Here is a 141161-nt window from a genome sequence, read left to right on the forward strand (position 1 = left end):
GGGTACGACTCATAAAATTAACACATCATGCCATAATATAGACACATCGAAAAATTAATTTATCATAAAAATCCAACAAGTTTCCTCAAATTGCATTTTCTCTAGCTAGCGCACCTTAGACAAGAATACGTTTCACAGGAGCTAGATGGACACCATCATGATGCACTTTCGCCTCTTGATCTAATATAATCTAATCAATAGTGTAGTCAAAACCATTTCTTCTCACATGATCTAGTATAGCTTAAATATATCAAAGACTTTGTACTAACATAACAGTCTAGATCTTGATTCTTTCAATTACTTTCTTAAGAGGTCCCTAGCTGGTCGAATCTCAAAATCAATATCTAAAATTATAGTCAAAGGTAGAGTTGTATTTTTTGCGCCAAAAAAGGATATACCTTTCTTTATGCGAATCCGCCATTAAATCCTGCAATGATTGTTTCAAAATCTATGCAGATTGATGAAAAAAAAATTCTACATGCTTTGAGAGCCATGCGGCATGCGATCTAATGGGCGATGCCACAAAAAAAGATCAACTTTTTTTCATTAGAAAGATACAATCCAAATCCAACCCTAAGGGGTCAATCTTTGTCTTACCATGTCAGCAAAGTTACCAAAATATCTCACTTCTATTTACCTTTATCCAAGCTGATATCCAAGCCAAGATTTCCCATCCTTGTAAAGAAAAAAACAAAAAACCCTGTTGGCCAAGATGGTCCAAGCTGAGGTCATGCACTTTCTTGCGCCTGGGATTTGCCACATGACCACAAAGCCATGGTGAGCTGGAGGACGGAGTAAGAGGCTAAGAGCCATGGCGAAGCACGTAGGAAGCTGAAACCCACATGTGCGTGCTGAACTGCGACTGCCCTTTAGATTTCGGTAGCAGCCTCAGTAATGGCAGCGGCGGTGTTTTTTTTTTAATCCCACTTTTAGCCCACCTTCCACCCCCCTCACTCGGCTTGGATCTTTCGCAGTCTCTCCTCCTTATCCCTCCATAACTTCATCTCTCCACCTCTCCTCCTCCTCCTCCTTTTCTCAATTCCCTTTTGCTTTTATCCCGAATAAGTCTGTGGCCGTTTCGGGATTAAGAAGTCCACGGGGTGCTCTGGGTTTATCCTTTTCCTTCCCCACCGGCTCCACCTCAACACCCCCCGCTGTCTATCTCCTGGCATTATGAGAGAGGGTTAATTTTGACGCCATTAGCTGTGTCGGCGGAGGCATTGAGATAAAAGCTTTCGTAGAGGGGGCAGGTGAGAGATGTGAAAGAGATAGAGAAGATAGGGAAAGGAAGGAGAGAGAAGAAAGAGAGAGAGAGAGAGAGGAGAAAGAGTGTGTGGGAGAATATTCTTATAATTTGTTCCATTATTTTTATTAGTTTAGGTTGCTCCTAATCCCAGCTACCGGCTATAGTATAATTTCTTGGTTCTAGAATTTGTTCTTCTCGTTTAGCCTTCCACTGCCGTGTTTTTTTTTTTTTTTGAATTAAGCTGTATTTTCTCTGGTTGTGAGGGGTTTCTCCTGTTTTTTCACTGAAGTTGGGTTTTTTATTTTTCCCCCCCTTGAAGTTGGTCTCTCTCTGTCTTTTTTCCCCGTTGGTGGGTGGTAAGAGGCAAGGAATAATAAGAGAGAGAAGAGGGCAGGGGCCTCCTGCCATCTCTCCCACAAGGCTTCCCCATCTTAGGGGTACTCTGATGGGGGAACTTTGATATCGGCCCTGGGTGCCAAAAGGGAGCTCTTTTCTTCGAATCGAGGGATAAAAATCACTTCTTGCTTCGGTTCTCGCTCCCATTCCTGGAAAAAGTTAGGATCTGGGGGCTGGTTTGCTGAGAAAATCGTTAGATCGAGAGGGAATTTGGGTTATTTTGGAGTGGAAGGGAAGCATCTCTCCGGCGTTTTCTGTTTTCGTGGAGATGGAAGCGAGCGCTGGTCTCGTCGCCGGCTCTCACAACAGGAACGAGCTCGTCGTCATCCGCCGCGAGGGGGAATCTGGGGTAAGTGCGGGTCTTCGCCTGGGTTTTAGGGCTTTGTAGGCCGCTGCATTCTTAGGCTTCGGGTTGGATCAAGCGGAGGGCATTTTAAGGGTTTCTTCTTTTCTTTTTGCTCATCCTTTCTTTCTGGTCTTGCAGCCGAAGCCCTTGCACCAGCTCAGTGGGCAAATCTGCCAGATTTGTGGCGACGATGTCGGCCTCACTGCTGACGGCGAGCTCTTCGTCGCCTGCAACGAGTGTGCCTTCCCCGTCTGCCGAACTTGCTATGAGTACGAGCGCCAGGAGGGTAACCAGGTCTGCCCCCAGTGCAAGACCAGGTTCAAGCGTCTCAAGGGTAAAAATGTCTGCCTTGGAGATCCTAGTCCTTAATGAAGCTTTTTAATCTCAAACAAGTTTGCAGCCATTTTTTTTTTGGTCGCCAAGTCCTTAGGAATTGTTTGTGTTCACAGGGTGTGCTCGAGTTGCCGGCGATGAGGAAGAGGATGGCATCGATGATCTTGAGAACGAGTTTAATTTTGCTGGAAGGACTAGGGAGGACATGCAGTACATGGCCGAAGCCATGTTGCAGGGCCACATGAGCTATGGCCGAGGGGGTGATGTCGATATGCCTCAAGTTGTTCACGTAACGCCTCAAGTCCCTCTGCTCACCAATGGCGAGATGGTACCCAGCTTGTTTCAGTCTTTCTACTGCCAATTGGTTGGATCTTTTTCTCCTGCTGGGTTACTCATGAAGGGGTTTTCTTCCTTTCAGGTGGATGATATTCCTCCGGAACAGCACGCTCTCGTCCCTTCCTTCATGGGTGGGGGAGGAAAGAGGATTCACCCACTTCCCTTTGCGGATCCCAGTCTTCCAGGTATATGGATTTTACAGTCAAAATTGGATCTTTAGTTCCTAGATTTGCTTAGAAAAAATTATGACAGATGTGCCATCTTTTGAAGCTTAAGTCCTGATCCACTTGGCATTCTATTTTATAGTCTTTCACTGAAAAAAAAAAAAATTTCTTTTCTTGCAGTGCAACCCCGATCCATGGATCCTTCTAAGGATCTTGCGGCGTATGGCTATGGAAGTGTGGCATGGAAGGAGAGGATGGAGAATTGGAAGCAGAAGCAAGAGAAAATGCATATGAGGAATGATAATGACGGTAAAGATTGGGATAACGAGGGCAATGGGCCAGATTTACCACTGTAAGCTCCTGAAGCCTCTTTGGTATTAGATAACTTGAAGAATCACTTTGAGATTAGTTTATAGAGATGGTGTTTTGTTGTCACCAACTTTCATAGCCATTTTGAGATTATATTAGATGATAATGTATATTAGACCACAGTAGATCTTGAAAGAGCTTATAGAGTTGAATAGCACCTGGAAAAATATCTTTCAAGTGGGCCATTCTGTTACAAATGATAATTGAGCTTCATTGCATCAATTTTTTTTTGGAATGAAATTCCTATGGAGTGCCAGGAACATGGTCGCGCAATGAAATATGCCTTTCCACTTGATATTTCTTCTGAAGTTATAGACAGTCTGATGCACTTTATACGTGCGACCTCTGCGTACATAATTTCTGATGACTTAATGATTCTCATAGTAACCATGTGAATTCCTATTGTTTTCACTGTTTGTGTAATTATAGTCATTTTCATGGATCTTTAATGGTTCTGGCTTTTCCGTGGTCGTGGACTCTTGAAACCTTCATCAATTTTTCAAAATAAATCTTTTCTGGCTTTTCAAAGTGGTGGATATGTATCTTTTATATTTCTTATAGTAGAAATTTTTTAAGGGAATGATGGAATGAGGTGGAAACATTTTTCAGAAGGCAATGCAGATTTTAGTGCTTTGGCTAGAAATTAGTGGCAGAATGAACTTGTTCAGTGGGCCAAATTTCTTTGACCAAGACCTGCTGGTTATATGTAATGAAGCAGTGAGGATGGACCATAGATGTTTTATCATCATTAATGCTATGAATTATTATATGATATTTAGGGAAACAGTGATTTCTCATTTTGTCATTTTCTAGTTTCAAAATTTTAGTTTAACTAATATATGCTTCAATATTGATAAGTTACAATATTCATTTTTTTTTTCTTTCTGTTTTCTAATTTAAGCTATTGTTCCTAATATGGAAATATCTGTCTTGGTATTTCTCTTGTCTAGAATGGATGAAGCTAGACAACCATTATCGAGAAAGCTGCCCGTTCCTTCCAGCCAAATCAACCCATACAGAATGATTATCATAATCCGGCTCGTAGTTCTTGGTTTCTTCTTTCATTACCGAATCATGAATCCTACTCCTGATGCATACCCGTTGTGGCTCATATCTGTAATCTGTGAAATCTGGTTTGCTATTTCATGGATTCTCGACCAGTTCCCAAAGTGGACCCCAATTGAAAGGGAAACTTATCTTGACAGACTGTCATTAAGGTTAGTTGTAGTTACCAGCTTCATTATTCTTTTTAGCTTTAGGTGGTTGATTGAACTATGTGCCTGATTCATTGCATTTTCTCTTCAGGTATGAGAAGGAAGGCCGACCTTCCCAACTAGCTGAACTTGACATATATGTGAGTACAGTGGATCCTATGAAGGAACCCCCTCTTGTCACAGCAAACACTGTTCTCTCCATTCTTGCAGTAGATTACCCAGTTGAGAAAGTATCCTGCTATGTTTCGGATGATGGTGCTGCGATGCTGACATTTGAAGCATTATCAGAAACATCTGAATTTGCAAAGAAATGGGTCCCCTTCTGTAAGAAATTCAATATCGAGCCACGCGCGCCAGAGTGGTATTTCCAGCAGAAGATAGATTATCTAATTGATAAGGTCTTACCATCATTTGTTAAGGAACGGAGAGCAATGAAGGTATGCAAAAAGGCTGAGCGATCCTTCAAATTTTTCTGTTGCAGTTCTGCAATAATTCTTATAATTGATATACTGCATGTTATTCTGATTGCAGAGGGAATATGAGGAATTCAAGGTACGAATCAATGCTTTGGTTGCAAAAGCTCAAAAGGTTCCGGAAGAAGGGTGGACAATGCAGGATGGAACTCCATGGCCTGGAAATAATGTCCGTGATCATCCGGGGATGATTCAGGTCTGCAGTTTATATATTCTTGCATTCTGCCTCTCAAGCAACAATCACAATCACTCCTTTCTTCGCAGTTTCAATTGAACATTTCATTGCTATCTGAACTATCAGGTCTTTTTGGGCCAAAGTGGTGGGCATGATATGGAAGGAAACGAATTGCCACGCTTGGTTTATGTCTCTAGAGAAAAAAGGCCAGGGTTCAATCACCACAAGAAGGCTGGTGCTATGAATGCTCTGGTAAAAACCTGTCCATCAGACTTGTTTTTCTTTATTCGATTGATTTAATGATGACAACTTTCTTTGTTGCTGTTATTGGTCTTGACAGGTTAGAGTGTCTGCTGTACTCACCAATGCACCTTATCTGTTGAACTTGGATTGTGACCATTACATCAACAACAGCAAGGCCCTAAGAGAGGCAATGTGTTTCATGATGGATCCACTAGTGGGGAAGAACGTATGCTATGTGCAATTCCCGCAGAGGTTCGATGGTATTGATCGACATGATCGATATGCTAACCGAAACATAGTGTTCTTTGATGTAAGCATGAATATTCCAGCTCTTTGAACATCATGTTATTTTCTCTTTTGAATTGTTAGTTTCTGATTTCAATATTTATACACTGGCTATATATGGAAGAATTACACCAAGCTTTATGATACAGATCAACATGAAAGGTCTGGATGGTATTCAAGGGCCAATTTATGTTGGAACTGGATGTGTTTTCAGAAGACAGGCACTTTATGGTTATGATGCTCCAAAGTCTAAGAAGCCCCCAACAAGGACTTGCAACTGCTGGCCTAAGTGGTGCTGCTGTGGGTGCTGCTGCTCTGGGAGGAGGAAGAAGAAGAGCACGAAAGCTAAACAGGAAAAGAAAAAGAAGGGTTTCAGGAGAGGAGACAATCAACCACCTGCATTTACTCTGGAGCGCATTGAAGAGGGCATTGAAGGTATAGCTGCCTTTCTTTTTTTGACGAAAAAATTCCTGTACGTTTTGTTATTCTGATGAATGGTTTGTTGCAATGACACTGTCTTAGAATCATTGTTTAGATATATATTAGTGACCTGCTGGTTTTTCTAGTTATCTGATGTGCCTTTTTAGATTTCTTGTTAACATGGTTTCTGAATTACTTAAACAATCTGCATTTAATGGGCTCTACTTGCTCTAGTATTTTTAGACAATATTATATAGGACAATTTCGAATTTGCATTCTGTTAAAAGAATTTTTATGAACTTACAGAAAATGAACTTGAAGTAGATAAGCCCTCGCGTGTTCCAAATCGCAAATCAAAGGCTACTTTATGCATCTACTCTTGCTTTTAAGTTGCACAGAGGAGACTGCCATGCTCTTAAAGATTATTTGTTAGACCATATTCACTATACTTTGAAGTTCTGAAACTGTTTAGAGGCAAGAATAAGCTGTCCCGTTGAGAACAAGATTATTTTTTTATTCCTTTTTTGCATTAGGGATCCCTACAAATAGCATAGCTGAAGTTCCCAATGTTTGTCAAACCTATAAAAGTTTGTCCTTTGGTCTTTCATTCATAAATTTCAACTTCTTAACTTTCATGTAACATTCACAGGAATTGAGAATGAGAAATCAATTCTGTCTGAACAAAAGTTGGAGAAGAAGTTTGGACAGTCTCCTGTTTTTGTAGCTTCTACTCTACTCGAGAATGGTGGGACGCCGAAAGGTGCTACTCCAGCGTCGCTGTTGAAGGAAGCTATCCATGTCATTAGCTGTGGCTATGAAGATAAAACAGACTGGGGAAAAGAGGTACTTATTCTGAACATTTTAATTCTTCGATAATGATCTCCAAATGTCTGAAGATCTGTGCTCTCAATTAACTATTCTGCTCTCTATATAGGTTGGTTGGATCTATGGTTCGGTCACAGAAGATATATTGACTGGCTTTAAAATGCACTGTCATGGATGGCGGTCGATCTACTGCATACCAGACAGGCCTGCATTTAAAGGTTCTGCCCCCCTCAATCTTTCTGACCGTCTTCACCAAGTTCTTAGGTGGGCCCTTGGGTCTGTCGAGATTTTCTTGAGCAGACATTGCCCTCTCTGGTACGGATATAGGGGTGGGCTGAAATGGCTGGAGCGTTTCTCATACATAAATGCTACTGTTTATCCTTGGACGTCGATTCCACTTCTGGCTTACTGTACCTTACCTGCTGTTTGCTTGCTCACAGGGAAATTTATCACTCCAGAGGTATGACTTTTTGACGAGTTTAAACAGAACCCCCTAATTTGGCATCTGCTCTGCATTCTCACACTTGCTATTCCCTGCAGCTTAGCAATGTCGCTAGCCTGTGGTTTCTGTCGCTTTTCATATGCATCTTTGCAACGAGTATCCTGGAAATGAGGTGGAGTGGCATCGGCATCGATGACTGGTGGAGAAATGAGCAGTTTTGGGTTATTGGAGGCGTTTCTTCGCATCTCTTTGCGGTGTTTCAGGGTCTTTTGAAGGTCCTTGCTGGTATAGATACCAACTTCACCGTGACAACGAAGGCTGGTGATGATGAAAAGTTTTCGGAGCTCTACACATTCAAATGGACCACATTGCTCATCCCTCCTACCACACTTCTTATCGTGAACATCATTGGTGTGGTGGCCGGTGTCTCAAATGCGATAAACAATGGATATGAATCTTGGGGACCTCTGTTTGGCAAGCTCTTCTTCTCATTCTGGGTGATCGTCCACCTTTATCCTTTCCTCAAAGGTCTGGTTGGTCGGCAGAACAGAACCCCTACAATCATCATTGTCTGGTCCATTCTCCTTGCCTCCATCTTCTCTCTACTGTGGGTGCGGATCGATCCATTCCTGGCAAAGTCCGATGGCCCTCTTCTGGAGGAGTGTGGATTAGACTGTAACTAAGCACAGAATGGTTGGATTCAGATGGCCATGACCTGCAACTTCTCTGTTGCCATAGCGCAGATGGAAAGGTAGACGTCCTCCGGAGTTTTCCCCAAGTACGAGAAGGAATTCTGTGCTCAGCTGTAGATAGAAATGCCGATTGCCCTGCATTTTTTTTGTTTCTCCTTTATAGTCCGAGTCCAGCCCTTGGCTCCAGTCAGGAATCAGGAAGTTGGATGACCCTGTGTAGTTTGTTCGTAGAAGATAGGCGGCCGCAGCTTTAATTCTTTATTAGTTGGATGACATGGGAGAGGAAGGATCAACATTGTCCATGTTCCATTGCAGTTGATCTCTATATATTGTCCAGTTCTTCACAATAAAGCAGGCCTTGCCTGCAACCTAGACATGAAGAAGCTTCAGAAAAAAAAGAAAAAAAAAAAAAGGTGTTCAGTTGATTCTATTTATTCCATTTTGGGCTGCATGTTCATCCCTGCTATCTCTAGCAATACATCTGCAGATAATGGAAAGCAAGGAGTTAAAAAAAACTGTCATTACATCAGATGGGAAGATCCCTGCGATTTCTCAGGCATGATTGCAAAGCCTCCATGGGGTCTCCCTTGAGCTGCTTCTGGGTGTGTGTAATAATAGTGTCGTCGTCCTTGTTCACAAGATACTTCTGTAATGATATATTAATCTAATGTCAATCCATTTTGTTGCAACTTTGAGATCATGCTCCCATCCATCTTTGCCGTCATTAACAGCACTGAATCGAACTGTTTCTACCTCGCTTGCCATGGCCTGCTGTTTCTTTTTCTTTTTTTTTTTTTGAAGTCCTTTTGACTCGATCATTGGAGATCAGACAAGTTTTGAGACACCCCTTGTTTGTTTATTTGGCGGCAAGCAAACAACTTTACAGGCGAGGCCTGGGTGTCTGGGAACCGACGGTCCTTTTCTTTGGTGAGCTGCAGAGTGCGACCGGCGGGCGGTGGTCAGCCCGTGTCCTCTTAGTATTATCTCATGTCCCGGTGGACCACTGCTTTATACTCCTCTTATCCATTTGGAAGTTCTGCTTTCTATAATGTTATAGCAGCAACCCGTGACCAGAATGGCAGTTTGCTAATTGAGAGTTCGGAAACGGGGGAGTTTGCTTTTCTCCTCGCCCATTCATCATGCATGGGAGCTCATTGGAGCCCAACTCAACAGCCGCGTTGTCTTCTCGAGACCTCTTTTACATCATCTGAATCCTGTTACAAGGTATGCCTTCTGAGTATTACATCATTTTCTGGCTTCTCGTGCATCTGCGGTCCCCAGCAAATATATATATATATATATATTTACATTAAGTTTGTGTAAATATTTTTTTTAAAATTTATATTTATTTCTATACTCTCATAAAATATTACTTTTTACAAATGCTTCTAATATAACCGTTCTTCTAACATTATTAATAAAAATTATATTTATTTAAATTAAAAATAAAATAAATTTTGAAATTACTTTTTTATCCTCTATCGTGATCGTTATAACTATTTTTTTTTATATATCTACTCACGTATTTTTAGTCATTTTAATTTGAAACCGCTAGTTTTTTAACGACGTTAGATGGCGTGGGTGCATATACAAAAATAAGAATAAAAAAGTAGAATAGCAAAACAAGTGTTTTACGAGGATATATATGCAAATATCAATTGTGGAAGGATATTTATGTAAAATTCAATGTTTAGAAAAATATTTATATAATATTTTTTTATTATATTATAATTTACTGTGTTATCATGTTTGCACATGTTAGGGTTAGGGTTAGACGATTCGAGTCCACGTAAGATGAGGTGGTGTTTTCCACTTCGCCAAGGGGGTGGGAAGGGCTGAGTTACCGCCCTTTCCTCGCACCGGCACGGAAAAGTCGGTGACGGGCAGGAGTCCCATGTGACGGTGGGGAATGAATTAATTCATCATTAAATAAAAGAAAATAATAGAGAGACAAGGCTCCAACAAAAGTTACATGCACCGATAGATGATCCAAGGTGATTCGCTTCCCCTAGGATTCCATTTTCCAATCTCCAAGAGAAGCAGCAAAAATGAGAGAGAGGTCGAGCTTCTGGAGATTCCAAAGAATTCAATCCTCCCGCTCCCCGTCACCCTTTTTTACGGTAAAATAAAGACACGAACTACGAACTACGAACTAATTAGAGAGAGACCATAAACTAACGCAAAAAATACAACCGGCAAAGCGCATAAACTGCAGCTCGGCAGTACACACCACTGCATTTCCATCAAAAAAAAGAAGAAAAAAAAAGAAAGAAAAAGGACTGTATGCACTATTTACATGTGCACATTCCATGTCCTGCCAAGTCCATTGTCAAGTTCAAAGCTTATTTTACGTGTACTAAAGCAAATGCCACTACATGGTCTATAGGTGTTGCTGCCAATAAAATCCGAAGCAAGCTGAGCTCGGCTGAGTCCCAAACCGAGATCGAGATCGAGATCGAGATCGGCTGTGATCCGAGGTAAAAAGCTTTGGATTAGGTGATAATGGCGACGTGGCTGATTATACTCTCAGCATATAGATTTGACTTGAAAAAAAGTTTTTTTGGAGGAGGTTTTCGGTGAGGACCTTCCGACCATCAAGTTAGTCGAATTTTAGAAAAATCGTTGTCTATTACCGACATCAATGGAGCATGCAACAGTTGCATGGTAATAGCTCGTTATGTAATATCAGCACAATAACGACTTTTCACATTATGCACGTGGCAATAATTAGGTCAATCATGCAACTATGGCTGAGCCGAAGTAATTGTTGCCCGAGATCTTAGTTGCATGATTGATATGTATTAATCACTTTCCAACGGTCTTCAAGAAAACACGTGGTGCTTCTTCTCTGCTTGATCAGAACAAGATTACATTTTGGCCAGTACCGAGGCACGACACCTCGGTCAATACCAAGGTCGGAAATTTTGGTTCATTCCAAGGTCAGGTTGACAAATATTCTCCACGTAATAACAATTTTGATCAGTATAGATAAGGCGCAAAGTATAATAACATTGGAACCTCGTATGTTGGTAGGTGGTTGTATTAGAAATCTATGATAACTTCTTAGAGTCTATGGATGTCGACTTTAATTATTAACGCGTTTCACCTTCATAACAATCCAACGGAAAAAGTTGCATGCATTTGGGCGCCCATTATGATTAGATTTCGAAGGCATATCTACCTAATTCTTGGTGTTTTAACTGGGGTCATCAAGGCAACTCAAGCTACTTGGTGCGCGCTATCATGCTCCCAAAGGGGCCACAGAGTAGGAGACACAGCCAAGTCATGAATATTTCTTAGTGATTCAATGGTTCACGCGTTTGCCCGGAGACAGCTACCTCAAATGGCGTCCATCCACATTGTTAATTTGAGAAGTTTTTTTTGATGTGCCTATGGTCCAAAGAGGAGCTATGAACACATTCATCATCGCTCGATGGAGCATTGATGAGATTTGGTGATACCATGGCCGAAGACTTATTGCTCCAGCTTCACTGGGAGTACTGCAATCACATGCAATGCCTGAAACGTAGGCCACATGAACGGGGGCATAATTACGAGCGCTGCCAAAATTTATATGGCTCTCGGCTCCCGCCGCTTCAGCAAGCAAGGTTAGGTGTCAAAACCCATGAGAATGCATCGTAACATGCGGAGATCATAGAAATTTTCATGTGCTGATGCTACTCTCTAGAGGTTGCAGCTAGCTCAACAATGCTCGACGACTATCTCGCTCTAATAAAAGACTTGGACCCACCTACCCTCACAATAATAATAATAGTAGTATTATCATCACCAACTTAATTTGGCGTCCACTAGTATGAACTCATAGCCATGTGTTTGATTTGCAAGACTTGGATCGGAATTTTAGTGATTGGGAAGAGCAGAACATGGTTAGGACCGGCCAAAAGACCACACCTTGCGGTTCGGGTTGTATATTTGATCCAAAAAAAAAATGATTGATCTTCTTTCGCGACGTCGACCATTGGATCGCGCTCTTAGATGGATCTCCAAGCACTCTGAACTCTTTTCATCCACTTGCACAGATCTCGGAGCAACCATCACTGTTGCACCATGCACAGTACTAAATTTTGCTTTCAACTTGATATGGAAAAATAAGAGGTGCTTTGAATGGAAAGCTGACAGATATTGCTAGTCAAAGCAGGAGCATTTCTAAGCATCCAACCTTGTTTGAAGGGAAGTTTGATCTAGTATCATATTAAAAGGTACACATGAAAAATGGGAGGATCTTGTATACATAAGAGAGGCCATGGACAACTTTCTGGTATAAGTGTGCAACTGCCAAATTGGAACCACTTCTCTGTCAGCACATTGAGCAGGAATGGACATCGGCAAGTCATTACTAAATACTAACATGCTGAAGCTGTTGTGCCATGATCAGTTTGTTAAGGAGCAATCAGCAGCAAAGTTTTGTGGTCAGGCTCCAGTTACAGTTTGCAGCAAATCAACCGAGAGCTGTATTACCTGTCAAAACTCTAGCGAAGTTATGGCGCTACAGTTTGCTTTTACCTGATCAGGCTTCACATCTCTACTGATTAGTTAGCTGCTGAGAAATTCTTTAGCTGCTGCAGCACTGGATAACATCAAGAAAAAAGAAAACCACAGATATCAGTTGTAGGAGGAAACAATATCTTTGTGTACTATGGTTGCTAAATTTATAAGATTTAGCACACCTCTCTCTCTCTCTCTCTCTCCCTCCCTCCCTCCCTCCATGAATGTCCGATACTCCATGGAAACTACTGGGGTTAATCAGGAAAATTACCTGCAAGCAATGCTGATACATTGCCTATCTAGCAGACCAACCAAATCTCCCCTCCCTTGTCTGTTGATGTGCTCTGAAACTACAGGGAGATGATTCACCCCATGTGCATCCATGATCCTTTCAGCAGTAAGTAGTGTCATGTCAGGTGTTGCAGTCCATGCTTTACAATTATTTCCCTTCAGGTGGCAGATGTGAGATACCTGAATCCTGTCTACCTGCTAGAAAACAACAATACTAATTGACTGCATAGGGGCCAGAGAGAGATCCCTCCATACATCTGAACTAATGGTAGTATCTAACATAAAACAAGAATTTCATAGTTTATGACCTTACGGGCATGGAACACACCTATTTTAAATGGCACCGATGCAATCAATTGAAGAAATGTGGAGTTATTGTTTGTCTTTATCCTTTCCATTTTTTTTGTTTCGTTATGTGAGAAACTGTAAACATGAATGCTAAGCATGATTCTCCATTTCAACCAGTGCAAATGGAAAAGAAAGACTGCAAGGATGATGCAGATTCGAGCTTCATTTTGCTTAACTGATGGTCTCACAAGCTGGCAAGTTTGTGATACAGAGATTTAAAATATTATTAAATGCCAAAAACAATATCATACTGAGATAGAAAAAAGTTGGATATTTCATCATTCAGTACTTAAGAATTTATGATTGCTTTTCATGCCAATAGACCGGCAAGGAAGCACAGGGAATCATGTATGATGAGTTTTTACATCTGATGTAATGATATACTCCGAATCTGCCCAAATTTGTCCAATCGCCCAAATACAACATAACCCTGATCAAAGGACTTAAGGAGAATCAACTAAATCATAACAGGTAATAATGCTTCTATTGTTCAAAGTTCACATGGTCCATCAATAGAACCCTTTTGATGGACACAACCTCAGAAAATAAGGGTCCTAATGAGGACCGATTTGAACTACGTTCTCTCAGATTACCAATCAATAACAACACCTGTAATGGAACCGCAGGATCTAATCCAAATTGCATTTCTACCATTTTCCACATCCTAAGAGAGTCATGTCATCAAGGTAGACATCAAGATAACAAAGACAAGAAAATCCAGTTCTCACCACCTTATGTTTTAGTTTTCATCCAAGATCCCATCTAACATGTCTCTTTCTCTGGAGGAAGAACGTGATGCCAGCAGACCTCAAGCGAACCACAAACTTAGCATGCAAAAGTACTTATGAACTAAAACACAACATCCTATCCAGATATCATTGCCAAAATCAAGTTCACATGCAAGCCAGTTTTGGCATGAATCCTCTCAGGAAAGGAGATCAAACAAGGCTACAATCTTAACACATCTCAATAGCTTTAAATTTCCATATTCATTAATACCACAATTTTGTTCTTAATGCAATGATATCATTTCAGATTTCACCATAAAAAAATTACAGTCAAATTTTATTCTAAGCAGTACATACTTGAATCATGTAAATCAAACGGTCAAATATAACAGGGATCTCTTTAATTGACCATCAAGATAAATTTGTCAAAGAAGCAGCTGACAAAGCAACTTATAACAAGGAGGAAGGGCCTATTAATAATTTTACTGATGTAAAAACTCGTGATAGAGTACCAAGAGAGCATGCTTGGTTGGAGATGCGAATAAAGGACATCAAGTGAGCATAGTGATGCTACTGAAGACATGCTAGGGAACAACGTCAAGCATATGGCCCTACCTGTGCATAGAACAGGGAGTTCTTAGTGGTCATATGCCTTAACCAGAAAACTCATAATCCTTGTCTTTTAAACTTGATACAAACACAATAACATTGATACTGAAAGGCATTTCTTTGGTGCATGTTACATGTATAAGAAAGTGCCTTTTCATGTGATAAGGAAAAAGTAAGATAAAATAAAATCTAAAAGGGTAAAGGTCAACAAACCTTTGGACCAAATCTATCAGGAGTGCAGCTAAAGTGGGGGGGGGGGGGGGGGGGGGGGGGGGGCACAGAGAGAGAGAGAGAGAGAGTTTGGTCCAGCCTAATTGACAGCCATAGCAGGCAAACTGAATTTAAATTAACAAGTATAAAACATATTTGTTCTATTACCTCATTTTGCATGATTCTTGTTCTAGCGACTCTGCTGAAGCTTTGGATGTCTTCAAGTTCTAGCAGTCCTACTAAGGAACCACTGTCATCAATAATCACTGCATAAGATTGCTTCTCAACAAGCATAAGAGTGACTGCTTCCACTATTGAAGTTCTCATCAAGACAGTAACATATTTCGTTTTCATAGCTTGTGCAACTGTCATCCTTTCTGCCAAATTTCTGACTTCAGCACTGGCATCATATAGACAAAGAGAACTCTCGATCTTGCATAAATCAGCAGTATCAGACGCCTCAGCAGAAACTGCCAGATAATTAATTTCCGGGCTTTGATATAATGGGTCTTTAGGTTGTTGACTGTTTCCTTTTACTTTAAAGTCGTCCAACTTATCTGCCGCATCTCTTTTTTTATTTTGGCTTGATGAGATCCATGATGATAACCCTACAGCTCCAAGCAATGGTAGAACTATGTGATAGTCCCGTGTTAGCTCAAATAGGAGCAGAACTGATGTCAGGGGTACTTGACACACACCTGCAAGAGTAGCAGCCATGCCCACCTGCCAAAAGAAAATAAAGTTAGTGAAGGACAACAGAGAGAAAAAACAACCAGTATAAATTGTGTTAGTGTACCCTAATCAGTTGAAGGCTCTATATAACAGTGGCTGACCCAAGATTTGTTAAATGGGTGTGCGAGGGGGGGGAGGGGTGCTGATTGTTATTCATCGCTAGATATAAGTTGATTTTTAGTTTATAAAATCTAAGATATCAAAATTTTGAGAAGTATATAGTAGAAATAAAAAATATACACAACTGACACATAAAAGTTGCAACAAAGTTGCGCACATAATGAAATGCAAGACAGTGCCTATTCAATTTGATTCTACTAGGGCACATCTCCATAATAGCTATAAAGTCCTTTCATGGTTTCACCACCAAGTCACAACCTAAACAAAGAACTGGTTCTCTTTTTCTATAATATCCAAGCCATCCTTGTTTATGTAATTATCTAGAATGACAAATAAAACCTACTTGAAGCATATTGGTAAAATTCAGTGCATAAGAAATTAATTACCATGTATAGTTCCTTTTTGATGAGTGCTGCTTATAGTATCCACTTCTATCATTGCTTGTGGCTCATGGTAAATGTAACAAACTCGATGACCCCATAGTAACCCAAACCGTAATTTGGCCATTCAATGAATCAAAGGAAATCCCAAGATGACATACTGGACAGCCCCATGTTTTTTTTGGCTTATCTTATTACCTTAAGGTGGCAGAAAATTGGAATAAGATCGGTAAAAGATTCTAACGGTTCAAAGGATCTGATCTCATTTGGCATTTTGTGGGGTCAAACTAGCAATGTTAGGAGGGGCAAGCCTGCATTATTCAGTGATTACAGAAGAGTACCAAGGGAAAACGTGCTGTTTGAGGAGAGAAGTGGGGGGGGGGGGGGGGGGGGACACTTGTCCCCCCTTGTCCCCATCTGGCTCTGCCCATGTCTATATGTACAAGGAAACTGATTAGTTTGTATCAACATGCAGCAAGGACACCAAAAGCATGACATTTATTTGGTTACATAATTTTGTCGAACAATGTAAGAATCATAAATATAATATTGTTAAACATGGTATAAGCTCTTTTTTATAAAATGAAATATATGCCTTACTTTTACTCATGATATCAAACATAGCCTTGCTGAATAATAAAAAGAATAAAAATGATGAAAGTTTCCTTATAATTGTGCCACTGTGCTCATGTATAACCATCTTTTAGAAAGAGGAGGCGCCTGAAAGATTAAAATGTGAAAACATTTGTAATACTGAATATCTATATGCAGTATTAAATGTATACCCAGAAGTAATCCATGTGCAATCAACTACTATTGTATTGACAAAAAATTTCCAATGCTAACATAGAAATCAAAAGGAAAGGGAAGGAGAATCTAGAGATGAGTTTATGCATATGAAACAAGAAAACAACTGAGGCGTATTCTTTCAGTATGTTGTCAAAACGTAAAATGAAAGTAGACAGATATTCCGCATAAAAATGTTACCAGACCATATGCTTGAGGTGATGCCACGTCTAAGATAGAGAGGTGAAACAACGGATTGGGGCCACACAATGTTGACCTCGCAAATTTTCCATACGCCATCCCTGTTGCTGCACCAATAAAAAGAGATGGTGCATAGTAGCCTCCCACCAATCCAGAAGCTCGACTCAAGGATGTAGCAAGTATTTTTACCCCAACTAACTGAAACAAGATAGCAGTGGGGAGGCCATCAACAAAAGGTCGCGATTCCAGCAAAATGTCCACATTTTCGAAGCCCCAATATAGAACCTCAGGGTAAGCTAAAGCCATCAAACCAACAGTCAGACCACCCAATGCTGGAAATATGGCCTTTGTAATTCCTGTGGTCCTTTGAAAATTATCAACTACTTCCAGAGCAAATGATGTGCACACAGAGAGGGTTACTGACACCAACCCGCAAAGGATACCCAGCAGAAGATACAATGGAAGTTCTGAAAATGTATTGAATGATTTGAATCACATAAACACCTTCAAATTTTGTCAAGCTCTGTAGCATGAGAAAAATGGCTTAAAAGATAGCATCATTAACTTAATTTCTTCTACCCACCAATAAAGAACTATAACTTATTTCAAACCACTTTTTAGAGAATAAATTTTAAAAATGGAAGAAAAACAGTTGAAAGATAACGTGATTGTTTAAAAGTCTAAACTTTATCTAGAAACTAATGCATTAGAAAAATTAATAGAATAGTAGAGAATTTGAACAATATTCTACAAAACAAATTTGCTACATTTAAAAATATGAGGGTGACTCCAGAAGCTGACAGTACCATGGAATATTTAGCATCCCCTTTGTGTAACAAAGAAAATGAATGTACCACTTGGAGAACGAAAATCATATTCTGGGACTGTGAAAGCTGGATCAGAACCGAGACCGATTTCTGAAATAACAGATGCTATGACTGAGCTGAGTATCACCATGGGTGTTGAATTTGAAAGAGATGAGAATGAATCAGCAGGAGAAGGCCATAAGACAGATTCCACAGCAAAAAAGCATCCAGCTACAGCAGCATTAAAACCTACAATGCATGGCATTTACCCAGGGTATAAGCAAAATCATATTGGAGTGAAAATCATAAACTGATGAAACAATTTGGCAAAGTCCTTCAATTACTTAAAGTAAACATAGCAATAACCAAACAAGCCTAATTCTTTAATTAGTATGTGATCGGATTTAATCTTTTGGTGATAAGAGATTGTCTCTATTTTTTCAATCACAAGAGATCATCCCTGTACATCTTTCTTTGGCTCCATTTTTAAATTGCTTGAACTGAAAGAAGAAGTAGGAGGCCCTTTGCATATGTCCAGACAACTAAATGTAGCCAATATATCTTTGACTTCCTGACTGAACATCTTACAGAACCTAGTAACACTTGCCAATTAACTTACAGACAAGGTCACTTGAGGCAGGAGGTTGGTTTAGCATTGACTGTCATCCAAACAAGAGAACCCTCAAATATCTTATACGCCTTTGTTGTAGATCTATATTCCCTCAATGATAGTTCAGCAAAACTTATCAAGAATGATATGAAAACAAAGGAGATTCTATGGCAACTCATTTCAGATTGTGAAAGGGCAAATATTGTTGTGTCCTAGAGCAACAAACTCGAATCCTAATTTCATGAAATCCGGGAGTAAATAATGGTATGTTGCACTATGCCACAGAAACAAAAGAGAAATATATGTTTACAAAAGACTTGTACCTACAAGCAAGATGACTCAACATGCTTGCATATATGAAATCCATGCACAAACTATCATGAAAATCTACGTAAAAACTTAATTGAAAAAAAAGGAAAAAAGTATATGGAACATATGGACAATAACATTTGCGGCTATGCTGTGAACAAATATATAGAACATAACTATGAGAAAGATTACACACCATGCTTGCACATATGAAATCCATGCAGAAACTATTATGCAATCTATGCAAGATTTGGGTGAATGGAGAAAAACTGATAGATGAATATAGCAATATTAACACGTGTACTATAGTATTAAGAACAAAGTTTTAGTTTTGGTTTAAGCCAAAATTTGGTTTCAGCCAGATTCAAGCTGAAGCTGACCTAAAGTTTTGGGTTCCTGCAGTCATCCAATTTTGAAGGTTTCGACCAATTTTAGCTGAACTCACATGAACTAATATGAACAGTATTTGTAATTCTTTTGCCTCTAGTATCAGTTTACGACCATTTATTCATTTTTCAAGTAGTGCTATTCTGGGTCGTTTTTTTGGAGATAAATGAGGAATTCTAGCTTATAGTAGAATGTCTTGTCTGAATTACTCATTCTAGTAATCATCAACAATCCAAGTTTTATCAATTTTATGCATTAATATGTCTAAATAAATAAATAGCTATATACCCCCCTACGCCTCAGAAATATATAGGTAAATGAAGAAAAAGACTATTTAAATACATTGTATATGCTGATTGATAACATATATAATAAAATAAAAAGATGAGAAAAAGATTATTTGAACATATTTTTTGCACTTAAAATTTTGAAGGTGGAATTGACATGAATAATATTTTATTCAGCATTCGGACAATGGTTGCCTAGAAGTGCTACTATTGACTCATGAGTTGTAAATCTAACTTTGAGAACAATTTTATTAGATTAAAGTATTAAACATACATTTGCTGCAATTTTTGAGAATACTGGAAGCAATTAGCAGTCTAGTTTGAAGAAATTCAAGAGAAAGTTACTTTTCTTAGATCTATGATTTTTTTTCTTCAAATTTTTGAGAGATTTTGCAAGGAAAAAGAAGATAAAAGAGCATATGGAGTCAATCAAGCCCCCCTTCCCCCTCTCCTAAAATGGATATTTACAATACTTGAACTTGGAATTACATCTGAGCTATGTCTAATTGCAATCTTATAATTAAACTTTATATTTATATGTTGGGTATTTGGTACTTGATAGAGTGGTAAATTTGTTAATCATATAATAAGTTTTTGTATAAGGTTCACAATCTTGGTACTCGACACCGCACCGGTACCATTTTGGTGTAGCGTCGGTATGCTTGTTATGAGGGTCGGTTTGGCATACTAATAATTAGTACGCCCTCCAATACTGCAAACCAATACGGTATCGGTATGGTACACTATGTCTAGTATGAACTGGTACGAACCCATATGATGTACCATGTTCTTGTACATTTGCTGTTTTATACATGTATTTTTGCTCTTATACATATTTATTTAGGGATGTAGTAGATAACAGGATTTATCAAACAACTCAATTATATGTCATACTTCAAATGCAACATAATTTTCAAGCATTTTATTTATAATTTTTTTATTTTCTTATGGTCTCAATCTTTTACTCTAGAACACTGAACAATACATCCAATAACTCCAAAAAATATGTACTTTAAATTTTTATAATATATGTTTTATGGTCTTGCTGTTGTTTTCAGTCATTTTTTTGTGTTCAGAAATCCAAAACTTGGATAAAACTACAGAAAACAAAGCACAACAAGCTCAACTGAAACCAATCTGAAATCGAGTTTCAAGACCTTGATTAAGTACAAGTTGGCTATTAAACTCTTTTTAAAAAGTCTCTTCAGTCTTCTCCATGGACTTTAGAAACTTAACCATCCCACAGTGCCAAGTGATACTGTAGCTTATAATCGACCTTCCCCAAAGAGATGATCTGAAAGTCATTAACTGATCAGCAGATTGTGCAACAGCCATTATTAATTATATTCATTATGTTTTTAATAGTGTAACAGCTATACTTTGGTGATAACACTTCTATATTTACTAAAAATTTAACAAGAAAAGGGGACATCAGTCCTTCTCCCAATTCTGCTTGAGAGTTTAAAAACTTTTGAAAGCATTTGCTTAAAATGGAGAATCAAAGTCAAAATAGATGGCATTGAAAGCAACCACTCTTTTTGTTGGAAACCAAGAGACCAAGTGATTCAAGAGAGAGTAAACGATCTAATCATGAGCTTTTTCAAAATCAAAATTACAAAAACATTTTTGTGAACAATATAAAGGGTAAATCTCAATACACAAATATAAGACAAAGTCTTAAAAATCCTTGTTCTCTTTATATGATATTTTTTGGAGCAAATAATTTATATGATATTTAATTTGAGAAAAACTTAGTAGCATAAACATCTCCCCATTCAATCAAGATCATGCAAAAACAGAAGTTGTTCCAGCTTGTGAGTGATCCATATCTCATGAGAGGAATTTCATTCTCAAATTCCTTGTTATACATCTGAATGCCAGAACAATCATTTTATGTTTTGTATAAGGTATAGATGCACTTTACTAAGGTAATGATGACATGTTAGAGTATTTACAGAAGAAAAATGAATACCGATAGAATCAGCAAAGATGTAGGTAAAACAAAGGTTTATAATATGCCTGTTCCATGTTTGATTGGCTATTAAATATGTCTCATGTGTTCAAGATAGACCATCTCCTGCAATAAGTTTACGTTAAAGGATGCACAATTCCAATGACAGCTTTTACATAAACAGAAAACAATCAAGAGCACCAAAGATAGAAAAAAGACCTGATGAAATTCCAGCTGCAGATCCAGAAGCTATTAGAGACAACCTTTTATCACCACGCCACTCAAAAATATGACCAACTCCTTTGGCTATGGCAGAACCTATTTCAACACTAGGACCCTCAGGCCCTAGTGAGTTCCCAGTTCCAAGAGTAACAGAAGCAGCTATGGCCTTCAAGAATGGTCTCAATGCACCCCTTAAGTTAGATAGCATTCCCTCTGAGGGGGCTTGCAGAGAACTTTGTAGGCTGTACAACATGCCAACTATCACACCCCCGCAAGCAGGTACCAATACCACTCTCTGCCAAACTTCCTCAAGGGGCTTCTCCCTCAACCATGAGGCACCTTGAGAAGGTAAACCATCCCAACAGAAGTCATTTATTTCATGCACCTAAGGAAAAAAAAAGCGACAGATTTTTAATACTGAAACAAATTTGCACTACCAATTTTAAAAGGATTTCGAAATAACCTAAAACCAGGAAGCTAATTTATGATTTTAATTAGCATTCATGGTGTCATGATTCTTCATTAAGCTGATGACATGATGTTGCATTGAGTTCCAAATTTTTCTGGGATATGATTGACCACAATGTGCAACTCTTAATCCAACTATTTGGCCATTCGCTAATGTCATATCTGATGGCCTTCTAAGGGTGAGCCTTGGCGCAACAGTATGGTTTCTCCATTGTGACTTGGGTGTCATAAGTTTGAGATATGGAAACAACCTCTCACTGGAGTAAAGCTGCATACATTTGACCCTCCCTAGACCCTGCAGTGGTGGGAGGCCTGTGCACTAGTCTCCCCTTTAAATCTGATGACCTTCTTCACATAAGCATCTTCAGCAACTTCTGTCAAAACTTCACTTAAAGTTCTTCTAGATGCCACACTGTGTTCCCTACTTAGTAATGTACGTTCTGTTAATCTTACTCTGCTCTTCCTAGTTTTGCAGCACATCCATCAGAAAATCCACTTCCTAGCAGTACACTTATGCACACCAAGCCTCCCATTTGCCCAACACTCGAAAAAGATACTGTGGCAATGCAAGCATGCATTGTATTAATTTAACTGCGTTCTCGTTTCCCCTGTCATCTGCATGAACACCATCTTTTCATATGGATCAATTTTCAACTTTTAGGTCCGACAAAAAAACCTTTTCCTCAAGAAAAGTGGGTTCGTGTTCTCAGTGCCGGCCCGAGCGTTAGGCGACCGAGGCGGTCGCCTAAGGCCTCAGGCCAATGGAGGGCCTCCGGGAGGCGTGACCAAAAGGAAGCAAAGGCCCCATGTGAAAACAGGAACAGGAGCTTCCCCCTTGATGGAAGGCTACGAGTCTTCCCCCTTGATGGAAGGGAGGTGGAGAGTTTCCTGGCCTGCAGAGAGGCAATTTGGGAAGTTGGGGACAGTAGTTTTGTTTTGGGTGGAGAGAGAGAGAGGAGGAGGAGGGATTTGGTTGGCTTGATACACGCCTGAAGCCACTCTTATCTTTCATCCCTTCTCTTTTTTGGTTTTAGTCTTGGTTTTCCTTCCCTCACATTACTCCTGATCTAGCTGGGCCATCGGGAAGAAAGATAGAGGGATTGGAGATGGACTTCTTGAGTTCTTGGAGGGTGGAGATTCTTTTAATTTTCTCCTCTGGGTTTCTTCTCCCCTCTTGGGTGGTAGAGAGAGAAAAGGAGGGAGGGGGTTGAATGGCTGCTGTGCTGTGATGTTGCAGCTGCTGCTTGGGTACTCACTTGAAGGGGAGATGGTGGGACGGGACTTTTATTAATTAGATGGAGTGAATTTCCCATAATGCTCCTACTTTCTCTCATAGAGAGGCTTCTTTCTGGACAAACCATGAAGTGCCACGGGATGACCTTTTCTTATCCTGCTCTTGCTTGACATGGTAAACAGTATTGCCCAGCATTATCTCAATTATTTAATCAGTTTTATGGCCCGGCAATTACATTTCTATGTTTCCATTCAAAAATTATATTAAACTGAAAAAACTTTTTGTCTACTTTTGTTAGATTCATGTATCTTTGTTGAAATAGTATACTTGATAGCTATCTATTTTCATATTATTTTTTTAAATATTTTATATTTATTAAAAAAATTTATTATTAAAAAAAAAGTCTCATTCATTGGATTCGCCTTGGCCCCCAAATGTATCGGGCCGCCCCTGCGTGTTCTTATTATGTTTCTTGTTCGCAATTATTGCAATGACGCAGAGAATAGATAAGAAGAAAACAAGCTCCAACAAGCAATAATGGCTCCTTCCACTCATATATTCTTTATGGGCAACAATAACAACGGAGAAATACAAACTCTCCTTTTATTTTCAGAACGCAGGCGAATCAGCTATAGATAGAGAAATCAGCAAGCGAAGGAGATGGCAATTAATTTTAGAGAGTTCAGAGAGAGAAATTCGCCTACGGCATTGTTGAAGAGCACGACTCCGACGCCGGTGAGAAGGCCGACGACACAGGCGGCGATTGTGACGAAATCCCTGGAGGGCATCGATTCCTCTATGGCGGTAGCCATCCCACTCCCGAACTTCCCTTCCTCGGCGACATCACCCCTCAATCTCTGTTCCTGTTCTCTCGCCGTGCTAGAATTTCCCTCTCTCGGTCCGGGAAGGCTGGCCAGAGACCCAACGCTCGAGCTGCGCCTTGGAAGGAACCAAGAAGAAGAAGAAGAAGAAGAGGAGGAGGAAGAGGAGCGAAGAGGGATGGGAGTTCCGGGGAAAGGGCGGAGGTGAGCGGAAGCTCCGATGCAGAGTGCCAAAGCCATCTTCGCTCAGAATAGATTGATCAATAGTTTACTACGTAGAGAATTCGTTTATTTCTTCTTTCTTTCTCTTCTTTCCTTTTCCAAAAGAAAGAGCGTGATGAGAGATGGGGATAAGGCGATGGCGATGATGCAGGGGGGGGGAAGAGAAAGGAAAGGAACAGTGCACGGTCACCAGGGAAGACACCTGCGGCAGTTGGATCCATCAAGCGCCAATTGCACACTCACCGATGGATCGAGATCCAATGGTTATCAAGGCCTTCATTTTACGCGCGGCGACAGCTATGCCCTCTCTCTCTGTTCAATTGCTGGGATTTTTTTTTCTCATTTTCGATAATAATTAAGGTTTTAAAATTTTTTAATATTATAAACAAAGTTTTGGATGGCTAATTCACTCTCCCCCCTTGTTTTTATAAAAAACATCTCACCATCATCTACCACAAATAATGCAAAAAATTCACAAAGGTGCCCGTTATATACGCTAAGTGTTGATTATTATTTGGAGACAGAATTTATAATAAGTTCTTGTATTTTTAAATATATATTTGATTTATAAATTTATAAAATATTAAAAAAAGAGTAATATATTTTGAGAGGTGTATTTTCTGGTTTTTTCTTCAAAGAGACTATTTTTGTTCTAGACTTCTAGGCTCATTAGCCTATTGAGTTTTTGTTTATTAATGTATTCTGGATTCTTAAAATGGTTTTCAGAAAAAGTATATAAAAAAAGAAAAATCTAGATGACAAATCAAGTACAAAATAAAATTTGCTTGCTTACGGAGCTATAAGAAAATTTTTAACAACAATAAAGCATCAAAATAGAGAATCCAAAAATAATAGCTCCACATGAATGTGAGTGGAGAAGAAAGAAAGCACAGCACAAACGCTTAGCTGCTTTCATACTTGGATTTATTGAAAGATGAAAATACGGATGTATGCAAATATGTTCTTCACCAATGGCTCAAAGGAAAAAAAAATCGATCTCAAATACACCGAACTAGCTTGACGACGATAATAAACATTTTCACATTAGTCCTTCCACATAAAAATAAATCTTATACTTTGATTCGCTGCAAGGGTTTTCCTTTGATGAATCAGAAAATCACCATGCAAGAGTTTGGCAAAGCAAGTCTGACATTTCGAGCTTGTTTGTTGCTTGTACTTTTTTAAGAGTGATTACAAATAATCACATCGATTTAGGATCTTATAAATAAATAAAAAAATGGTATATTTGATTTTTTGGTGTAAAACTTTTAACCCCAATGCAAGCAAATGGAGATGCTTTGAGGCATGTCATGTGTCTGTCACTTGTGCACGGAGGAGTTCCAGAAGAATAGAGATGGAGAGACCCGGCCGGTCCACGATCCTACGATCCTACTTCCTCTCCTCATAGTCCGGATTCCAGTGGCAGGGGTGTACACGTAGAGATATAAAAGTTTCACAGCCTTATCAACCTGCACCATTCTGCTGCTGCTTTTAAAGGCTGCGACCCCACAAAAGGCATCAGGAGTTGGTACACAGAGGCAGAGAGAGATGGGTGATTTACTACTACGAGGGACTGAGAGGCTCAAGCAGGGGCTGACACTCTTCTTCTTCTTCTTCTTCTTCTTCTTCATCTTCTTCTTCTTCTTCTTCTTCTTCTTTCTTTTTTTTTTTTTCTACAATGACGGCTCACACACGACGGATGTGAATGCAGCCAACAAAGACAGAAAAAAAAGAGATCACACAAGGAATCAAGCATAGACATGTAGTTCGCCCAAATAAAGCCTCTAGAATGGTGAGCCGCAAAAGAGGCAATTCAATCCGCACTCTTCCTTCATCCGAGACGCTGCATGGGAGGCTGGATGAGCTCGACCACTGTGCGCATGCTTGAATGCAAGCAGATGCTCTCTGGCCTGTCTCTCTCTATCTCAAGCTCTTCAATTGATTAACATTTACATGCGAAATTAACATCTTGGCCTTGGTATCCAAATCCATCTGAATCGGGGTATTTGTGCATCTGATGCTGAATGCATGCAGCTAAGGGTGCTGGAGGAGAAGCAGCGGCAACCTGAGAGCTAAGGGTCCTCCAGAGCCTGGCCATCACCAGTGCAAAGTCCTTTGCCTTCGGCCCTGGCTGACCTTCGTCTCAAGGTTTCTCTCATGGATCGCCTCCACTTACTGAAGACCAGGATTCGGCAGGTAATTGTCTCAAGTCCCTGACCTACAAATCCTGTCCTCTTGGAAAAGCAGGAGCAACACCAAACAGACTGAAACCTTTTATCCCCAATGGTGCTGTGGAGAAGAGAGTGCCAGGTGCCGGAATGAGAAGCAGAGGCTGGAGCGCACCCGGCTTCACAGGAGATGGTTTCCAGTTGGATTCTGAAGGATGCTTCCATCCTCCTCTTCAGTTTTCTCAAATTCCCTGATGTATGTCTACCTGCAAAGATTGCTATTCAAAGTTGCATGGTTCAATATTGCTAGTGTTATGGGTACAATTCTGTTCCAATGCAAATGGTACATTAAGCTTTCTCTAGAGGAATTCGGTAGCAATGGTCTTGACATGTTTTCTTGATCCAGTCGGGACAAATCAACTTACTTCCTCATGCTTCCATTTCTTGATCTAAGCAACAATATTCTGCATCACCTAAGGTTATTACACATGCAAAATCACAGCAGTGGGAGACAACAAAACCAATGTGGCTTCAACAATCAATATCTGAATGAACTGAGAACACCGAACAGACTAATATTACATACCACATTGCCTAGCAATTAAATCCATATATAAAATCAATCAACAGCTAGAACCAATCAAGATAAGATATGGCTAAATTATAGAATTGGAGCAAAATTACAGAAAGCAAAAGATCACGATGCTGATATGTGCAGATCATCCAGTGCATTGCAATTTGGGTTTAGTAAAATTAAAGTAACAAATAGACTCGACTTAAGATTAAATGGGTGAAAAAGGAAAAAGAAAACCAGGCTCAAATATAAGCAAAATAAGAGAAGAAAAAATCTCAAGCTGCCTCGGATCTTGATTCATGAAACTAAAGGAATTGCTCGTGCTTACAAAAAAAGTGCCTAAAAAATGCTCAGAACTGGCATGATAGGACTCTAAGAAAACTTCCATTCGACTAGCACGTTTCGTGAGCACATCATGCTTCAGATTGGGTGGCCATATTACCAGCTACAGTTGTTACCCACTGGCTACGGGTAGTTTTAAAGATGAAGCCATTTCAGCTAAATGTTGTCCTGCAAGATTAATGATAGAAGCTATGGAAACAAAATGATCCAACGTCTTCTCATTGTCGTCTGGTTCAAGGCCATATGCTTCTTGAAGCTCCCTTGTTTTGCATTCTGCACTCTCAGCCTCCTTAAGTAATATGTCACCTTCTTCATCATCACCCATTTCAAGAGCTTCTGCCCTTTCTGCCCTAGCAGCAGCAGCTATTAATTGGAGCCTCTTAAAACTTGTCGTTGCTGCCTCTTTTTCCTTTTGTGAAATCTGCATTTCACACTCTTGTATTTTGTCAAGGATACCTTTGATCTCCTTCTCTAATTTCTCCAGCTCTAAAACAGCCTTCTCCCTTTTATTTTGTAAGTCTTCCTTTTCAATATTCAGTGCCTTTGCCTCAGCAGCTATTCGCCCTGCTTCCTTGAAATTTCTTGCAGCAGCAGCAACTTTCTTTTCAGCCTCCAGCTCAGGGCCTCTTTTGTCAATAAAGCCTATTCTCTGCTTAAATGAAACAATTTCTTCCTCGATGCTTGCCCTTGACGATGATAGTTCCTACAGAATTAAAACCAGAAGTTTAGTTATAGGAAGGTGTCAAGGCCCATCTACAGAAAACAAAGGTTGTTCAGGTACATGCATGTGTCCGTGTGGAAGGTCAACAGTGCATTTGTGTGATTGATATGATTGACAACATAGCGAGCATATACATTTTGTGGGCACGAAATGATTTATCTTCCCCAGATAGTATTGAAATGCAGGGACCCCATGTTGAAATTAGTAGACAACCTGAAGAGTGGTTCTTGAACCAGAGATTTGTTGTTTGAGCATTTGGATGTCCTCCAGAATTTTTACTTCTGTCTTTGCCAACCTCACTTTATCTTCCCTGGACTTCAAGAAGGAGGATGCCAAACTCTTTCTCAATCCAACCAAGTCCAAACAAGTTTTTGCTTCATCTGCAGAAACACTAGCAAGTTCTATCAGTTTCAACCTCTTTTGTTCTGCTAGATAAATAAATTCATCAATTTCCTTCTTTTTCACTAATAATGCCTCGCTTTCTGACTCAACCTTCAAAAGGGCTGCCTGCAGGTTATCATGCTTCGAATCAATACTAGATTGTGTCTCATGAAACTCAGATACCACATTAGAAATTCTACTCTCAACTTCTTGGATTTGAGAATTATTCTCAGCAATCTCTGCTTCCTTCAATCTCACCAATGTTAACAGTTCATCCAATTCCTTTGCCAGAATACCCCCTTTTCTCTTCAGCATTTCTTTTTCCTTCTTGTCATCTTCAACTAAACTATCTATCCCATGCGCCAATCCCAAACGTGCCTCAGATATTAGACATGATTGAATTTCCATCTCTAACTTCTTAATCTCCAATGATTCCATTAATGATTTCCATTCTTCTAATTTTTTGGAAGATGTGTCTTCTGCACTTTTAAGAACAAGAGCCGCAGAATCAACAGCATCCTGAAAAAAGAAAAACAGAGTTACAAATTGCAGTAATTCAACACCAAAAAACAAAGAAGTTTAAAGATAAATTAAACAGATCAAAGATGAAAAATAAATAAAAACAGTTCATGTCATCAGTCATTCTGCCATGATTGGAACAATCCAAGTTTACTGGTTTTAAAGTGTTATTTGCCAGAAAACATGCCAAGTATTTAGGCTTCTACCTATGGGAAAAGTTTCTAACTGCAAAACATTCCCATATTTGAGGAAAAATAAACATACGTAAGGTTTTTTATATGATTTCAACTTGATAACAAAGTAGCTTCAATTGTTATTTCTTTCATAGCATATCACACATAAATCTAAAATTTTACAGATATTGAAAACAGACTAATTTACAAAGCACGAGTATTTGGAGATGTTAAGATTCATATCATTCTTTTGTCACATTGGTCTTATTCAATCCCAATAAAAGGAAACAATTTTTTTCTTTTTATATCTAATGGCATGTATTAAATTCAGACATTAACATCATCCAGATATCTCTTTTTCCTCCATTATAATTATATCTATTTATCAGTTAAATCATTAAGAAAAACCTCCATATGGATCAAATCTCCACCAACCCTCTCTTTTTTACATGTTATATAATTGCATGTGATCAACAGAAACCATTTTTCTCACAAAAAACAGATTTGTCCTCACCTAGACATCATGTGTGAACTGCACACGTCATCCCTCTTATGTGAGCACCACATATACTTCAAATTGGGCCCACGGACAAGTGGGAGGAGGGTGTGGTTCCACAACATGTAGAAAATGAAAGCCTACATGCACGTGTACAAGCAGACAGGTATTAAGAAATAATAAAAGTTATATTCACATTTGAACAGATGAATTAATTATTAAAGCATGCAAAACATCTAATTTTTAAGGAAGAAGTAAGAACATGGTCTGATAAATATAAATATAGTGTTGACATAGATGCGGGGTTTGGGGGTGGGGATCTCAACTAATTTGATGAAAGTTTGTAATAAACAAAGTTATAGCTACAAATTAACATGCACATCACACCTTTTCCCTTTAACCAGACAATGACCCAACTTGGTCTAATCTATAGATTGAACATGATTTCATCCAAATAAAATCATGTTTAGCATTTAAATTTACCTGATTATGACCTCTTATTTTTCTAGCACTCCTCTTTTGTTTGTTATTTATTTTTTTTATATGCACAGCAATCAATTGGACCAAACATAATAGAATTGAATGGTTTCATATATCCATCATATCAAAGCAAGGTAATTGAGCTACATGCAGGTGACTACAGGGTAGTGTTGAGGTGGGGTATGTAATCAACATGCTTATTTGCATCTACATTTCTGGCTAATCAACATTTGAAACTAAAAAGTAATTAACCTAACTTTCAAGACATAAAAGCATACAATAAATCTATATTCATTTTCTAGATGCAGCGAACCTATTGGCCAACTAAGATTCAAACCATGCCAAACTGCACAAGTACTGTGTCAGACTGCAATAGATTGTGGTCACTGAGCTGAAGCACATCGAACAATGCATGAGCCATGCTAGTTTGTGCCTAATTGCCGCAAACCATGAGGACTTGTTAAATCACAATGCCTTGAACTTAACCATGTTAATTGTTGCATCAATGAGCGTGGTGCTGCTAACACAAGACAACATTGTGTTGGATCCATAATTGTCTAGGCAGGAGTCAAGCACAGTCCTCTTTACAAAACGAGGTGGGGCATCACCATGGAGTTACAACCTACTTGTATCTCCAATGGAAACCATGCAATCTCCCTACCTCATTCAATATAACTGTAATTTGGCTAAACAAAACTAACAGATAAAAATAAATGGAATGAAACGACAACAGATAAAATATGCATAATCTAATAAAACCTACAGGAAACCTACAAGTGAAAGAATCTTAGCTTTGCCACATCCACACCCATAGGGTGTGAACCGCTGTTGTACCAAAAAAAAAAAAAAATCTTAGCTTTTAAAAGTACTGAATGGAAGATAGAATATTTTAAGAAGATTTAATGCAAACTCAAGGGAATAAGTTCCAATTAGAATGGTTGGTCGGCAATCTTGGAAGCAAGGTCCAACAAGATCATGAAACCACATGCTAAAGTGATGATAATCTAGAGATCCACTAGAACAGTGGCATTGCCAGTGGAGGCATGGAGAAGAGAAAGCCACCAGCTGAATTTATTGGATCAAAACATTGCCGAGGAGCTTTGGTATTTACTAGTTCTCCTTTTAGTCAAACCATGCTCAAAGAATCCTATGTCATCTAAGGTAAGTTCAGAGTTTGTTTTGTTTTGAATATAAACATTGTGTTACTGATGTTTTGGTGTTGAAGAAATCTGAACTAATGATATACAATTATACGTGATCTGTGTTATGGCTGGATATCCTTCTAGATGTGTGCATTACATGATTTTGAGAACTTCCAAGCTAATTAGATGCATGTCAAGGACATCACTGTCCCCTTCTGATCATGGAAAGACTCTTATGCAATTAATAGACTTGCATAAAGCTCAAGAATTAAGTATGGCAATGAATTTATCAACCTCATTAGGCCAATGTATACAATTACAAGTGCCACACCCAAGTAAGTATGTCAGCAAAAGGATTCACGTGGATTATATAATAAACGCTAAACTAATATAAATATAAAAGAACATAATAGAGAAGAAGACATTTTAGTTGTAACGTAAATTTATTCTAATGTAGTAGGGCTACTATGCTAATCATCTCTTCCAAGCTGAACAGATCTCTTTTTGTATATGCATAGCTTGATTGTGTAATTATTTACCCAATTCAATGTCGCCGATTAACTCATGATTTCAAAATACATGGTTATCACAAGCCAACACGATCGGAGCTTTCAAAAATACAAACAATACAATCATTTACTAGTTAAGCTAAGCTAAGTTGGGTCAACAGTGCAAACAATAGATTAATTGCAATACGTATAGAAAATTGACATGACAAGAGGAAGAAAGAAAAACCTTCTCCAAACACCATACCTTAGCAAACTGCTCCAGCAGACCCGCACCTTCCTCCTCCGCCCCTATCTGCGACTCCAGCATCTCTTGCATCTTCGACTCCACAGAATCACACTCCATCTCCACTTCCCTCAATCTGATCAGCAGCTCATCCTTCTCCTTCTCAACTGCCGCAAGGCTCTCGCTGACCCTCTCCGCCCACTCAAAATCCTCCGCCTCACAGGCCTCCTCGAGCTCCTTCTCCAGCTCCCTATACCTCTCCGACGCAAAATTCACACTCTCAGCTGCTTTCCTCCGCCTCCTTACCAGTTCCTTCCTCTCCGCTGCGACCGAAGCCACCTTTTTCCCAAGCAAATCCAGCTTTTTGGATATCCGCGCTCTCACCAGCTCCAATTTCTCCTCAATTGACCCAAAGGCATCATCTTTTGTCGATGCCCAGTCTTCCGAAGGAACTATTTCTTCTTCGACCGACCGAAGATCCTTGCCCTGATCCTCCTCTTCTTCAAGAATCGAATCTGAGCTCTTGTCATCTGATTCTCCTCTGGATTGATCCGGCAACTCCGGGATTGCGTGATGCGGATACGAATCGATTTCAAGGGGAGTCGGTGGGGGCAATTCGGCTGGCGATGGGGTGGCGGCGATCACGGCAGGCTCCCCGGAGGAGGAGGGCAGGGGCCTGGGGAGGGGAGAGGGGGGGTCGTCGGGAGAAGCGGCGGTGGCGTCGTCGCGGGCGTAGCCTATCCGGACGGCGCGTTTTTTCTTGCGGGAGATCTGGCGGGAGGGGGGAGGAGGAAGGGGATGGGGATCGGCAGGGGCGGGGGCGAGGGGAGGGGGATCGGGGGAGAGGGTTTCGGCGGTTTGGAGGGTGAGATCGGAGAAGAGGTCTTCGTCGAGTGGTTGGGTGTGAGAGGGAGGAGGAGGAGGAGGAGGCGGCACCGCCGGCGGCGGGGGCGAGGGGGAAGGCTCCGGCGGCTGGGAGAGATCGGAGGGGGTGAAGAGGACCATGCCCTCGAAAAGGGAGCCATTGGTGTCGTCGCCTCCGCCCAACTCCGACGCCATCTGTGCGAACGACGACGACGAAACTGATCAGAGAATTCTACACACGGAGAGACGGCGACTGAGAGGGACGACGACGGTGAGATCGAAGACTCGCGTGGGTTAGCATTAGGAGCGTGAGTTTTTGGGTTAAATTTCTGGACGGGGGCGGGGACAGAATAACGGAGGGTAGTTCTATATACACCCCCCCTATTGCTCAGGACACCCCCCAAAAACCAAAAAAAAAATACCCAAACTAACCTTTAGTGTAATTACCATATTGCCCTTGAAATTTTCTCATACACCCCCCCTTCCTCCTCCTCCGTTTCGTTTTGAAAAGAAAAAAAAAAAAACACCCCTCAAACCCCCCTTAAACCCCTACTCCCCCGTTCCCCCTTCTCCCTCCTGTCGCTGGCATTCTCCCGATCTCCGACCACCTCGCCGGCTTCTCCCGGAACCACCTCGCCGGCTTCTCCCGAATTTTTTTTTTTCACGGTTCGTGCTCCGTTCGGCACTGGATCGCCGAACAAAAGGCTTCTGTTCGGCTGAACAGTGCCGAACAGAAGCCTTCTGTTCGGCAACCCTCAACCGAACAGATCTGTTCGGCTGCACAGTGCCGAACAGAAGGCTTCTGTCCGGCACTGTTCAGCCGAACAGAAGCCTTTTGTTCGGCGATCCAGTGCCGAACGGAGCACGAACCGTGAAAAAAAAAAATTTCGGGAGAAGTCGGCGAGGTGGTTCCGGGAGAAGCCGGCGAGGTGGTCGGAGATCGGGAGAATGCCGGCGACGAGAGGGAGAAGGGGGAACGGGGGGGTTTTGGGCGTTGGCGAGGTGTTTTGGAGGGGAAGAGCGGGGTGGGGGGGGGGTTTGGGGGGTGTAGAGAGCAATTTAGGTGAGGGGGTGGGGAGGGTATGGGGGTAATTTAGGAATTTTTAATTTTTTAGGGGTGTCCTTAGCAAATGGGGGGGTGTAGAGAGTATTTAATTTTTTTTTAATTTTTGGGGGGTGTCCTGAGCAATAGGGGGGGTGTATATAGAACCACCCAATAACGGAGCTTGAATAATTGGCCAAAATGACTTTAAAGTCCTCCAAGCGTATACTAATTTCCAGCTTGAATAATTGGCCACAAAAAATGCCATCTAATCCAATACCGTTTGTTTTTGGATAAATATAATTAACTTTAAAGGCCTCCAAGTGTATACTAATTTTCTAGATAACTATTAACAGAGGTGAGCACTCCTATAGTTTTTGATCCAACTAATCATAATATTAGAATCTCCTTCAAGAACTACTATTTTAGTCCTCAAAGTAGAAGTGGTATGGACAAGCCTTTTCCATGCTCCTCAAAGCTCGACCAAAAGTACAAAGATATTGAACCGATACGAATCACTCGTGGCAATCAAAGCAGAGCTTGATCCTTTGATGGCATAACCTACACCTCTACTGGCTCTACTGCTCGCAATGTGCCGCCGTTGAAGTTAATCTCAAGAAAACAAGGAGGTGGAAGCTCTCAAGTGAATTGAATCACTTTAGATGGCGCTGAAGCAAGAAGATAGGAGCGCCAGCTTTCACCTGCTATCAAAGATCCATCATGCATCTAGGTGCTAGAGAATCGAACAGTAGCCAACCAAGCGCTCAATGGAGCATATGATGATCTAACAGCTCCTATAAATCAAATCTCGTGGTTAGGCAAATCTTAGTCCCTATCACGGCGTTTGTATTTAGTTTGCAGGTTTGTTGAAGGCTGCAAAATTAAATCATGGATGGAAGATACAGAAATTTTCAGGTTTCTACAATATCAAGAATTTCCAGTTACAAAATTCTAAATTCAGATGAATTGTTCATTAAATTTCTCTTGTCGTTTACATGGCAGCTTCCCTGTCTGTTTAATTTGAGGTTTCTTGAGAACTTATGACTGCTCAACATGTTCCAGAGTACGGTGGATCAGATGCAATACCATTAGTGCATGGCATCTACAATAAGCATCTGCCAATTTACAAGAACCGGCAAACTCGATCCCATACCTTCAAGCATTCAATGTACCCAACGATACAGAGATTTTTTTTTTTTTAACCTCCCCTACTCCACTTAATCCTGATAAAGTTATTCTGATTATGTGATAAAATAGATCCCCCTGCACCACTTAATCCGGATAAAACTATGCGAAATATGAGATAAAGTAGATCCATCCATTTCTGCCACAAGCAACATCTGTTTAGTTAACCCAGATAAAAATATTCACAAATCAAAAACAAGACCTTACACTTTTTTTTTTCTTTCATGAATAAGACCGGAAGCATGCATCAAATAAGTCTTCCAGGCCTTTTCCTGCCAAATAGGAATTTTTTCGAAAAAAAAAAAGATAAGGAGGATTAAGAAAACAAATAACTATTTTGCACCAACCCTATTTGTTCATGAATTGCAGGAGGCTAGAGGAGAATTATTTCTTGTTAATGAATAAAAATACCCTTGACCCTGGAACCATCCCAACCAAGAGATTAAAAAGCTCTAGCCAAAGAAAACAGAAATCGCTACATTTTTTCATCCATAACAATTCATACTCCGAAGATGAATTGAATTGCATTTTTAACTGTTCACAAACCAAATGCAACCTTTTTGATTATATCATTAACCACCCATCATTGAATTACAGTGCACTGACTATATTCTCATGATCAGACCACCTGATTATGATGACACATCTTATCTTACTATAAGCATATGACACTCAGAAAAGCCTTTCTATAAGTTCTATAAACTTGATGCTGGGAAATGGGAAAGTGCCTGCCAATTGATAATAGCACCTGGAAGCACTTCGATAGTCATAAAGCAATATTTCAGACAGGTGCTTGATTCATGGGGGCCACGGGCCACACATATCTGAGTTAAAAAATTCAAAACATGGTAGTACACTTGATACCAGTTAAAGCTACTTTGGAGGCAGCCACGCACCACCAGGGAACAATTTCACCATTTTGAAGCCAAAAACAGATTGTAACAAAACATCATTTATTTCAACATCAAATCAAACAAATTTAATTTAATCAAAAGGCTTTGCTAAATGTCAATGCATGCAGACAACGTAGGAAACTCTATCCTCCCTTGGAAACCATGCATGAGCAAAACAAATGAAATGGTGTATTACGCAGCCTAGGATACTATAGTAATGAAAAGATAGCCTTTACATCTTCTACCTCCTGATGTTGGTAACTACCCCATTATAGAGAATTTGAACAATAGAAGAAGAAATGGGCTGACTTTTCATGGGTTGAGTCACCTGCATCTGTTGCAGCTATCATTTTAACATGGCAGATTCAAGGCTCAACCAGACAGCCCAATATTGTATGCTTCATTAAACCACAAGCTGCAGTTAGGCCTTTGTTTCCCCAAGCTCTACATCTTTTACAGGTGCATTTTCCACTTCATCTTTCAGAAGGCGGATTTCATCTTCGGTTAGGCTTGTTTTGGTAAGAGCAATTTTAGTGCTCGCTTGCTTCTCCAACTCCACAGCCCAGCTGTAGACAACCATCCCTACAATGGCTATCACCATTCCCATTATGTTTTTCAGCGTCAGCTGTGAATCGAACAGTAGCCAACCAAGCATAAGGACGCAGACGGTTTTCATATGGCCCAGAACCTGGAATGAGGTTGCTGAGAAACGACCGATGCAAAGATACTGGCTCATGTTGCAGAATACAGCAAGGACACATGAAAGAAGTATGAAGAACTGCATGATTTAGTTCAAGTGTTATCTTGTATTCCCTTATGAATTAAAAATAATAATAATAACACCGGCAATAATAAAAATAGTTAATATATTGAAACTTACAATTGCACCAGAAGAAAAGTTGTACTTTATTAAAGATTTGCCGTTCAGGTAGTAATCTATGAAAGGTCCAAGAAACAGAAGAGAAAGGGCTTGTATTGGGGCAGTCTTGCTCAGCAGTTCAAAAGAACCGATCGAATACTTCTTCTGCAAGGAACCAATTGACTGCATAGAAAGAACAGACAGACTGAAACATGAGCTGACAGGAATCAGAAAAGCCGAAGTCCTAGCTGACAGACAAGAATAATTCTTCTTAATATTTATTATGTCATTTTAGAAAATTACACTTGTCTACTATCAACCAAAAGTGTGTACAGAGGTGCACTTCATGCCAAAAGGATTTAGGCAAATATACAAGGATAACTCAAAGGACCATAGGTCATTATGGAACAAGTATAATTGCCTACCTTTACAGGAGCAAAAATTAATTGATAAAAGAAACTGTAAGTTCCTTGAATAATAACATATTATTAACCTGTAACAAAAAGATGAATATGCAATGGGAACTCCATCTAAATTTGGAGAGTAAAGATTCACAAATACAAAACAAACGAGGTATATTTGTTTCAAGAAATGCCAGTCATTTCTTGGCATATAGTAGATTCAACATCAGCTTTACTCTTGTTGCTCTCGAAATAAAAGCAATTTTAGTCTGATCATTACGATCATAACAATAACTATCAAAACCTACACCATTTGTAGTGTCCAAAATTGTGGATCCCCACTTGTTCCTGTCAAAGGGGAATGTGCCATATCCTCCATCGATACTGGAGCATCATCTTGGCCACCTTTTCTTACGAGATCCTTTCATTCATCTGGCTAGTAATTACCTTCTGCAGCCATCTTACATACTATCAGACAACCACTAAGCAAATGAAGAATATCCAACATATGATCATTCTGCCTCCTTAAAAGAAAAACTCGACAAATAAAATCAAAATCCACCTGTTTAGACTAAGCTGCAGCCATAAATTGTAGATTCTTACCTTGAGAAGATGCATGATTTGAAGACATGAAACACAATATGGAATTGTGTGAAGGATATCACTCCATCCCTTGTCAAACATGGTTCTGATCTTCATCAGAAGAAGAATGATGGTGGCACCAAACTACCACAAATGGCAACATCAAGCAATTAAAACAACACAGACCCCACCTTATATCATGAAAGGCGAATGTCCCTAATCTCTGCTGCATCAAAAATCAACCTTTGTGTTGGAGGGAATGACTCATATATCCCTATTAGATTCATTTCTTTCCTTGTTTTTAGTGATATATTATGATGCCTTCTGAATGACCTCAATGGAATTATTCAGTTCATCCTCCGGAAAACAGGTTTGATATACTCATATTTTTTCAAAAAGAAGAGCTAAAAACATCAGGAACATGTCCTAGGCATCCTTCAATTTACTTGCAACCTGCCTCTCTCTGGTACAATGAGCACCTGAACATTCTCGTGACTATTGTCTTTAGATTAGCTGTGGACGAGCTTTTTTTTAGCCAATGTTCAAAACCATACAAAGATATAGGAAAAAGGGGTAAAGTGCATAAAGAAGAGATTATAAAAAGAATAATCAAGTCTTTTCGATCAAAATCTTCCAGAAAGTTCAGCAAAAGTGATGGCTATTAAAATCATCCAAAAAGTTTTGCTGATGTTATGATTACAGAATGCCCTCAAAGTGCATTTTCGCAATATCCACCCTCACTAAAGTATTGAAAACACCTCTCATCTCTTTACTCCTCTAACATTGCTGCGGCAATAATGAAGTTACATGTTTCGGTATCGCCTGAACATCAGTTTACACTAAAACCTTGTCTACATCTGTATTCCCAGAAACTTCTAAATCATATATGACAGCTAAACTAAGTGGGTATCCCTTGTAGTGTGGATGATATTGAAATAGAACGGAGCAATCTAGAAAAAGGAATAGACTATAGGAAAAGCCTGAAAGAGGGTAGCTAGGTTTATGTATGGTTACTAATGCACAAGAACATAAATTCGTGAAAATATTCATTAACCATAGAGTTTGCTAGACTAACAAATTTTGCATTTAAAATGATGAAGATGGTCTCTAGTAGAATTGATTTTTTTTTTTTTGCATTAAATGAATATTACCTTTTGACTGAACATGCATTCTTATAATTAAGAAATACAAATAAGTTAAAAAAGGCCACTATAAAGACCAACTATGAGCACGCTTATGCAAGACTCATACTTCACTTGTCACTCACCTTGACCAAGCCAAGTGTTGACCGCTTTATTGCCATTCTTGGACCAACTTATAGTAACCACTTCAATCTTATGCATTCCAATTCTCAGTTATCTTAAAAATAAGACAATATGATGGTACCCCCCCCCCCCCCCCCCTCCCTCCATCCCTGTCTTTTTTTTAAAGCAGAGATATCAACAAACCCAAGAGATCAATCTATTCTCAAACTTCACCATTGATATCAAATTAACATGCTTGCTCTGCAAGTGCCATGATGGCATGCCCAATTGTATGAAAGGGCATGACTTCTCTATAAGGCACTTCTCACTAGTATCATTACTTTAAACAAAATCCTTATTTCTTAAAGAAATTGAAGAAACTTGGCCGAGTAGATACTTAGTTAACCAAACTACATCAAAATTACAAGAACCCAAGTCCTTCAAAATTTACACCAATAAAAGCATAGTCCATATTATCATGAGAATCTCAAAGTTGAGTTTGCATACTAGTCCCTTGTTACGCAACCAACATAGCAAAATGAAGCCATTCATGAGAGACTAGGTATTTGTCAAAGATGGTTTCCCCTTCTGCCAAAACATATGGATTACGCATGTGTCAAAATTGTTTCACACTTCTATATAAGGGCATATTGAAAAGAATAGTCCTGTTTGCTGAACTTCTATTAAAAAAGCCTTCCAGCACCTCCAGGCTTTCCCCCTTACAGACCCTGCTAATCCACCAAAAAGGAAAATCGACACTCAAGATCTTTGAAATGCACAGCCTTCCAGCACCCACTTATAAACCCTACTAATCCACCAAAGGGAAAATCTGCACACAATCTTTGAAATGCATATTAGAGCAGCTTTGTGACCTCCCACAAGTGTCCCAACATCCTTTTTAAATGAATGATTTCAATCACTGACAAAATATCGTAAGGACATGTAGGACATGTAAGTTAGATCCTAATACAATAAGAAGCAACCTCCATTAAAGCAACCAAAATCATCTAGATACCAACATCCTAGACATGTAAGTTAGATCCTGCACAGATATGACGTATTCAATTCACATGGGATGGAAAGAAAACATGCATGTCCATTTAGAAGACCTTATTATAAACAAGTAATAACTTATAATAATACCACAATTACAAGTTCAAAAAACGAAACAAAAAGAGCAACCATGAGGCGAACAAATTGAGTGATAACGCAATTAAAAGCAACTGTTTTGCAAGAATCAAACATCTTGGTTCCTTTTAATCCCTCTGATTTCTAAACATCTAAGCGAGTATTTTCAGATACAGATAAACAGTTAGCAGGTATCAAACAAGAGAACAGGGAGTGCCCAAAATTGTAGATCACGCATATTGCTAGAAGCAACAAGAAATTACTCACAATTTGTTGCAAGGATGTTGACAACACTGCTATGCAAGCACACAAAAACCCCTTGGCATTAACTTTTACGTCTGTCACTGTGCAGACACCAACACCAACAACCACCACCACCACCGCCATCTTCACTTCTTTAGAATAGTGTTTGCTATGAAGGATCCACTCCATCACGCAGACAACCGGAATCATGCTCAACTTTGAGATCTACAGCACAACAAGCAAAATGTCGCTCATTCCCAATGCCTTGATAAATGCAATTTTATCAGAATGCAGAAAGATGACACTCCATAGGCACCTGATAAAAGCCGACAGAGTTGAGCATGAGACTTAAGTTCATCCCAGTGATGGATGTGTTGGCAACAATGGAAAACCAGAGAAGCTCCCACAGAGGAACATGCTTTGAAGAAGAAAATCCAGTCGCATTCGACACGAAGCCCACGAATGCAGTTACCCCAAAGTGGAACCCAGTCAGTGTGGTGGCTGCAAATCACAAACCCAATAGCAGACATTAACAAAAGGCGACGAAAGAAGTCAAGAAGATAAATTAGGCAATAGAAGATATACGGCAAGGGCATCCATTCAATTAAAAAAATTTGCAGAGATGGATTTGTTTTAGAATAAACAATGGTTCGAAACAAAACATTAGGTGGCCAGAGAACAATATTAAACGCAGAGCAGTACCAATGAGGAATGGGAGCAAAACACAGTAGAAAAAAAATATGAATCTGGCCCTGCAAAGCTCAGAACGAGCACAAATACGAACGGATCGGCGAGCACCTAGCGGAGGAAAGTGAATCCCCCACAAGACGATGCTCCCACGACATTGATCGCGATAGATCGACAGATGTATGGATCGATCTCGTGAAAAAAAGATATATATATATATATATTACGGAACGTGAAGGAAAGCGTGCAAGGACAGATCTGACGCGATTACGGTGCCATTGAGTGCGAATGTGAGCAGCGGTGGTGGGATGATGGGTTACCGACCGAAGGAGAAGGCGTAGCCGGCGGGGGACATGAGCTGCTTGTTGGCCATGATGATGCCCACGGAGCTGACGACGTTCATGGCCCACGCCCCCGCGTCTGACACCGCCGACTTCTTCCCCTCCTCCATCTCTCTCCTCTCTCTTCTCCTCTTTCGTCCCTCTTTTACCAAGACGCCACGAGGAGAGAAGCTGTGGTGCCGCCGGAGGAAGAGAAGCGAGAGCCCCTGAGGGAGGAGGAGTCGGTCGGTGACGACTAACAAGCAACAGACGTCTGCAAAAGGAAAGGAGGGGCTGAAAAAATTAAGCCGCTTAACAAATATATAATTACTCCTCCTCCTTTGTCACTTTCTTTCTATAACTTTTGCTCCCTTTTATCCTCTCATTCCTCGCTCTCCCCTTGGATATTCTCCTCTTCCCTCCTCTTTAAGAAAGGGATTTAAATCCCGGGAATAAGAGAGGGGATAAATAAGAGAGGGGATAGGGTGGGGAATAGGTAGGTGGAGGGATGGCAAAGGAGGAGTAAAGGAGATGAAGTGGCACCGGCTTTTAGCGCTTTCCTCTCGAGAGCAAGAAGACAAGGGAACAAGAGACGGGGGGTGAGATTAAATAGCCGGCGGAAACGCCTGAGTGTTTGAAGAGGCGCTTTCCGTTTTTTTCTTGAAAAAAAAATTCTTGTTAAGAGTCAAGGCCGATGGCTTGAATTTTTTATTTATTTTATAAATTTTGACGGACGGCGAGTCGCACTGTGGCGAGAAGGACACGAATTCGATGTGGTTGTAAAAACAGGAAACATGCAGGTTGGTTCATCATGACCGTTCATAAGATCGACCAAAGGTGAGTGATGGACTGAGAAAGCAGCATATAAAATACGACATGCTAAGTGATAAAAGATGGCGGAGTCCCCGAGATTTTAATTTCTGTTTTCCTTATTATTTTCGATATGGTTTAGGTTTTAATGGCTTCAACTAATCCAAAGAAGAGAGGATCAATTTATGATCAAGAGTCATAATGCTAGACTAATTAGTGCCGGAGGGCAAAGCACCAATAGATTGTTAGCCAAAGGGGCGAAGCTCAGAACAGCATTGGAAGGCATCATCTATACTAAGCGTGTTTTAGGGGCAGAGCGCATTATCGTCGAGGGAGATTCGGCCTTAGTGATCGAGAGGCTGCGAGGTGGGGGTCGAAAGAGGGATGAGCATTCTTTGCTATATGACTTATTTCGGATGGTGGAAAGTGTAGAGTTTCCAGGCTATATATGTGTACCGAGGGATGAACAGAGCAACTGACTGGATTGCCTCCTTTGCTGCTCAGCATTCAGAAGATGTCATGTGGTCTTGTTAGGAGGACATTTCTGCATCGCTTCTCATTTTCTTTCACTTGATTTTGCTGGCTGCACTATGCCAAAATGATATGAGCAGCCGTTGTTCCCAAAAAAAAGAAAAAAAAAGAAAAAAAAAAAAAGAGAACAAATTTTAGCAGGCGAGGTTTGGTAGACTTGAAATCTGCCAAAAATACCGAACTTTGGAAACACGGTTACATTATGCAGTCTTTGGTATCTACGACTTAGTTTATTTCATGTGCAATGCAAGGAGTAAACGATAATGCTGTCACGGGGGAAGGCTTGGAGAAAGTGTGACGAGCTCCAAACTTGGCTCTAATGTCACCATCCAAGGCCACCATGTCCGGTCATAGCGCCATCATGTATGGGAAATTAGGTATTACTTTTCTGCAAAGGCGGCATACAACGGCAAATGAGATGGCTTGCATGGAAATTCAATGCATGCACCAAGAAAATAGGCTTCTTTAAGGTGTTCGTATTTGACTAGTCTGAGTTTATAGGGTTTGGCTAGCCTAATTGTGGAGAATCCTTCCTTGATGGGTCCAATCCAAATCAATATTAACCGGTGAAATAACCTAGGATTGTCTGCTCATTGTATATAGGCAAACCAGCAAAACTTTGTTGGTACTATTGCAAGGATTATGGTCATTATGGTATGTGAAAAATTGAGGGGCTCCTTAGCTAATTTAGTCGTGAAGGATATTTACTTGACTGAGTATAGTGTTGGCCTTATGGGGGGTCAGCACCACCCTTTGACTCGGAAGATCGTAAATGGCTATGGACTAACTGCTTGACCCGTGGCACCCATGTGGTGCAGCCCCTCCTGCCCATCTGTCGCTTAGTATAGAGCTTTGCGCTGCCCTTGTATAAGGAAATATAGTTGCGCCTTCACTAACAGCAATTGCTTTTGATGTGATGGTAGCGCTTGATCCTGACATTTAGTATATCAAGTTTCTCGTAATATTATAGATTTGCGCAATATTTAAATTTCTACAAGACAAGAGGTATATTAGCTTTTTCGTCCTATTTCTATGAGAAAACATGATCCGATTGAACTAGGATGGGACTCAAAATCCTTCTATGCGAAAAGAGGAAAAATAAATAAAAAAAGAAAGAAGGAAAAAGGGAGAGAATAATGAAAGGAAAAGAAAATAAGAAGAAAAGAATAAAAAAAGAAGAAGGAAGAAAGAAATTAAGAAAAGAAAGAAGGAGAGAAGATGAAGGGTACTTATTAGGATAGCTTTGGGGACAAGAGTGTCCTAATCCATGTCTTATAGGATTTAAAATCTTGCTTTATAGAGCAAACTGTAATGCATGCATAAATGGTACCAATAACTATATATGAGCACAAACAATAAATCTTGATGTGAAGCTTACTATTCTTAATGACCAAGGCTATGGAAGAAGCCAACCAAGAGATATTAATGTTCATATATATCAGTATGGTACCTTACACCAACTAAAGCTTGAAATGTCAAAGTATGTAGACACATTACAAACTAGTAGTTAAAGGATTGATTGTTGCTTTTCTTTTGGTGCGCAAAATGGGTTTAGGCATGGATCTTGCCATCATATTTCAATATTAACAAGGAGATTATGCCAAAATTCAGAACAACATCATGCTCTAAAGGCACCAATCTTTATAATCCAAAAATATAATCCTATCTCCTTCTAGTTTGAATATGTCTCATTTTTTATTTTGTCCTCTTCTATAATTCAAGGAGCTTGGGTTGGCCCTCCGTCAAAAAATTGCTTGCCTTGAGTGTCCTTGGTGATAAAAACTGCTACTGTAGCTCCTTCCCTTTAGGTACACTTTCTCTTGAGAAATTCCTCTCCCACTTTTCTGTTAAGTTGTTGAGATACATTGCATGCGAAAAGTCTTAAGGCTTGTTTTGCTGCTCTTAGCACTCCTTTTCCTCCATGGGATGGATCCTAATCTTAATTTTAGGAAGATTTAATATGATGATGTTGCTTAGGGCAGATGCTGCTTAAAAAATGATTAAAGACCATCCAAGTCATTTGTAGATCTCTCTCCTGATAATGCCATTGACATCTTATTAATTAACTTTAAGAGGTCGACGGAGAGTTCATCGCAATCATAACACAATGCAAAAGAATTTTTCTTTATTAATTCTAATCAATCATTATAAAAATCTTTATAAATTTAGACACTGAAAAGATTCAACCCATAGTTCTATTTTATTTAAAGTGCTTTTATGAAATAACGTTCATGACAGTTCATGGTGAATCAATATCCAGGCTTAGAAAATCAAGTTTTTTTTTTAAAAAAAAGGAATTCCAAAGAACAGTGGGAACCAAAAATCTCCATCTCTTATGCTTCAACTTTACCAATGAATGCATTCATTCTTCACATTTTCATCATTCAAAGCAATGAATCAAATATGGTCTGACTTATAGCATGCCTCAATTTTTTTTTAAAAAAGAGTTGTACTCTAAGAACCTGACAATTCTTTTAAGCCCGCAATCTTTTCAGTCTCTTAAGTAAAGTGCCACTTGCGTTGCTTGCGGAATGGCTCTTTGGCCTCATAGTCAGCCAACACCTGAATGCACAAAAGTTTATTAATAAAGGACTATATGGTGCATATGAAACTGTTGTTGACCTTGGAAATCACGCAGAAAAAAGCTATTTATCTGACGATCACATGAAATATTTCATTTCCAGTGGGGACTTGAAGAAAGCTTATGAGTGGGATGAGAGAGCGAGAGAGAGAGAGAGAGAGAGAGAGAGAGAGAGAGAGAGGGATGTCCTCGTCACTCTTGCTTCATACGAGGAGGCCAACTTCATCAAGGATTTAGGCGAGCCATCTCATTTTATTAATGGTGGAAACCATATATAGAGGGGTGGCGTGGGGATAGAGGAGGAACATGCACTCGGGCCTTGTCTGGCCTCTCCCGGTGCCGCAAGCTACGGTGGATGAGTGCGAAGGAATGAAATGGAGGTGGTACCACTCAAAGCATCGCCCTCCGGCAAACGCTTTTGAGGACCGCAAACCCAAGCAAAGAAGCTATGTGGCAGGATGCGGAGCCTGCATGCAGGCTACAGAGTTTCATATTCAAAAGATTTTAAATGACCGCGTCTGGACAAGAAGAATCCTACATGCCATTCAAAAGATTTTTTGAATGATTCAAATTTGAACGTGCAATCATGCGTGCAATATTATTATTTTTTTTTTGTAAAACTCCAAATTTCAAGTAACATATATATACTAGTATGAGTGCGGTTTACGTCCAGTACTATATTCACCCGTGAGTCTTTGGGATTCCGAAATGCTAATCCTTGCAACTTTCTATGTGAGGCATCAAGCATGCATGATGCTTCCGACTCTCAAAATCCACCGTGAAAAGTAATTAAGTTTACCGAACTGCATCCAGATTGCTAACCCTCCTCTTACTCTAGCATGTCTAGATTAAGAACATGGGTTTCTTGGAGTTTGATTGAGATACAAATAGTTACTCCCTTGATTCCCATAGAAAATGTGTCAACGAATCCAACTAGGTTATCTAGCCACAACTCGATATAATCATGAAGATCTAATTTAAATTTGGGCTGGATTCGCACTGTCTCAAAATTTTACCCAAAATGGCTAGTCGAAAAGTATTATACGCTCGTACGGGTCTTCACATACTTTCTCCATTTAAATTCCTAACATTCTCATCAGGCTAAAGGTTCAATTCCATATAAAACTAATCACAAGCATCACGGCCTATGGTCAACTCTAACGAATTTATGCTGCAGTCTCCTAGTCCACATATGTTATAGTCGGATCTACTTTGGTACCATTTATAATAATTTTAGATCTTATCCAAAATAACTAGCCGGAAAGTATTATTTGGATTTTTCGATTCTGCATAAGTACCGAAGATTTATATAGCGAATAATTAATGTATGACTAAATACGTGTCTGTATAGGTTTAGGTTTTTACAGCAATATTGTTGAAATTGTGGGCTTAAAGATAACAAAGAAAAGAAAACATAAGGAACTGTGGAGGAATTGGTTCTGGTATTGACGTAAGCAAGCATGCACCAAGGAAAACAGAAGGAACGGTGGAGGAACTGGTTTGGAATAAGCGCTATCACGCGCCAATGAGCACCGTCAAAGTAATGGGTTGATGTTGAATGTGGTCAAGATGAGCTAATATAGTACTTTTATTTGCATCAAATTTTTTTTACTTTTTTGGTATAACGGCAGCTCACATGCAACGAGTGTGGATACGAGCGCTTCCTCCATCCCCGGCGGCATTGTTGGACTTCCTTACCCATGCCCAAGTAGAGAAAGGGATCAAAGCTCTTATGGCCGATACTACTTGGCTCGGATGGAAAACTAGGAACGGAAGATTGTTCCAAAAGATGGTCTCTTCCTCGGATGATGTGATAAGGCGATCGCATTACTTGTATGCTAACCTCCTTCAGGTCATTCAACTACTCCTTTTAATACTTTTGCATGGCACTACAGTAACTGTGAATAGTAACACCCTCCCACCTTGAATGGTACTATATATATCATACCTAGTTAACCTATTCTCTGAAGTGAGTCCAGGGCTGACCCAACTCTTAGGTGACTAAAGCAGTCACCTAAGACCCCAACTCAAAGAAGGCCAGAAAGATCCCTCTTAGTGAGTTTGTTTTAGGCTCCCAAATGCGTTGGGCCGCTCATGGATGCGTCGAAGTTTTATTTTGATGGATCGGACAGGGATAATGCCGTAGGTGCTGGTTTTATTCTTAGAGATTGTTATGGTCGTCTAGTCCATGATGGTGGAAAGAGATCAGCTTGTGTTTAGTTTCTTTTGCTGAATTGGCTGCAGCTTGGGAGGAGCTATGTTTGGCTGTTTTCAAATTTAAGGCTGCTCAAGTTTCATTGGAAGGTGACTCGGTTACCATCATCTCCTGGATTAATGGCTTGCATGCTCGTAGGCCTAAAATTAACCCTCTGTTAAGAGATATTTTGCAGATGAAGAAAGTTATTTGAGCCTTAATGGCCACCCACATTTACAAGGAGGGAAAACTAGATAGTTGATTCGTTGGCTTCATCATCCTTGGAAGCTGATATATCCTTGGAAAGGAGTGATCGGATCCCAACCAAGTTAGCTCACTTGATTAGAGCTGATGCATATAGTTCATTTTAACTCCGATCTTAATTCCAAGTGTGCTTTCTCCTTCGTAACAAAAAAAAAGGCAAGATAAGTTATAATTAGTGCATGAAATCATCCAATAATCAAATGATACTGCAATGCAATTGCAACATTGTGTTTTTCCCTTTTTAGGGTTAAAAGACAACTATGCCCTTATCTTTTTTGTTTAGATTTTATTCATTAAAAGAGACTATGGTCATTGTGCCAAATCAAATAGGATAAATCGAACGGGATATCCAAATTCCAGGGGATATAAAGAACCATTGAATTGTATCGGATATCTGGTTGAATTATTGGAGATCAATTATCATACCAATTGGTGTAATTTTCATTACTTATCCCTTGGAACGCTCCTCTACCCTAGATACTTTACTGTTTTCAAACACAACTATGCTCGATACAATTCATAACCTACGAATCCCCTGCCATCCTTGGTATTGTCCCATTTTCAAACCCAACCTAGCTTTAGTTTTTATAAGTAGAAAACCCAAGATGTAAGAATGTGACTGCATTTATCTTAAAGATGATTCGATGATAGTAATCGGATGGATTTAGAACCTGTTTGGAGCTAGTGGGGAGCTACCGCTGCTGCAAAACATCCGCAGATTGGCGATAGATTGTATTATTTTTCAGGTCAATCATGTGTACCGAAAGATAAAAAAGATGCTTGATTGGGTCGCTATACACTTTATTGATTGTTTGTGGGACATTTATAAGACTATTCCTCTTCTTTTCCATTAAATTTTATTTTCTATTTTTTTTATATATTCATACTAGAGTGGTACGATTTATCCATCCTATCAACAACAACAACCAAAAAAAACAGAAAAAAAAAAGAAAAAAAAGGGGGAAAAAAAGGGAGAGAAGGGGCATGCGACCTTTAGGTATGCATATTGGACAACTTGGGGTAGGCGAATACCGACGAGCAAAAGCTAAGTCCAACCCAAGTTACCCAGTTAGGCCCAACATACATGGGCCTACTTCAGCTTAATGAGATATAGGTTAGCTCAAGCCTTGTGTTAGCAAAATAGAGAAGCTACGGGTGGCAATTTGCAACCCGGCCAACCAAATTGACCTGCGATAGGCTCGAGATAAGTAGGTTCATTTTGTAATATGTTGGCTCGACATAACTTGTTTATTAAATAAATTAGGTTTAGGTTTAGAATCCTGACCTATTTAACTTGTTTTAACATGTTTAATAATTATATTGAGTTAACAATTATAACCGACCTGCTCAAACCGTTTAAAGCCTCATTAACCTTTTTAGGACCTACTTAACTTTCTTTCACAAACTTGAATCAGTATGACATATCTGCTATGTGATTTATGAGGCTATCACTGCAACCCTGACCCAACTTTGACCTGGACTCGTCCCAAACTTGGCGATGAATGGTTGGGCATGGGTCCAAACAAACAAACATATATCCTTCAATTTTAAACTCTTAGAATATGTGTTAATAGTTATATGGATTGTTTTAACACGACATGATTTTTTAGCTTGATTAACTCTTGAATATATAATGCTTGATACCTGATGGATGTCAAGACCTGTTCTCCATCCAACCGGAACCTGATGCACATTTTTATGACCAAAACTAGGACCTGATCTAATCTCTCAATGGACCAACTATGGAACAAAAGTTAAATATAGTAAAATCCAAACCTAACCTTTGGATATGGGTTGGGTTGGGTTACCTAGTTAAATAAATAAGTTGAGCTTGGTTTTGGATTTTTGACCTTGTTTGATAAATGTGTCACATGAAATATCATAATTTTCTTTAGCAATTTACGGTGGCCAAGTGATTTGAGGAATAACATTTCACCAAAAAAAAAAGTGATTTGAGGAATAATCCCCAAAATGACATCTAAAATGCCTCATTTGCTTAAACAATGGGTGGGTCGGGGTGGGCTAATCCATTGAAGAACCGCCGTCAGAGCTTGGGCAGGCGTTATTTGGGCCAGAAATGTCACACCCAAGAGGGCCAAGCCTAAACAAGCCCGTATAGACCTGTTCGCGTCCTTGTCTCCTCTAATCCTTTCCCGTCCGACTCCGCCTCCGCCTCCTCTTCTTTATCTTGCAAGATTCCATCACCATGTTGCGAGAGGTCGTCGTCTCCTTCTTCCTCTTCTCCAGATCCATGGACACTATGGCTCGCTCAGCTCGAGCTCGAACAGAGCTCTTCTCGTGCACAAACTTTCCAGGCTAGAGGGGCATGCATAAGATGTCTGCAATGTGGATATGGAGGATTTCTCAAGTATAATTTCATTTACATTGAGCACTCAAATGAAACATTTGTATTAGCAAACGAATGCTCCAGTTGCGGAAAATTTCAGGTCCTCTTAAGGATAATGAGAAAGACATGCGCCATTACTTTAAGATCTGAAAAATTATATCCCACATCACGTGCATCAACACTCGGCAAAATCCAAAACAAGATGAGGGGGCAGCAGCGCAAAATGAGCGCACGACAAATAAAGTCTGCATCGCCATGTGGCAACTTAGAAAAGTAAATTTTAAAATTTTTGTTCAAACTGTAAGTAAAAATTTTACTGCACGAAAGAGTTAAAACCACATTCACCCATCAACCAAAGCAACTTCCGGGACCGCGGGACGAAGACTGAAGTCACAAAGACCACGTGATTAAACATAATAAAATACCAACTAATCCGTGGGAATGTGGGATAGAAAAGGACATGACACCAATGTATAAATATTAGATATTGATCAGGATGATCATGATATCCCGGAGAGAGACCAAGTCATGGAAATAGCTTGATTTCCACGCAGGCCGATGGAGCTTATCATCATCGGCACAGCAGCGGAGGAAATTAAGGGCTCGTTTGGTTCGCAGAAAAACGAGGGGGGAAAGTGTGGTCAACGGGAAAGTAATGAAATGCCTCTTGTTTGGTTGGAGTTTTCAAAGGAGAGAGATGGGAAAGTTGTATTTCCATGGGAATATGATTCCCACATTTCATGGGAAAGTCTTTCCCATGAGAAACATGGGAAAGTTACTTTCCCATGAGGTGGGAATCACTCCTTTTTTATTTTTTCCCAAAAAGACCCTTCAGCATTAAAGAAGCATTAAAGAGGCATTAAAGACCTAATTTTTATTAAGGGCATAATAGGAATTATACATAACTTTCCTAGGAAAGTGGATGGTCAACCAAACATAAGCACTTTGGAAATTAGTCACTTTCCCATGGTTAACCAAACATGTCAAAAGTACTTTCCTAGGTATCCTCTTCCTAGGAATCTGATTCCCAGGAATCATATTCCTAGGAGGGAAAATACTTCCCGCGAACCAAACGAGCCCTAAGGGGGATCAGGGATGATCTCAGAGCTTCCGTACTAATCGTCGGTGGTCACACCTAATCGGACACGTGGATATGCCGGATTGGAGGATGGCTTGGGACACCAGAGTCACCGTAATTGACCGGGTCGAGGTCGATGAAAAGAGCATCGGCGGGCCCCCCGCTGCTTCACTAGGGGCAGGGGCAGCAGTCCGTTGGGGAAAGATTTTGTCCTGGATTCTATGTCTGAAAACTTCCACTTTCCCTACAAGAGAAATTTTCCTCTTTTTTTTAATAAATATTAGAGGTCTATTTGGCAAATCAAGTAGGATTAGACTAAATTTCGTATTGGATTCTTGGAGTTTGTAGTAGATCCATATCACTCCAATATTTCTCCGGTTCAAATTCTATAAAAGAGAAAAAAAAAAACTCATGAAGATCTTATTGTTCTTCCTGTAGGCCAACAGATTCATATATGGAATTTAGTTTAAAATTAGGATGGATCTTTAAAAGAATATAGATTAGGTGGACCAACTCGATTCATGTAGAAAATTCAGCAAAAATCTTTCTGAATTTTTCAAATAGACCCTCAGTTGGTAGAAATACTAAGGATATTTCAAACTTGGGGTTGAAGTGGTAAGGACTAAATTTGTAATTGATAAGGTCGGAGGGTATACCCCCGAACCCCAGAGCTCAGATCCATCGGTCTCAGACTGTGGAAGCGACTTCTTCTCCTCAGAGATATTGTCTACTTTGAAGGAAGTTTCATAGTCTCTTTCCAACGCACGGTTTTGCCCCACAAAAAGCGTCTCTGAAGAGAAAGGGATAGCCCCTCTCCATTTAAGAAATAGATTTTTTCTGTTATCTAGTTGATGTGGGACTAAGTTTGGACCCTTTATTCCTACAACAGTAATAACTACTATGTATGAGTCAAACAATGGCCTGTGATTGCATTATTCCTACCCTCATTGGCCAAAGTTAAACCGCCCCTAGACACAAGGTTTTCTACTGGGTAACGGATCTAAATAAAGTTGAAGGTGTTAGGTGTCAAGTGCTAAACTCTTGCTGTTGGTACAAGAGAAATGGATTCAACCCTACTATCAACATCATGATTTTTGGTCAAGCTTTCACCTATGTTGTGATCATATAATTCAATTCGAAAAGAGATTACAATTTTTATTCAAACAAAATGTACAACATTCGCCAAAGTTGAACCAGAAAATTGTCTATGATGCACACAAAGTTGCACAAAGAATAGTAGTGCATTGGAAACCGACTATATCACATCAGGTGCGAACAGAGTCAATGAGGAAAAAGATAAAAAATGTCAGGTGTGAAAATAGATGAATTAGGGGGAATCACAATCGTGGGCTCATTTGACTCATAAACTTTAAGAAATCATCCCCTGATTTTATCTCATAGACTTAGGCAGCTCATTATATCTTAGTCCACACCAAATCAAACCTTCACCTATTTTTGTTTCTTTATTGGCAATTTAGCATGTTACCTTATACCATTGCGTCCCACTGACGCTGACTTGACTTTGTGGCTCCAGAACAAATTTAATACTGTTACTTTCTGTCGAAACAAATATATGTCAACGCGGCAAATTGGAGCATTCAAAGGGAAGGGCAGCTGCTGCGAAGGTTCTCTCCCATGAAGTCTCCATTCGAATAGAGAAGAGGAAAATGGGAAAAGAATTTTGTGGGCTCTCAGGGCCCAGATGTAGCCCGGCCCGTTCTGTCCTGGATTACGTCACCGGGGCCCACGCAGAGAGCTAGCTTTTATCGTTCCGGGTTCGGGTTGTATCGTTCTTTCGCGGCATCAACCGTTGGATCGCGCAATGTACGATTTGAGATCTGTGGGGTGCACGATCCAACGGTTGAAGTCGCGAAATAGAGAGAGAGAGAGGCTCCATCGCCCGAGGAGGCCCCAGGCCACCGCTTTCTTCCTTTCTTTCCCCTCGTTAAATCCTTCGACCACGGAGCCGAAGGAAGGTTGCGAGGGAGGTGGGGGGGGGGAGAGAGACAGGGAAAGCTGCTCTCCCGCTTTCTCTTTCTTATTATCAACCGTTGACCGGCGATGGGAGCGGCGCCGGAGTGCCGAGGGCCGATGAGCCGGAGGAGGGGCGACGACGGCGACGAGGACGAGGGCGTGGCCGGGTTAGCTCTTGGGGAAGCGAAGTGGTGGCCGCCGGGGTTCCGGTTCCACCCGACGGACGAGGAGCTGGTGCTCTACTATCTGAAGCGCAAGGTCTGCCGCCGCCGCATCCGCCTCCCCATGATCGGCGACGTCGACGTCTACAAGTGGGAGCCCTGGGAACTCCCAGGTACCCAAATCCCTCTTTCTCACTCTCTTATTCTTCTTCTATTCTTTATCTTTTATAGATATTCCATCTCGAATTCTTGTGGACAGAACCATACTGGATAATTGGATATCCCTAGGGATTCTCTTCTTGCTTTCTGAAGAAAAGGGAAAGTGGATCTGCGAGGATAGAATTGTAATTCTTGGTTACGCCCTTTGATTTGCTCAGCTAGTGCCTTTTCTCAATAATTTGTTTCCTTATAATTGTCAGATCTTTGGAATAACTCTAATTCTCGCCCAAAGTGATATTAATTTTGCCTTTCAACTTGCTGCTAGATTTTGATAAATTCGGTCTCCTGCCACTTGCTTCAGCGACAATTTTTGCTTTCTTTGTATCTATTTCATATTTATTGTCTACTTTCACTTTCATTCATAGATGAGCATATGAATTAGAATTCATCGTGAATCCTGTTACACTTACTCAATATTTATTAGTTCTTTGTTGGATGTCAGCACCTAATCCAGTTGATTCAGCATTCTGAAATGGTTGTGGTTGGACACCTTCCTTATTTTGGTATTTTTCCCCTTATCTTATTATTCATTGGCTCATGTTGCTGAGAATTTGGACTACAATTCCTTGCCAGGAGTCTGGTCTTTTTTGAAATCAGGACAGCTTGCCGGTTCGGCTTCTCTTAGCGACAATTTGTTACAGATATGTTCAATATCAGAACCTAATTTAGTTTCTCCATGTTTTATTTCTCAGATCTTAGAGATGGTTTTCACACGAATAGCAGCATCTCTGTGCAATCTTACTTTTCCCTCTAAATTCTATTGTTTAATTTGGATAAATCCAGTTACTTACTGCACTTGTTTTGGTTATTTTACAATTGCTAGTCACACACTCTCTTTATATTTTCTCTCATTTCTCAGTTTCTTATTCTATCCTCATGTTGCCGATCACCTAAATTACCATTCATTAACATGAATTATTAATGCTTTTCCTGATCACTGAAGTTTTCTGGGTCATCTTTCTCTTAATCAGAGTCATACTTTGGCAGAACGAGAGTTATTTTTCTTGCGTAACTTAAATCTTTTTTCTTTTTGTGTGTGTGCGTGTCTAACTTAATTCTGAACTATGATTTGCTGATACGTGCAGAAAGATCACTGTTGAAGAGTGGTGACAAGCAATGGTACTTCTTTAGCCCTAGAGACAGGAAGTACCCTAATGGATCGAGATCCAATCGAGCTACCAAATGTGGCTACTGGAAGACTACAGGTAAGGACCGGACCATCTCTCAGAACTCCAAGGCTGTGGGTAACAAGAAGACCCTTGTTTACTACCGTGGTCGTGCTCCTAAGGGAGAACGCACCGATTGGGTCATGTATGAGTATACCTTGGATGATCAGATGCTTATGAGCTGCAGCAACGTGCAGGCAAGTCACTGCTAAAGCAACATCTATCTTAATACTTAACAACTGTTTTGCTTATTCTTCCATAAAAAGTTTTGTAAGTCTCTCATTGATGGATCTCCTTCTTTGCAGGATTCTTATGCCCTCTATAAGGTCTTTAGGAAGAGTGGACCCGGTCCAAAGAATGGGGAACAGTATGGTGCACCTTTCGTAGAAAAGGAGTGGGAAGATGATAGCAAGGAAGACACCATGCCTGGACATCCTCAGGGTGGTGACTCCACTAGCATGTTAGGTGAGGGGAGCATGCTTCCAATGGATGATCTGGAGGACCTTTTGCTACAAATATCGGATGAACAAGACATAATTCCACAACCTTCTGAATGTTCTGCATTTGTTTCAGAGGTATTCTGGGCCTTCTTCAGTACTTCGTTTTTTCCAGATTCCACTGTTTGGTCGGGAATAATTTTTGAATTAATACCTAGATTTCCACATGGACCAAAACCATATGATCCCCAAATTCATTTGAGAAATTAACGGATATGGAGATGGCATGCTGTCTGTTTATAGATCCATATTTTTGCTGAGACCCATGCATGCAAACTAGTCTTTATGCATATAATGAACACTAAATATAAAAAGCAGCAATAATAAAATATATTACTAAAAGAAACAAATAACCATGAATTAGGGAGGGGATGTAGAAGGGAAGAAGGGCAATATGTCTTACCGGGAAAAGGAAACATAAGACTAGAGCAGGAATGGGAGAATCCAGCTTGATTTTGAGTTGGATAATAGAACAGTCCACACCCTCCCCCCCCCCCCCCCCCCCCCCCCTCTCTCTTTTTTCTAAGGTTTTAGAAAATTAATGGCATTTTTTAAAATGACAGACCCATAGAACCAATTCACTTGTTTTAACTGAATAAACCTTGCTTGTAAAAGATGTTGGATTTCCTGTCAATTATTGTTACTGATATGATCGTCCAATTCCATTGGATTTGTCACTATTGATGCAGATTGATGTTGAAGCAGAAGATGGGAGCCTTCCTGTGGTGCCGTCTCTTGGAGATGCTAATTTTACTGAACAGAACCTCAACTGGTGCGAACTGAGCAGCGAGGAGCCAGACTTTCAGATCGCCAGGCCAGATCCTGCTTACATTCTGCCTACTGAGACTCCTGTGACAACATCCACGAATTGTTCCGATCAGGGCCAACTCAAAGTTGATGAAGAGTTCTTGGAAATCAGAGATTTCAATGATCCAGAGTCTACAGAGTGGAGAGTAGATGATGCCAGCAACAAGGACATCATTCATGACACTGGTGGATTTTACGATGCTTATGATTATTTTGATGCCACCAGGTTTTTAGATGAAGAATTCGTGCCTCTTGATGGAGCAGGCCAGAATCCATATTTTGATGAATGCCAAGCATCTTTTATCACCACTGAGCTCTGGACACATGAGCAGGATTTCAGCACGTCAACTGCTGGAGAGACAAATCATATTATCATGGCACCACCAGCATCAGGTGCTTAATCACTTCTTATATGAATGCTGCATCCTGATTCCTGACAGGTCAGGATGCTGTTACTTCGTCTATTTCTCATTTATTTGTGCTATCTGAATAATGTAGGTATTGTAAATGCTAGTGCTCCATCAAATGTTGGGAAGAATACCCAGGGGCAGTTTAGTTCTGTTAGAGATGATTCAGACTCTTGGTTCAGTTCGGCACTCTCAGCCTTACTAGATTCTGTACCGAGCAGTCCTGCAATAGCCTCAGAGAATGCTTTAATAAGTAGAGCATTTCAACGTGTTTCGAGCTTCAGAGCAGGGCAGATTGGTACTCAAGAACCAAATGCCGCAACAGGTGGAGGCACTGTGGCCTCTGGGAGGCAGAGGGGGAGCCACAGTGGTGGATTTCTTTTTATCTCATTCCTGGTTGGACTGGTTGCTGTCTTTTGGGTGCTGACAATTGGAGCTGCAGTAAAAGTTTTCAAAGGTTTATGGGGCAAGTTCATATCATCATAGGTACACAATATTATAGGAACAAAAATTTAATCCATCTGTTCTGTTAGCTTTACTGATCTCTGTCATTTACAATCCTCGAAGGTGCACGTGTTCAAATATTTATGATTGCAAAAAAAAAAAATCATGTTAGATTTTATTGCAGCACTCAATATAGTTCATTGGGGAGAAAAGAATGTCTATAACTATACATCATTAGAGGCAAGCAATGCTGCCAACTTCCTGGTCTATGTCATCGTGAGCTCTTGCTCCGATGCTGGATTTGTGAAACAAATTCTTTCCTCTGCTGCAGTGCGATGTGCATGTATTGCTCTGCATCTCATGTTCTCTTTGTTCATAGGAGTGTTCATTAGACAGATCTTTCATGCACAAGATTATTGTTGTCAGGTAATATAGCCGATGTCGACCCAAGCTCCATAATATTTAGGAATTGATTTTAGGGCACAACGGTACTGCTTGGATCTAGTTCAAAGCCCGATTGTACATGCACTAATGTTCTGATATTTTTCATGTAGATTTTGATGATATTCACAATATTTCGCAGATGGAGGCTCGAATCTCCTCACCCCAATGGATCTTAAAATGTTGGCATGGGTTGTGGTGGAGAAGAGCAGTTATCTGACTCACCACTTCAGCATCTGAATTTAGTCTCTCATTGATCTGTGATGCAGACTTGCAGATATTTCCAGCATCTAGTCATTTCTTAAATTTCTTCATCAGGCTGCAAAAATGGTACATTAGTTCGTAGATTCCCTGTTAACAATAACAGCTGAAGGACTTGGACTATCTCTTCCCATGCCCGTTAATTGCGTCCGGAGCAGGTTAGTGTTGTTATATTATTCACAAACTGGACAAGGAAGTCCATGGATTGTATTTAGCTGAATGTTTGAATGGTTTTGCTATAAAAACGTTGATCCACCTTGTGGTTATGACATGGATGAATTGCTTAAGGGGCGCCAAACAAAAAAATAAAATCAACATTGTTGGATCGCACCATATTTTGTGCATTCAAATTTACCATAGGTCAATGAGCATGTGAATGGTGTTGTCAGGCTTCGGACTCCATAAAGCCACAGACATTTAGTTTCCAACCAAAATCAGATTACAGCATTTCTTGGCTCGACGAAATAGAGTAGTTAAGCTGGACTTGATTTTAGAGTTAACAAAAAAAAAAAAGAAGATGGCATCAACATCAAAATTCACAATTTAATTCTCTCTCTCTCTCTGCGAACAAGTAGAAATGAAAATCAGAAGAAAAAATGGGAGAAGAAAAAAATCTTAGTACGACCCGATATTGCTACATTTCCCTCTCCTCCATTCAACACATAAGCTTCTTGAATAAAAAATATCTACAAATACCTGAAAACTGCTACTTCAAAATAAAATTTTCAAATTTATATTTTTTTTATAAATCAAGACATCTCTAACTCACCTTCTTCCTACGCTTGCGAACTCTAAAAGAGTGCTCGACGAGGAACCGTCCATCAGTGAAAGTTCCTCTTCTTCCGTAGACTTTCTTACTCGAACTACCTTTTATTATAGGCTGTCTTCTCTTTTGGGGCTTACTGTGACGTAGATGAGGAACAAACCTATGGCCACGGAATTCAACAGCAAGCTTGATTTTCAAGAGTAGGGGCGCCTCGGAGTTTGTGAAAAGAAATATTTTGGCGATCTTTAATCCTAATTTGAGCTACTGATGGCGACATAAGACTTAAAAGACATGAGTTGCATGGACTTTTTTCAACTCAAACTTATAGATGATGCACGAGTCTACCTTCAAAGTTCTTTATCCATATTGTGCTCCCTTTTCGTTATTAAGACCTCCCAGAGGCATGAACACAGCATTCCAAGCAGCTCAACCTCCAACATTGCTTAGCCATTTGCAAACTGCTAATTGAATAAATAGATACTATCATCAACCAATTATATGTAATAATCGATCCACCACACATAAATTATTGTCAGCAAGAGTATTGAAGATTAACTATGTAAAAGTTAATTATTTCAATTTTGTAAAGCCAAGGAGGCTCGGAGAAACATATTCTATTAATGTTTTATCAGTTTTTTTGGCTTAAGATTGGGTATTTGGTGGTCGGGTCTTTATTTTTCTACGAATAATATAAATACATTAAGTTCAAATTGAAGTGGATTAATTCAGGGTTAGCTATGATCAGCAGTGAGTAATTCCAATCCACTTGTTGTACCGCAGTGCATAGTTTCATGGTTGACTTGAGATGCTGAATGTAATAAAGTTGCTTCACAAAGCTAGGCCACACAGCTATTTTTCTGGCCAAGAAGTTGACAGAGTTCAATATACAACACATCTTCTGGGGCAGTGCCCATGTCAGATCTGTGTTAAGCTCAATTTTAGGAGTAGAAGGATGTTTGAAAGAAATGATTGTTGTAGTTTTTCTTCTCTCTCTCTCTCTCTTCTTTTTTTTCTGCCAAATATTTGTGAACAAACCAAGGCAACGTTGCACCTTCACTACTGTACTATGATATATAAAATTACAACTATTCTTGTATCCCTCCTCCCGAAATCAATCCGTATCCATGGAACAATGCCCCCCATCTGATCCCCCTAATCAATCAAGTCCAATATACTTTCCATAGAGATTCATCAACAAACACATATGTAGATGCATAGATGATACATATTCTTCAGAAAGTAATCAAACCAAAATACACAAAAGGAAAAGGATTCGCCCTCCTTAAATTTAGAACAGTTCCGTTACAATTGCAAAAGCACAGTTCGTTTCGAATTTCAGTAAAACAATCAATATATCCTTGGGTGCCCTCCGGACTACACCTAGGAACAGTTCGTTTAGAATTAGAAAGGACTTTTTCCCCCTTTTTTGGAGAGGGAAAGGATACATTATGGGTTCATATCCTGAAACAAGGAAACATGGGTACATCATGCTCTTGCCCTGAGTACCAAGGACGACGACGACAGAGAAGAGCAGCTCGGTGCAGGTGCCGGTTAGACCCCTCCATCCTCCTTCATTCCTTCTCTTTACACCATTCATATAATCTTTGTGGTTGATTGTGCTTCAATACTTATATTTAGATAGATCATTCGTTTGTTAACTGCATATGGAGAACAAAAACAAAGGTTCCTGGAAAACGTACTTTCCATCTTCCTTCGGCTTGTCGTATATACAAATCTAAAAAATATTTTGGCAGATTTTGCACATAAAAGACATTGAACAGAGCAATAAGAATTTTAATATGTTCGCACTGTTCTCAGATTTTTGGTGGATCATACTTGATCCATAAAGTCGATCTTACCGGTAGTTCCCTTCTATGATCATTCATGATTTTTGTGTTGTGTTTTTGAAAGAGCAATTCCTCTTCAACATATGCATATCATCCTAGAAAAAGAATAAATCATTCATTTATTTATTTTTTTATTGAATTACAATTTATTTATCAAGAATGCATCCATATTATTCATGATTCATGTCTCCAAGATATGGAAGGGGGAAGGGGAAGAGGGCTTGCTAGAAATAATTAGATTGCGTTAAGACGGATTATACATAATGATATTAACAGCTGAATAGCTTGATATTAACAGATGAGCAGGGAGAAGGGGAATGATAACTTTAAATCATCGACATGTTATGTTCTCACTTTCCTTTGATTTAGAAGACTACACTATTTTTTCATTTTCTTTAATTTTCTGAATGGTGGTTATGTTTGTTCATGGCAGGATATATGATAGACAAAATCCAAAAGTAATTCCCAAGTGTACACATGATCAGCACATACAGTGTATTTTTCAGTGGATGAAAGGAGTGATACTTGCCCTACTTGTAAACAGGTATACATTGTTCCCGCACTTATGAATTACATCTCTCTCTCTCTCGCGGCAATTTTGACAGTTACGTGATTACTGATATGTTTCTTCTGTTTCATTAGGTAATGATTTTTGAGAAAATCATTTAGAAAGATTTATACTTGCTAATTTGCTTTAGAAAGATTTACAGCGTTAACAAGAACACTAGCACACAGGTCAATATGAAGGAGAAGGAGAAGGCACACAGGTTAATAAAATCTTTCATTCCTCTTAGCATCTATGACATCTCTTTCCAACCCTTCTTCTGAGAAATAAAAGCTCTTATGCAAGAATGAGTTGCGATTCAGAGTTGCATGAATTGTTAATATATCATGAGTAAACAATGGGCAGTGCATCGAGCAGCTCAGCATCAGAAACAATCTTACCAAAGAATTGGTGAGCACCGCAATCAGGAGTCACCCGCTATGCCGGTGGTGGTGGTGGTGGTGGTGGTGGTGGATCTGCCGGAGGAGGAGGGACCGCGCACGGTTGACGGCGGCAAAGAAGAGGCAGATGTGCTCGTCGAGGTCCTCGAGCTGGTGGAGGAAGCAGGGGTGGTTCTTGTGGAGCTGCCGCAGCACCTCCTCGATGGGGTGGCGCATCCCCCGCCCCCTCTCCAGCCCGAGCCGCACCAGCTTCTTGTCGCTCTCCACCGTCTCGTGGAGCCGCGCCACCAGCCTCTCGATAGTATCCAAGTCATTGTTGAGTACATAGGTCCCCCTCGCCGCCGCGTCCAGCTGCGCCATGTGCTCCCTCGCCCGCCGCCTCGGGCCCGCGAGTAGATCCCCCGGCAGCAGGCACACGGCGGGCCCCGCCACCAACGCCGCCAGCGCGTGGGTGGCGATCACCAGAGCGGCCACGGCGGCACCCGCGGCCGCGCCGATCAGGCAGGCGGCCGCCCCGCGGGTGGCGCGGCGCAGCAGGCGGCGGCGGCGGCGGGCCTTGCGGAGGTGGGATTCGAGCTGCTGCCGGAGCTCGGAGAAGCACCGGCGCATGCCCTGGAAGCCGGTGGAGGGGGCGGGGAAGGGGTTGTCGAGGCGATCAAATTCGAAGAAGGTGTCGAAGGCCCAGTCGCACTGGGCCGGGGTGAGGTGGGGGCCAGGGCCGGTGCCGGCGGATGTGGGAGAGGGGGAGGTGCAAGGGAGGAGCTCGAGGAGCTTGCTGATGGGGTCGTAGAGGGAGCGGGCATGGTCGACGGCGCGGCGGAGAGAGAGGCAGGCGGCGGAGGTGCTCTCGCTGCTGTCGAAGTAGGAGGACACGAGGCGGGTGAGGTGGGAGGGCGGTGCGGTGCAGAGGACCTCCTGGATCGACGCCCGGTCCGGCTGGAGCACCCGGGCGATCAATCGGGCCGGCGATAGCGCCGCCGACGGCGGCGCTACGTCCTCGTTCTCGGTCGCCGGCCCATCGCCCGAGTGGATTTTGGCCCAGATTTCGTTGTAGGAGTTGGTCTGGACGGCGAGGGTGTACTCGTCGCCGAGATTGATGGTGGCGCCGGGGGAGGTGGCGGTGGAGACGGTGGGCGTCTGGGCGGTGCTCGACATCGGGCTCTGGTGCTGTCTCCTTTTCCGGCCATTCCCTCCGCCGTCATCGTCTTCGGTCTCCGTCTTGTTTGCTGAGGAGATGAGAGTGAGGATTGGGATACGAAATTTTGTAAAGATTTACCCTTTTTGCCGCCGTTTACTTCCGATTTGCTCGAACGAAAAAAGAAAAAAAGCGAAAAGGAGACACAGGATTTGGAATTACCTGGTGGTGGTGAGGGCGTCGGGGACTCTCTGTCTCGTCTCCGGGGGCCGCCATCGAAGCAGCGCATAGATGGGAAGAGTTGGAATTGGAGGCGGGTCGGAGCAAGGTGTGGGGGAATGGGAAGTCCAACCACTCAGCGGAGATAAATTAGAGAGGAAGATGGAGGACTCGGTCGTTGTCTTGCTCTTGCTGACGCTTCAAATGGTAGGGCCGGCGATTCCCAAGGTCAGAGTGTTAGAAGAGAGGGTGGCGGATCTGGTCGATAGATTTTCTGATCTAGCTAAATAAAGCCAGGTCAACACCGTGTCGAATTTGGGTCGGCTTGGGCTGCAAGGAACAAGTGAGACAGTGCAAGAGAAAGGATATTGGATTTGGCTTCTCTTTAATCAGTGATTAATCAGTGAAAAATTAATCAAAAGGTTTGCAAGTGTCCCATGAAACCTTGGGTTCTCTTTAAGAGAGGTTAGAAGTGTCCCATCCGTACTAGAATTGTATGAATCATCTACTTTAGTTAAAAAAAAAAAAGATTTAGGAGCCTATGTGCTAGCTCGGTTACAAACCAATTCTGACTTGATCCAGAGAATGCTCAGAAATGTTAGGGACTGATCAGAAAATAGAGAAAAGTAAGTGAAGCTACATATTAGAAAAGAAGAGCTAAGCTTTGGGCTGCCCAATCATTGTCTGAAAATCGTATTCGACATGTTCAAAGAGCCCAGAGTGTTCGACTCATTCATAAATGAGCATAAAATGAGGCTTGAGCTTCGCTTTTCAACTTAACAAGCTCAGACAAGCTTAGCCTTTTTTTTTTTTGGCCTCCGCCAATGACAAAGGCAATGCCTGAGTGGTATGATTAATTGTGACAAAACAAAACAGAATTTACATCAACCTTCAAGAGGTCAAGTGAGCCTGTGGGAAATCAGCTCCCAAAATCCTAAATCTGAGAACCAATTTAGAGCCAATTCAGAGACCAATCAACAGCCTGAGTAGCCTATCTAAAAACAAGACTGCCATGGAGCAGCAATTGAGCTATTCATGAACAGCTTGGCTTTTTAAGTAACCTTAGAAACAAGTGGATGAATAAAACCAAGAAGGGTTCCTGCTGCAGCTCCCATGAAATGCAATCCACTAAACCAACCATCAATTGGAAGAATAATATGCATTAGTCATAGCCTTCACAAAAAAAAAAAAAAGAATATTCACCACCAGTTCTTTTTTTTTTCTCTCCAGGCCACAAACATAAACACAGTATATCTTGAGTAACAATGTTCGCCCTCACAGGAACCATCTACAAAACAGAATATTATAAACAGCGGTTTACCTTCTACAAAGAACAGTTTCATCCTTCAAATTCTACTCGAACCAGGACAGTAAAGTTTTCACAGGACAGTATATCTTATATGGAGAAGTAGACCGACAACCATTTATTTGTGGCATCCTCTACCAGTATCCAATTGATGGTCAACATCATTCTTCACAGCTTAGGAAGATGCAGATGTGCCAGATGGGTTGAGAGCCTTCTGTTCGGCACAGTCCAAATTATCTCCGGAGACCTCACGCCCGACCCCCATCAGGTCCAGGTAATATTGGTAGTGGGATATGATGTTGTTCATGGAATCAATGTAGCCCTGACCACAAACAAGATCTGCATAGAGAATATTCATGGTCATCCCGAAGCCAGGTAACCTTTTCTCCAAAGTATCATTCTTTGAGGGCTTCCAGTTGCCAACAAACACATCATGCGCTGAAGGCTGCTTCTTCTTCATCGGGGTCATCCACCTCCAGATGGCAGCTTGGAATGCCAGGGTAGCATTCTGCTCTAAGTATTCTGGATGATTCAACAGATCAATCTTAAGTGACTCACCAACGAGTCCATAGTTGTAGTTCCTGGAAGCCATCGAGCAATTTAACAAGCAAAGTTACTTCAACCGGATTATCATTGGCCATGTCCATAGATCTCATGAAAGCTGGAAAGATGATATTGGCATACCAGTACACAGGAAGAGCACCGCGACCATAGTATTCAGCACCAGGGGTACAAGGGTACTTGTAGTCATCTGCGCAGTAGGACTGGCTTGGGCTTAATTCATGGTTATAGCAAAGTCCCCATGCAAGCGGGCCACCGGATGGGACGCCATACCCACCTGCAAAAGGCAAACAAAGAATCATAAGAGAAGAAATGGTAATTGTGGCACCAATTTTGGAGACTATCAGAAATTTCGACGCCTTGCATACACCATGGAATCAGTCCTCAATTACATACTGTTTGATGGAAAATTTTCCAGAGAAGCTCATTAAACTAAAGGGTAAATATTCACTAACAAATCTGGACATAAACGTTGAGAATGGATGCGGCGTATTTAGCAGATGCTATGCCTCGGGACTCCAAGAGGCACCACTAATTATAATGTTGGCATGATGTCTCAAGAGTAATTTCTCAAGGTAATCTTTGTGGAACCATTAGATCTGGTCAAATTTCTTCATCACATGGAAGAATACTCATCAGAATCCTGCATCAAATCCAAAAACCTTCCAGCATAACCCCTTTGGACATCAGCTTTGTTTTTATCCAAAGTCCAATTTCTGTCATCCATACTACATATGTCAAAGATGATCACGTTTTGATCAATATGAAAAAGGAATTGCTTAACTAAATGAAAATACATATATCATGCTGATCTGCTGCAAAGTTGCAACATGGATTAAATCTATTAAGATTCTGCTAATGAGCATGTTGGTCTCAATTCTCTTATCGCACCAAAGATGCCATGAAATGCAAGTCCTATCCTCGAATTTCTCTACATTTTCCTAGCAATCCCAGCACCAAATATTCTCATCCCCCCAAATCATCCATGTCTTTCAAAAGGAGCTAGCAATTCTCAACAATAGTTAACTATTTCCCCATTTCAGCCCCCCCAAAAAAACCTTCCATAAATATAGGGATGCATAACTAAAAAAAGGATCCAAATCAGTTCTCCTCCCCAAACTTCACCATCCAAATCCCTTCTCTTACCCCTTCTAAGAGGAGGGAAATTAGGGTTTTGACAGGGGCAAATGGAGCTGGGGTCAGGAAGCCATCAGCTTCCATATTAAACGTCTTTAAAAAAAAAAAAAAAAATTTGCCTCCAAAATAAGGAGGGGAGAAGAACAATGATGGATTGGATTTCGAAATCTTACAGGAGGTCTTGCTGCCGACATGGCCGAGGAAGGCGGCGACCTCCTTCATCCCCATCTGCTTGCCGCCGGTGGTGCCGAAGCCGAGGGGCTCGTAGACGGCGGCGGCGGTGATGAAGGAGTGGTAGTCCCAGAACCCCACCGCGTGGGCGACGGGCGCATTCCTCTTGCTGAAAAGATTCTCGAACTGGTACACCTGGAAGTAGTCGGTGATGGTCTCGTTGCAGCAGTATTTACTCCCACTGCACTCCCACCCCTTGTCGCACACCTTCTCCTTCTTCTTCGCCTCCCCCACGCTCCAAACCACTAGCAGCCCCACCACCGCCGCCGCCCACCTCCCCATCCCCGCCGACGACCCCCTTCTACTCGTTCGACACAGTGCCTGAGAGAAAGGGAAGGAGAAAGGAAGAAGGGAATACAGATCTATTAAAGGTGGTGGGTGGAAGGCCGAAAAGAGGCAACGATAAAGGAGCCAATGCGAAGGTTACACGTTGCTCTGGACCTCTGGTGTGAGGTCTCTTTATTACATCATTTGTTTTACATCATTTACTTCTTGATATTTTTATTATTGTTAAATTGGTTAAGAGTCTCGATCGACATGCAGCTGATGAGGAAATTATATTTTCTTTTTTTTTTTCTTCTATACTACTTCAACTGCAGATCTTATTGGTTTTAAGAAACCAAGGTTATGTTCTCAAATCTTGAAGTTATGACAATGGACGTAAGATAGCTCCTGTTCAACGGCGTTGTGCATTCTTAAGTTTTCCATTTGATATATCAGTATTATTATTATCATTATCATTATTATTATTATTATTATTATTATTATTATTATTATTATTATTATTATTATTATTTTGGAGATTAGTTGGGAAGGTTTTGGTCACGGGTTGGCGGCTTTTCAGTCTCATCTGGTGGGATGTCTCAACCTCTTCGATCGTGTCCGCTGAGAATGGCGGCAGAAATAAACCGAGCGCTTAGCGCGGGGTTGACGAGCGTAATATATTGACTGTCGACAGGCTTGTCATGCCATCTTCCATCTGGAACACCGACACCGATCGTTACTCCATGGTTGTCGAAAAGCTTGTCAGCTTGTACTCAGTGTTCAACTAGAATAATACATGAATAGTCCGTTTGTTTTACCCCACAAAAAAAAGTCCAACTGAAGTATGCTTCAGCATTTTGTGATTTTTTTTTATACATTTAAAAGATCTTGTAATCAAAAATATACACGTGCACATGCTTGCCTGCACATACATCTCATGTCCACACACGTTCGAGTTTGCATGACTGACTTCTATTGGTACCTTGGCTTCAATTCCTTGCAAGAGAGATGCATAGTTTTACACCCGTGCACCAGGATCCCTCTTAATGGAACTTGCATAGTTGCACTCCATACCTATGGACTTTTTCTCTCTCTCTCTTTTTTCTTTTTTTTTTTTTTAAGAGAGAATGAGCAGGGGTTCTGACTCAATCCCCTCCAACCCACACCGACCTGGTCCCCGAGCTTAGAGCTCGTGATACAGGATATTAAAAACAGGGATCGAATTGAGGGTTGATAAACCCCTCTCTTGCTCTAAAGAACCATACTATCCGAACTAAAATTTAGTAGTTTACACACGCACGCATGCACACACACGCACAGAGATATACAGATAGATACACATACATATGTGTGTGAGTGAAAATCATTGTTTCAAGAGTTGGATTTGGTTCATGCCTCCTGCAGGCAGCCTAAAAAACTCTGTAGGTTTCATTTTTTAATTATAACTTACCCAGGCACATGCAAATTGCATCTGTAATGCTTATATTAAGAGAACATTTTTTTTCTTCAGTTCAGCCAACAGGCTAATGCACCACTGACAAATTTCCAAAACACCATATCCCAGATTCCTCTTTACAGTTTGCAATAGATTTAAAGACCACCAACTTAATGTCCCACACAATCAAGTGTCTTTTTATCCTTGCATCACCATATGCTACATTATTTCCCTCTGAAAGGGCATGAGAAACCCTTGTTTGACTGGATTACTGCCGTCAAAATCCCAATTGTAAACATCTTCATTAGTAGCTCTAACCTTCCCGGCTAGTTAAACTTACCTGCAACAAAACCCACAAGTAGAGCACCAGATTCAGACCATTTTCCCTCGAAGCTCTTACCATTGCTCATGATGGCCCATCTGATAAGAGATCAGGACCGGCCGTCAAACATTTCACTGATTTCCTTCCTTCTAATTGTATCACATACTACCAAACTTTTAGTTTAGATGGCACAACCTCTCGCCTTGTGCAGGACATTGCTCTTTTTACTCTATACACCCTTGCACCCTGAGTCAAGGTTTGGCCGATCTGATGGCCTGAACTTTGATCTGAGTAGAAGGTACGGTTGCAGCTGCTCCTTATTCTCAAAAAAACAAAATAAGATCACATACATCGCGACCACCGCCCACTAAACACTGCTCCCTGTGCAAGTATCCCCAAATCTCCATGCATGGCTTTATTTTAAATTAGTCATAAGTATCATGATCATTTACCAAGATCTAGTGCGTACAGCATTACCAAGTACTGATCCACTGCACTACAGCACAGGCTGATATGTTTAGTGCCAGACAGTTGTATCTGCATGCTGAGGCATTATATAACTTTCAGCCGTGGCTGCTCTAAACAGATATCCCCGCCTCCTTCCTAAGAAGTAAAATGGCGATACAGAAACAAAAAGACATTTCTGAAGCCCCATACCCAGAATCCAGTATCCTGGCTACCAAATGTTATCATTTACCAATCAATCTTACATGATATAAAAAAAAAAAGAAACAAAGTAACAGGAACATGCAACATTGTTCGGTAAAGCTTATAAAACAAGCAAGATTTATACAATCATGCAACATTTCTTGCAGAAAATAAAAAGAAAGGTTAAAACATGCATCAGGAATGATTCAGCTATATATATATACAATGACCTCTTGCTTCTACAGCATTATAAATTAAGGGAAAGCCACACAAAGAACCCTCTGATGTACAATGCTAGTCTCGTTGCTGCTGGCCTAGCATAACAAAAACATGGGATCCAGAACCTAAATCATCCATACCAAAAACACAGCATGAGGGTGTGCACACTGGACGAACCCGTGCCCGCCTCCATTTGAATAAAATAATGCATGATGATGACAGCAATATAAGAGCACGGGCAATCCAACTATCAGACTACTCATACAAACAAGAGGCCCAACAAATGAGATTTTTTGATACCAGAATGATATAAAAACAGGACGATCATATATCTGGTCTACTTCCTTTACTGCCTGACGATCAAAGATACCTTCCAGGTGGTGCAGTAGGCATGGGGAAGTTATGGTTGTACCGGGCACCAGCAAACTGCGGGACCTCCACGTATGGGCTCTAGAAAATAGAGAATTTGTTTCTATCATCTACTCATTAATTTTTTTTAGGGGGCATGATAAGATTTAAAATGCAAAGAACCCAGGCTCCCACTCAATTATGACCCAAAAGCTGTAGTTATAGGAAGAAAACAGGGGCCGACTAAATTATAAAGTTTTCAATCAAATATTGAGCATCTTGAGTGGGAGCAGTTCTTTTGCATATGTTGAAATGATCATGAACTTACAAGTGGAGTTGCATAAGATGGCTGGTCAATGGGAGATCTTGGTGATGTGTCTGGAGAACTACCATCATTGGGTCGATCATTTTCACTCAACTGGTTCGGTACTCCACTTTTAAGCGATGTTTCACTCTCACTCGCGTTGGCAGGCTTGACCCTCTATACAACAGAATGTAGACATAATTAATATAATAGAGAATTAGTAACCAAGTAATTCATATCATGAAAGATACCTGAAATATTTTTCCAAGAGTTTTCAACCCTTTGGCTCGAGCTCGGAGTTCCTCTCTCTTGACACTGTTGTCTTGGAGCACCTGAAATAAGTTTTATCACCACAAATTCAACCCAAAAGGTTAAGGTGAAAAAAATAGGAACTTAAAAGGAGAAGGAAGACAGACCATCTGACAGACTCGGGATAGGGTAGCTTCAATATCAGCAACATTTAACTTCCATAAGGAATCTACCAATAACTTTTTGTGATTCTTCATATACTCCTCAAGTTCTTCCTCTGTATAATTGCCCTCAGCATTGAGTTGTTTCTTCAGGTCCTCTTGTAGCTGCATTAGAGCAATGGCACCTGCAAGTCCAACAACAACCAATCACCATTTTCAAACTGTTAAACATTATACGCTCAATCAAGAAAGCATAGATGCATCCTCTAAACACATGATGCACAAATTCCAAGACTCTAACAACACAAGCATATCATGTGCCCCCCAGCTGATAAGCCAATTTAGTGGTTCACCTGTTGCAGCTGTTACTTGGGACTTGATGAAGTGGCCTTTGTTTCTGAACCATTCAGCAATAAATGGCAGGCCCAGATATATAGCTTTTTTCCCAAGCTCTTTTGCTGCCTGTCTTGCATATATGTAGCCAATGGTATTTAACATATCCACTCCATAAGCTGTAGGAATCATTAAATGGAATTAATCAGAAAGGCATCTCCAGAAGGAAATTATTGTGGAACCAACATTTCAAATGCAAATTCAGAGAAGGTATACCCACACCAAAGGGGAAAAAATTCAAGCATGCACCACTAAGATGTCCGCATTTGAAGCATCAAAACATATAGAGATATGGTCAAGTAATAGAGGTCTGGCACACAGAGTCCTTGTCATGAGAAGCTTCTAGGTAAACTTGAATGGGATACAACATGGTGTCATAAGACCATGAGAAGCTGATGAGCAATTTACTCCTTTAGCTTCTAGGTAAACTACATTTAGTTGACCAGGTGATGTACCACGGATAGGTACTGTAATTCTTGCATCTCTCATTAAGTTATAATTTAGATCCACCTCTGAAGAAATCTGAGTCTACATTCTCTCACCGACTTTGAGGTCCTACATGGGGAGGGCCTCATGGGGTGAAGCATTGGATGTTGTTACAAGTCAGTGTATTAGGTATTTTTCCAGTTTTATTTGCTCATATTAATGGTTGCATTCACCTAATCAATTTAAATTTTAAGAAATTTCTCAAAACAACTAATAAATAGGATCCAGGCATGTGTTTGTGCTCATGGCTTATGTTCTTGAAAGAAGGATGAATGCATTTACAAGTTTATGCTCGAGAAAAGGTAAAGATTTTATAATATCAAAATCACTAATTTTTGTAATTTCCAGATCTTCTCAGAATACATTGTCAAATGACATAAAGATTATTTTATGCTCATGTCTTCAGTTTGATTTCAAAAGGAAAATAACTAAAAGATTTTAAGAGTTCATTGAAAAAAGGGGAAAAATTGCTAATGGTAAAAATTACATCCTTCCAATGATATTTTGATGGATGAGTTGAATTTCAGATTTACATGACCCCACAAATAGCATTCAAATTGCCAGGCAAACAAGCCATCCATATCATTCAAGAACAAACCAATTATTATGTCGCAAATGTATGTATGAATGTATGCATGTATGCAAGGTCAGCTATGCCGGAACCAGGGCCCGAACTGGTTGCCCGGGGGCACGGGTCGGTACGTCCCCGTACCGTTTCGTGCCAGGCCCATATCGACACAATAAAGAAGGCGGAGGAGAGGGAGAACGGAAGAGAAAAAGAGAGAGAAATGAGAGAGAGAGAGAGAGAGAGAGAGGAGAGAGAGAGGGAGGGTGGTGGAGGCCAGCGAAGGGCCGATGGAGGCCGGCGATCCGTGCCGAGGAGACAAAGGAGGGGCTCCGCCTCGGGTCTCTTGTTTCGTTCAAAACGATCCTGGAGGAGGGCCTTTTTAAATTTGGCGATCTTAAATGAAGTTGGCAAGCGATTTAACGACTTCACTTAAAATTCGCGAAATAAAAAAAAGGTTCTCCTCCGGGATGGGGCGGAGCTCCTCCTCCGCCTACTCCCTGCGGTTCCCTGGTCTCCGCCAGCGGGCCACTACCTCCCTCTCCCTTCCTCGCTCTCTCTTTTTCTCTCTTTTCAGAAGAAAAGTACCTACTGATGGATAAGATGGGCGTGGTAAAATCTAATGGCTCAAAATGCCTCAAGGTAGAAATGACATTGGTGTATCACATAGTAGCTTAAATGATGCAAGGCTTCTCGCCTACTATAACTAGGATACTTGGAAAATGAACCTCAAAGTGCCATAAAAATCTAAGATGTTTCAGAATAGAGCACAAGGATTCTACTCCCACATTCTTGGTGGTTACTTATTGGTTCCAAAAATAAATGACAAATTGAAAGATGATATGAGAAAAAAAAAGAAACAAAAAAACAAAAAACCAACAATCTATAAATTATTACCTGCACTGGAAAGTCTTGCCACCTCAGCCTCAGAATGACTAATAAACTCATCTTTGTGTCCTTGAACATAGAGGTTAAGTCGGTCTTTTAGTATCTGTGCAAGTTTCTCCTCTCTTTCGTTTTGAACAACCTATAGTTGGGGAAGTAAAATATCATGGGAAAATTAAATAAGATAAATATAATACTCAATGGCAGAATATTATTTTGATCATCAAACAATTAATTAAAAGAGAAGAATTAGATAAACTTTAGGATAGCAGATACAAAACGTCAATACATAGAAAAAGAAGCTAAACATAAAAAAAATGGACAAAAAATTGTTAGACAACATGTTATCACCCTGATTAGTAAACTTGCACATAAGATTGCAAAAATGAACCCAAAGCTAGCAATCAAGTTTCGAATCACAGCTAGCCAGATGTAGAACTGAAATCTTGGGTGTATAACTTTATATATGTAACTTGATATTCATTAAGAGTTGCATCTAAAACCACAAGTTGTTTCATGTACAAAACTGAACAAAGCCATACATATGAAGCCTTGTCCCCACAATTGATTCTGTCTTTGTGAGTCCTTATTCACCAATAATCCCCTTAAGGTCTGCCTCCGGCATTATAAAAGGTTCTCCAAAATCTTTGCCTTGTATTAACATGTGATCTTTTAATGCGACTTAGATTTTGCACAAATCAATATGTCCTTATGAGAACTTCTTTACCCACTTTGTTGCATTCTTACTTCTCAATTCTTGTGGTTGGTCATATCTGTCTTATTCCAAAAACCTTCATACTAGCCAACAAAATTGACGACCCAAACCTATACTGTGGTAATTATCCCAGAAAAAAATCCAGGTGACTCTTTGTAACATAAGATTCAATATCTAGTAGAAGGATTCCACCTCCATCTATTTGCCATGTTTCTGGAAGCCAACATCAATGAAGTAGAGAAATAAAGTTAAAAAACATTACCAGTTGAAGGATTACGCAACAAGAGACAACCAGTTGAAAACAATACCTTCATCATCTCTTGCAATTTTTTGGCATCAATCTGTTCCCCTTCAGTGAAAATATCAAGCGAAGCCATTGATGCCAGAGCAAGTTGACCAATGTAGTCCTCAAAAAGCTCACTCCCAAATAGCATAGCAAAGATTGCAGCAGGATCAATAATTGTTTCTCTGCAAACATCGGCAGAACCCGAATATTAGCCCATTGTTTGCCCAATTATTATTTAAGTGTGATGAAAAGATGAAAGATTAAAAATAGTGAAGGAATATTCTTTTAGAATTGCAAATAAACTGAAAAAGAGCATTTCTCCCTAAATATTCAGTTTACTCCCTTTTTCTTAAATGGTGCATGCTTGAAACAGTGAACATACGTTGAAATGCCTGATTTTCCATAATTGTCATAAGCCTGGCGCTGTGCTGGGTCACTGAGCACCTGGTAAGCCTCCCCTAATACCTGAATTACAATAGCACTTTGGGTAAGTAGTGAATACTTTGATGATAAATAGTCAGTTAAAACTAAAAGCTCCCAAATTAATCCAATATAGTACAGCAGTAACAAGCAAGTCTATCACTAAAATTTAAAAGTATATTGCAATAGCCATTCAATCCAACTTTGAATCAGAAGATACTTTAATCACTAAAAGCTTCTAACAAACAAGTTCTATGATGCTTATTCATTAAATCTTCTTTTATCTGCTTTATGTTTCCTTTTAAGGAAAAAAATGGCTTATGTTTTTTCCCCTTCTTTTAGAAGTTAAGTATAGGTTGAATTTTCTAATTTTTTAAAAGTCTTCCTATGTATTATAATTGTAGTGTACAATGAGACAATATCGCCTGCTGAAGAATTTAAAACATTATCCTAATTATTAGAAAACACCTTTGGGTGAGATGAAAAGAATTTTAAACATATCACAATGGTTGTAGTTAAGGAGCAAGATCACTGCAATCATCAGTCAAAGAAACATTGAGTAAGCCACACAGCTACTCCATTATATTGCTAAAGCATGATATACAATGATCATCACGAAAGCCTTTACAAAAAGGTTTGCTGGATGTTTGCTTCCCTATTCATAAGTCAAAAGGGATGGAATGATGAGAATGCAAGACATGAGGCAAAGAAGAAAAAGGGGGGAGTTGTGAATCAATCAATACCAAGACTTTAAGATATTATAATCTTTCTAATATGTGAATGTATAATCTAAAATTTTCAAGATTGTGCAATGCAGTGGCATCCTTCAATTTGCCTGTTTCTCCCTCTCCTCTCCACAGATTTCTCACTGTTTCCCATTAATGTGAGAGATACTAAATGGATAAAAGTCGTCAAACTGATACGGTAAAGAAAATTCAGAGAATAAAGCAAACAGGAAAAAAAGAAGAATCAAAATTTTCTCTATGAGACATATAAGTTTTCTTCTCCAAAAGGTAGAGATTTTCAAAGAAAATAACAAATAGCAAAGTGGTCAAAGATTAAATCATATTTCAACCACAATCTACAATTTTTTTAGTTTAACAAACCAAGAAAATTCCCCATATTCTTTTATGGAAGAGAGGTCAAATGGCAAGGCAAAAGAGAGGTTGGCATCAGACAGAATTGATAGGATAGGCCGATATTGAGATATGCTCGACCCCGGTGGGCTTCCCAACCCCCGACAAGAGAAAGAAGATCAAAAAAAGATTTTTTTAGGAAGTTTTTATGTGTTATTTACTACCTTTGGGAAGAGTTTTCGTCAGTGGGTTTGCCTTAGAATATTCTTATTCTTTCTTCGGAGTGTTACTTTCTGTTCATCCACTGATTTACTTTTCTTTGATTATCTTGGCAACCAAAGAGAGAAGGAATTCCTTGAAAAGCATGCATGGCTAACAAGAGGGGAGTCAATGAAGAACTTTTCCCACCATCTTGACTAACTAACAATATCTTAGTGAACTGGTAAATGTATACAGATTAACATCAGTAAAATAGCCCGAATTTTCCAGAGGGTTATGCCAAATTTCATATAAATATTAAGATAAGGAAAACACAGGACTTGCCTGAAAATTTTGTGCCGCTTGGGGATCATTTGGGTTTTTATCTGGATGGACCTGCCTTGCCTACAAGGAGCAAAGAGAAAGCACATGGTGCAATGTTAGCAATGTCTAGATCGAATAATATATCAGCTGCAAGAACACAGCATTCTAAATCCATAAAACAGGAAAAGGTATATGTAGTCACAAGAAACTGTATGACAAGCTTGTCACAGGCCTCCGCCGATGCACCTGGTGCTTTCCAAGCCTTGATGTGCGGTAGTCGACCAAGAGCCTAGGTTAGTGCCTAGGCAGGCGCCTGCTCACTTAGGGGCCACATGTGTCTCAGGAAGGTGCCCGTTGATTTATTAAGGAGTTAAATTTTTCAACTAATTTTCCCTTTAAGTATAAAGTGATTTACTTCAAGAGAGAATGAAGTTGAGCCCATTTCATAACGTGTTCCCTTAGATACTAATTGATGCTTGAACAGTGTTATGTTTCTAAGAAGCTTCAACAGAAAAATTATTAAGTAAATCTAAAGTAAGTAAATCAAAGATTTCACTATTGCACAACTTAAGCAGTTGACAACCTCACTGTTTATCAATATAATGTTCTTTTCTGTGCTTTTAATGAACCATATGATTCTATATATGAAAACATAAATTTTATTTTTTAGGAATTCTTTGCTCAGGTCCTCTGTAGACCTAGGCCTTCAAAAAGGTCAATGTCTAGGAGCGCCTAGGCAATTTGACAAACTGGCAAACGAGAGAAATGCAGACAATGCATGATCCACATTTGCAAATGCAGATAAAAATAAACCAGCGAGAAAGAATACATCATACAACCACCTTTTGACTTCCATTTAAAGAAACTTTGTTTTATAGTCATTACAGATTACTAATTTGAAGGTCAGTCTAAAAACTACATAAACAGAACCTTTTTTAGGTACAAATGTAAATGTTCCATAATTTTGTGCTGATTGACATAACATACAATGACATCATATCATTAACGATGTTGTTTTAAATACGATAATTAGATATTACTATTCTACAGCAAGTTGCCAACCATCTAATAAAACTAAGATTAAAAAAATTCCTTTGGGGTGAGAAGATGGTGTCAAAGACGCCTTCTAAGTGCACAGCTTTTGAGATCTAGTGGTTGGGGCTTGCTGAAGGGCTTTGTCCATTGGGATTATTTTCGTATGAAGGATCCTTGACTAAGATGGAAGCTTTCAATGGCTGCATTGATTTTAATTTGGGTGAAGAATTGGATTGTAATTCTAGAAAGATGTTTGGTGTGACTCAATTTTCTTCAATTAGCTTTTCACACATATAATAACCTTAAATTAACTTTCTTTTGCATGAAAGGATATGAAAGATTTAATGCCCTTGCACAAAAATCTCACAAAACATAAACTGAAGAATACACCCTTTAACTAGTAGGAGGGTTGGTAAATGCATTCTATTTTACTACTTTCTCGTATGTTTGCAACATAGATTCTTTTGGAGGGCTTCTAAAAAGACTTTGGCCTGGAAGGAATAGCCCCTTTGCCTGTCCTCTTAAGGGCCACAATTGTATATCATCTAAGGATGTTTCCACCTTGCCAAATGCACCTTCATTTAAATTGGACTTGGCACATGCCTTGCACAAGAAAGGACTTAAATCTTCTGCACAAAGGGTTAGGCATATCTGCTTTATTTCCTCAAATTTATTAATTTTAAAAAATATGCCCTGGTATTCACTTGCTCATTTAAGAACTGCAAATCCAAGAGAATTCTTATATTCACAAAATATAAGATAAAAACCTGCATGCAGAAGACCTTGAAATCCAGCATGGCGCTACATTCCAGGACTCTTGCATTACATAGCTACAAAGAATATGCTTGGCTTCAAAAGGAAGAAAAAGAACGTAAACTCTAAACAGCGAGAGTGGAAAAGGCCATCCATCTTAAGTTACAAGTGTCTTTCTCATCTTAAAACCAAATAAAAGGGTTATTTATATGAATAGCATGCTCTTACACAAAAATTATGTTATATTGAATATTAGGTAGATCAAACTTATCAGTACAAGATTTAGCATCTAGGATGTTAAAAATGAGGAAAAAAAAGGGGTGCTCTACAACAGGAGGAAAGGTGATTTGGTGAATCCAGCAGCAGGTTCTTTTAGCTACATTGAACGATGTTTTTGGTCATGGAAAAATTGATGGATACACACGCATGGGGTCAAATTTAATGCATATATGAGTTATAATATCATTTTTGGGACATATCTTAATTTTATTTTCAGTTGATATTCGTGGATCCAGCCTCTGGAAAGTATTTTGTTGAAATCATACTCTAATTTCATAAGTTATAAGAAAATTTGGAAGCTTACAAATTTGGGTTTAAAGAAATATAGGAAAAGATCAATTTTTCCGATCAATTCTCGATGTTAGTAATTGAATTTATGCCAAACTAGCAAAATCTTATATAAATTGTTATATTTCACGAGATTCCAAATTAGGAAGATATTTACTTAAACATTTAAAGAGTATATCTTCCTCATTAGCTTTTCATGAATAATATTTCAAAAAATGTGAGTTGTTTACAAATTTCAGTATCTACACAACTATATCTTGTTAGATTTCATAAAATTCCTGAAATTTGGAGAGAAAATACCAAAAAAAGTTGAAAAATATATTAATCATCTCTCATTGTAACTAGGAAATTAAAGATTCTTGAAATTTCATGTGTGTACATAAAGCATATATGTAAAATTATCCCGAAAATATATGTAAATGGTAAGAATAATACATGTTACTTTATTATCAGGGAATATATATGTAATTGGTGAGAAGTTTATATATTACTTCAAAAGGAATACATACATTAAGTGAATAGGATTCTCGACAAATAATATATTTCACTACCAACTGGCTTCCAATCTATTTTTATAAATTGAATTACCTTTCTATTTTTATAATTTTTTATTTTAAAATTTCTCTTACATTTTATTATTACGAATTTCATTTTCTGAAAAAGATTTTGGATTCAAATCAGTGACATTATACACCAAACAATAGAATATGCATTGAATTGCTGTTGTATACAATATCTTTTCACGATTAGCTTAGTGCACAAAGCCTCCAAAACTATATATGCAATTGCAAAAACAAATCAATCCAGGCTTGGACCAAAATCAATACTAAAACCAAGTTTCCTAAGTCTTATGTTATAAGATAATCAATCGTAAAATATATATGAGCATGTAACAGATGCTTTTAAAGGAGGAGCAAAATCCATGCTTAAGTTTTATTAATGATCTAAACTGTAGGATAAATTGCTTCATATATTACCGGAAGTACATCAAATTTGCATATGTACCAAAATTTGTAGAGAAAAGTCACAACAGGAATAGTAACGTGGTCTAGATACCAGATTGGAGTCTTTACCATGAAACGATCAGACAAACAACACAGACATCGGATTAACAGCCTCATCTATGCATTTCGGTCATATACTTGGAAGCAAGCACGCCTCGCATGCATAGACAATACATTATTGCTGTTTTTTTCATTACTTGAGCCAAATTTGAATTACTGTAATGTGACCTCTCCTGGTTTGCAATCATCAAGTCCATTAAATACTGAGCATTGTTCATAACAGGACAAAGTCCAACATTGGATTCGCATAACTAAAGTGAAGAAGGGAAACTAGGGTACAGTTTAAAAATCAATCACATGTGGAAAGTGAATTCTAAAGAAAAGCTCGCAAGTGAAGCCATAGCATACAGTTCTGACTTTCTGCACAAGGACCAGCAGCACTACAAAGTAACTTCACGCACAAGATTTATGAAAGTATAGAATACACCTACAAACATTAAGCAAGCAAAAGCCCGATGTAGCCACCATAGAAATAACTAGGAATATTTGCATAATTGAGTGGGATACAAATTTAGGACATCCATTTAAAAGATCACAGTGGGAATGGTGTGCGCTATGTGGTCACAGTCGAGGAAATCTCCAGGAAAACACTGGGGGCTCGTTTGGTTCGCGGAAAGCATTTTCCTTCCTAGGAATATGATTCCTAGGAAACAAATTCCTAGGAAGAGAATGCCTAGGAAAGTACTTTTGGCATGTTTGGTTGACCATGGGAAAGTGACAAATTTCCAAAGTGCTTATGTTTGGTTGGCCATCCATTTTCCTGAGAAAGTTATGTATAATTCCTATTATGCCCTTAATAAAAATTAGGTTTTTGATGCCTCTTTAATGCTTCTTTAATGCTGAAGGGCCTTTTTGGGAAAAAATAAAAATGGAGTGATTCCCGCTTCATGGAAAAGTAAATTTTCCATGTTTCTCATGGAAAAGACTTTTCCATGAAACGTGGGAATCATATTCCCATGGAAATACAACATTCCCATCTCTCTCCTTTGAAAACCCCAACCAGAGGCATCTCATTACTTTCTCGTTGACCACACTTGCCCCCCTTCTTTTCCCGCGAACCAAACGAGCCCTGGATGACACTAGGTAGCAGCACTATCATTACAGCAATTAACATGTGATGTACGTTCTTTTATATTTACTGGTTGCGGATAAATTTTTATCTACGCCGGCTAATTCCTGAATAACCGGGACAGCGAGTGGAAAATCCAAGGGGAGTTTAACAGAGATCTGGCCGCTCGCAACCCTTTCAACACCCTCTTTTTCTAACCTCGACCGAGGGAAGACAAAATGGCCGCTCATCCATAGCAACGAAATCAACGAGCATCCTTGTTTCGCTCCAGTTTTCACTTTTAATCCAAACCTAAACCCCGATCCTACAGAGAGAAGAACTTCCACGATACGAGGTGAGAGAAATCAAACGCTCTCCAATACTACAAGCATCAATACTGCCTCAATTGAAGAGAGAACTGGAAACTAAAGTTGCCTCGACTTAGCCCATCGATAGGGATTAAGGAGGGCAAATCCTATCCAAGTAACCGGATATTGTATAACAACTAACAAGAGGAGGATTATGAGATAGCAGAAACAGTCTTCTAGACCTTTAGGGAAAGAGCAAAAAAAAAAACACGGCGAAAAGCACCGGAATCGGAAGATTGAAAACCCTATTTCAATCTTAGGTTTCCTACGAAATTACCTGGATGTAGTAGGCCTTCTTGATCTCGGCCTCCGTGGCTGTAGGGCTGATTCCGAGCACGTCGTAGTACTCCGTCTCCTTTACCATCTCCCCGTACCCTTTACTTCTCCCACGGATCCGATCGAGCCCAGATAGACAGACGAGAGATGCGCAAAAGGCAAGCAAGAACTGGAGAGAATGGAGATCGGATTCAATCTCCCAGGGTGAAGGACGGAGGTGACGAGAATTCCCTTGCTTTCCCCCTTTTTTTCCTCCTCCTTCTCGGAAAGGCGAAGTAAAAAGCCCCTGATCTTGGTCTTGCTCTTCTTTTTTGAGGGGAGACGGGACTGCGCGAGGGGCCGACGAGGGGCAAACGGCGGGGGTTGAATTAATCAAAACGCGTCTGAATTTATTCAGGGCGGAGAGAAAGAAGGGGAGATTTATTTTTTTTTTTTTCTTCCCTTTTTTGATTCGTCGGCTGACCTCAGAGGCTCTGACGCGCACCCCGCGTTGTTTGTGTGCGATGGGTGCCCTTCCTCCGACCCTCCCCCACTTTCGCTTTCTTTTTCTCCGTTCTCTGGTCTTTTGTTCTAGTTCTTTCCGTCCGCGGTGTCGTTGGTATCGATTGCACTGGGGCTGCTTCCGTAGTTCACCTTTTTCTCTTTTCCCGCGGGTTCCTTCGCGTGGCAGCACGTGGGATGCACTCGGAGTTCTATGGGGTTAGAATTCCGGCAACTCCAACGCAGATTTTCACTATTATTATTATTATTATTATTATTATTATTATTATTATTATTAAACTTAATAAAAAGATTAAATCAGTTTAAGTGATCATGATGCTATCAATGTATGAGCAAAGAATGGTAAAGAGTAGTAGATGCCATGTACAAATTAGTAGCCATATGTCTGTCTCCACTTAGCAACTAGAGATTTTGGATTAGATATTTAGAGATGGTGCATCTCAAAATCTAGATATAGGAAATTATAATATGGATACGTCCTCCTTTCTCTTAAAAAAAAAAAGTACAAACTTGTTTGTGAATTGGTTTAAAAGACTATATAATGGTAGGTTGGTTTAAATAAAGATTGCAAAATCATGCATGGGCTATATATTTTGAGACAATTAATCGGCCCATCATTTGAACCCCCGACCTTTTATTAAATCTCACGTTAGAACTAGGTGGTTACTATCTCAAAAGAATTGCGGTGGCGGACTATCAACAACTAACCTAAGGAGACACCTATTAAGGAATTTCAATGATTGGTAGCACATTAAATTTACAGTTAGTGATGAATAAATCCGAAATTGATATAAAAATTTGATGAAAATAATTTTACAACTAGTAGCCCATTTGCATCCTTGACCACTGCTTTGGATATTTACTACAACAGGTTTCTTCTCTTCTTTTTTTTTTTGTTAAAAAATGGCATTTCGTATAGCTCTTACATAGGTACAGCTTGCTAAGTCAGAAGAAATAAAATGATATAAAGTAGAAGAAAGCTCATCAGCACAAGCCCAAAGAAACTCTCCGGCATGCCGAGCAACATAGAAGGCAACCCAGTCTACCTCTTTGTTTTTCTTTCGATATACAGGTTCCTTCATTTTGAGGTTCTCTGTGTTGTTCGCAAAATACTCTAGCACTGCTTGCAAGGAGTGCGAGTCATCCACCTGTTGTGATGCGAAGAATGTAGAGGGTGATGGATGATTGTAGTTGTAGCAATTGTTGGAGTTGGAATGGTATATGCTAGTTGAGTTGCTCCTAAATTGACGTAGATGCCCTGCTCTTTTGGACCATTCCGTCCTATTATTGATCTTTTGCTGCTGGATGACGATATGTTGTCCATTTATACCACCTTGGTTCTAGTGGCAGCCATCGATACCCCACAAATTAGGGCTACCAAAACCCATATTTTTTTACTCTTTTCTTCCTATATCGCAGTAGTGATTGAAGAAAATTGTGAATAAGAAATGGTTAGCTAAGCTCTGACGTTGTTGAGAAGTTGAAGGAGCGTAATTTTATGTGAGGGGCCATTTCCTATGCAAGAAGGATTCTTAAAGCTAATAGGGTACATCGGAAGGGAGACTCCTCCATAGTGATCGACTGGATATGAGGAATGGATTACTATGAGGATGGCCACCCGTTAATTTGTGAGACCCACAGACTGATCAGGAAGATGGAGTCCTTATAGGCAACGCATGTGTATCGGGAGGCAAACAGAGCTGTGGATTGGCTTGCCTCCTTCGTTGCTCGATATTTTGGAGATTTTTCATGGATCAGGATGGATATTATCCCTCCTAGCTTGTATCATTTTCTTTCTCTTGACTTGGATGGTTGTCCTCATGTAAACGCTATATAATATGCCGTTTTCACCAAAAAAAAAAGGGGGCATAATTCTCAACAAAGGTTGAGCTCTTGAGATAAATGATTCTACCGGCGGGTTTGAATTATCAATTCCAACCGAGCAATGTATGAATGTGTCTATTAGGCTAGTGAGGATGGCTAAGTTTGTGATTTTTTCAAGGGTTTAGCCACTAGGAAGATTGGTTAACAATCTAGCAATCAGTGTCAACTTCCCTACCTATATCTTATTATCACCTTCCTTTATCAAAAATAATTGGTTATGCAGGGGAGAGCTATTTTAACACAATAATAGAAGCGTAACGTGGCTTCATGTATGATTCTAAGAATTTTTGATAAAATCTAGATTTTTTCTATGAATCCTTCTATAAAATATAATTTCCACATCTTTCTTTTAGATAATTATGCTCATGTCTACTTTCATTGTAGCTATATAGATGATTGATTTCTCATGTGCATCTCATGTTCTTAAGTTAGAATAACTTCAAGTCTAGTGCTTGTAGGGTTGGCATCGAGCGAGGCCTTCCTCACATCCAAAGCCCAACATAGAAACACTTTTAAACCTTCAGATTGGGCCTAAACTCAGAAGATTTGCCCAGAATCTGATTCACACACAAATTTGAGCATAGTTAGAAGCTCAAATAGACCCGACTCAAATCAAGCTCAATAGGGAGTTATTTATATGGAAGCGGAGGCGAAGGATGGCAACGCGGAGATCATCTGGACATCTATAGGAGATATACCTCCTCTATTGTACTTTTTTTTTTTCTGATTTGGTAGGATGTACTCACGTTAGAACTATATGAATGGCTGTTTTTACAAAAAAAAAAAAAAAAAAGAAAAAAGAACGGCAACGCGGGTTGGAAGTTGGTGGGCATAGGAGTGGCATAAAATGCTAACTGTAGACACCTTGTTTCAGGGGATCAACATTTTCAAGGGGATTTAAGGTCATGATATGATGAGGAGGGATAAGGTAAGGTGGAGGAGTTGAGATGGATTCCATTGATTTTGGTTGCTGGGGTGGTTTGGGTGTGGTAGGCGAATCGAGAGAAGGGTTGTGCAAACGACCGGAGATGCGATGGGTGGGAGCCGGCCGAGCTATCTTAGTCTCTGAATCGATCTTCGAACCGAGTCGAGTGGATAAACGAGGAACAAACCTCCTAGCACAAAGTACAGTTGCTCTAAAGCAACCGGCACCACCCGTTTGGTATTATTTTTATTTTCTATTTTTTATTAAAAAATATAAGAAGAAAAATGAATTAGACTAAGATATGTATAATAACATTCTTGTTTTCTTGAAACTATTTATAAAATCCTTAAAGCTTTTGACCGTAAAAATTTACTAGTTTTGGAAAAATGTGAAAATAAAAATAAATAATAGTCATAATTCCATGCAAATGCTAATCTTCAACGTCAAGCTTCCTATAATGTTTCACTAATTTAAGAAAAACAGAATATTAGGGCATCAAGCACTCAAAAGAAAATTATTCTCGAAATAAAAAATCACCAGAGTGGAGGTAGGCCAGCTGAGATCTACAATGAAGAAGGGTGGTCAGCTGGAGCTTAAAAAAATAGTACAGATTGGTAGTAGCTACGGGCAGCAAGGAGGAGGAGGAGGAGATCGGCAGAGAAAGGGATGAGGAGAAGGAGACCAACGGAGAGGCAGAGGCGGAGCTCGGCGGTGGCAGCGGCGTTTTAGATTAAAGAGAAAAAAGGGCCGATGGATGGTGGGTTGGTCGATTGATTTGGAGAAATATATGAAATCCGACAACGCTTACAAGTGTCGTCTTGTTATTGGCTTCCAACGACACTTATTCGCGTGGTCTTGTTATTTGTTTCCGATGATGTTTGTAAAAAAGTATCGGTAAATCATCCCTGACGTTTATATACATTATCTAATTATTAGCTTCCGGCGACGCTTACCAAAAAGCGTCGAAAGAGTTATTTGCTCCCCTCCCAACACTTTTAAACATCGTAATATATCAACGCTAGTAAAAAGCATCGGCAAATTTTGGCGCAGTTTCTAAATTACCAACGTTTCTTTCTAGCATCGGCATATCACAGTCGGAAATTCTCTTTTTTTTCTGTAATGATATGCGCATGTATACATAGACTACATAAATGATATCATTAGTCTGCCGCTTTAACATATGATGCTGATTTTGAGTCTCAAAGTTCAGCAGCACATTCAAACCACATGATCACGTTTCCTGATTTGCACAGCAAATGGTGAAATAGACAAAAGGCTTTGGGAGTTGCTCACCCAACTATTGCGACCCAAACGAAGTATCGTGGTCTCAATGTATTGTGATCTAAACTCTTTTCCGTGGTCCAAATTAACCAGTGGTAGGCCACCCTTAGATCACATTTGTGCTACACCACCTGGGCACAAATGTGCTCGATCAAGAACCATGAATTAACCACCGCTTTTTGACCCAAAGCGTGCCAAGCTACCCGTGCGACAGTTTCGGCATTTCCACTGCTCGAGTACTAACTCCGCCGTAAATTTGGTTGGTCTGATAGCATTGCATGGTATATGCAAATGCAGTAATTGGATTTTCTCGTTTTCCTTTTTTTTCTTTGTGCTAAAAACGGCAATATCATACATAACATATACGGATACAATAATTGAATTCATCAGTGGAAAAAAAATGCCGGAAATAATTTTGTAGAACTTAAAAATGCCGCCAAATATCTCATATATATATATATATATATATATATATATCTCGTACCACCCTATGGATAGATGATGATATATGTAATGCTTAGCAATCAGATGAGGAAGCCACTCAACTCTAATCTATAAAAAAAAACTTAAAAAAATAAAAATTACAAAAATAAGGTTTACATTTTTTTTCCATTAATGATCATAAAACCGGGGTGTATATTCTTTATTTATTATAGTGAGGTCACTTTCTTAAAATAGACATAACAGGTAGAAATGAACTCGAAAAAGCTAAAATTTTAAAAAGTAGATATCAATTTGTACAACAACTTTGCCTTCTAATGCTTCATTTAATTCTTCCTGGATTGAGAGATACATCCGGTCAAAAAAAAATTCGGAAAAAAAAATTTCAATCTGATTGGCCTGTTTCAGGATATAAATGATGGGATTTGGGCTTGATCGCTAAAATAGTAGCCCTTTCTAAGGGGTAGTGCCATATCGTAGATCTCAAAAAATCAGCCGAGTTTAAAGAAAAAAAGAATCATCTCAATCAGGCGGCATATAACCAAATTATAGTCTCCAGAAAGTTGACTAGCAATTCAACATCGAATCAAAAATAATGTACATTGAATCTGATGATCCTCGTGGATCACTTAGTAAAGCCACGAAACCATCTTTTTATCTCAAATTCTGCTGGCTTACTGTATGTAGCAGGATATATATAAGTCACTTGACAGTGTGTACAGGCGCTTTTTTTCCCCCTGATTATGTTAAGGATGCCCATAGGCTGAGCTTGAGCCAAATATTCAATACTTTAATAAAATTAGCTCGATGATTTGACTTGAACGATTCAAAATTTGCCTTGACATCTTCCTTGTATGTAAGCGCAGAAAAATCTGCTCATAAACAGTCCTTAGTTCAGCTTGTTGGCACCCTGTTTTTTAAAAAGGTTTTCAAATCGGCCCAAAAAAGTGGCATTTCAATCTTGTATCTCAAAAAAAAGCTTAGGATCTGCTTAAGATGTAGGTTAAAATCAAAATATAACTTTGAAACTTGAGAACTAGGATGAAGCTCATTTACATTCAGTCAAGCAATTGTTTTATTGATGGCATTGCTACATCCTAACTCAAACGCTCAGGATATTACTTGGAGTCTACCAAATTAAGATATAATAACCAAGACACAGATTACCGACAGAAAACGAATTCTAGAAGGCAGACAGAGTAGTAACAGTAAAAGATAATCCAAAGTCTACTAACAACAAAGAGGAGGACGGAGACACATTCAGGGCCTGCGACCGTTATGCAGTGCCGAGTACGTACTGTACCGGGACGCCTTAGCCTTATCCCTGCCTCCGCCCACCGCCGGCAATTCCACCCCCGGCAGCATCGCCGCCGCAGACTGGACGGCGCCGCCGTCCTTCCGCGGGATTCGGCAAGGAATGTGAGGCAGGTACGGGCAATATTTTGGTTGCTTTAAGAACTGGGCGCATTCCGCCGGGGACCTCTGTTCCGGCAACCCCCGGATGCAGTTCTTCCGGACGTCGAGAATTCCCCTCTTTATGAGCTGCCAGCAGCTCGTCCCCACCCAGGTGAAGTAGTTGCTGGACAGCGACAGATTGGCGAGGTGGCCGACGTCGGCCAGCCGGCAAAGAACGTCCGGCACCTCCCCGTAGAGTAAATTCTGAGCCAGGTTCAGCTGCTCCACCTTCTTTAAACAGCCGAAGGAGAGCGGTATCGGGCCGGTGATATAGTTGGTGCCGGCGTCGAACACCGTGGCCTTCTTGAGCAGCCCAACTTCGTAGGGTAGGCAGCCGGAGAGCTGGTTGTTGAGGAAGAGGACTTCGATAAGGGTTTTTCTGGTTCTCCCGATCGAGCGGGGGATCGGGCCGGTGAAGCGGTTGTTGGCGAAGGTGAGGTAGGCGGCGGTGGTGCGGCCGAGGGCGTCCGGCAGGCGCTGGTAGAAGTTGTTGTTGTTCAGGAAGAGGACTTGGATCAGTTTTAAGTCGAAGACGGCGGGCGGGAGGGGGCCGGAGAATTTGTTGAAGCGGAGGTCGAGGAAGGTGACGTTCTGCAGGGGGAGGACGTTTATGGGGAAGGAGCCGGGTATGTTGTTGTTGCTGACGTCGAGCTCGTAGAAGAAGCGGAGCTTGGAGAGGAGCGGGATGGTGTCGCGCGCACTGAGGTTGTTGGAGTTGGCGTGGAAGAGCGCGAGATCGGGGAGCTGGTCGACGAACTTCTTGACGCTCGGGGCGGCGAGGCGGAAGGTGTTGAAGTCGACGGAGGCGATGGTCGGCATCTTTTTCCGGTTCGGCGGGGTCTCGCAGAAGAAGCCTTTATATTTACAAACCTTGGCTCCTCTCCAGGTCCGCGTGACGCCCCTGGGGTCGGAGGTGATGGTTTTCTTGAAGCGTTGGATGACGTAATAAGCTCGTCTCTGCAGTTCATTTACGAATCGTAATTTTGGTTTTGGTTTTGGTATCGGCGGTGGTGGCGACGGCGGCGGCGGCGGCGAGGGTGGCGGCGGCGAGGGCGGCGGCGGCGGCGAGGGTGGCGGCGGCGAAGGTGGCGGCGGCGTTGGTGGTGGAGGCGGCGGCGGCGAGGGCGGCGGCGGCGGCGAGGGTGGCGGCGGCGAAGGTGGCGGCGGCGTTGGTGGTGGAGGCGGCGGCGGCGAGGGTGGCGGCGGCGGCGGCGGAGGAGGAGGAGGAGAAGGAGGGATTGGAGGAGGTGGGCAAGGTGTAGGAGGGGGAGGAGGTGGACAATTGGGCTCGGATTCTGAAGGGGGAGGGCTGCCGCCGCCGATGCCGATACCGATGCCGATCCCGAGGGCTTCTCGGGTGTTGCTGTGGATTAATGTTGGAAAGGTGGTGGCGTTGGAGAGACAAAGAAGACTTGGGAGTAGTAGCAGTAGTGATGTGAAGAAGATGAGGAATTGCATGGGCGAATAGCTGTTGCTGCTACCGCCGCCTCCCATACCTCACTCCTACTCACACTGACAACTAAACAGCAGTCCAAGTCTTGCGAGAATTAGAAACGTGAATCGGAAAATACTATAAGACCTAACTGAGTGTGTGTCTATGTGTGATAGAGCATGCAATCAGATCACTATTTGGTGAGATTTATAAGCAATCGTGGGTGCCTAAATAATGTGACTAGTTGTCGCAATGGATGTCCGATTGCAGCACCCGAAGATGCGCGGGAAAAAGCTGATCGAAAATTATTGGTGGTTGCCATCTTGATTCTAGACTAGGTCAGGTGACTACCCCCAAACTCGCCCATTTTTACTCAAGCTTGTCGCTTCTTTATTATTATTATTATTTTTTTTGATACAACAGCGGTTCACACTGCTCTAATATAAGTGCAACTAACAGCATCGAGGAAAAGAAGATGACATAAGCATGAAGGGGCGGCTACAAAATATGTTCAAAAGATCTCTTTCAAAGTAGCGAGCAACGAAGGAGATAATCTAATTCAAAACCCTATATGCTTCTCGATGCATATAAGCAACTTAAATTATATCAAATTTTCCGCTATCTTATAGATATTTTTGAGCAGTACTGGCCGGATGCCTCTCTCTCCTCTGCAAGCTTGTTGCTCTGCTAGCTCCTTTTTACTTTACCTTTTAACCAAACGCATGAGGACAAGGGCTGGACAGGTTGGTACGGTGTGCTGCGGTCTGGTCAGATCACCTCAGGCCGAGTGGATCAACAAGCTTCTCACGTGCATGGTTTTCCGGTTCAGTCCACAGGAAATTGTCGAGGGGAGTTCACGTGAGCCACCCAAGAACAAATTAGGAAGCAGACCTTCGTACCCGACCCAACCTTAATTACGTTGCTGCGACGGAAGGTTTCGCCAGCCCGTAGCGGTACGGGGATTGGTTCCGGCTGATGCACGGCACGCGTCTGCATGGTAGGAATATCGTGGCCTTCTCAGAAGCCATGCAGGAATGCTGCCATCTCATGTAAATGGATGATGGACTGGGGTTGTATCCTTCAAAAGAAGGATTCACCCTTGCACGAATGCAGGATCATGCAATTAATGGTCACTCCAAAATATGTATAAATGATGGATGGAGAAGTTCGGAATACTTTGAAATTCATACAGAATTAATGCTACCCATGATTAGCATTGAGAAAGAGCACCAATTATTTTTGTCGTGCGAAAGATACAACTTGAATCTATAGATAATAGAATAGTATCAATGATATTTATTATGTTTGGAATATATAAGATTAGATCAAAAATAGCTGTTAGCTTTCATTGATTCTCTCTATTTTATTGCGATTGCATGTGCTAACCATATAAAACTTGTTGTGGCTAAGAGAGATGAAAGTGACCCCCACTAATATAAGATAGAATTATGTTATTATTATTGGAATTGCATGTAGATAGAACCGATTTGGTGCGCATAGCCAATTTTTATCTCTAGCCACACCCATTTAAGCAAGGGTTTGAGTTGCATCTTTTGCATGAAAGAATGATCAATCCTCTTTTATGATATTGCCCTTCACACATCTCTCAAAGCACTTCAAATCTTTTGGGCATGATCCGTGCGCAAAAGATACAACCATGCATGACCCTTTATGCGAACAAACCAGTTGTTAATTTGGAACCAACAAACTATATCAAGAGATAATTACTGTGCAAGTTGATCTCCCATTGATCCGAACTGTAGATCGAACCCCAGATAAAACCTTAATATCGGACAAGGATGGTGGTTGTCAATATTCTTCGGCAAGGATGCTTCTAACCATGTCGATCTCTCAGCATTCAAGGAATCCAGTCACAGGATGGTCCTTAAAATGTGTGCTATTATTAACCCAATCGTACGTGTTTGATAATTCTCATTGGTTTGTCCTGTTCTTTGCCAACCTGGAGAGCAAATACGGTGGTTTGAGCTACCGTGAATCAAATATGAGACGACAGAGATGTTTTGATTCTTTGGAAGCCTCCCCAACGGTTACTGTAAATTTCTTCTGAGAATTTGTATCTCGCTCAGCTAATAGTTAGGGTTCTTACCTTTTTATTTATTTGGATACTCGCCCAAAGCCCTCGCTAGCTGGTCTATACACTGGAGGATCTAAAGCTTATTGGAAGGTCACAGAAAAGTGAACGGTAAATATGTAACTTTCTCATTGCTTGTCACGCCCCAGATCTGTCACTAAGGGCCGACCATGTAACACGGCCACATGAACTCTAAAACGATGCCTTAGAAATCATACAAGAGTTAAGTTGAACAATTCTTAAATAATTCCAAAAATTTAATCAAACATTAATAGCCAAACAATCTAATTAAATAAATCCATCATATTCAAATGATCAAATTGACTCAATTGCAAATATTCAAATGTCATTTAGCATCAAAAAAATAGACTGACTAACTAATAAATATAAATTCTCACATGCCCACACCTTAATAATAATAATAATAAATAAGAAATTATCAAATAATTATTGCTTATATCAATTTCATGCCTCAAAATACCATAATAATAAATCATGCATAACGGATACACATCTTTTAATGCAATAAATTATATCAAATAAATATATCAAATTAGCATATATCGGATCTGATAATATTTAGGTTTTCAGCTCTAGACTACCACAACTACATTTTCGACTTGCAGCAAAGCATCATCAGTACCACATTTTTGGCCTCTGACGGGGCATCAACAATATTATATTTCCAGCCTATGGTGGGGCATCAACAATATTATATTTCCAGCCTATGGTGAGACATAAACAAGTACCATGTTTTCAGCGCATGGCAAGGCTAGTTCAGAGTACAACCCACAATTTGATTACATGCTTGTTATGTGAATATAACTCAGCATCATACTCTTTTAAAAAAATTGATGCACGCAAGTATCAAAGTCTACACAAATCATAATCAATAATATATGATATATTCTTTCATAAAGATCCATATATACTTAATAAATAAGTGTATACTAAGCAGCCATCATATACCATACAATGCAAAATCATTGATACACAAAATAGCCTATATATAGGTGATTAATGTCCAAGAATTCTTATTTCTATCGATCTAAGACTCAAGTACATTGAATACCGATCCACTCTTCAAGCTATGAACTTAGGATATTAAATAAATTTACCATGATTTTCTTGCCTAAATGATTGCTTACCTACAAAGCCAGATCTCACCATCAAAAAAATCATAACTGTCCATATATTATGGTAGACGATCATAATATATAAGGTCAGCCCAAACCCTCTCCTAGAGCCGCATAATGCCAACCTAGACTCCTCCTAAGGCTACATAACATAGATCCGGGAGACCTGGGACCCCTCATAGGGTCAAGGGTCATCTAGGCCGATCAAGATGTCTGGACTTCCACATGTCTATAATATTTCTAGAGAGAGGAAGAGTGGTGAAGAGAGAGAAAAAGAGAAGAGGAGAGAGAAAAGGAGAAACGAGGAAAAAAAGAACTTCCTCTCAGAACCTAAGACTCTAGTAAGCGCTCAATAAGCCAAAGTCGTTGGACGTCAAGAGGAGGAGAAAGGAACCAAATGTGGTTTAGCAGTGGCGATCGGAAAAACCTGTTGGTGGAGGTGAAAAGGAGGTCTTTAAATAGGCGTTGGAGTATAGGTTTCCTAGCTCTCATAGAAAATTGAGATAGAAGAGGAGTCCACCTCCTACTCTAGCTCTATCTTTTTTTTCATCTTCTACACTAATTCGAACAGAGCTCTATTCCTTTTTTTTTATCTCCTACTCTAAGTCGAACATGACTTTATTTTTTTCTCTGTCTCCCACTCCAATTCTTACATCTCGGTCGATCAAGTAGACTAGACCTAGTTTCTTATTAGCTAGGCTGGGTGTTATACAACTTTCCTTTTATACCTATATAGACCGCCAGTGAAACGATAAATGGAAAGTTAAACATTAGATGAACGGATTTTTCTTTCTTTTTCCTTCCTGGAGCTTTTATTGTTACACTAGCGCTACGTGCCCCTCAACTTATCTTTACCAAGTAATGGAATAGAGAAGGGGGATGGATCATGGCATTTTTATTAGTGAACTTGGGATGTTAAAAATGAAAGAAGCTGTATCCAGGTGGTTGCATCCCTCTCTTATTCAAAGGAAGGTCCATGTTCAAATCCAAGGAGGAGTTCCCTCAAAATGTTTGACATGGATTATTTGATCTTCCATCATTATTGATTGGTAGAGTGGCCATCAGTAGCTGAAAATTGCAGCATTTCTTCATCATTTATTGTTCTTGAACCCCAGTCGAAGACGCTTGAAATCGAAGTGCCTACGTTGATACACCCATGACCTAATTTGCATTTAGATGAATGAGCACAAAAAAGAGGAGTTATGTGTAACCTTAAAAAACCAAGTAAGTTTGCTTGAGATTGATTCTCATGTCATCGAGGGTGACGTTAAGAACGGGGGTGTGAATTTGGTGAACTGCACAATTTATAGTTCAATAAATTCACCTAATTGAGAATAGCTGCAAAAAGTTCTTTTTTCTTTCTTTCTTTCTTTCTCTCTTTTTTTTTTTAATGCTGTGCTAAAAAATGACGTTCTCAGTAGAAAACTTCATATCCTATTTCAAGTGAGAAATAGAAAAATTTTGACTCTTCTACCGTCTTGCTGCATTTCCCTTATTTTCTTAACCTCTCTCCCGACCGGTTCCTAGAGCTATGATTAAATAATTAAATAATTACTTCTTAGCTACATAATATTTTAAACATTGTAATTATTAAAAATAATACTAAATTCAATTCTAATTTGGATGAAGTTAACACAAAGTAAATATCCTAGCCAGAGTGATGGATTAACCAAGCTATTTTAGAGAGAGAGCGAGAGAGAGCGAGAGAGAGAGAGAGAGAGTTTGGACTTGTTGATTTCAGCATCTAATTAAATTGATTAAGTTCGAGTTAGATAATTGGAAAAAATTGTCTAACTCGAACCCGATGTGTTTATTAAATGGTTAGAAATCCTAACATGAAATCACCTGTTTACCAAACAAATAGCTGAGTCAACATTTCTAACCCATTTAATGTACATATTAAATCCAACATGTCAAATAATTGTGTTTATTTCCATTTATTCTGTTTATTAAATCTTCTTTTTTTTATGGAGACTTGGAGGGGGGCCTAATCCATCCTCTACCCTCTATAACCTCTACGGCTTTTTTTTTTTTTTTTTTTTTTTTTTTTTTGCTGAAACGGGTGCTTCATACAAACCGTGTGTGAACACACCCAATAAAGTCAAAATACAATATCTCTCGGAGTGCCAGTGGCAACTCCCCCTCCCCTGACCAAAGGGCGTAACCCGAATGGTGGGCCGCATAGGCGGCCACCCAATCAGCCGCCCCATTGGCCTCCCGGAATACATGCTTGGCCTGGATGGCCCCCCCATCTCTCATCATCCTGACTATATCACGGATTAAGGGGTGGTCTGAGCTCGCACCCCTCAACCCCTTCTGAATCCATCCAATAACAGTAGCTGAGTCGCCCTCCAAAATAATCGGACTGGTCCGCGTCATCATCCGTGCATGTCGCAGCCCCGCCCAGGCAGCGCGCAGCTCTGCTCCCGGGACTGATGTAGCAAACAGCTGGCAACCACCTGCGGCCACAACCCTGGAATGCATGTCCCGTATAACAAAACCTGCACCCCCTCGCGAGCCGCCATCCAACACAGACCCATCAAAGTTGACCTTGAGGAAACTCGGGGGTGGGGGCTCCCAGGTGAAGAACACCATCCGAGGAGCTGCCGGAGCAAGGGGGGAGCCCCAGGTGTCCCGAGCTATCAAAGGTCTAACTGAGGAAGGGATATGGCTGATCTCCGTGGCCTGTGCTCGAGCAGACTCTGCTGCAAACCTCGGTGATACCCTGCTGATAACCTCTACGGCTTTGCCTAAATTATGGAGGTCTAAAAGGAAGTTCGGCTCCTTACAAAATTGAATGCCCAGTTGCAAGGGCAGTACAACCTAGAGCTGGGCCTCAAATCTAAACTCTATTTATTTTTAGTCGGACTTCATACTAGGCCTTTTTAACATTTAAGATTTTTGGCGTCCAAGCCCAACCTATGATCCGCGCTACTACAACCTTATTTGGGCTTTAGAATCTCTTAAGGCTATAATCTCGAAATAATGAAATAAGTTGAGAGCATACCCTAGGTCATAAGAATTAGTTAACAATATATAAGTGGGGTCTTCACAGCCTATATGACGATGGAGAGCCGGTTGTTCCAAGTCATAAACAATCAATGGAACAGCACTGTTGGTTTGATGGAGATTGAAAGCCCAAGATCAGAGGGCAGTAACTAATTTCTAACAATCGACTTAACTTTTTAACTATTTTATTTTTATTAATTTTCAATAATTCATTTTGCAGGAGATTGAAACCAGTGTGCATGGGTCCAAGCTTAAACGAGTTATAACCGAGATCGGGTTAAAATCAGGCTAGTCCAATTGAACTTCTTCCAGTAATTTCCAGCCATCCAGACTCCAAAACTATTTTATCTGTGGTCTGATATGATCAGCCCATACATAATTACATAATTTCAGAGGGCCAAAACGCAAAGATCCATGTTCATATGGACTTCTTTATTTTATTTTATTTTTAAATGATTCATATAAGTGCACTTTATATTCTTTCTACTATAAAGAATGTTAAGGAGGTTTTCAGTCATGGTGTCTCCTCTTCCTTGACATAAGGTTGATTTTGGCAATGCTATTAAGAGATAATCAACACAAAATGCAAAAAAAACCCAATAATAATAATAATAATAAGACTGCTTGCAAAAGACTAATTGAATGACGTTGGATGTGACCAAGGTTACGTATGTTATTGCCCCAACTCGACTCCAGTGAAGCCTGACCTGACCCCACTCATGGGAATACAAAGCCAAGGCAGGCATGGTATCAATCACTCCAGCTAGCTGTGAGTGGAGACTTCCTTTTTATATTCTTTTGTAGAATCCAAGACCACCTTTTGATCTATTGAGAAGCGTTGTTAGATTGATGAGTCACTTAATGTTGTTGAAGTTGTCAATTTGAAGGATCACATGCAATGTTTATGGCTTCAAAGTAGGAGAGCATGTGGAGGGGAAGGTAGGTTTTAGTATCCAATTTGTATTTGGGCTGTGTGGCATGTTGATGGAGAGTGTTATCCTTCGCTGCCCCTAATCCTTTCACATTTATATGACACATATTAACTCCATATAATAAAATACTATATTATTTTTTAATAAAAACATTTATATTTATCCTTCCTACATTCATTAGGTTAATATTGTGTTCCTAAACTTTTCTATTATTTGAACTAATTTACGAATAATTAGTTTTTGTATGAGTTGGCAAGTTAGCTTGTGCAAGTGTCGGCAATCTACTCAAATCATTCCGAGATCAAGTTTCCAATACTTCAGAAATTGCTCCAAATCTCTATGTATATGTACATATTTTTCTTTTTGTTAACCATCAAGCACGTAAACATGGTTAAGAGCGCAACAAGGAGTTTATATAAGAGGAACTATATATATATATATATATATATATATATATATATATATATATATATATATATATATATATATATATATATATATATATATATATATATTCATTTGTATATGTATATTTTTTTTACAACAACGAGTTTATAAAAGAGGAGGGATATGGATGGTTGGGATCCCATTTTTTTATGATTTTTCAAAGTAGATTTGATGATTTTTCTCTTTGTTTTAGTTTGTCTATTATTTTCCTTGGGAATTATGTTGTCTATCATTTTGTATCTTTCTTAGTCATTTATTAGGGAACACTAGTTGGCTAATTAACTTTCATGCAAATAATCATACTGAATGCTACGCTATATTTATAATTGTCATTTGTTTATAATTATGCATATGACAATGAAACCTAGTGAACTTGTTTCCAACCAAACAAACAGATGGCATCTTAGGTTGACATCGGCTTACCATTTCATTGTCAAAGTTGTTTGTGATCTTGTCTTAAAATAAAAAAAGTAGAAAACATAAACCTATTATCAGCTACCTAATTATGAGACTTTGTGAGATCAAATAATTATACTATGTGAACTATTTGGTTTAAATAAATCTCTGACACACACACACACACACACACACACATATATACATATATTTGTTTATGTATATGTTTATGATATCAAATCACATTAATCTGCGAATTAGTATAAGATTATGTTTTTTGAATAACCTTGTGCACGTATTAATCCCTTGGCTGATTAATTTGAGGAAGCTATTGTTATATATGTCAATGTTTCTACTTATTTTTATGCCCTTAGGTATACCTGAAAAGTTGGGGAGAAGGTGAGATCCTTCATATTTACCTATCTATTATATACCATAATAGATGTGTACATGTGTTTACCTATATATGCAGACACCCTCACTCCAGAGTTTGGGTATTGTATATATTACAATAGATGGATAATATAATAGATATTGCTCAACTAAGGAACCCAATTTAATGGATGAGTTTGAACTCCATGGAATGTTGCACCTCATTTTCATCATTCATCCACTTGCTGCCCAAGAGACAGTCCACCCTGCATTACTTGTGGATGAAGTTGATGAGTACATGGTGTTTTCTTCCCCAGTCTATGATGCTGTCCCTCGCTGAAGGAACGAGGACCACACAAGGCTTGAAGCCAATGAGACCGACATTCTGCTGCCGAAAAATCTGAGTCTCATGGAACATATTTTTCTTCATGTTTTCGGTGTCGGTGTTCAGAAATATGCTTTGCCCATTCGGTGGCTCCAGCAGCAAGCATCAACCAATTCAATTATTGGCTTACCAGTGCTAGCTACAAGCCATGGCTATGGCTTCCCCATATGAGCCAAGTAGTCCCATGTATACATAATAAGCAAACAAGCTTTAAGGATATTGGTGACAACATTTTCTGAATTATCAAGATTTTCTAGATTTTTCTCTCTTTTTATTGACCAACTATTCTTCAACCAATTCGAAACAAATAAATTCCTCAATTATTTATGCATTATTCATGAATGATTCACAACAGATCCAAGTAATCCTTGTGAATTACAGATTAATAATGCTATATGTCACTGTTGTTTTTGGCTATTGTTTGCTCTCTTATGCCTGTTTTACATTAGTACAATGGCATTTTAATAATCTTAAATTTTATTGATTTACATGCACAAAAAATATTAAAAATTTTGTTGTTTAAATGTTCTTCAGATTTATATTTATTTGGATTCTATCTGAACTTTTGGCAACATTATCATGTATTTTCTGAATTCCAAATCTTTATATGAAGCCAAAATGTCCCCAAACACCCAACCTGTGACCAAACTTACAGAAGAGAACGGTTGGGAAACAGTGGGGCGCCCTTACTGAGTTGTTTTAAACTAGAGAGCAACTCTATGTCCCACCTCTACTTATAAGAGAGCCTTTCAGGGAGGCTAAGAGCTTCCACACTCCATTTTTTTGCTTTTTTAAATTCTCTTTCTCATGGATGGTGGGCTTCCTTTGCTCAATTGTCTATGGCAGCAAGCTCTTAGAAGCTTCTGTTCTTCCGAAAATCCTGCTAATTCTTCCAAATGGGTTTATGCTGTCTTCTGGAGAATCCTTCCTCGAAACTATCCTCCACCAAGGTAAGAGCTCAGAACCAAGGAAATGGAATGAGGTTTTCTTTCTTTTCCTGATATGTGAGTCAGATATAAGAATTAAACTGGTGGCAGATGGGATGATGGACAAGCAGTCTTCGATCGATCCAATGGAAACAAAAGGAATTGGTAACGTTAAATGGAATGTTTCTGAAGTATATTCAAAGAAGGCTGCTTCTCCTTCTTTCCTTCGTCCTTCACTTTTTCCTGTGAGGCTTTTGGCATCATATTGTTTCAGGATTCTAGTATGGGAAGATGGCTTCTGCGATTTTTACGAGTGCGAGCGTGCAAGGAATGCTTTCAGAAAGGGGAGATCCTTTGGACCTGATATCTTCTTTAAGATGTCACATGAGGTCTACAATTATGGAGAAGGGTGAGAATGCTGTGAACTTTTTTTTTTTTGAATGGAAGAATGTTATGAACTATAATCTTGCCTCTACATAGAACATAATAGTGAAAATTTGGAAAAAAAAGAGAAGAAGATATGAATTAATTAATGCATTGGAAAATGGATGTTTTTCTTGGTGTTTAATTTCTTCAGATTAATGGGGAAGGTGGCAGCTGATAACAGCCACAAGTGGGTGTTTAGTGAATTCCACACAGAAACCGATCCCAACTTCTCTTCTTCATGGAATGCATCACTTGATTTAGTTAGTAGATTACCTACTTCTAATTTCATTAAAATTTCTCTTCTGCTTCTTCTTCTTTCCCACTTCTAATGTTTGTTCTTCTGTAATTCTGGAAACAGCAACCAAAGGCTTGGGAATCCCAGTTCAATTCTGGCATCCAGGTATGACTATTAATTGGCAAATAACTGAAAAACAACTTTGTTTTTATTTTGCCGGAGAAAGAGTACATCTCTGTTCAGAAGCTTGATCTTTTGCTTTAAACTCCAATGCTTCACAGACTATTGCAGTTGTTGCTGTCAAGGAAGGTGTGATTCAACTGGGTTCACTAGATAAGGTCTGTCCTCCAATCCTTCATATATAAATTCTGAATATTTTTAAATCTCTAGCATGAGATTTAGACAAGAATAAATGGAGTTCTCTTGGATTTTATTGAGTTATAATTCGATGCCAATAACCTGTGTCTCTTTGGCTGCTAAAGGCTGCAGAAGACCTTAACTTGGTGATCAATATACAGAGAAAATTTAATTACCTTCAGAGCATTCCTGGCATCTTCGCTATGCAACGACCTTACCCAGTTGCTTCAGATCATTATACCAATATGCCCAAACACAACCTGCAGATTAGTGAGATATCGAGGTGCAGGTCGAGACTTGGTCGCGGGGAGGAAGAGGAACTTCCAAGCAAATTGGCTAGTTTTGATTGGAATAGCCCCATGAAGGGCTCCTTTTTCCAGCCTATCCCTCCCCTTCTCCCATCAGTGTCTTACAGTCTTGGGATGCTTCTATCTAGATTACCTTCTGTGACTCCACCCAACAGCCATGCTCAATCTCTAACTTCTGCTAGAAATAATGGCTTTCATGCACCAAATTTGCCTTGCAGTTACAGTCAGAACTCCGATGCGAAACTCAACATATTTGAAGTGCCACAAAGCAAACACCATCACATCAGCCCTTGCTCGAGCGATCCATGTTACGAGACTGCATTTCTGCAAGGATTTGATGTTCAAGGTGAAGATGGAACAAATATTAGTCCTATGCTTTAACACTACCGTTCATTAAAATTATGTTATTTGCAGCAAGTTGGTCCCCCTATGCATGTCCATTGCTTCATTCCTTGATCCTTATATGAACATGGAGGGAAACCATATGGACCAATATTTTTTATCATGATGCATATATCTATTCTCTGTTTGTGTGGCCATTTGCTGTCTCTTTGACTCAATCAGGAAGGGTTCTTGTCCAGGGTGAGATATTAGGAAACAGATCTGAGTACTATTCATTAAAGGAGCAGACAAAAGTTCTGCAATTGGGTTGGGACCATTGCATCAGACAATGTTTCGAACACTTTTACGAATTCGTACGGGGAACAGATGGTCTAGCCATCAAGAGAATGGTTAAGAAATTGGATTGTGCAAAATAAATGAGTGATACGGAAAACAATACAACATTAAATCAGAACAGACAATGAAGTATAGGACTGAGGATGATCCAAAAAAGAGAGACAAGATAACAGCTGTTGGTTATAGATTGATGATACTTAGAAGTTCAGCTTAAAAATATATTCTAATATGAAGTTTCTACCTGGCTGTCATCTGTTTGACTGATCAAATATCTGGATCATCCCTCTTAACTGTTTTTGTTTTCTGAGCTTAATTGATTTTGGGTTGTAAGCCACCCTTTTCCTCAAAAAAAAAGAGAGACTATTCCTGAACTAAACAGACTTTTCTCTGACTAGATTGCATTAACTGATACAATATATTAATAGTGTCTTTCAACTAAAATTTAAGATTTTAAGTTCAAAATTTATCTAGGGAGCTAAATTCCTCTACTCAGCCTATTGAATCCTTCTAGGTTCGATGGTAGGTTCCTTTATTGCCCTGAGTAAGATTACCTAAATTAATATAGACTCAGTTGTTTGACATCAAACTGATATCCAATCATTAATTTAACCTGTTTAACTTATTTCAACCCATTTTAGATCAAGCTAGCTTATCTATTTAATAAAAGGGTTAAGTTTGGATGTGGATTTTTAGCCCGTTTAATAAGCATGTCGGGTTCAAATCAACAAATCGTTAATCTATCATGTATCTGACCCAACTCTTATCTTGTTCGATCCGACTCGATTACCACACTTGAATACAATGCTCTCAAACTTTGATGAGTTAAACCCATGAAGCAGATCTCAAATATTTAGACCAAGAGTTACAGATTGATGTTGAGATAATTCGGGTTGAGTAACTTGAGTTCAGGCAGGACAACTCAGAACTTTTAAAACGTGAATTATACCAAATATGATGGTTGTTCGAACCTTGTAGTAGATCTTAAAGTTCTTAGAATTACAGTCAGGCATAATCCATTATGGATATGGAAAGCTCATGCCATCCTCAACATGCCACCATGCAGATAAGCATCATCATCATTCTAAAGGTCATTTCTTTTATGCTCTATATATGACTAGATGTAGAGGCACATCTCCTTGAAGTGGAAGGATATTAAAGCGTGTGGAAATTCAAGAACTTAGGACATGTTTATTTGGAGCTGGACTCTGGTATAGGAATAGAAATAAACGACTTTCATTTAGGCCATTTGGTTAGAGGGAGTACCATTCCTATTTCAATAACCATGGGGAATGGAAATATCCCAATCCCCCAAAACCCAATCCTCAAAAACCCGATCCTCACTCTCCCATAGTGTTCAAATTTCATTTTGATTTCAATTCCAGCCATGAACCAAATGTGTTGGGATACGACCATTCAGATTTCTATTCCAATCTATTTCGATTCCAATCGCAAACCAAAATGCTCTTAATTTTGTCACGATTTCTGTTTCTGAATTCCCTGCACCACCGCTTCAAGAATCTCATATTCTCATTGCTCTTTCATACAATCTGCACTAAACATGCAATCTGTCAGCATAATGGATCCAGGAGGTGAAGCAAAATGAGATCCAGCTGATAGCACCTCTTTCTGTGGCAGTTTGTTAAATATACAACCTATCAATTATTAATTCTAACAAGGGGCCTCAGCTTAACGGGAGGAGGGAGTTGCAAGGAGACATGATGCTGCGTTCCTTATGAGTAAGATTTGCTAAAATGCTAAGTGAGTAGAAAGCTGTTTGGTCATAAGTTCGGCATTCGAGAACAAGTCAACCATACATGATCATTCCGAATTTGGAAAAAAATAGTAAATTCATCAAAAATTTATGAAGAATTCGAATGACTAGTGAGAATGGGTTATCTAAAAATATGTAAACTTAAATTATACCAAAAAATATATGTAAATTTATTCATTTAAAAGAAATATACGAGAGGCAATAATTACAATGATAGTAAAAAAAAATATTACCACTAGCAACAATATATGGTATCATTAATTTGTATGATATTGAAAAAAAAATATTAGTCATGAAGTACTCATGAATAAATCATAAATTCATGTATAATTTGAGAATAATTGAATAATTCTGCATTTGTTCATTTTTTGGAGAATCGTTCAACCAAAAGAACTAATAATAATTTGAGAATTTTTTAATAACTCAGGTAATATCATAACTATGGCAAGGAATCCTTAATAAGATGAAAGTCATTGCGGAGTCAGATCTCAACTCCCATATTAGTCCGACCTTCTATCATGTCAGCTAATTCCTCTAGATTTGGTAGATATGTCCACCCAAATTTTTATTTTAAAAGAAAAATTTTACTTTAACAAATATATTTTGAGGCTTAAATGTCATTATACTCACATGCCAATGAACCCTTTGAGATTGTCATATCATCATGGATCTCAAAAAATTATCAATTTTTTCATAAAAAAATCATTACAAATAGATTTATATAAAAAAATTATGGTTCCCGAAAGTTGCAGGATATGCAATCAAGTTCCAAATATGATGGATCTTCCTTCCAAACTCGATTCAAATTTACTTAAAGTTGCCAAATAAGTCCCTTAGCTTCTTGCATATCTTTATAGCATTTATACACCAGAGCAAAAAAAAGGACTTTGCTTGGTATGCTTAGGGAATTTTAACTCCATTTTATAAATTAATCAGAAGTCATTGTATGTAATGTTATTCGTGCAGCCTTGAGAAAATAAGTCTCCCCCCCCCCCCCCCCCCCCCGGGGCCCTACATAGTTTGTGTGGTGTTGTTTTTCAAACCAGAGATATCCTCAATTGAACTAAAACTATTTTATTTGGTAATTGATGTGCCATAAATATAACAGTGGCTCCTCATGCTAAAAGCAATCCCTTGAAATACATTAAATTGAAGCGATAAGACCTTGAGAGCTATTGATGGAAATCTGATAGCTAGAAGGCTTTGTCTCTCTGTGAATGTGGAAAGCATTCAAAATCCACTGTTGTATGCCTCACACCATTCCATACTCATTCATGGCATGCAAGACATACATACACATAAGGGACCATCTTGCTTAGTTGTTTGATGCTAGGATATAGCAACTCTAACTTGCCGACATTAGAAAGAAGCATCGGCGATTTGACTACCTCGCCAAAATTTGGCGATACTTTTTAATAGTATATGTCACATCATACTATAACAATCATGATATGCTTAATGTTCATTAAATTTGTCATGAAATAACTATTTTTTCTATGAGATATGGGAGCCAAGTTTAACAATAATGTCAAAGTTGCCATCTAGTAAAGTTTGTAAAGCCACTCGAGGTTGGTACCCATGACTTGGGTCCGAGCACCTTCTGCCCCTCCCAACTTCTTCCATCTGATTTTAGATGGATTTCCTTCTATCCAAGTTCTAAGAAAGTTTAATACTTATGGCAAATACTTATGGTTCACATTGCTGAATAATTTTTAGTCAACACCATATAACAATGAGAAACATCCTCATTCTATTTTCATTACATATGAAATTAATATCATTGCTGTTGCTGGTGGTCCAAACCGAGAACGATTGGCACTGCGGTGTGAACGGGGTTCCGTCTGAGTTGTCTTGGTTGGTGTTGGTTGCGCTCCACCTTCCGCCAAGAAACCTGCAAACAAGCCTTGCACCACCACCAGGGTGGTGATGGCCCTCCGACGGTCAAGTCAGAGGAGATTGGAGGAGGAGGAGAGGTGATAATCGCAAGTAAGAGAGTGCTCTGGGAGATATTGCTCACCCCCCCCCTTTCTCCCCCCAGCCGCATATATACCTGGCTGGGGGGTCTCTCAGGGGGGTTCGTTATCGTGGGGCACGATGGTGTGGCCACTGACATGGCCGTTACAGGGCGTCGTGGAGCAGCACCGGGTACGGCCACGTCAGGGCATAGTGGGGCTCCGCTTTGTACGGCTGATGCAGGAGATCGTGGAGCAGCATCGGATACAGCCGTTGCAGGGAGTAGTGGAGCAGGAGGCCGCGGCGTGCCTCTGGGGAATAGCCTGTCGTTATCAAGAGATCTCCGACTCGGGGTCGGAGCGCTGGATCAAGGGGCAGCCGACTCGGGGTCGGGCTGCGGAGCCGAGGATATCCGACTCGGGGTCGGATTGCTGGATCAAAGGGCAGCCGACTCGGGGTCGGGCTGCGGAGCCGAGGATGTCCGACTCGGGGTCGGATTGCTGGATCAAAGGGCAGCCGTAGTCTTCCTGGGCGCGCGTGCCGGTCACGTGGGGCATGGCGGCTTAGTTCCCCCGTAACAGTAGCCCCCCACTTCCGAGCCTGGAACCAGAAGGGGAACAGGTGAAGGGAGTGATGTTTCGGGATTGCCGCCGTTCCTCGGAGAGGCGCGCGCGCTTCGAGCTCCCCGCCCTTTTTGCAGAGATCGACGACGTCATGCGGTCGGTGAAGACAAAGGCTGTTGGTAGGGCATCCCTGCTGGAAGCAGCCCAGAGGAGGAAACGAGCTCTTCCGAGCGGGGCCCCACCGGCGAAGAAGTCCCGTAAGGAGGTGCCTCCGACGCCGACCGACGAGTCCGGGCCCACCGATCAGGGAGACGTCGTGGGCACGGACCGGCAGCTGACGCTGTATCAGCCCTCCGGTGGTAAGATTGCCGCTACTCCGGAGGTATCATCCTAGCCTGCCCGAGACGGACGGGTCGGACGTGATCGGTCCCCGACCCGGCCTTCGACTCGGTCGGCTCCTGATGACTCGAGGAGGGACGCGCCGAGGCCCCGACCGAGCGGGACCCTATCAATTCCTGGGGTGACCCCCGCCCCGAGCGCGATCGGCCGGACTCTTCCCCAGGCGATGGATAGGGGTAAGGCTGCAGAACCACCGTCCGGCTCTGGGGAGAAATCGGGGTCTGCCTTCACTACCGATGGCGCCCGAAATCTCATCGAAACAGTGCTGCTGGAGAAGGACCGTCGGCGGGTCCGGGAGTTGGAGGTCTCTGACGTTGGGGCTGCCAGCTGTGTCTGTCTCATGTCGGTGAGTGTTCTTCTGGCCGCTTTTCACCATTTATTGGCTCTGTTGTTCTCCGCCTGACTCCCTTATTTTTCCTATTTCTTAGCTCGCCCAGTACATGATCCGTCTGGAGGAGTGCTACAAGGAACAGGCGGGGCTTCTGGCGAAGGCCGAGGACCGGCTGAAAGCAGTGGAAAAGGGAGGCCAGGCTGTGGCAGGCAGGACGACCGGGGACTTCGAGGCGAGGCTCCGGGAGGCCGAAGAGCGGGCACTCGGCTTTGCTGCCCTCGAGAAGCAACTGTTGGAGGCTCAGGAGCAGCTCAAGGTTGCCTCGGGTCTCGAGGGCGAGGTCAAGAAGGCGGATGAGCGGGCCGAGAAGCAGTCCCGGAAGGCTGCCGACTACCGGGAGAGGTGGGAGAAGGCCCAGCGGTCAGCCGACAACGCCCGCAACCGAACCCGGTCTCTTGAAGCTAAGCTGGGCGAATTGGAGTCGGCCTTGGAGAAGTCCCGTGCGAGCGATCAGGAGCTTCATTCGCGCCTGACGGAGGCTGAGGCTGCTCGCATTGCTGCCGAAGCGAAGCACAAGGAGGCTCGGGCTGAGCTGCTGAGGGTCTCCACCGAGGCGGAAGGCCGGATTGTGGCGAAGGTCTTGGAGGCGAAAGCCCAGATTATGGAGCGGGCAGAGGCGGCGCTGGCCGAGAGGAGTGCGGAAATCGGGCGTCAGGCGGTAGAGGCTTATCGCCAGTCCGCCGAGTTCGCTCATGATATGTCGGAGGCAGTACAGACCTATCGTCAGTCCGACGAGTTTGTCCGTGACGCGTCGGACGCGGGGGCCGAAGCCTTTGTCTTAGGCTTCGAGGAGGGCCTGGCAAGGGTGTCGGCTAAGTACCCCGAAGTTGACCTGAGCGAGATCTCCCTTCTCGACTCCTCTCCGGCGCCATTGCCTGCTGGTTCTCCTGCTGCTTTCCTACCTCCTGCGGACGAGCCCGACGTTCCCGACCCGGGAGTTCCTCCAAGCTGACCTCTTGTACCTTTCGTTGTCTTCTTTTTTTTTTTGTATACTGGCGTTTTGCCAAATTGTATGGGCCTCGGCCCTGAAACAATGAAAATTAATGCAAGTTGAATGTTTCTTCATCTCGCCTTCGTCCTTCTTTTTCTTTTAACTCTCGGTAGCGTCTTGCTGACTCCTGGCTCCCGAAATTCTTCCGGCGCTAGGCCAGGCATCCGAGGGTTGGCCTCAGGAAACTCTTCCGGCGCTAAGCCAGGCATCCGAGGGTTGGGCCTCAGGAAATTCTTCCGGCGCTAAGCCAGGCATCCGAGGGTTAGGCCTCGGGAAATTCTTCCGGCGCTAAGCCAGGCATCCGAGGGTTAGGCCTCGGGAAATTCTTCCGGCGCTAAGCCAGGCATCCGAGGGTTAGGCCTCAGGAAATTCTTCCGGCGCTAAGCCAGGCATCCGAGGGTTAGGCCCCAGGAAATTCTTCCGGCGCTAAGCCAGGCATCCGAGGGTTAGGCCTTAGGAAATTCTTCCGGCGCTAAGCCAGGCATCCGAGGATTAGGCCTCAGGAAATTCTTCCGGCGCTAAGCCAGGCATCCGAGGGTTAGGCCTTAGGAAACTCTTCCGGCGCTAAGCCAGGCATCCGAGGGTTAGGCCTCAGGAAATTCTTCCGGCGCTAAGCCAGGCATCCGAGGGTTAGGCCCCAGGAAATTCTTCCGGCGCTAAGCCAGGCATCCGAGGGTTAGGCCTTAGGAAATTCTTCCGGCGCTAAGCCAGGCATCCGAGGGTTAGGCCTCAGGAAATTCTTTCGGCGCTAAGCCAGGCATCCGAGGGTTAGGCCTCAGGAAACTCTTCCGGCGCTAAGCCAGGCATCCGAGGGTTAGGCCTCAGGAAACTCTTCCGGCGCTAAGCCAGGCATCCGAGGGTTAGGCCTCAGGAAATTCCACTCGTTGGTCGACCAAGGCTGGCGCATGCCGAGGCAACTGGTCGGGGCTTCAGGCTAGTCTGCTCCCGGGATGGTCATCGGGTTAGCCTGGCATCCGAGGGCCGAGCCTCGGGACCTTCCACTCGTTGGTCGGCCAAGGCTGGCGCAAGCCGAGGCGACCGGTCGGGGCTTCCGGCTAGTCTGCTCCCGGGATGATCATCGGGCTAGCCAGGCATCCGAGGGCCGTCAAGCCTCAAGAAATTCCGCTCGTTGGTCGGCCAAGGCTGGCGCAAGCCGAGGCGACCGGTCGGGGCTTCAGGCTAGTCTGCTCCCGGGATGATCGTCGGGTTAGCCTGGCATCCGAGGGCCGAGCCTCGGGACATTCCGCTCGTTGGTCGGCCAAGGCTGGCGCAAGCCGAGGCGACCGGTCGGGGCTTCAGGCTAGTCTGCTCCCGGGATGATCGTCGGGTTAGCCTGGCATCCGAGGGTTGTCAAGCCTCAGGAAATTCCACTCGTTGGTCGGCCAAGGCTGGCGCAAGCCGAGGCGACCGGTCGGGGCTTCCGGCTAGTCTGCTCCCGGGATGATCATCGGGCTAGCCAGGCATCCGAGGGCCGAGCCTCGGGACATTCCGCTCGTTGGTCGGCCAAGGCTGGCGCAAGCCAAGGCGACCGGTCGGGGCTTCAGGCTAGTCTGCTCCCGGGATGATCGTCGGGTTAGCCTGGCATCCGAGGGTTGTCAAGCCTCAGAAAATTCCACTCGTTGGTCGGCCAAGGCTGGCGCAAGCCGAGGCGACCGGTCGGGGCTTCCGGCTAGTCTGCTCCCGGGATGATCATCGGGCTAGCCAGGCATCCGAGGGCCGAGCCTCGGGAAATTCCGCTCGCTGGTCGTGCGCTTGTCGCTCGCTGCCCGACGGGGTTTCTCCGTGGCCAGCCGCGATCATGTTTCTCCTTTTCTCTAAGCGTTGCCTGGGGGAACACGAGAAGGGCATTAAACGCTAATTAATGCGTTACCTGGGAAATCGGATCGCCAGCTGCTGCTTGCGAGGAGTGTTAGTTGAGCGGCCGCGATACGCGGGTTCTTCGAGGAGGATACGGCCTGGGCGCGAGCGGAGATATGTGGACCTAGGGGTACATGACACCCGGATTGTCCTGCACAAAGAATGCGGTTTAAGGAGAATGACGCTTAGGAAATCGCGGGGAGATACGCCTCGGGAGCCGGAACGGCTCCGGTTTCAATGCGCCTGCATTTATTGGAGCCACCCGCATCGGAACGACCAGGGGGCCGCAGTTTGGCTATAAATACAGGTGCAGGTACGATGGAGTTTGCCAAGCCGGAGCTGTTCAGGTTGCCATGGATCGCGGACCTCCTCCTTGGCATATGACTGAGAGACTCCTGTTGAAGGAAAGGGGAGGCGCTCCCCTTGCGACTTCAGCCAACTAGCCGTTTCATCTGGGATCAACAAGGAGGGTCTTCCCGGCGGAACTCCGCTCTAGGCGTTTCATCCGGGATCACATCTCCCCTCTTTGAAGTTCAGCCTCCCGATTGAGCTCTGCACCAGACGCTCAGTCCGGGACCGCGCCTCCATATGCTCTTCCCCCTCGAATTCCTTCTCTTTCCTACCACTGGGGAGGATGGGAATATCCTTTGGAGGCGGCGTTCCCCTGGGGGCAGCGGGAGCTTCTTCTGCGGCGGCTCCTCGTCTTTTTGGTGAGGTGCTGGATGGCGCCTCCGGTTAGAAGCACCCACTTCCGGTGGAATTGCAGCTGCTTTGGGTTGAGGGTTTGGGATCCTCGGTCCTCAGCTCCACGGATTCTCCACCTCTTCTTTGCTTTCTTTACTCCCTAATTCCCCTCTGGGAATTCCTTTTAATCACACGAGCACGCCATTGTAACCAGAAATTATTGAAATGAAAAGTGTTGCACCTTTTCAAATTGTCTTTCTGGCCTTGTTGTTCTACTGGTAATACATCCGCAGGTTAGCGGAATTCCAGCCCCTTGGAATTTCTCGGCCATCTAGGGCTTCCAACTGGTAGGAGCCAGGTCGGTTTACCCAACGAACTTTATACGGGCCTTCCCAATTCGGCGCTAGCTTCCCACCTTCCGTAGGTTGAGATGCCTTAGCTCGCCTCAGCACCAGATCTCCAATTCTGAAAAGCTTCGGTCGGACTTTGGAGTTGTAATATCGGGCCACCCTCCGCTGATACATTGCCATCCGAACCTGCGCCATTTCCCTTGCTTCTTCCAAGAGATCCAGGTTCCCTCGGAGTTGCTCCGAGTTGGCCTCGGGTCGGTGTGCGGCTACCCGAGGTGAGGGAAGTCCGAGCTCTACGGGGACAACGGCTTCCGTGCCATAGGTTAGGCTGAAAGGCGTCTCCCCGGTAGGAGTCCGATGCGTGGTCCGATACGCCCAAAGGACATTCTCGAGTTCCTCGACCCAAGCTTGCCCCGTCCGTCCGATCCGCGCTTTGATACCTTGGAGGATTGTCCGATTTGTGACCTCGGCCTCGCCGTTGGTTTGGGGATGCGACACGGACGTGAACCGATGTTCGATCCCGAACTCCTCGCAGAAGTCTCGGAAATGCTTGTTATCAAACTGTCGACCGTTATCCGAGATGAGGACCCGAGGTACCCCAAATCGGACAATGATGTTCTTCTTTACGAACTTCCGGACTTGCGCCTCCGTGATGGTGGCCAGTGGCTCTGCCTCCACCCACTTGGTGAAGTAGTCGATGGCGACAATCAAAAATTTCCGCTGGGCCGAAGCGATGGGGAATGGTCCGAGGATATCCATTCCCCACTGTGCAAAGGGCCAGGGGGCGGTGATTGGCGCCAAGGGAACAGAGGGGACTCTCTGGATGTTGGCGTGGCGCTGGCAGGCGTCGCATTTCCGTACGTGATCCTTTGAGTCTTCCAATAAGGTCGGCCAATAGTAGCCTTGCCTCATGATCTTATGTGCCAGGGACCTAGCCCCCAGGTGCGATCCGCAGATGCCTTCGTGGACTTCGCTGAGGGCGTAAGCCGCTTCCGAAGGGCGGAGGCACCTTAAGAGGGGGGCGGTGAACGAGGTCCGATACAGCCTCCCTTCGTAGAGTACGTAGTGGGCGGACTTCATAACAAGTCGCCGAGCTTGATCTTCATCTTCGGGGAGGATCCCTTCGGCGAGGTAAGCTACAAGCGGGTCCATCCAAGATGGTTCCGGATCAATTGCCATTACCGCTTCAGCCTCGCCGATGCTCGGGGCATCTAGGGTCTCCAAGTATATCGCCCTTGACAAGTTGTGTGCCTCAGCGCCCACCAAGCGGGACAACCTGTCGGCCCTAGCATTTTCGCTCCTTGGGACCTGCTGAATGTCAATACTGCCGAGGTCGGGAATGAGTGCTTGCACCTTCCAGACGTAGCTCTGCATGGTCGGGCTCCGTGCCTCGAACTCCCCTCGAACCTGCCCGACCACCAGCTGGGAGTCGGTGAAGACCTTCAGACGCCGGATGCCGAGCTCCTTGGCGAGTTTGAGTCCCGTGACTAGGGCCTCGTACTCCGCCTCATTGTTGGTCACTGGAAATCCGAACCTCAGGGCATACTCGGCTATCACTCCATCGGGATTGGTAAGGACCAGCCCAGCCCCTCCACCTTCAGGGTTCGACGACCCGTCAATGTGGAGCGTCCAGATCGGGAGATCGAGGCTGGGTGTTTCCGGCGGCCTAGGTTCCGCCTCCTGCACAGTGCACTCAGCGAGAAAGTCCGCGAGCACCTGGGCCTTGATGGCGGGCCGGGGCTGGTAGCGGATGTCGAACTCACCAAGTTCTACTGCCCACTTCACCAGCCGTCCCGCATTCTCAGGATTGCTGAGGATCTGCCGCAGTGGTTGATTTGTCAAAAGGGTGACAGAATGAGCCTGGAAATAGGGGCGAAGCCTCCTGGTCGCAGTCAGCAGCGCGAAGGCGATCTTTTCAGCCTTCGTGTACCGCGTCTCGGCATCCCGGAGGACTCGGCTGGTGTAGTACACGGGCTTCTGAAGTTTTGCCTCTTTCCGAACCAGTACTGCGCTGACTGCGGTTGGGGAGACCGCCAGGTAAAGGTAGAGCATCTCCCCCTCTTGCGGCTTGGACAGCAGGGGAGGAGACGCCATGTACTCCTTGAGCTGGTCGAACGCCACTTGACATTCAGCCGTCCAGAGGAAGTCTTTCGGGCGCTTCAACACCTTGAAGAACGGTTGGCAGCGTTCGGCCGATTTTGCCACAAATCGTCCGAGCGCGGCGACCCTTCCAGCGAGCTCCTGAACCTCCTTCACTTTGGTCGGAGGGGACATATCTTGGATGGCCTTGATTTTGTCCGGGTTGGCCTCGATCCCCCGCTGGTTGACAATGAAGCCGAGGAACCTCCCGGCCGAAGCACCAAAGGCGCACTTCGCTGGGTTTAGCTTCATACGAAACTTCCGCAAGGTGGCGAAGGTCTCCTCCAGATCCGCAATGTGCTGATCCGCATGGCGGCTCTTTACCAGCATATCGTCCACGTACACCTCCATGTTCCGGCCGATCTGCTCCTTGAAGATTTTATTGACGAGGCGCTGGTAAGTAGCGCCAGCGTTCTTCAGACCGAAGGGCATTACCTTGTAACAGTACAGCCCCCTGTCTGTTATGAAGGCCGTTTTCTCCTCGTCCTGTGGAGCCATCACTATTTGGTTTTAGCCGGAGAAGGCGTCCATGAAAGACAGCAGCTGATATCCGGAAGTCGCGTCGACCAGTTGGTCTATTCGCGGAAGCGGAAAGCTATCCTTGGGGCACGCCTTGTTCAGGTCGGTGTAGTCGACGCACATCCTCCACTTCCCGCTCGCCTTCCAGACAAGTACGACGTTTGCCAGCCACTCGGGGTAGCTCACTTCCCTTATGAAACCTGCCTCCAAGAGTTTGTCTACCTCCTGGTCGACCACCCGGATCCGATCCGGGGCACAGTGTCTCTTCTTTTGCTTTACTGGTCGGTGGGTCGGGTCGACGTTGAGGGCGTGAGAAATGACCTCCGGGTCGATCCCAGGTACATCGGCCGCCGACCAGGCAAACACATCAGCATTGGCTCGGAGGAATTCCACTAACCGGAGCCGAGCTTCCAAGTCGAGGTTGGCACCGACCCGGACCGTGCGGTCCGGGCGGCCTTCTTCGAGGGAAACTTCGATTACGCCCTCGGCCGGCTCCCCGTGCCGCAAGGCCACTTCGTCTCTGGCGTCAAGGGACTCGACACTTAGGGCCTCCATGGGCTTTTTCCCTTTGAGAGTTGCTAGGAAACACTGCCGTGCGGTTGGTTGGTCACCTCGGACCTCTCCAATCCCGGCCGCCGTGGGGAACCGCATGAGCAAATGGTAGGTAGAAACCACCGCGCGAAGGGCGTTCAGTCCGGGTCGTCCGAGGATAGCGTTGTAGGCCGAGGGGACACGGACGACCAAGAACCCGAGTCGCACCGTGGCTTCTGCGGGTGCAACGCCCGCAGTCACAGGCAGCTCAATGACACCTTCGGCCGAGATAGCGTCTCCAGTGAATCCTATGAGGGGGGTGGATGTTTTGTGCAACAATTGTCGGGACAAGCTCATCTTTTGGAAGGCCTCGTAATACAAAATATCAGCTGAGCTTCCACTATCCACAAGAACACGCCTTACATCATAGTTCGCCATAGTGAGAGAGATCACCATGGCGTCATCGTGGGGAGTCTGAACCCCCTTTACATCTTCATCACAAAAAGCGATTACATTTCCGACCCGCTGCCTCTTCGCGACGGCCACTCCTGATGCTTCCGCCGAGCCCCCTGCGTTCCTCACGGGCCGAGAGCAGCCCCCAGTGATGGTGTGGATCACTCCCGCAACGGGTCGATTCTGCTCCCGAGGCTCCTGAGGGGCCGGGTCGGCCGGACGCAGGTCTGCCGGGAGACGTCGGTCGTTTACATATCGACCGAGACGCCCTCGGCGAATGAGAGCCTCGATCTCGTCCCGAAGCTGGAAGCAGTCTTCGGTATCGTGGCCGTGGTCTCGGTGGTACTCACAGTATGCCCGAGAAGGCCTCCTCCCAGGGATCTTCTTCATCTGCCTCGGGACCGGGAGGTCCTCCCGCCCCTTGACCTCCATGAGGATCTGGGCCCGGGGGGCCAGGAGTGGGGTGTACCGGTTGAAGCGTCGGTGCGGAGAACGAGGGCGTGTGGCGCCGTGGTTCCTTGCTGGTGACGGGCTTCTGCGCCGGCGTTGAGGCGTCGGGCTCCTCTGGGGTGCCTCTTTTCGCCTTTTCTTCCCGGGCTTTAGAGGGGCCTCGGCGGCCTCCTTGTTCCGGTGGGAGGCTGCCTCCTCGGCGTTTGCATACTGGTTTGCCCGAGATAACAGCTCCGGGAAGCTCCGCGGCAGGCGTTTGTCCAGGGAGAAGGTGAGTCTGCCCTTCCGGAAGCCACGCTTCAGGGCTGAGAGAGCCACTTCCTGGCTCAGGTTCCGGACCTCCAGTGTAGCCTTGTTGAAGCGGGTGAGATAATCCCGCAGGCTTTCTCCCTCGTTTTGCCGGACATCAAAGAGGGAGTCGGAGACCAGTCGCCGCCTGCTACTGACGGCGAAATGGCTGATGAAGAAGCGGGTGAACTGGTCGAAGGACTGGATGGAGTTAGCCTCCAGGCCGGCGAACCATGCCCTTGCCGGGCCACGGAGGGTCGCCGGGAAGGCCTTGCAGAGGAGCGGATCCGATGCTCCATGGAGGAGCATAAGAGTCCTGAAACTCTCCACGTGGTCCCGCGGGTCCGCCGCCCCGTCGTAGGGTTCGATCGCCGGCATTTTGAACCCCGGCGGGTTCGGGGTCCGCAGGATCCTCGAGGCAAGCGCCGGCTGGGAGGAGATCTCCAAGTCAGCGAAGGGATCTTTGGAGTGGCCCTTCAGGACCTGGAGCTGTCTGTGGAGATCGTCCACCCGCCGGTCCAGGGAGCGCGACCGGTGGGTGGGGGACAAGGAGCGGCGCGAGGGGGACCGACTGGAGTGCGGGCCCCTCGAGGACTGGGGTGTCTGAGAACGCGCTCGGGTCCGCCTCTCGTACCCCGCACAGCTCCGATGAGAAGGTCCTGGCAGAATGGACCGCACTCGAGAATCCTCCTCGCGCCGGCGCTCCTCTCCATGGGAGAGGAAGGAGCGCGGGTTGTGAGGAAGAGGCGAGTGCTCGGGGGGCAGCGGCTCCTGAGCCCGTTGCGGCACCCGAGAGATCACACCCTGCAGATTCTGCACTGCCTCCGCGAGGGTGCGAACCTGCTGGGCTAGCTGGTCGAACTGAGCAGCTTCGACCGTCTGAATGGGAGAAGGGGCGGTGGAGTGCTGCTGAGAGTGCGTTGGGGACGCAGCAGCCTCCCGGCCGGAGGCGCGAGAGGCTCCGCGACCGGAAGCATTGGAAGCTCCACGACCACCTCGCCGTGCCATTACGATCGTTCTAAGATTCGGGCCCTCCTTCTAGCGCCAACTGTTGCTGGTGGTCCAAACCGAAAACGATTGGCACTGCGGTGTGAACGGGGTTCCGTCTGAGTTGTCTTGGTTGGTGTTGGTTGCGCTCCACCTTCCGCCAAGAAACCTGCAAACAAGCCTTGCACCACCACCAGGGTGGTGATGGCCCTCCGACGGTCAAGTCAGAGGAGATTGGAGGAGGAGGAGAGGTGATAATCGCAAGTAAGAGAGTGCTCTGAGAGATATTGCTCACCCCCCCCCTTTCTCCCCCCAGCCGCATATATACCTGGCTGGGGGGTCTCTCAGGGGGGTTCGTTATCGTGGGGCACGATAGTGTGGCCACTGACATGGCCGTTACAGGGCGTCGTGGAGCAGCACCGGGTACGGCAACGTCAGGGCATAGTGGGGCTCCGCTTTGTACGGCTGATGCAGGAGATCGTGGAGCAGCATCGGATACAGCCGTTGCAGGGAGTAGTGGAGCAGGAGGCCGCGGCGTGCCTCTGGGGAATAGCCTGTCGTTATCAAGAGATCTCCGACTCGGGGTCGGAGCGCTGGATCAAGGGGCAGCCGACTCGGGGTCGGGCTGCGGAGCCGAGGATATCCGACTCGGGGTCGGATTGCTGGATCAAAGGGCAGCCGACTCGGGGTCGGGCTGCGGAGCCGAGGATGTCCGACTCGGGGTCGGATTGCTGGATCAAAGGGCAGCCGTAGTCTTTCTGGGCGCGCGTGCCGGTCACGTGGGGCATGGCGGCTTAGTTCCCCCGTAACAATTGCAATTATCCATATTAACTTCAACAAGCTACTCTCATAGCACATTGTTTCACAGAATTAATCTATCTTGTATTTTAAACTGAGGAAACTTGAGGGAAGAGGGTCAATTTTTTTTTTATAGGTGGGATGGATCACACACTTATAGAATGAATGCACCCACTAAAGTCAAAAAACAAGAGATGGTTTAGAGGTGGAGGAATGGTCTCATAGTTGTTCCAAAGAAAGTAGCCAGAATGCTGAGCAACAAAAAACGCAACTCAATCAGCTATTCTGTTGTCTTCCTGTACATATGAGCTGCTCGGAGTACTGTACAATCTCTCATTAATTTGAAAATATTCTGCAGCAACGGATGTCTACAGTCCTTCTTAGCTTGGCCTTGGATCCATCCATTAATTATAGCAGAATTCTCTTCAAGTTGAATACACTCTGCCCCCAAAGTGAGCTTTGCATATACAGCCCTCACTCCCTCAGTTTTACATCCGGTACGAAAATGTCAAAAATGCAAGGATCTTTCACCGTCACCAATCTAGAGTCAAGACCTCTATGATCATAAAGCTAGCTATGTCTTCACTTCTATCATCCAATACGCTATCATCAAAGTTAATCTTAATAAAACTCAAAGACGAAGGCTTTCACTGATAAAATTTTTTGAGTCGCTGTAAGAAAAAGTTTCAGATGAAAATCTTGATGGTCACCTTTTTTTTTTTTTTTTTTTTTTTACTCTTTTAAAAATAAACAACGACAAACAACCGTGAGACTGGACGTTAGCCCTCACACGTAATTATTGCTTCTCGCGTCTTCTTTGCAAAGGTCGTCCCAAGTGGATGTCAGATTCTCTATCATCATTCTTCGGTTTAACCCAAGCGAATTGGTCCTGACGACACCCTTGAACGAGAAATCTATGAAAGGCTGGACCCCCTTCCTATGAATGTCACGCTCAAAAAAAAAAAAAAAAAAAAAAGGCCTGCACTGACTGTCGCCATTCTTTCAATGCTTCTTTTCGAACGATAAAGAACGGTTGGTGAGAATTTACCCAGCAACAAGGAAAGGAAAGAAGAGTAGTTGAGAAAAGGACGACTCTCAGTTGCCTATTTACATGGCCCTCCTGAGCTTGTGTAATGATAAACGCAGGCGGCAACGCATGGCCTTCTGAGTTACGGGTCAAGAGTGTACTATAAAAAGAGTTTGGTCCCATACCAATGTCGACTTGAGAACTAAATATTTTTTTAAATCTAATCGATTAATTATGTAAGCCCATAAAAATAAAACAAATTCTTTGTGGCCTAATCATGATGTTAAAAAAAAAGCATGCATTAGTACTTCACGTCATCCCAACCCATATTGTATTGTACCAATATCATGAAGTACATCAGCCCATTTTATTACATGGCATAAAGTATTAATTTGTTTAACAATGCGGATTCCAAAATAATTTTTAAAAATATAAAGTCCCACATGCCGAAATGATGTACGTAGAACACCACCAAAAAAAAAACCTAACTAAAAAATATTATTTAAAATTTTTAATTTTATATAAATATCAAATTTTATTTATTATATAATTAATATAGGACTAAATATCATCCATATTATTTTTGTATATTTTTTTATTTAAGCTCTAGTGTTTCTGTTAGACGGAGGATCTAAATCCATTAAAATTCAATCATAAATACCAAATACTATGAATCCAATCTAAACTTATGGTACCATTTGTAACAATTCAGTATTTCGTCTAAAAAACTAGCCAAAAAATATTATTTAAAATTTTTTATTTTTTATAAATATAAATATAAATACATAAAATTTATTTATTATATAGCAAATATAAAAATAAATATAAATCTGCGTACTTAGAGTAAGTCAATAAGTATGCTATTCTATTTCAGAATATGTCTTTTGAAGTCGTAAAATATGGGTCCTCACACTCAAAATAATTACTGCTAAATGGAGAAAAGAGAGATGGTGGGCACTCAAAACAAACATAATAAACCAAGCTAGGCTGGAACGAATCCTTGCCAAAGATATTAAAGTTCTTTAATCTAATCTTGTGGTGCCTTCTATTACAGAGTATCCAAGGTGATCTCCCACCATTATCGCAGCCAAACTCCATATCACCGACTTTTAGCGAACACTCGAAAGAAGCCTTGGAAGGGGCGAGGGGCGAAGAAATGGTAGCCGTCTTCAACAAAGAACTCCTGAGCTGGTACCTCGTCACCCTCAAGTTCAAAGAAAAAGTGGAAGGCAAATCCCAGCCCACCACCCCCGCCTCCAAAGCTCCTCCCCTCCTCACGCAGGCCGGCGAGCCCGCCGCTCCCCCAAACCCCCCTCAAGACTCCGAATGGGTCATCTCCATAAGAGAGAAACTCGAGCAAGCCCGGCAGCTGGAGAGATTCAGCCCCTGGGCCAAGCTCTCCATCTACCGCGTCCCCAAGTCCCTCCGCGAGGGCGACGAGAAGGCCTACGTCCCCCAGGTCGTGTCCATCGGACCCTACCACCGCGGCCGCGGCCGCCTCCGCGACATGGACAGCCACAAGTGGCGGGCACTCCACCACGTCCTCAAGCGCACCGGCCACGATATCCACCTCTACCTCCACGCCGTCAAATCCCTCGAGGACAAAGCCAGGTCCTGCTACGAAGGCCACATCCATCTCTCCAGCAATGACTTCGTCGAGGTCATGGTCCTCGACGGCGTCTTCATGCTCGAGCTCTTCCGCGGCGCCGCCGGCGAGGGCTTTACGAGCCTGGGCTACTCGCGCTGCGACCCGGTCTTCGCCGTCCGCGGCACCATGCACTCTATCCAGCGCGACATGATCATGCTGGAGAACCAGATCCCTCTGTTCGTCCTCGGCCGCCTGCTCGGTCTCCAGCTCGGCCTGCCGGAGCAAAGCTGCGGCCTCGTCGCCCGCCTCGCCATCCAATTCTTGGACCCCCTCATGCCCACCTACGAGCCGCTCAACCAGAGCGACCGCTTCAAGCTCGAGTCCTCTGCCGCCGCCTTCGACCCCCTGTCCGAAGGCGGCCTGCACTGCCTCGACGTCTTCCGCCGCAGCCTGCTCCGCGCCGGCCCGCGGCCGGCGCCCCGCGTCTGGCTCAAGCGGTGGTCCCACCGCGGCCGCGTCTGCGACAAGCGCCGCCAGCAGCTGGTCCACTGCGTCACCGAGCTGCGTGATTCCGGCATCAAATTCCGGAAGCGGAGGACCGACCGGTTCTGGGACATCGAATTCAAGAACGGCGTGCTCCATATCCCACGCCTGCTCATTCACGACGGCACCAAATCCTTGTTCCTGAACCTGATAGCCTTCGAGCAGTGCAACATGAATTGCAGCAACGACATCACCTCGTACGTGATCTTCATGGACAATTTGATCGATTCCGAGGAGGATGTCCGGTACCTGCACTACCGTGGCATCATCGAGCATTGGCTGGGGAACGACGACGAGGTCGCCGATATGTTCAATAAACTGTGCCAGGAGGTGGTGTTCGACATGAACGACAGTTACTTGTCTGGGCTCTCGGAGCAGGTGAACAGGTATTACAACCATCGGTGGAATAGTTGGAGAGCCAGCTTGAAGCATAAGTACTTCAGCAATCCATGGGCGATTATTTCCCTCATTGCTGCTGTGGTTCTTCTGGTGCTAACTCTCGCTCAGACATTTTATAGCGTCTATGGCTATTACAGACCAAGCTCATGAAGGGGAAGAGCTTTTGAATACCATACGCATACCATCGATATATCTATCACCACAGGTAAAGAGTTCGAGTTTTGCTGCTATTGATTACTAATTGTTTTCCTTCTTCCCAAGTTGAAAATTAGGGCCGAAAATGAAACCCATATGGATTGATATATATTTATATTTATATCTATATTTTTTAACAAATATGGTTATGGATATTAAACAGATATTAAAATTAATATCTATATTTTTTTCTAAATGGATATAGATACGAATCGAATATTAAGCGTATCGATATTTTCTTATTCGAATATGAATATAAATCGGATATTTTTTTAAATATTAATCAAATTTAAGCAAAATTCAATAATAAAAACTAGTAATACAAAGAAAAAATTAATAAAAAATAATTTTAATAAATATTTATAAATAATAAAAACAAATAATATTATAAATAATATACTGCTTAAGATTACTTCTCATCGAAGTAGAAAGGATCTATGACGCCTCAAAGACACCTCAAGACTGTAGCCAGTTGTAATCATCACGTTGTAATCACCTAAAAAATAGTTAGAATGTTCGAAATCCTAGTTACTTGAAGACCATAAAGAGAATCTAAATTTTTTTAGTTTAAATTTGGTTAATCACTTAATTTATTTTTTTATTTAATTTATTTTTTTACTTATTTTTGTTATACGGATAACTGAATTTAAATCCGAAAAAATTATGTGTATTTGTATCTGAAAAATTTTTAAACAGACTATCCGTATTCAGATCTGATTAAACTAAAAAAATAATATTCAAATTTGATCTGAATTTAATATAAAAATATATAAGGTAGGATACTGCCTTCAGCCCTAGTGCCAATTGTTTGGGTCCTCTGAAAGTGATGGGCATATCTATTCAAATAAAAATCTGCAGCTAATGATGTAGACAGTGCCTTTCTTTGCCTGCACGGAAGAGCAAGCTTTTTGAAGGTGGAGCAGTCCACTGCGAGTTTTCCGGAGTTTGTTTGGTTCTTGATAGCTCTATTGCAGCTTTTTTAAAGATTTTTTTCATTCGTACCTTCCCAAAAAAAAAAAGCTGCATGACTTTTCGGGATTTTTTTTTTCTTTTATAAGGGCACTGCGCTTGGTCAACAGTTTATGGGGTTGTCAACAGGATGTCTTATCTAGTCAGGAATGACACTTGGGATGAGAGTTCTCTGCCTTCCTATTGGTTTGGTTTGGGTTGAGATTTATGTATATGTCAATATAAACGTTTGAAAATGGGAAAAAATGAAGAAAGTATTTGATTCTGAAGTTTTTGCATACGGAGGCAGATTTATGTGGCTGAAACTCTAAAGGTTGTGGAAGGGAATAGATATGTATCATACTCAGTTTAATCTCAGCCTGATATTGGGTCGCAATCTTTGTAAAATGCTATGAAAATGCCTGGGTACAAGTGGATAGATCGACGCACAGAGACTATTCTTATTTGTGTTTTAAATTGTTGAAAAATTTTGCTTATTTTTTTTTTGTGGTTCGGAATGCAGGCATACAGTTGCAATTACGGTCATAAAAGCAGCTGCTTCCGGATGCCTGTAATTCAATTGCAGCATTTGCAACTTTAACTTTCTCAATTGCTGGCAAACAAGTCCTCTGCTACCTTAGTTTACTTTAAGCTTGCTAATGTTGGAATTCATTGCTTTGCTTTACCAAGACTGTGAGAGCTGTCAGTCAAATTGCTCTTTATGGTTATTATTCAGTAATAAAGTTCTGATTAATTAGAGTGAAAAGTGGGAGTATGCACCTCCCAGTCCCAACTTCAGCTCACTCCAACTGCAAGTCAGGCATGGCTGAAGCCCCACAGTTCAGCGACCGCTTTCTCCGAACCAAACATGTGAGAGTGGTAATTTCCCCAATCTAATGCGTCGATTCTGCTGAACAAGGAACAGCAAAGTTATGGATTAAGGCACTTCTGCTGGGAAAGACTAAAAATTACTAGCCATTTTTTAATAATATTGGAGTGGCTAGATTGGTTTGGAGGTATATCATTTTCTTGAATCCTTCTTTATATGTTTTGGCAGCTCTTGAATCCCTGGTTTTAGCTTTTTCTACCTAGTTTTCTTCTTTTGATTGTTTTTTCCTTCTGGGGTAGGTTAGGATTGGATCAACTACTAGTTGGTCTTTCTTTTCTTTTCTCTGCTTTTGTCCATTGTTCTTATTTTTTCTCTGCTGGGAAACGACTTTCATTTAGGCCGTTTGGTTAGAGGGAGTACCAATCCTATTTCGATCACTGTGGGGAATGAGAATATCCCAATCCCCCAAAACCCAATCCTCAAAAACTCGATCCTCACTCTCCCATAGTATTCAAATTTTATTTCCACTTCAATTCCAATCATGAACTAAATATGTCGAGATACGGCCATTCCGATTTCTATTCCAATCCATTTCGATTCAGATCGCAAACCAAACGTGCTCTTAATTTTTCACGTTTTCTGTTTCTGAATTCCCTGCACCACCGCTTCAAAAATATTATACTCTCATTGCTCTCTCATACAATCTGCACTAAACATGCAATCTGTCAGCAAAATGGATCCAGGAGGTGAAGCAAAATGAGATCCAGCTGATAGCACCTCTTTTTGTGGGAGTTGCAAGGAGACATGATGCTGCTTTCCTTATGAATAGGATTTGCTAAAATGCTAAGTGAGTAGAAAGCTGTTTGGTCATAAGTTCGGCATTCGAGAACAAGTCAACCATACATGATCATTCGGAATTTGGAAAAAAAAAAAGTAAATTCTTCAAGAGTGGGTTATCTAAAAATATGTAAACTTAAATTATACCAAAAAAATATGTAAATTTATTCACTTAAAAGAAATATATGAGAGGTAATAATTACAATGCTAGTAAAAAAAACATTACCACTTGCAACGATATATGGTATCATTAATTTGTATGATATTGAAAAAAATATTAGTCATGAATTGCTCATGAATAAATCATAAAATTCATGTATAATTTGAGAATAATTGAATAATTCTGCATCAGTTTACAACCAAAGGAACCAATAATAATTTGAGAATGTTTTAATAACTCAGATAATCATAACTATGGCAAGGAATCCTTAATAAGATGGAAGTCATTGTGGTGTTAGATCTCAACTCCCATATTAGTCCGGCCTTCTATCATGTCATTTAATTCCTCTAGATTTGGAAGATATGTCTACCCAAATTTTTATTTTAAAAAAATTACTTTAACAAATATATTTTGAGGCTTAAATATCATTATACTCACATGCTAGTGCCTAAACCCTTTGAGGTTGTCGCATCATCATAAATCTCGAAAAATTATTATTTTTTAAAAAATTTATTATAAATAGATTTATATTAAAGAAATTATAGCTTCCCGAAGTTGGGCTATGCAATCAAGTTCCAAATATGATGGATCTTCCTTCCAAACTCGATCCAAATTTACTTGAAGTTGCCAAATAAGTCCCTTAGCTTCTTGCATATCTTTATAGCATTTATACACCAGGGCAAAAAAAAAGAGTTTGCTTGGTATGCTTAGGGAATTTTAACTCCATTTTATAAATTAATCAGAAGTTATTTTATGTAATGTTATTCGTGCAGCCTTGAGAAAATAAGTCTCTTTTCCCCCCTACATAGTTTGTGTGGTGTTATTTTTCAAACGATATCCTCAATTGAACTAAAACTATTTCATTTGGTAATTGATGTGCTATAACAGTGGCTCATGCCAAAAACAATCCCTTGAAATACATTAAATTGAAGCGATAAGACCTTGAGAGCTATTGATGGAAATCTGATAGCTAGAAGGCTTTGTCTCTCTGTGAATGTGGAAAGCATTCAAAATCCACTGTTGTATGCCTCACAACATTCCATACTCGTTCATGGCATGCAAGACATACATACACATAAGGGACCATCTTGCTTAGTTGGTTGATGCTAGAGTGACACTACAGAAAAAATAGGATGTAGCAACTCTAACTTGCCGACATTAGAAAGAAGCATCGGCAATTTGACTACCTCGCCAAAATTTGTCGATGCTTTTTAATAGTATATGTCACATCATACTATAACAATCATGATATGTTTAATGTTCATTAAATTTGTCATGAAATAACTATTTTTTCTATGAGATATGGGGAGCCAAGTTTAATAATAATGTCAAAGTTGCCATCTAGTAAAGTTTGTAAAGCCACTCGAGGTTGGTACCCATGACTTGGGTTCGAGCACCTTCCCCCCCTCCCAACTTATTCCACCTGATTTTAGATGGATTTTCTTCTATCCAAGTTCTAAGAAAGTTTAATACTTATGGCGAATACTCATGGTTCACATTGCTGAATAATTTTCAGTCAACACCATATGACAATGAGAAACATCCTCATTTTATTTTCATTACATATGGAATTAATATCATTGCAATTATACATATTAATTTCAACAAGCTACTCTCATAGCACATTGTTTCACAGAATTAATTTATCTTGTATTTTAAATTGAGGAAACTTGAGGGAAGAGGGTCATTTTTTTATAGGTGGGATGGATCACACGCTTATAGAATGAATGCATCTATTGAAGTCAAAAAACAAGAGATAGTTTAGGGGTGGAGGAATGGTCTCATAGTTGATCCAAAGGAAGTCGCGAGAATATTGAGCAACAAAAGATGCAACCCAATCAACTATTCTGTTTGTCTCTCCGTACATATGAGCTGCTCGGAGTACTGTACAATCCCTCGTCAATTTAAAAATATTCTGCAGCAATGGATGCCTACAGTCCTTCTTAGCTTGACCTTAGATCCATCCATTAATTATAGCAAAATCCTCTTCAAGTTGAATACACTCTGCCCCCAAAGTGAGCTTTGTATAGGTAATACATTCTCATACAGCCCTCAATTTCGCATCAGATACAAAAATGTCAAAAATGCAAAGACCTTTCGCCGTCGCCAATCTAGAGTCAAGACCTCTCTGATCATAAAGCTAGCTATGTCTCCACTTCTGTCATCTGATATGCTATCATCAAAGTTAATCTTAACAAAACTCAAAGACGAAGGCTTTCGCTGATAAAAATTAAAACTATTTCATTTGGTAATTGATGTGCCATAAATATAACAGTGGCTCATGCTAAAAGCAATCCCTTGAAATACATTAAATTGAAGCGATAAGACCTTGAGAGCTATTGATGGAAATCTGATAGCTAGAAGGCTTTGTCTCTCTGTGAATGTGGAAGCATTCAAAATCCACTGTTGTATGCCTCACACCATTCCATACTCATTCATGGCATGCAAGACATACATACACATAAGGGACCATCTTGCTTAGTTGGTTGATGCTAGAGTGACACTAAAAAATAGGATATAGCAACTCTAACTTGCCGACATTAGAAAAAAGCATCGGCGATTTGACTACCTCGCCAAAATTTGTGGATGCTTTTTAACAGTATATATCACATCATACTATAACAATCATGATATGTTTAATGTTCATTAAATTTGTCATGAAATAACTATTTTTCCTATGAGATATGGGGAGCCAAGTTTAATGATAATGTCAAAGTTGCCATCTAGTAAAGTTTGTAAAGCTACTCGAGGTTGGTACCCATGACATGGGTTCGAGCACCCTCCCCCCCCCCCCCCCCCAAAAAAAAAAAAAAAAAAAAAAAACTTCTTCTACCAGATTTTAGATGGATTTCCTTCTATCCAAGTTCTAAGAAAGTTTAATACTTATGGCAAATACTCCTGGTTCACATTGCTGAATAATTTTCAGTCAACACCATATAACAATGACAAACATCCTCATTCTATTTTCATTACATATGAAATTAATATCATTGCAATTATACATATTAACTTCAACAAGCTACTCTCATAGCACATTGTTTCACAGAGTTAATTTATCTTGTACTTTAAATTGAGGAAACTTGAGGGAAGAGGGCCTTTTTTTATATATATATAGGTAGGATGGATCACACACTTATAGAATGAATGCATCCACTAAAGTCAGAAAACAAGAGATGGTTTAGGGGTGGAGGAATGGTCTTATAGTTGTTTCAAAGGAAGCAGCCAGAATGCTGAGTAACAAAAGATGCAACCCAATTAGCTACTCTGTTTGCCTCCCTGTACATATGAGCTGCTCGGAGTATTGTACAATCCCTCGTCAATTTGAAAATATTCTGCCGCAACGAATGCCTACAGTCCTTCTTGGCTTAACCTTGGATCCATCCATTAATTATAGCAGAATTCTCTTCAAGTTGAATACACTTTGCCCCCAAAGTGAGCTTTGCATAGGTAATACATTCTCATACAACCCTCAGTTTCGCACCAGGTACGAAAATGTCGAAAATGCAAGGATCTTTTGCCGTCACCAATCTAGAGTCAAGACCTCTCTAATCATAAAACCAGCTATGTCTCCACTTCTGTCATCCGATACGCTATCATCAAAGTTAACCCTAACAAAACTCGAAGACGAAGGCTTTCGGCTGAGCCATACTTCTCTTCTTGAACTTCCTCCAAACGGCTTCTCCTATGCTCTCCTCTTCTTTCTTCTTCTCTCCACCAACTTTCTTTCTTTTCTTCTCTTCTCTTTTCTTCTCTTTTCTTTTCTTCTCTTTTCCTTTCTTCTTGATCCTTCACTTGGCCCTGCCGAGAGGCGTGCGACCAATGCTCATCTCCCTCAACCCTTCTATTCACCCTCTTTTTTGCACTCTCCTCTACTCTCTTTTCCAACCTCTCTAGATGGGCATTTACACCGGCTAAGGTAGAGGATACATTCTCAAGGGCTTGGTTTTGACTTTCAAGGGTTTGGTTTAGGAGTTGAGATCTCCCCTCTAAGGCCTCAAGCCGTGCATTTTTATCCCACATCCTCACTCCAAACCTCTTTTGGCCGTCACCCAAGGGATGATCCGGCCCTCCTCTTTTATGTGAAAATGGGTTGTACATTACAATCAAAAGTTTTCAACATAAAATTCCTCACAACCCAAGAGAAATGTGTTGTTGCTCTACTTGCTCGCTATCCGGTGTAGTTAGAAGGACACAAGGTACTACCAGTAGCCTCCCTCTTGTGCCGTCCATCATATACTCTAACACCGAATAGTTGGGTCAAATAGTGCCGGGTACTACCAGTAGCCTTTCCGTTGGCACCATCCCTATAATGAGCATAATAAAAAATAATTCGTCCTCCTTACAACAAAAATGCTCACTCCTCTTTTGAAAAAAAAGTAAGAATGGATTGCAGAATTTTAAGCACTAATTGTAAGCAAGATAGGCTTCTAATGCATCCACCCACACTCTCAATCACATAAGATATGCGCAATAAGCAATAAGTAGTGAACCTCACTTTCTAGGGCATGCAAAAAATGAAAATAAGCACTTATCTAATTCGGACCCCAAATATGAAATTTTGTTAGGGGTTTAAGGCGTTATCTCTTTGGAGAGAGATCTTCGACGGAGCTTCTCTAAGAACTTCTTCCGACGAAATCTCTCAATGAAAGCACCATTGATGGAGGGCGGCTCTCGGCCCTAAGTCGACATACCAAATCCTTCGCCTTATACTTCTTTCGGATGCCTCAAGATGTACGGATGCGGGCCGAACGGGTAACGCCGGTTGTGTGCTGAGCACTTAGTAACCAAGGAAATCAAGGCAAGGGGCGGGTCTATTAGCTGCAGCTTGGCTCGACCCTTGGCTCGAATGAAACAACCAAACAATTCAAGTATATGTGGAGGAAAGATTAAGGTTAATTCTATTCCCAAAATGAAGTTTACAAGCATAATCTAGTGGAACTATGATGGGTTCTCACTAGCCCAAGTCCTTAGAGACACTATAGGACCGAATACAATAGGGCAAAGCCCTCCCAAGCTTAAGGCCGAAAATACAAGACTCTCAAGATAACAAAAGACCCCCATGGCTTCCCCAATCTCTCCTATTTATAGACTCCATGAGGTTGCCCAAGTGGCTAAGTGATGGGCCAACCTCATCATGACAAGCTAGAGGCTTGGCCAAGTGGCTAAGGGCCAAGGCCAAGGCTTTTGGGCAGGCATGGCACATGGCTGGGCGGGCTAGGCATGGCACATGGCTGGCTGGGCGCATGGCAGCTGCTAGCAGGCTTCTATGGGCGCTGCAGGGCTGTTGGCAGGGTTCTATGGGCGCTGGGGCAGGCAGGGTGCTTGGCAGGGGCGTGGCAAGGTGCTGGGGCACGGCTGGCAGGCTGGGGCGCTGGCAGGGCGCCAGGGTGCGCGGCAGGGGACGCTGAGGCGTGGCAGGGCGCGGCACGGGCGCCGAGGCGCGGCAGGGTGCTAGCGCGCTGGGGTGTGGCAGGGCGCGGCAGGGCGCTAGCGCGCTGGGGTGTGGCAGGGCGCGGCAGGCGGCGCTCGCAGGCTGCTGTCGGGCAGGCAAGCGTGGGCGCGTAGGTGGCGCACGCAGGCCGCTGTCGAGCGCGCGTGGGCGCGTGCAGGCTGCTGTCAGGCGGGCGCGCGCGCGCAGGCGGCGCGGCAAGGGGCGCGGTAGGGCTGGCGAGGGCCTGGCGCGCGCCGCGCGTGGCAGGCCGCCCGGCAAGGAGCTGGCGCGCGTGGGCGGCCGCTGTCGGCCGCGGGTGAGCGTGGGCCGACAAGCGCCGCGCGGACGTACGTGAGTGCGGGTGCGTGGTCGGGCGCGCGCGATCCTGCGGCTGGCGAGGTTTGGCCGCCGAACCTCGCCCGTAGCGGGCGCGTGCAGTCCTGCGGCTGGCGGCCGAACCTCGCCCGGAAGCGGGCGCGGCCAGCACGCTCGTGGCCTGGGCACTCGCTGCCAGGGCCTGGGCGCGCACGGACGCGTGCGGCGGGCGTGCACGGGCGCGGCTTGGGCCGTGCATGGGTGCGCCGTGCCTTTGGCATGCTTGGCCATGTCTTGGCCGACCTTGGACATGCTTGACCAAACATTGGGAGCCTTGGCTTTGCAAGTGTGAATGGGCTTAGTCTAGGCTTGGCCAAGTGTGAAGGGGCTTGGCTAATATCCGGCCACCCCTCCAAGCAAAGTAATTAGCCCGGATTTTGAGTTTGGCCGTTGCACGACCCTTCCTTGGCATCATCCGAGCATGGGCTCCTCCTTGGTTGTGGGATCGCGGTGCGTGAGGGGGGTCCGCAACAGATGTATCGGCGTATTTTGGGCAATACATTTTTCTCCCAACAGATCCTCACACTCAAAATAATTACCGCTAAATGGAGAAAAGTGAGATGGTGGGCACTCAAAACAAACATAATAAACCAAGCTAGGCTGGAACGAATCCTCGCCAAAGTCATCATCAAAATTAAAGTTCTTTAATCTAATCTTGTGGTGCCTTCTATTACAGAGTATCCAAGGTGATCTCCCACCATTATTGCAGCCAAGCTCCATATCACCAACTTTTAGCGAACACTCGAAAGAAGCCTTGGAAGGAGCGAGGGGCGAAGAATGGTAGCCGTCTTCAACAAAGATCTCCTGAGCTGGTACCTCGTCACCCTCAAGCTCAAAGAAAAAGTGGAAGGCAAATCCCAGCTCACCACCCCCGCCTCCAAAGCCCCTCCCCTCCTCACCCAGGCCGGCGAGCCTGCCGCTCCCCCAAACCCCCCTCAAGACTCCGAATGGGTCATCTCCATAAGAGAGAAACTCGAGCAAGCCCGGCAGCTGGAGAGCTTCAGCCCCTGGGCCAAGCTCTCCATCTACCGCGTCCCCAAGTCCCTCCGCGAGGGCGACGAGAAGGCCTACTTCCCCCAGGTCGTGTCCATCGGACCCTACCACCGCCGCCGCCGCCGCCTCCGCGACATGGACAGCCACAAGTGGCGGGCACTCCACCACGTCCTCAAGCGCACCGGCCACGACATCCACCTCTACCTCCACGCCGTCAAATCCCTCGAGGACAAAGCCAGGTCCTGCTACGAAGGCCACATCCATCTCTCCAGCGACGAATTCGTCGAGGTCATGGTCCTCGACGGCGTCTTCATGCTCGAGCTCTTCCGCGGCGCCGCCGGCGAGGGCTTCACGAGCCTGGGCTACTCGCGCTGCGACCCGGTCTTCGCCGTGCGCGGCACTATGCACTCCATCCAGCGCGACATGATCATGCTGGAGAACCAGATCCCTCTGTTCGTCCTCGGCCGCCTGCTCGGTCTCCAGCTCGGCCTGCCGGAGCAAGGCTGCGGCCTCGTCGCCCGCCTCGCCATCCAATTCTTGGACCCCCTCATGCCCACCTACGAGCCGCTCAACCAGAGCGACCGCTTCAAGCTCGAGTTCTCCGCCGCCGCCTTCGACCCCTTGTCCGAAGGCGGCCTGCACTGCCTCGACGTCTTCCGCTGCAGCCTGCTCCGCGCCGGCCCGCGGCCGGCGCCCGGCGTCTGGCTCAAGCGGTGGTCTCACCGCGCCCGCGTTTGCGACAAGCGCCGCCAGCAGCTGGTCCACTGCGTCACCGAGCTGCGCGATTCCGGCATCAAATTCCGGAAGCGGAGGACCGACCGGTTCTGGGACATCGAATTCAAGAACGGCGTGCTCCATATCCCACGCCTGCTCATTCACGACGGCACCAAATCCTTGTTCCTGAACCTGATAGCCTTCGAGCAGTGCCACATGAATTGCAGCAACGACATCACCTCGTACGTGATCTTCATGGACAATTTGATCGACTCCGAGGAGGATGTCCGGTACCTGCACTACCGTGGCATCATCGAGCATTGGCTGGGGAACGACGACGAGGTCGCCGACATGTTCAATAAATTGTGCCAGGAGGTGGTGTTCGACATGAACGACGGTTACTTGTCCGGGCTCTCGGGGCAGGTGAACAGGTATTACAACCATCGGTGGAATAGTTGGAGAGCCAGCTTGAAGCATAAGTACTTCAACAATCCATGGGCGATTATTTCCTTCATTGCTGCTGTGGTTCTTCTGGTGCTAACTCTCGCTCAGACATTTTATAGCGTCTATGGCTATTACAGACCAAGCTCATGAAGGGGAAGAGCTATATGGTGATGGCCATCCTCTCATTAGAGAGATCCGTAGGCTAGCTCAGAAGATGGGTGGTTTGCAGGCTGTACATGTATTTCGGAAGGCGAACATGGCAGCAGATTGGGTCGCCTCCTTCGTTGCCCGGTATTCCAGAGATTTTCTTTGGACTTCTATAGGAGGCATTCCCTCTCCTTTGTACTCTTTACTTTTTCGTGGCTTGGCAAGATGTAGATGTACTCAAGTTAGAGCTATATAAATTATCGTCTTTACAAAAAGGGAAGGGGGGGGGGGGTGACGAGCTTTTGAATACCATACACATATCATCGATATATCTATCACCACAGGTAAAGAGTTGGAGTTTTGCTGCTATTAATTACTAATTGTTTTCCTTCTTCCCAAGTTGAAAATTAGGGCCGAAAATGAAACCCATATGGATTGATATATGTATGTTTATATCTATATTTTTTAACAAATATGGATATGGATTTTAAACAGATATTAAAATTAATATCCATATTTTTTTTCTAAATGGATGCAGATATGAATTGGATAGTAAGCATATACATATTTTCTTATTCAAAAATGGATATAAATCAGATATTTTTTTGGATATTAATCAAATTTAAGCAAACTTTAATGATAAAAACTAGTAATAAAGAGAAAAAATTAATAAAAAAATATTTTTAATAAATATTTATAAATAATAAAAACTAACAATTTTATAAATAATATATTGCTTAAGATTGCTTGTCATCGAAGGAGACGGGATTTATGACGCCTCTAAGGCTCCTCAAGGCTGTAGCCAGTTGTAATCACCAGGTGGAAACTAAAAAATGGACAGGATCTTCGAAATCCTGGTTACTTGAAGACGATAAAGAGAATCTATTTTTTTTAGTTTAAGTTTGATTAATCACTTAATTTATTTTTTTAATTTAATTTAATTTTTTTATTTATTTTTGTTATACGGATATCTGAATTTGAATCTGAAAAAATTATATATATTTGTATCTGAAAAAATTTTAAACTGACTATCCGTATTCAGATCTGATTAGACTAAAAAAATAATATCTAAATGTGATCTGAACTGAATATAAAAATATGTAAGGTAGGATACTGCTTTCAGCCCTAGTGCCAATTGTTTGGGTCCTCTGAAAGTGATGGGCATATCTATTCAAATAAAAATCTGCAGCTAATGATGTAGAACAGTGTCTTTCTTTTGCCAGCACGGAGGAGCAAGCTTTTTGAAGGTGGAGCAGTCCGCTGCGACTTTTCTGGAGTTTGTTTGGTTCTTGAAAGCTCTATTGCGGGATCCAGCTGGGGGGAGCGGGTGAGTGGGTGAGCGGGGGATGCTTTGAGATCTGTGCTACGGTGGGGGATCTTTGGGGCATTCAGTCGAACAGTTTGGGAGGGGAGAAATGGTTGAGTCTGGGGGTGGATCGTCGGCGCCGGCGGAGCCGACTGAGGCGGGGGAGCAAAACTGTACTCTCCCAAGGAAGGCAGCTAGGAAGCCTTCGTGGGCGGAGGTGGCGAGAGGCGCGCCGAGGCAGCCGGCGTGGACAAGCAATCAGGCGTCCGGCCGTGACTTGGAAGAGTTGCAGAAGCGTTTCTCTGAGGTGGTCGACTTTTCAGAGGATGAGTTGGAGGAGGTGCGGTCGGAATGGAGGAACTCCACTGTCCTCGTGAGAAGTGTAGGGAGGCCCGTTCCGGCGGAGTGGGTGGCGAAGGAGATTCGGCGGGTTGGGAAGCTGAGTTACGACGCTGAAGCCTTCTCCCTGGCGGACGGTGTGGTCGCAATCCGCTTCGCAAATCCTGAGGACCGGGAGATGGCAATGCGATCTGGCCCATGGATGGTTGCGGGTCAGCTCCTCGCGATGGAGAGGTGGCAGCCGAACTTTTCCACGGGGGCCGGAGGTGTAGGGCGGGTGGTCGTGTGGCTACGGCTACCCGGCCTACCATTGGATTTCTGGAAGAAGAACCTGATCTTCAAGGTGGCGGCGAGGGCAGGTAACCCCCTGGGGTTGGATGGCTTCACGGAGGATCGTCGGAGGTACGGGTATGCAAGGGTGAAGGTTGAAATGGATGCGTCTGCGCCACTCGTGCCGGGGACCTGGGTGTTGGGGAGATCGGCCGATGGAGCGTCGAAGTTTTGGCAGGGTTTCGTATACGAAAACCTGCCAGCCCCGTGCTCTCTGTGTGGGCGGGTTGGTCACTGGCCGGCGGTCTGCGGTTTTGGGTCTTCGGCGGTGGAGGGTGCGCAGCCGGTGGGGTCTGAAGCAGGGCATGAGAAGGTGAGTAAGGGGAAAGAGGTGATGGAGGACTCCGGGCAAGCCGTGGGAGGGGGAGACCGGCCCCGGGAGGGAGGTGCTTTCGGACCATGGCTGGTGACTCATCGGATAGGGACGGCCTCCTCGGTTCCCAGGAAGAAGGAGAAGTCTGGTCCGAGTGTCAAGAAGGGGCCGACGCCGGCGTCGCCCGGTCCTGGTCCGAGCAGGATGGAGGTCGGGTCGACATCGTCTCTCTCTCCGGTTGATCTGGAAGGATGGCAGAAACCGACCAAGGTGGCTCGCCGGAGAACGCCGGAGAAGGACGTATCGGAGGCGGGAGTGAGTCTGCTGGTGGGTGAACCGAGTAGACCCGGATCAGGCACTGGGTCAGCCGAGGTGACTCAGTGGGTGGACCGGGCGATGCCGAATCTGGGCCGGATAGATATGCGACCCAAGTCAAGCGGGGGCCTGCGACCGAGCGGTCCGGGTTCGAGCCCGCTGAAGCGGTTCAGGAGCCCGCCCAGGTTCGATCCGGCATTGGCCTGTTCTGCGGGGGTCTCTTCGACTCTAGCTGGGGGGAAGGAGTCGGCCCGAGCGAAGGCGCGGCGGCCGGCGGCTGGCTTTCGCGGGAGAAGCAGAAGTTCACCCCCGCCCTTAGCACCGGTGCGTGGCCGGCCTCCCATGGCGAACGAGCTTCCCGCGGGGGTCGAAGGGGATCATCGGTGTGACCAAGTCGCGAGCACGGGCAGCCAGCTGTTCCGATCGTCATCGATGGAGGCGGGCTTGTCGGAGCTCGGTGGTGGGTCGGCGACTGAGCTGCAGCCGGGGAAGTCGGTGGCGGGGCAGGCGAGTGGAGAGGTTGGTTGCGGTGGTGCCTCAGAATTGGGGAAAGGGTCGATTGTGAAGCCGATTGATAATAATCTGGAAGTGCTACAGGAGTGCCAACCGGTTCAGGGGAACAGTGCAGATGATTTATTGATAAGGAGGGCCGGTGTAAATGGTCAGGGGGAAGATTGTCTAAGCTGTGGTGGGGATCAGATTGAGCATGGCACGGGAACATCAGTGAGTGCGTGCCAAATGGCACAAGTGACTGGTGGTGGGCAGCACCTTCAAGTTTTACTTCAATTAATGGCTTCGGCGAAGGGAATTAGTTCTAATTCTCGGGGAGGTGCAGGTTGTATGGAGGTGGATGTTGGGGAGAGCAACAGCTCCGGAGGTGTGGGCTGTGTGGGATTAAAAGGTGATTTATGAAGATCTTACTGTGGAATTGTCGTGGCGCGGGGAAACCGTCGTTTGCCCCGGCTTTTCGCAGGTTAGTGCAACAATACAACCCGGTTGTTTGCATTCTTCTTGAGACACGGTTGTGTGGTGGTAGTGTACAGAAGGCAAGAAGGGCGATTCCGAGATCGTGGGGGTTCTATGCTGTGGACTCTCAAGGTTTGTCGGGTGGTATAATAGTAATGTGGAGGTTGGGGTGTTGCTCTTTGGATTGTTTCCATGTCAGTAATCAAGAGGTGATCATGGTGATTTCGGAGGCTGATAGGAGACCCTGGGTCTTTTCAGCTGTTTATGCTAGCACAGACTACAGAGTTAGGAGGGCCCTATGGGAGGAGGCCTCTCAGATGATAAGTCATGGCCATCCCATGCTGATGGCAGGTGATTTCAACTGTATTGTGGACTCTCAGGAGAAGATGGGGGGGGACCCTTTTTCCCTCAATAGGAAGATCAAAGAATTTCAGGACTTTATCACAGGTAATGGTTTGATTGATTTGGGCTTCTCGGGACCCAGGTTCACATGGTGCAACAATCAGCAGGGGCGGGCCCGTGTCTGGGAGAGATTGGACAGAGCTTGTGCCACAGCCGGGTGGGTTCAGTGCTTTCCAGATTATCATGTCAGACATTTGCCGAGGATTGCTTTAGATCACTGTCCACTGTTGGTAAGTACCGAGGTACACATTCCAGTCTGTTCCCCTTTCAGGTTTGAAAAGATTTGGATTAGTTACCCTAGGTCTTGGGAGATGGTGAGGGAGGCATGGAGAGCCCCGGTTAGGGGTGATGCTATGTATCGGGTGTCCCGCAAGTTAGAGTTGACCAGGAGGAGGTTGAAGAGGTGGAATCGGGAAGAAGTGGGGAATATCTTCAGGAGGACTGAGGAGGAGGAGGAGGCCATTTCCACTTTACAGGCTCGGGAGGCACAGGGGGGGGCCTATCTGAGGTGGAGATGGGGGAGCTGAGATCTCATCTGGCTTTACATGATTCCCTACTTCGACAGCAGGAGACACTATGGAGACAGAAGTCCAGAGTACAGTGGATTTTAGAGGGGGATCGTAACACAAAATTCTTCCATCAGGCTACGTTGATCAGGAGAAACCAGAACAGGATTAGATCAATCAGGAGTGAGGATGGCCAGTTGTCAGATGACCCGGGTACGATCCGGAGGATTGTGGAGAGCTACTTTAGAGCGAGGTGGACAGAGCAGGCCGGCGAGGGGGGCCGGGGGGAGATGGTGATGCCGGTGACGAGGGTGTCAGAGGAGGAGTCTACAGCTTTGATTAGGCCGGTTTCGGTGGAGGAGATTCGGGAGGTGATCTGGTCCCTTGAGGGGGACAAGGCGCCAGGGCCGGATGGATTTCCACCATTATTCTTTCGGAGGTATTGGTTGATTGTGGGACAGGATGTGACGGCGGCCATACAGCAGTTTTTTACCACAGCAGTGATGTCAGCGGACTGGCAGCGTACTTTCATTACCCTTATACCGAAGCGGCGGGATGCTTCAGAGCCGGGGCATTTTCGTCCGATTAGCCTGTGCACCACTGTGTACAAGGCTACGGCGAAGATCCTCGCCACTAGGATGCGGGGCATTCTACCGAGGCTGATTAGTCCGGAGCAGGGAGCCTTTATAGGAGGTCGGAGCATATCCGACAATATCATGATTGCTCAGGAGTTCATGTTCGACCTGGAGAGGGCCCCGGTGAGGAGTTGCTTGATGGGAGTCAAGCTTGATATGGAGCGGGCCTATGACAGGATGAGATGGGAGTTTGTTCACCAGTCGCTGCAGGGGTTTGGTTTTCCTGAGGAGTGGATTCGGTGGATTATGGGTTGCGTCAGGTCTCCATCCTTTGCCATTCTGGTGAACGGTACGCCTTCTCGCTACTTTGTGTCTATGGGAGGGCTTCGTCAGGGCTGTCCCTTATCTCCCTTACTGTTTATTATTTGCGCGGATGCACTATCCAGAGTGTTACGTCAGTCTGTGATTACTCAGGAGTTGGGGGCTTATAGGCCGGTGGTGGAGGGTCCATCGATCTCTCACTTGCTCTTTGCGGATGACTGTTTGTTGTTGGCTCGGGCGACACGCCGAGATGCTATGGTGTTGGGTAGGATTCTACTGGATTACTGTGCCATGTCTGGTCAACGGGTGAATTTCTCGAAATCTGCAGTTTGCTTCAGCCCGTCTACTCGGCAGGCGGCGAGACACTCCATCTGTGAGATCTTGGGGGTGGGGGAGCATGGTGGTGTGATGAGATACTTGGGGGTCCCGCTCTCAGGCCGGCGTCTGCGTGTGAGTGATTGCTCCTTTCTGGAGGCTACTGTCAGACAGAGGATGGAGGGATGGCAGATGCATTCATTGTCCATGATGGGGAGGGTCACTTTGGCTCGGTCGGTACTCTCTTCGATTCCCATTTATTTGCTTTCCCATGCTTTTATTCCAGTGTCAGTTTTGAGGTCCATTGAGCAGCTGGTTAGGAATTTCATCTGGGGGAGGCAAGGTGGCAGGGGCGGTATTCATCTGTTAGCTTGGGAGGTGGTGTGCCAGCCCACTAGATTTGGAGGCTTGGGGGTGCAGTCACTGTTGGTACGGAGGGAGGCTTCAGTGGCTCGCCATGCTGCTAGGTTTGTTTTGGAGCCGGATAGTATGTGGTCCTCTCTGATGAGGGCCAAGTATGGGGCTTTGGTTGTTGGCGGGAGAGTTGGGCGTCGCCATTCTCTGGTATGGCGGGAGATGAGCGCCCGTGCTGGGAGGGTTCTACCGGAGATCAGATGGGCTATAGGAGATGGACGCTCCGTTGATGTCTTGGAGGATTGTTGGGTGACTGCAGTGCCGATCAGTCGTATGCCGACCTTGGTGGACTCGGTGCGTCTGGCGGGCCGGAGGGTCAGCGACCTGTTGGATCCAGACGAGGGCGGTTGGAGGGAGGGGCTGGTACGTGAGGTGTTTGGGGTGCAGCTGGCTGCGACGATTTTGGGTCTTCCGGTTCCTTCTCAGGGGGAGTCTGACAGATTGGTATGGATGCCGTCGGGCCGATCACAGGTGCGAGCGAGGGATCTATACGCCCTCTTTAGCAGAGAATCACCTAGACGGATGGAGGGAGGCTGGATTTGGAGGATGCGGATTCATCCACGGGTGGCGTTATTCATCTGGAAGGTGGCTTGGGGCTGCCTTCCCACCAGGAGTGTGCTAGTCAGGCGAGGCATGAGGGTTCCTCAGGAGTGTGTGGTATGTCCGGATATGGAGGAGACCATTCAGCATGTGCTTCTGCAGTGCCCCAGGGCTCGTGAGATATGGAGGTGGTCGCCAGTGACTGTTCCTCATGCCGCAGGGACGACACAGGATTTCATACAGTTATTGCGGGCTTCGGTCCGGAGCCCTAGGTTGGTGGAGGAGGGCATTATGAGGGCATACATGGCCTACCATATCTGGTTAGATCGGAATGCCAGGTTGTTCGAGGGCAGGAGGATATCGGCGAGGATGGTGGCAGAGAGAGCTATGCTTCAGGCTGGGGAGTTTTTCTCTTGCTTCCGCGAGCCTTCACTTGGGATGACTAGGGACATCTGGGATACCCGCAGTGCTGTTTTAGCGCCCCGGTTTGCCATAGTGGCTTGGGTACCCCCACCCCCTGGTTATCTTAAAGTGAATTTTGATGGCAGTGTGGCGATGGACAGGAGGTCGGGAGGGGCTGGATTTGTTATTCGGGACCATTTTGGGAGTATGGTGGTAGCAGGAGGTTGGGGCACGACGGGGCTTACGGTTGTTGGGGCGGAGTTGTGGGCTGCTTGGGCGGGCATGTCTTATGCGCGGCGGGTGCTAGGGGCTAGTCGGCTGTATCTTGAGGGGGATTCCTCCATTGTCATAGATTGGATTCGGGGTGCTGATAGGTATGGAGACGGACATCCGCTCATTCGGGAGACTCGCAGACTAGCGAGGGAGCTGGACGAGTTTCAGGCCGTGCATATTTTCCGGGAGGCGAACAGGGCTGCTGACTGGGTCGCCTCCCATGTTGCACGTCATTCTGGGGAGCTCCACTGGTCGTCCACAGTGGAGTTACCGCCACATTTGTATTTTTTACTTTCTTCTGATTTAGCAGGATGTACTCACGTTAGAGCTATATGAATTGCCGTTTTGACAAAAAAAAAAAAAAAAAAAAAGCTCTATTGCAGCTTTTTTAAAGATTTTTTTCATTCGTACCTTCCCAAAAAAGAAAAAAGCTGTATTGCATGACTTTTCGGGATTTTTTTTTCTTTTATAAGGGCACTGCGCTTGGTCAACAGTTTATGGGGTTGTCAACAGGGTGTCTTATCTAGTCAGGAATGACACTTGGGATGAGAGTTCTCTGCCTTCCTATTGGTTTGGTTTGGGGTGAGATTTATGGATATGTCAATATAGACGTTTGAAAATGGGAAAAAAATGAAGAAAGTATTTGATTCTGAAGTTTTTGCATACGGAAGCAGATTTATGTGGCTGAAACTCTAAAGGTTGTGGAAGGGAATAGATATGTATCATACTCAGTTTATTCGTTTATTCTCAGCCTGATATTGGGTCGCAATCTTTGTAAAATGCTATGAAAATGCCTGGGTACAAGGGGATAGATCGACGCACAGAGATTATTCTTTTTTGTGTTTTAAATTGTTGATAAATTTTGCTGATTTTTTTTTGTGGTTCGGAATGCAGGCATACAGTTGCAATTACGGTCATAAAAGCAGCTGCTTCCGGATGCCTGTAATTCAATTGCAGCATTTGCAACTTTAACTTTCTCAATTGCGGGCAAACAAGTCCTCTGCTACCTTAGTTTACTTTAAGCTTGCTAATGTTGGAATTCATTGCCTTGCTTTACCAAGACTGTGAGAGCTGTCAGTCAAATTGCTCTTTATGGTTATTATTCAGTAATAAAGTTCTGATTAATTAGAGTGAAAAGTGGGAGTATGCACCTCCCAGTCCCAACTTCAGCTCACTCCAACTGCAGGTCAGGCATGGCTGAAGCCCCACAGTTCAGCGACCGCTTTCTCCGAACCAAACATGTGAGAGTGGTAATTTCGCCAATCAAATGCGTCGATTCTGCTGAACAAGGGACATCAAAGTTATGGATTAAGGCACTTCTGCTGGGAAAGACTAAAAATTACTAGCCATTTTTTAATAATATTGGAGTGGCTAGATTGGTTTGGAGGTATGTCATTTTCTTGGATCCTTCTTTATATGTTTTGGCAGCTCTTGAATCCCTGGTTTTAGCTTTTTCTACCTAGTTTTCTTCCCTTGATTGTTTTTTCTTTCTAGGGTAGGTTAGGATTGGATCAACTACTAATTGGTCTTTCTTTTCTTTTCTCTGCTTTTGTCATTGTTCTTATCTTTTCCTTATCCATCTTTAGACTATTTTTTTTTTTGCTTTTGTTTTTTAATACTCTCTTTTCCATAAAGCTAACAAAGTGTTAACAAGATAAGCATCAAGGCGTCGAGTTCCACCTTGCCGTGTTAATTCAGAAATTGTTGTTCAACAATGATGTGATGGTTTGCATGCAGGGACCACCATGGTGTTTAATTGCATTAAACCATTGGTTTTCACCATACAACTCTCGTAGCCACTTCGAGTTCAATTATATTATAACTATCACTTTTATCGTTTTTTGTTTGTTGTATGCGCGAATCAGCAGCTGATTGTCTGAAAGGTGGTGTCTGAAAGGGTTATAGGCAGGGTTGCAGCAGATAAGATCAATTTAGAGTTACAAGTGACTGTGTCTATAGTTGTTTACTCTCTTCCCATGTAATCTGAAATGCTGCAGGATTTTCCTGGGACTTCCAGCATGAAACATTCGAAAATAGATAAAATAAAATAGTGATCAACATTTCCCTTGCATCTTGGGCTCTGTTTCAAGATAAATTCATGCTTGCATCCAATGTGCTTGATGCTAGTTTTTTTACAATGGAACTGGCTTATAGTTGTTATAATTAATTTAGCTCTCAAATTCCCTTTAAGTAATCTGACAACTGACACTTAGATATATGTACAAAAGCTTCTAATCATCATGAAATACCAAGAACAGCTATCTTTAATTTATAACAGAGCACAAGAGTGTCAAGAATTAATTCCATCACGTACATACTTCTAGCTGCGCGATCAACCAATGTGCTTCTCAAGCACTGCTCCTGCCTTGAGCGCCAGAGTAACCCTGATACGGCTTTGCGGGCGTGTGTTTCATAGCCTTCACCCCCAGTGGATTGTTCTTGCTCTGTTTGTCAAACCAAATGACACAGAAAAACAAGAGTTAGGTAGGAAAAAGGTATCAGGTATGCAAAATAGGATGGATATATTGTCAACCAGAGGAAAATAAAGAATTGAGGCTAGAAAAATGAAAACAAGAAGCTTTGATCTATTTAGCACTCTTTTTCAATCCATTAAATGGGCATGCCTGATTATGTGCTGATTTCCACCTATTTGCTACTCAGCCCTACTGCTGATCAGGCCTCAAATGATTTGGCCAATAAACCATCCAAATTATCAGTAAGTGATTTTCGAATCACTCTGCCAATGAGGATTTGATTTCATACTGTAATGCCTGATGAGTATAAGCATGAAAAGTTATTTTCCAAAGTTAGGGAGTTACCATTAGGCAAATTCCTTCCTCAACATTGCAAATGGGGTAGTCATGGGGGCAGCAGCTGTAGTGGTCATCACAGCAGGTCGCACCCTCGAGCGGGCAGCATCCCCATGCAAAGCAGTTGCGTCCAAATTCATAGACACAGCAGCATGTCGTGCTCTCTGGGCAGGAATAGTAGTTATCACAAACAGTTGGTGGCTTCACAGGGGAAGGAGGTGATGGACCAGGATTGGGTGGGTTCTGGCCCTTCTTTACGGGATATGATGCCTCCATTGCAATACCACACTTGCCGGTGGCTGCATTAATATTGCGCTCCATCCTAACGTACCCAGCCTCCCCCCACTCTGAGCCCCATGAGTTCTTCACAATCCAGTACTCCTTGCCATTCTCACTGCCATAGCCCACTGCAGTTACACCATGGTCCAGATCGGTACCACAATATCCAGTGAATATTCCCTGAGTTCGAAGGAAAAATAAATAAACAGTCAGATAGATAGATAAATGATTAGGGTAAATATGTATAGTCATGAACAACCACACAACTGGAGGATCATACATTCAATAATCTAGTTTTCTTTTATATAATTAGATGATCAGTATTATTGATGAAAAAAAACGTGTAGGACATCGTGCAGCATGTCCAATTTTTTGAAGCTAAAAGATACATGTTGTCAAGAGTAAAATGACTCTACAAACTTCAACTTTTGATAGTTCGATTATTTACGGATGCCTCTGAATGGCAATATACTATTTAATATGACCTATAGAGTGTACAAAATAATTGTAAAATCAGTCTATATTAAGCTGTTATGATTCAGTAATTGACAACATGAGCTTGTCACTATAGCAGTTTATTAACAATGAATGGTGTAGATATGTCAAAGTTACACTAACAAGCAACACATAAATTAATAAGAAACACCCAGGCAAAGTAATCTGAGTTTGCTGATGAAGAAAAACTTTGTCAACAAGGAAAGCTCAAGGACAAGGATAATGTTGGGCTTTTGGAAGGTTAAAGATGCTATGTGACTATAATGCACACTGGGACAGAATAGAGCAGCCACATTTGACCATCGAAAAACAGCCCAATAGCTATGGCCACAGTTTGCAACTCACAAAACCACACACCAGAATAAAAGAAAGCTATCACAGTATATTGAAAGTCTATATTTATACATTTAGATATAAGGAATAGCTTCAAGAGGAATCCCTGGACCAAACTATATACTCCATGACTGCAACATAAGCTTCTTCTGATGTTAATTCTGAATTTCATAGAACATAAAGCGAAGACTGAATGAAGCATATTCCACCAATCACCCACCACGATTAGGCAGCATGCCTCTATAAGCCTAACTACCATCATACTTTTTCAGAAGGACCAAACCAATTCTAATATACTTAGTTACATTATAATTAGGCATTTATATATCAATTCTCATCTTAAAAAAAATTATTGATGAATATATCAATTATCAATGCTCTACATCTAGTGGAACTCTAACATGATTAGGGCTTTCATATACAAGAAATTCTTTGTTCCACGTCTCTCTATAAA

The 141161-nt window shown here is 42.6% G+C and overlaps 12 protein-coding genes and 1 pseudogene across 20 annotated transcripts in view; 5 read left to right on the forward strand and 8 right to left on the reverse strand.

Moving 5' to 3' along the window:
• The first annotated feature begins 742 nt into the window (after positions 1-742).
• On the forward strand, positions 743-8648 carry LOC103711978 (putative cellulose synthase A catalytic subunit 5 [UDP-forming]). The gene is made up of 14 exons (XM_008798332.4): positions 743-1991; positions 2127-2322; positions 2438-2649; positions 2740-2842; positions 3002-3173; positions 4141-4407; positions 4496-4841; positions 4936-5073; positions 5179-5304; positions 5393-5605; positions 5730-6015; positions 6650-6843; positions 6935-7285; positions 7366-8648. The coding sequence occupies exons 1-14, from the start codon at positions 1911-1913 to the stop codon at positions 7948-7950; spliced, it is 3270 nt and encodes a 1089-aa protein (XP_008796554.3). The 5' UTR covers positions 743-1910; the 3' UTR covers positions 7951-8648.
• A 3413-nt stretch (positions 8649-12061) lies between these two features.
• CLC-E (chloride channel E) lies at positions 12062-24424 on the reverse strand. Its single transcript, XM_008798346.5, has 7 exons — positions 23849-24424; positions 21440-21827; positions 17725-17925; positions 16871-17337; positions 14820-15374; positions 12737-12951; positions 12062-12547 (listed from the first exon to the last, which is right to left on the reverse strand). Exons 1-7 carry the CDS (start codon positions 24203-24205, stop codon positions 12514-12516), a joined length of 2217 nt encoding a protein of 738 aa, XP_008796568.3. The 5' UTR covers positions 24206-24424; the 3' UTR covers positions 12062-12513.
• A 2642-nt stretch (positions 24425-27066) lies between these two features.
• LOC103713492 (uncharacterized) lies at positions 27067-33117 on the reverse strand. The gene is made up of 3 exons (XM_017844058.4): positions 31937-33117; positions 28206-28892; positions 27067-27974 (listed from the first exon to the last, which is right to left on the reverse strand). Exons 1-3 carry the CDS (start codon positions 32972-32974, stop codon positions 27384-27386), a joined length of 2316 nt encoding a protein of 771 aa, XP_017699547.3. The 5' UTR covers positions 32975-33117; the 3' UTR covers positions 27067-27383.
• A 2825-nt stretch (positions 33118-35942) lies between these two features.
• On the reverse strand, positions 35943-42056 carry LOC103711991 (UDP-rhamnose/UDP-galactose transporter 1). Its single transcript, XM_039116029.2, has 5 exons — positions 41368-42056; positions 40673-40857; positions 40381-40581; positions 36780-36941; positions 35943-36677 (listed from the first exon to the last, which is right to left on the reverse strand). Exons 1-5 carry the CDS (start codon positions 41492-41494, stop codon positions 36321-36323), a joined length of 1032 nt encoding a protein of 343 aa, XP_038971957.1. The 5' UTR covers positions 41495-42056; the 3' UTR covers positions 35943-36320.
• Positions 42057-52965: 10909 nt separating this feature from the next.
• On the forward strand, positions 52966-57878 carry LOC103712002 (NAC domain-containing protein 17-like). Of its 5 annotated transcripts, none has more exons than XR_015970981.1 (7): positions 53073-53476; positions 54608-54885; positions 54994-55263; positions 55875-56385; positions 56491-56885; positions 57175-57269; positions 57398-57816. XR_015970981.1 is itself a non-coding variant. In XM_008798381.4 (6 exons), the coding sequence occupies exons 1-5, from the start codon at positions 53230-53232 to the stop codon at positions 56883-56885; spliced, it is 1701 nt and encodes a 566-aa protein (XP_008796603.3). In that variant the 5' UTR covers positions 52966-53229; the 3' UTR covers positions 57554-57816. The 5 variants fall into 5 exon arrangements, 3 of the variants coding, with proteins under 3 accessions (XP_008796603.3, XP_088562474.1, XP_088562475.1); XR_015970982.1 differs by having other exon boundaries at positions 57427-57816; XM_008798381.4 differs by lacking the exon at positions 57175-57269 and having other exon boundaries at positions 52966-53476; positions 57554-57816.
• Positions 57879-59801: 1923 nt separating this feature from the next.
• Positions 59802-62667, reverse strand: LOC103713502 (UPF0496 protein At3g19330-like). Of its 4 annotated transcripts, none has more exons than XM_088706351.2 (3): positions 62461-62667; positions 61104-62329; positions 59802-59938 (listed from the first exon to the last, which is right to left on the reverse strand). In XM_088706351.2, exons 1-2 carry the CDS (start codon positions 62525-62527, stop codon positions 61134-61136), a joined length of 1263 nt encoding a protein of 420 aa, XP_088562477.1. In that variant the 5' UTR covers positions 62528-62667; the 3' UTR covers positions 59802-59938; positions 61104-61133. The 4 variants fall into 4 exon arrangements, with proteins under 4 accessions (XP_088562477.1, XP_038971959.2, XP_038971958.2 ...); XM_039116031.3 differs by having other exon boundaries at positions 59837-59969; XM_039116030.3 differs by lacking the exon at positions 59802-59938 and adding an exon at positions 60122-60253.
• Positions 62668-63655: 988 nt separating this feature from the next.
• LOC103712028 (chitinase-like protein 1) lies at positions 63656-66115 on the reverse strand. Its single transcript, XM_008798404.5, has 3 exons — positions 65635-66115; positions 64448-64601; positions 63656-64344 (listed from the first exon to the last, which is right to left on the reverse strand). Exons 1-3 carry the CDS (start codon positions 65972-65974, stop codon positions 63939-63941), a joined length of 900 nt encoding a protein of 299 aa, XP_008796626.3. The 5' UTR covers positions 65975-66115; the 3' UTR covers positions 63656-63938.
• Positions 66116-68468: 2353 nt separating this feature from the next.
• On the reverse strand, positions 68469-80714 carry LOC103712037 (chaperone protein dnaJ 10-like). The gene is made up of 10 exons (XM_008798415.5): positions 80103-80714; positions 75012-75071; positions 73355-73437; positions 72995-73154; positions 71984-72113; positions 69996-70154; positions 69649-69827; positions 69484-69564; positions 69257-69409; positions 68469-69030 (listed from the first exon to the last, which is right to left on the reverse strand). Exons 1-10 carry the CDS (start codon positions 80187-80189, stop codon positions 68941-68943), a joined length of 1182 nt encoding a protein of 393 aa, XP_008796637.1. The 5' UTR covers positions 80190-80714; the 3' UTR covers positions 68469-68940.
• A 5470-nt stretch (positions 80715-86184) lies between these two features.
• Positions 86185-88190, reverse strand: LOC103713513 (uncharacterized protein At4g06744 pseudogene; annotated as a pseudogene).
• A 9240-nt stretch (positions 88191-97430) lies between these two features.
• On the forward strand, positions 97431-99580 carry LOC103712046 (uncharacterized). The gene is made up of 7 exons (XM_008798434.4): positions 97431-97739; positions 97827-97880; positions 97990-98124; positions 98293-98401; positions 98500-98541; positions 98658-98714; positions 98859-99580. The coding sequence occupies exons 1-7, from the start codon at positions 97597-97599 to the stop codon at positions 99420-99422; spliced, it is 1104 nt and encodes a 367-aa protein (XP_008796656.3). The 5' UTR covers positions 97431-97596; the 3' UTR covers positions 99423-99580.
• Positions 99581-116924: 17344 nt separating this feature from the next.
• LOC103713521 (UPF0481 protein At3g47200-like) lies at positions 116925-120587 on the forward strand. 2 transcript variants are annotated; one of them, XM_088706353.1, is made up of 2 exons: positions 116925-118605; positions 120067-120587. In XM_088706353.1, exon 1 carries the CDS (start codon positions 117027-117029, stop codon positions 118548-118550), a length of 1524 nt encoding a protein of 507 aa, XP_088562479.1. In that variant the 5' UTR covers positions 116925-117026; the 3' UTR covers positions 118551-118605; positions 120067-120587. The 2 variants fall into 2 exon arrangements, with proteins under 2 accessions (XP_088562479.1, XP_088562478.1); XM_088706352.1 differs by lacking the exon at positions 120067-120587 and adding an exon at positions 119454-119833.
• A 7131-nt stretch (positions 120588-127718) lies between these two features.
• Positions 127719-129748, forward strand: LOC103699549 (UPF0481 protein At3g47200-like). The gene has a single exon (XM_008781569.5). It carries the CDS (start codon positions 127953-127955, stop codon positions 129474-129476), a length of 1524 nt encoding a protein of 507 aa, XP_008779791.3. The 5' UTR covers positions 127719-127952; the 3' UTR covers positions 129477-129748.
• Positions 129749-138838: 9090 nt separating this feature from the next.
• Positions 138839-141161, reverse strand: part of LOC103712059 (oryzain alpha chain-like) — a 4507-nt gene continuing 2184 nt past the window's right edge. Inside the window, exons 4-5 of the mRNA XM_008798446.5 lie at positions 139610-140059; positions 138839-139234 (exon numbers count right to left, since the gene is read on the reverse strand). Of these exons, the coding sequence (XP_008796668.3) occupies positions 139139-139234; positions 139610-140059 (546 nt within the window). The 3' untranslated portion in view covers positions 138839-139138. The remainder of the gene's footprint in view (positions 139235-139609; positions 140060-141161) is intronic.

The sequence above is a fragment of the Phoenix dactylifera genome, chromosome 11, assembly GCF_051530095.1.
Source record: "Phoenix dactylifera cultivar Ajwa chromosome 11, Ajwa_hap1_PhDact_Kaust_v1.1, whole genome shotgun sequence".
NCBI classification, from domain to species: Eukaryota; Viridiplantae; Streptophyta; class Magnoliopsida; order Arecales; family Arecaceae; genus Phoenix; species Phoenix dactylifera.

Coding starts and splice junctions, on each gene's coding strand:
- LOC103711978 (XM_008798332.4), top strand. CDS start 1,911: ATGGAAGCGAGCGCTGGTCTCGTCGCCGGCTCTCACAACAGGAACGAG. Junction 1,992..2,126: donor GCCGCGAGGGGGAATCTGGG/GTAAGTGCGGGT, acceptor CTGGTCTTGCAG/CCGAAGCCCTTGCACCAGCT. Junction 7,286..7,365: donor GGAAATTTATCACTCCAGAG/GTATGACTTTTT, acceptor TATTCCCTGCAG/CTTAGCAATGTCGCTAGCCT.
- CLC-E (XM_008798346.5), bottom strand. CDS start 24,205: ATGGCTTTGGCACTCTGCATCGGAGCTTCCGCTCACCTCCGCCCTTTC. Junction 21,828..23,848: donor TCGTGCTCTTCAACAATGCC/GTAGGCGAATTT, acceptor TTTTTTCCTTAG/GTGCATGAAATAAATGACTT. Junction 12,548..12,736: donor TGTATCAGCATTGCTTGCAG/GTAATTTTCCTG, acceptor GATGTTATCCAG/TGCTGCAGCAGCTAAAGAAT.
- LOC103713492 (XM_017844058.4), bottom strand. CDS start 32,974: ATGGCGTCGGAGTTGGGCGGAGGCGACGACACCAATGGCTCCCTTTTC. Junction 28,893..31,936: donor TGCTGGAGCAGTTTGCTAAG/GTATGGTGTTTG, acceptor TTCTTTTTTCAG/GATGCTGTTGATTCTGCGGC. Junction 27,975..28,205: donor GTTCAAGAACCACTCTTCAG/GTTGTCTACTAA, acceptor TTAATTCTGTAG/GAACTATCATCGTCAAGGGC.
- LOC103711991 (XM_039116029.2), bottom strand. CDS start 41,494: ATGGAGGAGGGGAAGAAGTCGGCGGTGTCAGACGCGGGGGCGTGGGCC. Junction 40,858..41,367: donor CGGCTACGCCTTCTCCTTCG/GTCGGTAACCCA, acceptor TGTGATTTGCAG/CCACCACACTGACTGGGTTC. Junction 36,678..36,779: donor ACTTTTCTTCTGGTGCAATT/GTAAGTTTCAAT, acceptor TAAATCATGCAG/TTCTTCATACTTCTTTCATG.
- LOC103712002 (XM_008798381.4), top strand. CDS start 53,230: ATGGGAGCGGCGCCGGAGTGCCGAGGGCCGATGAGCCGGAGGAGGGGC. Junction 53,477..54,607: donor GGAGCCCTGGGAACTCCCAG/GTACCCAAATCC, acceptor TGATACGTGCAG/AAAGATCACTGTTGAAGAGT. Junction 54,886..54,993: donor TGAGCTGCAGCAACGTGCAG/GCAAGTCACTGC, acceptor CCTTCTTTGCAG/GATTCTTATGCCCTCTATAA.
- LOC103713502 (XM_088706351.2), bottom strand. CDS start 62,527: ATGCGCTGCTTCGATGGCGGCCCCCGGAGACGAGACAGAGAGTCCCCG. Junction 62,330..62,460: donor GACGCCCTCACCACCACCAG/GTAATTCCAAAT, acceptor TCATCTCCTCAG/CAAACAAGACGGAGACCGAA.
- LOC103712028 (XM_008798404.5), bottom strand. CDS start 65,974: ATGGGGAGGTGGGCGGCGGCGGTGGTGGGGCTGCTAGTGGTTTGGAGC. Junction 64,602..65,634: donor TGTCGGCAGCAAGACCTCCT/GTAAGATTTCGA, acceptor TGCCTTTTGCAG/GTGGGTATGGCGTCCCATCC. Junction 64,345..64,447: donor GGTGCTCTTCCTGTGTACTG/GTATGCCAATAT, acceptor GATGGCTTCCAG/GAACTACAACTATGGACTCG.
- LOC103712037 (XM_008798415.5), bottom strand. CDS start 80,189: ATGGTAAAGGAGACGGAGTACTACGACGTGCTCGGAATCAGCCCTACA. Junction 75,072..80,102: donor AGAAGGCCTACTACATCCAG/GTAATTTCGTAG, acceptor TGCTCCTTGTAG/GCAAGGCAGGTCCATCCAGA. Junction 73,155..73,354: donor GGAAAATCAGGCATTTCAAC/GTATGTTCACTG, acceptor CGATGTTTGCAG/AGAAACAATTATTGATCCTG.
- LOC103712046 (XM_008798434.4), top strand. CDS start 97,597: ATGGATGGTGGGCTTCCTTTGCTCAATTGTCTATGGCAGCAAGCTCTT. Junction 97,881..97,989: donor AATGGAAACAAAAGGAATTG/GTAACGTTAAAT, acceptor ATATTGTTTCAG/GATTCTAGTATGGGAAGATG. Junction 98,715..98,858: donor AACTGGGTTCACTAGATAAG/GTCTGTCCTCCA, acceptor TGGCTGCTAAAG/GCTGCAGAAGACCTTAACTT.
- LOC103713521 (XM_088706353.1), top strand. CDS start 117,027: ATGGTAGCCGTCTTCAACAAAGAACTCCTGAGCTGGTACCTCGTCACC.
- LOC103699549 (XM_008781569.5), top strand. CDS start 127,953: ATGGTAGCCGTCTTCAACAAAGATCTCCTGAGCTGGTACCTCGTCACC.